The 132,357-nt window shown below is 38.6% G+C and overlaps 3 protein-coding genes across 3 annotated transcripts; 2 read left to right on the top strand and 1 right to left on the bottom strand.

Annotated features, from left to right (window-relative positions):
- Positions 1–16,496: 16,496 nt before the first annotated feature.
- Positions 16,497–24,765, top strand: DNAJC25 (DnaJ heat shock protein family (Hsp40) member C25). The gene is made up of 4 exons (XM_087957585.1): positions 16,497–16,889; positions 21,496–21,648; positions 22,892–23,362; positions 24,452–24,765. Exons 1-4 carry the CDS (start codon positions 16,578–16,580, stop codon positions 24,572–24,574), a joined length of 1,059 nt encoding a protein of 352 aa, XP_087813711.1. The 5' UTR covers positions 16,497–16,577; the 3' UTR covers positions 24,575–24,765.
- A 9,155-nt stretch (positions 24,766–33,920) lies between these two features.
- On the top strand, positions 33,921–46,750 carry GNG10 (G protein subunit gamma 10). Its single transcript, XM_026672307.2, has 3 exons — positions 33,921–34,148; positions 45,823–45,954; positions 46,570–46,750. Exons 1-2 carry the CDS (start codon positions 34,068–34,070, stop codon positions 45,946–45,948), a joined length of 207 nt encoding a protein of 68 aa, XP_026528092.1. The 5' UTR covers positions 33,921–34,067; the 3' UTR covers positions 45,949–45,954; positions 46,570–46,750.
- Positions 46,751–54,161: 7,411 nt separating this feature from the next.
- Positions 54,162–113,245, bottom strand: SHOC1 (shortage in chiasmata 1). The gene is made up of 27 exons (XM_087954217.1): positions 113,189–113,245; positions 111,710–111,839; positions 107,878–107,959; positions 100,953–101,131; positions 99,619–99,781; positions 97,480–97,573; positions 95,737–95,890; positions 95,477–95,584; positions 94,473–94,590; positions 89,764–89,858; positions 88,373–88,615; positions 86,001–86,464; positions 84,454–84,571; positions 82,930–83,110; positions 80,828–80,931; positions 79,773–79,954; positions 76,688–76,760; positions 76,155–76,224; positions 75,853–76,037; positions 74,248–74,365; positions 72,838–72,949; positions 71,480–71,601; positions 70,262–70,352; positions 66,656–66,787; positions 64,531–64,680; positions 56,706–57,660; positions 54,162–54,271 (listed from the first exon to the last, which is right to left on the bottom strand). Exons 1-27 carry the CDS (start codon positions 113,243–113,245, stop codon positions 54,171–54,173), a joined length of 4,581 nt encoding a protein of 1,526 aa, XP_087810343.1. The 3' UTR covers positions 54,162–54,170.
- Between the last annotated feature and the right edge of the window lie 19,112 nt (positions 113,246–132,357).

The following is a 132,357-nucleotide window of genomic DNA, read 5'->3' as shown; positions in this document are numbered from 1 at the left end:
TCTCACCCCTCTTCTCTCTGTTGTTGAACTTTATCTATTCTTTCTCAGGGGAAAACTGCCAGTCTGGGAAGATTCATATGAAATAGGTAACACAACATTAAAGCAGCTGATTTAAATTCTTCAGGTGTAGGTGTAATTATTCACACTTGATTCCTGGGAGATCTAGCACAGGCATAGCTCACTTGCCCCAGGCCTTTCAAGGCCTCTCCCATCCCAAGGCATCCCTTCTCATCCCTTGGGTGCCTGTGGGCCTGCTTTCCCCCCATCAAACCAGATCCCCCACAGACCTTGAGCCTGCTCCCTATCCCACTGCTCCCTATCCCACTCTTTTTCCTGTCCCCCTGCCCCCATCACTGATCATGTACTTATCTTTGGAAGATCTTTGGAGCTGGAAAGAAAAGCAGACTGCTCCATACACCGGCATCCTTGGGCCACTAGTTCTGTCCCAGAAACAGGCGCTATTTTGGATAATTAATTGTGATCAGTACAAATTATAATCAATTGGTGGTGTTTAGCCATTTGGGAATTGCAGGCAAAGGAAGTTACAGTATGCTACCTGGTAACAAGGAGACACAGCTGTCACCAGTTTTAGAAGGTGAGGAGTCTGGACTGCCACTCGCCTCCCAGTTCAAGAACTGACTGTGTGGAGAGGAGAGCAGAGCAAAAGCATTCTACAAGGGTCCTCACCTGAAAGGAACTTTGCCCTCCCAAATGAGCAATATCAAGGTTACTTCTATTTAAGAAGAGTGGTGTGCTTAAGCCCCTCTGTTAGAGATAACCTAGACCAGGGGTGGGCAAACTTTTTGGCTCGGGGGCCGCATTGACTTTTAAAATTTGACAGACGGGCCGGGTCAGCACAAGATTTTTTGGGAATCGCCCCCCCCTTCCCCCCTTCTCCTCCTTCCTCCCTCGGAGGCCCCTGAGTCAAGAGTTGCTACCGCCGGTGCGGCTCCGCGGGCTCCAGTCCCGCGTTGCCTCGGGAAGGGAAAGGCAAAAGGAAGAGCCGTGGCGGTGCTTTGCAACGGGAGCAGCGGCACCGGAGGCTCAGGCTCAGCGGCTCCTGGTTTTGCCTTTTCCTTCCCAAGGCAACGCGGGACTGGAGCTGCACGGAGCTGCGCCGGCGGCGTAGCAACTCCTCACAGCCCCAGCCAGACACCTGAGTGGAGCCCGGGCGAAACTGCCTGTTGCTGCTGCCGGAGCACCGCTGGGTCGCCTCCTCCAAGCAGCTCACCCGCCCGCCAGGCTTCCCTCTGCCGCGGCTCGGGCCAGGCGTGAGCGCCCGCGAGTTAAAAGGAAGCCGAAAGTTGCTGGGAAGTTGCTCGGGTGCTGGGAGCAGGCTTTTAAAGTGCCGCCCGAGCAGGACCGCCGAGCTGGGAAACGGGCACCAAGGCAGGGCAAGGCTCCACCAGCAGCGGCCTAGCTTTAGGTGGCTCCAAGCAGCCTGCCCCGCCCGCCGGGTGGAACCTTTCCCGCTCCTCGGCGGGAAGACGCTCCAGCCTGCAAGCTTTGCCTTTGCAAAGTTTAAGCCTGGAAGCCCCGGAAAAAAAGGGGATCGGGGACTCACCTTCAGAGAGGTCGCACTCGAAGGTGATTTCGAACTCCCAGCCGAGGCCTTTGCAAATTTCTTTTCTTTCCTACCCCTAGATCGCTCCGCACTGTTTTGCAGCTTTGGGGGCCACGCGACACAGGGCAATACGCCACACCCAGCGATTTTTTCAGGGGCGGGCCAGATTGGACAGACCAATGGCAGTTATTTTTTTCAGGGGCGGGCCGCATTGGACAGACCAACGGGCCGGATGTGGCCCCGGGCGTAGTTTGCCCACCCCTGACCTAGACTGTCCATTGACCCAGACTTTGTGTGTCTTGCCTCTCACTTTGAATTCTTGTGGTTTTTTTTTTACTCTGGACCTGGACTGGTTACCAACTCTGCTATGATATTTGGACCTTTGGACTCCCCACCACCACTGCCCTTGTGTTTGAGGTTTTGGATTTGGACTCTCAATCCCAAGGCAAGTTTGCTGGACTTGTGGGGGACTTAATTTCCTTTGCTTGTGTGTGCATATTTGCACATACATTTCCTTTACTATTTCCTGAAGATTTCCTAATAAGTTTTCAAACTTGTATGCGTGTGGCCTGAGACAGGACGTTAAGCGAGGACCTCACATGGCCACTACTTTTGACTTTCTGCTGCCTTTGCTTATGGGAAGTGGGCAGGAAAGCTCACAAATCAAGATCATGTGACCACAAGGTGTGCAATGGTCAGAAATCTAAAACAGTTGGCAAATGCCCGGATCACAATGGCATAGTTGTAAAAGCCAGGAAGTGTTCAAGAGGCTAGTAAACAATGTTTATTTTTAACAAGATGCATATGAAATGTGGTAAAATGGTTGGGATGTTTAACTAGAATTGTAGAGATTCATGTTCAATTCCACAATCTGTTGTGGAATTTATTCAGTGACTTTAGTTTGATGTAATGATATCTCTTGGGTCAGTCAAAATCAGCAAGATGGTACAACAGTATTATAATACAAACCCAATTCTTTGCTATTTTAGTTTGGTAGATTTCACATGTATCCTCAATATTTCACAAATGAATAAAAACAAGATTATAACCATTGACCAACAGCCTCCCCTTTTTTTGTTTCTACTTCCTGTTGATAAATTGCCTACTGTGCCTAAAGTGCTTTTCACCAATCTGGTATCTTCCAAATCTATGTCAACCAAGTCATAGTCATTAGCGATGTTGTCCAGGTAATGGGAATTACTGTCAATGTTAACTGAAGGGTCCAGATTGGAGAAACCTATCCTAAAATAATTCAAAACAGTCTATTTTCCATATATATCCATTGTCATCCAATGTCAGGAATGATGAACTGTGGGAATAAACTCTGACTCCAGTATTTAGTAATGATTAGTCTAAGACCTTACACATACATGTCTGCCTAAAGGTCACCTAGATAAAACAAGGAAATTAAAAGCAAACACCAGAAACAATTAAGCAGCTCAGACAATTATGTGTATTGTGTTTAATTATTGAAATCCACAATGTGAATGCTTACTATGTGTAAAATTCTCAATAAAATGGGACGCCAGAAATTGCTCTGGACTCTCATCCCGAGTTCACTCGCTTGTGTCTCATCCTTTCCATGGGAGTCCACCACAAGTGGTGACCCCGATGTGATAACTGCAGGTGGTACGTGTCCGGACCTCTGTGTTTCCTCGCCTGGAATAGGTAAAGTACGTACTTAACTATTGCTGGACAATAGGATTTTTTCAGGAAGCATGGGGGGAAAACTTTCTCAGCCACAGGAACGGCATGTTAGTGAGCTGCTGAAGTTAGTTAGGACAAGCTCCTTTTTCTTTAAACCCTCTGGGGGGGGAGCAAATAGTTCTTTCAAAAGATAAAGTGAAAGAGCTGCTGCAAGAGATCTGGCAGCAGTGTCCCTACTATCCAGAGAAGGGATCTTTAAAGTTAGACACATGGAGGAGAATTGGAACTATCCTTCATGAAGAGCCACGGGCAACAGCAAAAATTTTGATATATTGGAAGGTTGTTATGACTGCTTTAGAAATCCAGCAACAGCCTCTTTTAAAATCTTTAGTTGAACCTCCTCCTTATGAAGGAGTTGTGTTGCACCCCCCAATTTCTAAATTGGAATATGCCTCCTCAACCCCAACAGCGTTTACGCCTGTAGAGGATAAAATCCAATCACAAACGGGGAAAGTTCAAGCAATGATGCATCAGGCTTTCAATGAAGGGAAATTAGAGCCTGATGAGATTACCCAGATGAATTTGTTTCCAGTAAACAGACAAATAAATGCTCAAGGAAATATGCAAACTGAATGGATTCCGATTCCTTTAGCTGTTCTTAGAGAAATTAAAAAAGCAGTTAAAGATTATGGTATACAAAGTCCTTTTACAAAGGGGCTTCTGACAAGTTTGGCTACATCACGCATGATTCCTAGTGACTGGAAAGATTTAATGAGAATGATATTGAGTTCTACTCAGTATGTGGTCTTTGACTCAGAATACCAAAGGAAGCTATCACTAGGGGAAGGAATTCAGGGGGCTGTATACGCCAGACCAAATCTATGGGGCAGGCTTGTTTGAATCCACTGCTGATCAAGCTGCTAATTTGCCTGATCATGTATTTCCAGTGGTTATGGCAGCTGTCCTTGGGGCATTGTCCCGCATCCAGGATGTGGGAACCCCAGCACAGTCTTTTCTCAAATTAAGCAAACAGCATCTGAGTCTTATAATGATTTTGTGGAAAGGCTGCAATTGGCTATTACCAGACAAATCTCTAATGAAGAAGCAGCAAAGGAACTTTTGCTGAAATTGGCAGTTGAAAATGCAAACGCTGACTGCAAGCGTATTTTACAGCCTTTGGTGGCTAGAGGTGAGATTACTCTGGCTGATCTGTTAAAGGCATGTGCAGTGGTGGGTTCTCAGGCTTACAACATGGAGACTTTGGCTATGGCATTACAAAAAGGGATGAAACCTACAGGGAATTGTTTTAATTGTGGGAAACCTGGCCATTTTAAAGCTCAGTGCCGTGCTCCTGGGGGGGGAATGGCATTTAGCAAAAACAAAATTAAGGACATTCGCCCAAAATCAGTCTGTCCAAAATGCAAAAAAGGGTTTCATTGGGCAAATCAATGTCGCTCTGATCAGAACCAAAATCCGGGAAACTAAATTTGGGGCGTGCAGCTAGCCCCGCTCCCAAGGCTGTCACAAAACTATCCGCTGCCATAGCCAAACCTCTAAGCATAATCTTTGAAAGATCTTTCAGAACCAGCTCCTTGCCCAACCTATGGTTACAAGCCACAGTCATTCCCATCTTCAAAAAGGGAGACCCAAGCCTAGTTGAAAATTACAGACCAATCTCCTTATGCTGCGTCACCTGTAAAGTCATGGAATCAATTATTAACCAATCCATCATCCTCCATTTAGAGACAAACAACCTACTCTCCAATAAACAATTTGGTTTCAGAAAAAAACTATCCTGTAATCTGCAACTCTTACACTGCAAAAACATATGGACTACTCAACTCGACCAGGGCAAAGCAATAGACGCAATCTACATAGACTTCTGCAAAGCCTTTGATTCAGTGGTACACGACAAACTACTCCTAAAAATACAATCTTATGGTATCTCTGGACAACTGAATAACTGGATAGAAGCATTCCTGTCAAACAGACAACAAATGGTCAAAATTGGGAACGCCCTATCAAATCCAGTACCTGTCAATAGTGGTGTTCCCCAAGGCAGTGTTCTAGGACCAACTCTCTTCATAATCTACATAAACGACCTTTGTGATCATATCAAGAGCAATTGCGTTCTCTTCGCTGATGATGTAAAGCTGTTCAATACCACAGACAATACTACTACCCTTCAAAAAGATCTAGACTATGTATCTGAATGGTCTAACACATGGCAACTCCAAATCTCAACAAACAAATGCTCTGTCTTACATATTGGTAAAAAAAATCAGAAAATAAAATACAAACTGAATAGTCAAGATCTTGTTGATGACCCAAGCTCTGTAAAGGACCTGGGAATACTCACCTCTAATGATCTAAGTGCTAGAGCTCACTGCAACTACATAGCCAAAAAGGCATTAAGAGTTGTTAACCTAATCCTACGTTGCTTTTTCTCTGGTAATATCTCACTACTAACCAGAGCATACAAAACATTTGCTAGACCAATACTCGAATACAGTTCATCAGTCTGGAATCCTTATCACGTATGTGATATTAACACAATTGAGAAAGTCCAGAAGTATTTCACAAGAAGAGTTCTCCACTCTTCTACCCGTTATAGAATACCTTACGCCACCAGACTCGAAATTCTAAAACTAGAAAACCTCGAATTACGCCGCCTTCGGTCCGACTTAAGCATGGTATATAAAATCATACATTGCAATGTCCTACCTGTCAATGAATACTTCAGCTTTAACCATAACAACACAAGAGCACACAACAGATACAAACTCAAAGTAAACCGCACCAAACTTGATTGCAGGAAATACGACTTCAGCAATAGAGTGGTCAATGTCTGGAATACTCTACCCGACTCTTTAGTCTCTTCCCCAAACCCCAAAAACTTTAACCTTAGACTGTCTACTATTGACCTCACCCCTTTCCTAAGAGGTCTGTAGGGGCGTGCATAAAGCGCACCAACGTGCCTACCGTCCCTGTCCTATTGTTTCTCTTATTCTTTTATTTTTCTTATATGTACCCATTTCATATATTCACAACTATGTATACACTTGTACTTATTATCTTGTAAACAATTGACAAATCAAATAAATAAATAAAATAATAAACAAAAGCATCGCCTGCAATTACTGGGAATGTAGGTTTGAGTTTAAAAATGCTGAATTCAATTGATGTGACCTTTCCTAATCAAGTGTACATTGAGGACACTCATTTGCATGGGCCACTGCCAGAAAAAACAGTGGGATTAATACTTCCCAGGTCTTCTGCATCAGAAAAAGGGTTTTTTGTTATTCCAGGAGTTATTGATCAGGATTATAAAGGGGTTATTAAGGTACAATTATACACTGATACTCCCACATCATTAATGGCCGGTGACTCTATTGCCCAGTTATTATTGCTTCCATACATTCCTATGAATCCTTTAATTGGGATCCCACGAACTGGCGGTTTTGGGTCCACTGAAATGACCAGTTCTCCAGTTGCTGCAGAATTGCTAGCGCTGACAAAAATTTGACTATAGACCAACCAAAAATGACAATTGAAATTCAAGAAAAATCATTTTCTGGCCTTATAGATTCCGGAGCAGATGTCTCTGTGATACGCCAAAAGGAATGGCCAAATGAATGGGCACTTGAGGACTCTCCGGCTGTTCGTGGAGTGGGTGGTATGCAGTATGCAAGAAGTAGTATACATTGGTTGAAGGCATTGCATAAAGAAACTGGTGAGACTGCAAGGATTCAACCTCTTGTGTTGCCCTTGCATATAAACTTGTGGGTAGAGATTTGCTATCACAATTTCGCACAAAAATTGTTATTGGATAATGGAAAAATTGCAATTGTTAACCTCTCAGCCAGTCTGGATTGATCAATGGCCACTTCCAAAAGAAAAGCTTACAGCTTTACATCAATTGGTAGCTGAGCAGCTACAATTAGGACACATTGAGCCAACTTCTAGTCCGTATAACACTCCCTCATATAAAAACAAAAACGGGGAAATGGATGGATATGGCTTGCCTTACATACAAAACACTCTTAATATTACTTTATATACTTTAAATTTTCTAAACATGACAGCTGCTACGGCAGCCAGTAGGCATTTTGCTTCCTCCCCTTCTGCAGGTACACCAAGACCGAAAGTTCGGTATAGGAGACTGCCAGATCCAACGTGGAGAGGACCTGTCCCGCTGATAACTTGGGGCAGAGGATACGCTGCTGTTGAAGATGAGGGGACAGTTGTTTGGGTTCCTGCTCGCTGTGTTCGTCCTTATCATCAGCCAAAGGGGCAAGGGGATGGATTTGGGGGAATGGAAAAAAAACACGTTGATCCAGGACATGGGGAAGCTAGCAAGCCTTCATAATAAAACTGATTGTTGGATATGTATACACATGCCAACTCACAAAACATCAGGGCTTCCAATGGTTGCAGTACCGAAGTATGTGGCCGAAGGTGACTGGTATAAGGGACAATGTTATGGTTGTTCGGGGATGTGGGCTTACAGTTGGACTAAAAGTAACATAAATACATTGCATCTTGGGAGCCGAATCCAAGAAGTGGCGGGTATCTGTTGGACCCACAATGAGACAGTAGAAAATATGACTTACTTGGGAACATATCCGTTTGCAACAAAACAATTGTTATTAGCAATGGAAGTCGGTTTTATTCTAATGATATGAAAACTAAAAATCTCACTTACTTTGTACATAACATTTCTCGATATGATATCACATCTTTGATCAATGAAAATAGGTGTCCATATATTCCTGCCACATGTTGTCCCACCACGAGAGAAAACCAGTTGTACAAATGTGCGAATGGGAAATACGCACCACCATCCACTTATTTGGCTATGTTAATGCAGTCCTTTGCAAAATTAATCTATGCTGAACCAAATACGGTTGGTCATCTCCTGGGAGCAAATCTATGGTTGCTGTGTGGATGGATGGCCTATGATCGCATGCCAGCACGATGGAAAGGAGTCTGCACCTTTGGGAAAGTAATCCCATCTCATTTCATTCAAAAATCATTGGGGACTGCTCATATCCGCAATGCGCGTTCCGCAACGGAAATAAACTCTGTTTTGACTCATGACTACTGGACAAAAATATCAAGGGGAGTTATTCCTCCTTTAGGAGTCATGATGAACTATAGAGATTTACATCGTTTAAACAATTGGACAATTACTATGTTTAAAGAAACCATTAAAACTCTAAAGCTGCTTGAAGAAGAGCAAGGAAAAATCCTTGACTTTGTCCTGCAAACCAGATATGCGGTGGACACTATTTTGGCAGCGCAAGGGGGAGTTTGCGCTGTGATTCATACGCATTGTTGTATGTATATCTCTGATTTTTCTCCAGACATTACAGCTACTATACAGCATATGGAACAAACCCTGAATGAGAATCCATTACGATCGGAGGACGAGGGACTGGACGTGTGGTCTGCACTTTGGTCCTGGTTGCCAGATGGTTCATGGATTCGTCATTTAATTGTTGGAGTGATATTGTTTTTTATACTTTCTCTTTGTGTATGCTGTTGTATCCAATGTCTCCCTGGACTTTTAGGAATGTGTCGAGTGAAGCCTACGGAAGGAGAGCTATTGTTGCAGATGGCGAAAAGCTACCGAGGCATCCGCGATCATCAAAAAACTAAAACAGGGGAGATGTGGGAATAAACTCTGACTCCAGTATTTAGTAATGATTAGTCTAAGACCTTACACATACATGTCTGCCTAAAGGTCACCTAGATAAAACAAGGAAATTAAAAGCAAACACCAGAAACAATTAAGCAGCTCAGATAATTATGTGTATTGCGTTTAATTATTGAAATCCACAATGTGAATGCTTACTATGTGTAAAATTCTCAATAAAATGGGACGCCAGAAATTGCTCTGGACTCTCATCCCGAGTTCACTCGCTTGTGTCTCATCCTTTCCATGGGAGTCCACCACAATGAACAAAGAACACCAGAAGTACTTGTCAAAGCATATTATTCCAGGAGGATTAAAAACCCAAGGCATGAAACCAAATGTGTCATCCCAGCTGCCCAGCTAAAGTAAGCAAGCACCTATATTGGACAGCAGCGAGATAAGAATCTACTGGAGGCAGACCATTTTTTTAGTAACAACAATAAAGGCATCATTTCATGGAAGTAGACAATGATAACCCACACCAAATGGACAGCCAACATGAAGTTATTGATAATACAGTGCAGGATGAGCCCCTGAGGTTGGATGGCAAATTCAAATTTAATTTGAATTTGACATAACATAAAAGCAAAATGTGTTGCTTGTCATTAGAAACTGGAAAGCCAAAGTTGGAAATATGGAGGAAAATGTGGCTGTATTGAAGAGATGAAATGAAGAAAGAGAATGACTCAGCAATGTCTGCTAATCCAAATATTTCTTCATTGCTATCACTGTCATCAGATGAGTGACAGCACCAAATGTAGTACATGGAAATGAAACAGATGATATGACTGGCCCAAGGAAGTGGAAGAGCTCAGTTATAATAAAAAGATGTGGTCAGGGGCTGCTTGAAGAACAAAGCAGGAACTACCCATGTTCCAAGTTAAGGTTAAGCAGCAAAAAAACAACCTGTTTTTACAATACGAACTTGGGCATAATACCAATCATTTTCAAGGAGGACATCAGTTATCATTTTGAAGTTTTGAACTTCCTTGATGGGCAACCAGAGCTGTGGAATAAATACAAATGTTGCTAAGGATGAATGTGAAAAGAGATTGCCAAAGACTTAAAAGCAGAAAAAAGCAACTGGATATTGGAACAAACCATGGAAATTTCCAAATAAATAAAAAGAAGAGAAACCCAAGTTATGAAAGTCAAAAATCTCAGGAAAGAACAGAGTTTCAGACCTGTTAGAAGACATCCAGAGCAATATTACATTATTTGTAAAGACACTAAAGATGGAAGCAGACATAGAAAACAAGGTCTTTCAAAAGATCTTGACTGCAATCTCGAATTTGTTCCAACCTTGATTTGGTAGGATTCGAATGGACAGATAGCAACTGATTACAAAAATCGCATAAAGGTGGAAGGATTAAAGATGTCAACATCCAAGATGCATTGGAAAATATGTTCTTACATTTAGCACTAGAACATCAGATTCGATTAGCACTGCAGTCATTATCAAATCAGAAGGCTTCTGGGATTGATTATCTTCAGAACTATGGCAAGTAACAAAAGAGGAACCTGTACAGGATCTAGTGAGCAAGAAAGTGGCCAACAGATTGGAAGACATCAATCTATATACCAATACCAAGGAAAGGAAACTCAGCAGAGTGTGCATACTTAATTTCTACCTGCTAGCCAAATAATGCTTAGAATCATCCAATGCAAAAATAGAATCCTACATAGAAAAGGAGAAGCTCATATTTCAAGATGGTATTAGATTAGATTAGAATTTTTTTATTGGCCAAGTGTGATTGGACACACAAGGAATTTGTCTCCGGTGGGCAGAAGGACACAAAACATTATTTCTAATATTGCATGCTGGATAACTGAGAAAGACCAAAGAATACTAAAAGCAAGGTTAGCATGTGCCCATTGATTATAGAAAGGCCTTTTGATCGTGTAGAAGTGTCAAGCCATGCAATGGAAACCCCAGAGCATTTCATTGTTCTTGTGCCAAAAGCTATCACGGGTCAAGAAGCCAGTCTGCACAGAAAATGAGACAAAGCTGTAAAACTTGTCATTTATTCAACCTATATTTATTTATTTATTTATTTATTTATTTATTTATTTATCAATTGTTTACAAGATAATAAGTATATATATAGTTATGAATATATGAAATGGGTACATATAAGAAAAATAAAAGAAACAATAGGACAGGTACGGTAGGCACGTTGGTGCGCTTATGCATGCTCCCTACAGAACTCTTAGGAAAGGGGTGAGGTCAATAGTAGGCAGTCTAAGGTTAAAGTTTTTGGGGTTTGGGGAAGAAACTACAGAGTCAGGTAGAGTATTCCAGACATTGACCACTCTGTTGCTGAAGCTGTATTTCCTGCAATCAAGTTTGGTGCGGTTAACCTTGAGTTTGTATCTATTGTGTGCTCTTGTGTTGTTATGGTTGAAGCTGAAGTATTCACTGACAGGTAGGACATTGCAATGTATGATTTTATATACCATACTTAGATCAGACCGAAGACGGCATAATTCAAGGTTTTCTAGGTCTAGAATTTCAAGTCTGGTGGCATAAGGTATTCTACAATGAGTAGAGGAGTGGAGAACTCTTCTTGTGAAATATTTCTGGACTTTCTCAACTGTGTTAATATCAGATACGTAATGTGGGTTCCAGACTGATGAGCTGTATTCGAGTATTGGTCTAGCAAATGTTTTGTATGCTCTAGTTAGTAGTGTAATATTACCAGAGAAAAAGCTACGTAGGATTAGGTTAACAACTCTTAATGCCTTTTTGGCTATGTAGTTACAGTGGGCTCTAGCACATAGATCATTAGAGGTGAGTATTCCAAGGTCCTTTACAGAGCTTGGATCATCAACAAGATCTTGACTATTCAGCTTGTATTTTATTTTCTCATTTTTTTAGCCAATATGTAAGACAGAGCATTTATTTGTTGAGATTTGAAGTTGCCATTTGTTTGACCATTCTGCTACATAGTCAAGATCTTTTTGAAGGGTAGCAGTATTGTCTGTGGTATTGAACAGCTTTACATCATCAGCGAAAAGAACGCAGTTGCTCTTAATATGATCACAGAGGTCATTTATGTAGAGTATGAAGAGAGTTGGTCCTAGAACACTGCCTTGGGGGACACCACTGTTGACAGGTACAGAATTTGATAGGACGTTCCCAATTTTGACCATTTGTTGTCTGTTTGACAGGAATGCTTCTATCCAGTTATGCAGTTGTCCAGAGATACCATAAGATTTTATTTTTAGGAGTAGTTTGTTGTGTACCACTGAATCAAAGGCTTTACAGAAGTCTATGTAGATTGCATCTATTGCTTTGCCCTGATTGAGTTGTATCATCCATATGTTTTTGTAGTGTAAGAGTTGCAGATTACAGGATAGTTTTTTCCTGAAACCAAATTGTTTATTGGAGAGTAGGTTGTTTGTCTCTAAGTGGAGGATAATGGATTGGTTAATAATTGATTCCATGAGTTTACAGGTGACGCAGCATAAGGAGATTGGTCTGTAATTTTCAACTAGGCTGGGGTATCCCTTTTTGAAGATGGGGATGACTGTGGCTTGTGACCATAGGTTAGGCAAGGAGCTGGTCCTAAAAGATTTTTCAAAGATTATGCTTAGAGGTTTGGCTATGGCAGTGGATAGCTTTTTTAAGAAGTAGGCACATATTCCATCCGGTCCAATAGATAGAGATGGTTTTAGCTTGCGTAGTGCTTTTGCAACATTGTCTTCTGTAAAATCGATATTTATTTATTTATTTATTTATTTATTTATTTGATTTGATTTGCCAATTGTTTACAAGATAATAAGTATAAATGTATACATAGTTGTGAATACATGAAATGGTTACATATAAGAAAAATAAAAGAATAAGAGAAACAATAGGACAGGGACGGTAGGCACGTTGGTGCGCTTATGCACGCCCCTACAGACCTCTTAGGAAAGGGGTGAGGTCAATAGTAGACAGTCTAAGGTTAAAGTTTTTGGGGTTTGGGGAAGAAACTACAGAGTCGGGTAGAGTATTCCAGACATTGACCACTCTATTGCTGAAGTCGTATTTCCTGCAATCAAGTTTGGTGCGGTTTACTTTGAGTTTGTATCTATTGTGTGCTCTTGTGTTGTTATGGTTGAAGCTGAAGTATTCATTGACAGGTAGGACATTGCAATGTATGATTTTGTATACCATGCTTAAGTCAGACCGAAGACGGCGTAATTCAAGGTTTTCTAGTTCTAGAATTTCAAGTCTGGTGGCATAAGGTATTCTACAGCGAGTAGAGGAGTGGAGAACTCTTCTTGTGAAATATTTCTGGACTTTCTCAATTGTGCTAATATCAGATACGTAGTGTGGGTTCCAGACTGATGAGCTGTATTCGAGTATTGGTCTAGCAAATGTTTTGTATGCTCTAGTTAGTAGTGTAATATTACCAGAGAAAAAGCTACGTAGGATTAGGTTAACAACTCTTAATGCCTTTTTGGCTATGTAGTTGCAGTGTGCTCTAGCACTTAGATCATTAGAGGTGAGTATTCCCAGGTCCTTTACAGAGCTTGGGTCATCAACAAGATCTTGACTATTCAGCTTGTATTTTATTTTCTGATTTTTTGTGCCAATATGTAAGACAGAGCATTTATTTGTTGAGATTTGAAGTTGCCATTTGTTTGACCATTCGGATACATAGTCAAGATCTTTTTGTAGGGTAGCAGTATTGTCTGTGGTATTGAACAGCTTTACATCATCAGCGAAGAGAACGCAATTGCTCTTAATATGATCACAGAGGTCGTTTATGTAGAGTATGAAGAGAGTTGGTCCTAGAACACTGCCTTGGGGAACACCACTATTGACAGGTACTGGATTTGATAGGACGCTCCCGATTTTGACCATTTGTTGTCTGTTTGACAGGAATGCTTCTATCCAGTTATTCAGTTGTCCAGAGATACCATAGGATTTTATTTTTAGGAGTAGTTTGTCGTGTACCACTGAATCAAAGGCTTTACAGAAGTCTATGTAGATTGCGTCTATTGTTTTGCCCTGGTCGAGTTGTGTCGTCCATATGTTTTTGCAGTGTAAGAGTTGCAGATTACAGGATAGTTTTTCCTGAAACCAAATTGTTTATTGGAGAGTAGGTTATTTGTCTCTAAGTGAAGGATGATGGATTGGTTAATAATTGATTCCATGACTTTACAGGTGACGCAGCATAAGGAGATTGGCCTGTAGTTTTCAACTAGGCTTGGGTCTCCCTTTTTGAAGATGGGGATGACTGTGGCTTGTGACCATAGGTTAGGCAAGGAGCTGGTTCTGAAAGATTTTTCAAAGATTATGCTTAGAGGTTTGGCTATGGCAGTGGATAGCTTTCTTAAGAAGTAGGCACATATTCCATCCGGTCCAATAGATAGAGATGGTTTGAGGTTGCGTATTGCTTTTTCAACATTGTCTTCTGTGAAATCGATATGTATTAGATCATTGTTGTTATCTGTGGTACGGCTAGGAAATATTGGGCATGATCCATTGCTGTTTACAAATACTGAGCCGAAGAATGTGTTAAAGATGTTGGCTTTAATGGTGTCGTCGTTGCAGTCTTTACCATCAGGTCCTATCAAGGAGGGATGGACCTTGAGTCTTTTAGTTTGTTGTTTACAAAATTGTAAAAGCGCGGTGGAATTGGTGCTTAGAAGGTTTTCCTCTTGTTTAATGTGATAATTGGTGCATTCGGTCTTTATCTGGTGGCATAGATTTTTGTATCGGTTTTTGAAATTGGCAACGTGACCAGATTTGTTTTTCCGCCAGAGTGATCTCTTTTTGGATTGAAGTTTCCTTATTGATATGGGTAATCTGCTTTTTGTTTTGTTTTGGGAGTTGTTGTTGGTACATATAGTTTGATGACTCTTTTGACTTCAAGTAAAAATATGTTATAATAGTCTTCAACGGTATTGCATCCAGTGAATAGAGATTGCCAATCAAGGGATGAGAGATCGTTGTCTATAAGATCATAGTTGCCTTTTTTGAAGTTACAATAGGGATTACATCATTGTGGTGATTTTTGTGTGGATGTATGTTGAGACAAAAGTCGATCATATTGTGGTCACTACTGGAAAAGGGTTCTTTAGATTGTATTCCGTAGATTAGGTTCAAACTGTTGCAGAAGATGAGATCGAGGCAGTTGTTTAGTCTAGTGTTGTTGGTTACTAGTTGTTCCAGTCCCAGATTTGTAATAGCATTGTAGAAGGTTGTGTGTATGATTTCAGTTGTACAATCATTTAGGGTCCAGTTAATATGAGGTAGATTGAAATCACCAAGAAGGATAAAAGGGTATGGGCAGGATGCAGCCCATGTTAGTAATGTATTTAGCTTGTTTACATGTTCGATGTCATAATCAGGTGCTCTGTAACATAGTAAGAATCGAATTGTGATATTTGAGGATAGTTCACAGATGATGGTTTCAGGAAGGGCAAACTCCTGGGTAACTTGGATATTTTTTAGATGTAAGGATTTTTTATAGAATATAGCAACTCCACCTCCTCGACGATTTTCACGATCTGATCTGTAAACATGATAGTCTCTTACTGTGGTAATGGAGTCGGGGAGAGATGCATTGAGCCATGTTTCACAGACAAATATAATGTCGAAGTTAGCCATATTTAGGAGGAAGAGAAATTCAGGTATTTTATTCACGAGGCTTCTTGCATTGAGTAGTTTGCATTTAAGGCCGGCAGTAGTTGGAATTGAGGTAGTTGGGGGCGTACGTGCCTAGTCTTGGGTGATGGTGGATGGGTTGAGGTAGGGTTGTGGTTGAGGGTAAAAGCTGAGTATTGGGTTGAGTGGTTTACTTTTGATACAGTCAGCATGGTAGTCAATGTACAGGTCCTTCTCTCCATTATCTAGACGGTTTTTGAGTTCGATGCGGAGTGCACGGGAGCGGGCACGTTGCTGTATGGTTAGGTCAGGGCGGCAACGGAGGTTCTTATGGATGGTGTTGGTTTTGGCGAGTGAGTTTATAGTATAAATGAATTTACGTTTGCTTGATTCATAATATGTATGAATATGTATTAGATATGTATTAGATCATTGTAGTTATCTGTGGTTTGGCTAGGAAATACTAGACATGATCCATTGCTGGATCCAAGTGACCCTTAAGAGTCGACACTGATTTGATAGCACACGATCAATCGATTATTTTTTGAAAAAATGCCCACATTCTTCGGCGCATCATTTTATATCCAATGGACGATTTGGGTTCTTTCATCTCCGACCTCGAGCGTGCACATTTTCCCTCCCAGCTATTGGCTGACCAGGCTCCACGTGACGCTCGTAAAAGCGCCTCCCTCCACCCATTCGTTTCCATTGGCCCGTTCGGGTCGCTCTATCCCCGCCCCCTCGCCCCTCCCGCGCGTCTCCTTTTGCCGGGCCGGTTTCCACCCTCGGCCAGCCTCGCCTGCCGATTGGCCGATTATGCCTCCTTTTCCGACCACTCCCTCTTGACGCCGGGGCGGCTCGGGGAACGTAAGGTGGCGGCTTTTTTTTTTTTTGCCAAGCTCCCTTCGCTTTGTCCACGTCCAAAGGTTCTAGCCCCGCCCTTAGGCTCGCGCTGCGGCGGCGGCGGGAGGGAGGGAGGGAGAGGGGCAGAAAGGAGACGAACCGCTGTGGAGGTTGAGACCATCTGGTGCGCGAGGCCCGAGGGCGAAGCCTCTTCCGCGGCGATGGCGGCGAAGTCCCGGGGTCTTTTTCGGTGGCGGGCGGGGCGCTGGCCGCTGTTGGTGTGGGCCTTCCAGTGCCTGTGCCCGCGGCCGGCGGAAGCCCTGGTGGAAGGCTTGTATTGCGGCAAGCTGGTGTGCTACGACGTGCTCGGGGTCGGCCGCGACGCCAGCAAGGCTGAAATCGCCCGGGCTTACCGGCAGCTGGCTTTGCGTTACCATCCGGATCGGCAGCGGGACCCCGACCCGGATGGCAAAGGAGCCGAGACCGCTCAGGAGAAATTCCTGATGATCGCTACCGCCTACGAGACCCTCAAGGTGAGAGAGCGGGGCCGGGACCGCCCCTCCCTCCTCCCGGCCTGGGCGGCTGTCTCCGGTAAGACCCCCGGCACCCTCTCCCCTTCTGCGAACGCGCGCCTCCTCCCGCCGGTGGCCCTGAGAGAGGATGGAGCAGCTAGCTGTTGGAGGACAGGAATGGCCGACGCCGACGGGAGGACTCCGAATAGCTTGGGCCTCTGGAGTATTTTCTTAGGATGATCTATATTTATTGTTTTTGTTTTGTTTTAATTGCAGATCCTTTCGTCCCTAATCGCTGTGCTTGCACGGGCTGGCTGGGGATGATGCAAAGTGTGCCGTGTTAATGGAGTGATGCCAGGGCTAGGCATAACTACAGGTGTCAAATTAGGAAAGGTTACTTAAAGTCAAAATTAAAATTAAAAAAAAAAAAGCTCAGCTGCATCACTGTTACAAATCCAGCAGTTTTGCTTTCCCCATATTGGTCAGCTAGGACAATGGTCGCCAACCAGTGGGCGGGGGACCTCTGGTGGTCCGCGAGAAAATTTTGGTGGTTGGTCCACAGAGAAATGTTCCCCCCCAAAGCAATTTTAATCCAGGGTGTGCGGGAACACAAGGCTGTACCGCCCACCTGCTGGCCCCCCACCCTTTGGCCAAGCACAAGCCTTACCTTGAGTAGAGCCACGCGAGCTGGAGCTGGAAGTTAAGACCAACGGCAGGGGAGGGAAATTCTGCCCCCGGGTGGCTTGCTGACATTGGTGAGAAAGTCGGTCCCATATTCCAGAGCTGCAGTAGTCACAGGACTGGCCCTTTGGTTATCCCGGAGCAGCTCCTCCAGTCCATGGCAGGCCAATACATCCGGGTGGAGGAGCAGCTGCTCCGGGATGAGCAAAGGGCCAGTCCTGTGACTACTGCAGCTCTGGAATATGGGACCGACTTTATCACCAACGTCAGCAAGCCACCGTCAGTCAAAATTCATATTAGTGGTTTTTAAAATTATGAGTTTGGTGGTCCCTGAGGTCCAAAAGTTTGGTGACCCCTGAGCTAGGATAATCAAGGATTTTGTCCTGCTTTGGCTAAAAAAAAGGGCTTCTTCAGGAAAGGTCCTATTGAAAGACATCGACTGTTTCAAATGTCTATGGAGATGCTCAGTCATCCAGATCATGGGGCTTGTTTCCCCCTCAAGAGGCAACTGGACTTTCTTGTTTTTCTTTGAAGACGTTTCGGCTTCTCATCCAAGAAGCATCTCTGATTGGATAGTGGGGAATGGAAGGATTTATACTCCTTGACTGGATGACCAATCACACTTGGCCAACAAAGAATTCTAATCTAAAGCCATCTTGAAATTCTCCCATTTCCCACCATCCGATCAGAACTGAAGAAAGTTCTTGGCTGAGAAGTGAAAAGGCTTCAAAGAAAAACAAGAAAGCCCAGTTGTCTCTTGGGGAATAAAGCACCTTTGGGATGATTGGCTTTGGCAGTTAAATGGAACCTTCCTGCATTAGAAGCAGTATACAGGTTGTCCTCCGCTTACAACCGCACTCGAGCCTCAAATTTATGTTGCTAGGTGAGAAGTTTGTTAAGTGAGTTTTGCCCTATTTTATGACTTTGTCACATTTGTTAAGTGAATCACCGCAGTTCTTACGTTAGTAACAGGGTTGTTAGGTGAATCTGCTTTCCCCGTTGACTTTGCTTGCCAGAAGAAAGTCGCAGAAGGGGCTCTGGGATACTGCAATTGTCACAAATGTGAGTCAGCTGTCAGACAGTTGAATGTTAATCACGACCACGGGGATGCGGCAACAGCCATAAGTGTGAAAAAGGGTCATAATTCACTTTTTTTCAGTGCCGTTATAAAGAGCTATAAGTAGCTCTTTTAGATTGAACAGTCACTAAATGAACTACTGTAAGTCGAGAACTACCTGTATTTGGATGCCAGCTTTTAGGGACAACAAGAGGGGAAGATGGGTTCTTTTGTATTATACTTGCAGACTTCAAGGATCATTTGCCTAGCAGCGGTAACAAATAACATTTGGGCTAGACAAATGTTTGGATTGTCTAAACACAGCAGTTTTCATGTTCTTAGAACATGAGGCAGGAAGGGAGCTTGCAGAAAACTTTTAGAATTAAACCCTTTTGAAGCTTGTCTATGTTCTGAATATTTGAAATGTCAGCGTTAGGATTTGAAATGGGAAATAACACATCACATCATGCAGGTGTTCAAAGCATCCCATGTACTATAGTAGTATCTACACTTCTAATATAAGGTTATGTGTTGTTTTAACCCCAAACTTCAAAAGAAGCAGAACTTCAAAGAAGAGGGCTTTGAGACAGATTATTGACTTGAAGTAGATATTTCCTAACAAGAACAACTGTCATAAATTGGAGATGTCCTAGATACATTGTATAACCCCACCACTGCTATATATGCTCTTTCAATAACTGAAAGACATGTAAACATGCAATTTATGTATAAAAATAATCCTGTTCTCTAAACTTTATGCAACAAGAGATTTATGACTTAAAAAAAACAAGTGTAGGGTATCATATGCCAGGATTCATGGGTGAGCCTAACGTAGCTCTTTAGATTGCACCAGACAGTGTACAGAATGATAGAATACAGGTAGTCAATAGCGTCATTAAATTCCAATAAATTGAATTAGCATATTAAAAAAATGATGAGTCAGTTTTGAAATGAACATAATAAAATCCCTTGAACTTGACAGGATTTGAAACAAAATGTGCTACAAGCATTATTTTTTAAAGTCCCCCAAAGCCAAGTTGAGAATCTTCTAGCTTTTATCATATATTAAAACGTGCCTTCTGGATAACCTGAAATCCAAATAAAACTATGAATTTTATTTTTTCTCTCCAACTTCAATTGTATTTTTTAAAGACCATCAGATTTATAATTTTTTTCATTCAAAATGTTTAATGAGGACTGAGTAGGTTTGAAGAAAAACTTTGAGCCCTGTTAGATCATTGCAAACCAGTCCATGAAGGAATTCAAGTAGTAAAGAATCTTTTGAATTATTAAATATAGGTAATGTTTGACTTTGAGGACTATAAAATACAGTAGTTGTCATACATATATTTAAAAAGTTTTATTTAGGAATCAATTCTAGCAGAAATATTCCTTTTTCCTTTTTTAAGATGAATTCAACACTGGGTGGGCCATAGCTTCATGGTGGAATTTCTCCAATCCTTATGTGTAACATGACAAAAAGCAAGTCCCGTATATTCAACATCTTCCACCTCTAATAGAGACTTTAATTTTTTTTGAAATGAGTAAAGAGTAACTGTTAATCGTATTTGGGAAAGTAACCAAGATGAATGGTGGTCTAATCTATATAAATCAAATTTCTATCCATTATCTCTGCATATTATACCTCTTCTAAAGTATCTCTAAAATGAGGTTTTTTACTTTCAGGGCCATAAAAATCTGGATGACGAGTAGATGGCAGTGAAATTTTAGTGTTTTGTGTATTTCTTTGCTTCCCTCTGTATTTCTATAAAGGCTGTGGTGTTGAGATTTGCTGTAAAAGGGAGCAATCTTTACCTTGCTTTCAGTTTTTAGCAAGCAAGATCTTCTCTGTTTCATTCTTGAACATAAGAGGGTACATCTGTCTAGTTGTTAGGTGCAAGAGTGGAGAAGTTTCATTTCTTTCAAAACCAGCCCTCTTTGGTATGTGTAGGTTAGAATAAATCTTTTTTATCTGCATCAGGATGAGAAATAATAAATTGATCAATGAGTAGACAAATAGGTGTATCTCAGATCTTCATCCAAGTAACTGCAATGGAAATCTTCGGAAACTGCTCTATAATTTCTCTATCCTTTCAGTACATTGAATATTTTGAGAGCTAGGGCATTCTCTCATTAAGTTCAGTATGGACAAAAAACAGTAACATGATGTTGTCTAATCAAACTAATTGCTATAAGTAATATGTGAAGAAGTTGAAGAGGATTTCTGAGTTATGTGACTCCATTTGCTAAAATCCTTCAAAGCAAGTGAATTAAAGAGTAGTGCTTTATCTAGAAAAATAAACATTTTATTTTAGAAAATAAAAACGATGAATGGTTAGAGACCAGTAGCTTGGTTAGAAATCTCTTGGAGAAAAAAAGATATATATAAGCAAGAGTGGTAAAGAATACCCTTCAGGGAGGCTACATGGAAAGGAAGGAAGCATTCAGATATAATTTGTGATTGATCATATTGTTTATTGCAGCCATTTTATGAATTACCCAAACTTTCCCTTGTCGGACATTTGTGAAAGCATCAGTGGCAATCTTGTCAAAAATATATGTATGTTCTCTAATCAACAAAATTGGGACGCTTGTCTTACCTAAGGACACATTTCAGTCATAGTTACAGTATGTTATTCTGAAAGTACACAGTATTTTTTCATTTGTGTGTGAAATTAAATTCAGCTTTCTTAGTTGTTTTGTTTTATTGCATAAATACAATTAATTTGTTTTGACAGTTTAATTTCTAAATCAGCACAGCTAGATATATAATTGCCATAAAAATCACATTAAAAAACCACATTTTACTTATACCGACATACAATTTATTTTATTTGATTCTGAAATAAAATATTTCCACATTTTAAAAACTGCCAATTGCTTTTTCAGGATGAAGAAACTCGTAAGGATTATGATTATATGCTGGATCATCCTGAGGAGTATTACAGCCATTACTATCACTATTATTCTAGAAGATTGGCACCCAAGGTGGATGTCAGAATTGTGATTCTTGTCACTGTTTGTGCCATTTCTATATTTCAGGTAAGTACTGCATGCTTATATCCTACCTGTTCCGGTATTCTCCACTAGTTTGGACATTCTGTGGTATTGGATCCAGAATTCCACTTGGTTTGGAGGGCGGAGGTGAGGAAAATTCCTTCTCTCTACAGCCCATTGTATGGGGAGCCTGCATGGGGAAGAGGCAATTGATTACTTCTCCCTTCGTGCTACAGCTCAGTCGGCCAAGGTAAATATGCTAAGTGTTTTTCTTCCTAAATGTAAACAGTAAGCAATAAAACTTGTAAAGTTTTAAATATTGTTCTTGTGCTGAGACACAGTGCATACAGGTAGTCCTCACTTTACAAGAGTTCATTCAGTGACCATTAGAAATTCCAACAGCAATGAAACAAGTGACTTAGGACTTAGCATCCCAGATGTTTGGCAACTTTATTTATGGTTGTCACGTGTTCTGGGGGGTGTCATATGATCACTTTTTGCAACCTTCCAAATAGCAAAGTCAACAGAGAAGCCAAATTAACAACTGTGTCACTAATTTAACAACTGCAGTGATTCACTTAACAATTGTGACAAGAAAGGTTGTTAAAAAAATGGCCCAAAATTCACTTAACTATTTCACTTAGCAACAGAAATTTTGGGCTTAATTCTGGTTGCTAGTTGAGAACTATCTGTAATTTGGTATGTAGACTCGCCACATATTGGGAATTGTGTCATTTATTAATATTGAACTTATGTATCATGATTCATAAAGCCACAGATCACTCTACATATTTCTTTGTTTTTTGTCATGACATGATTATGCATAAAAGTAGGCATACAGGTAATCCTCACATAATGACTACAATTCAGCCTGGGGAGGACTATCTGTCCATTTTGAGCAAAAAGTCTGTGATAAAAACACAAGCAAGTAGCACATGAAAATAATGCATTTGATTTCCTTAATTAATTACCTTTATTGTCAGAGTACAACATGGGTACAATGAGATTGGCTGAGCCTCCCTTTGTGCAACCCCACATACACACACACAAAACTCACAGTGAAGACAGAAGTTAAAAATTGCATGTCGTGACTCATACGTTTGAATACACAGGAGCTGCAGAATTTCAGAAAAGATAAAATAAACAAGGTTGTACTTATGCAGGAAAAAGAACACACTCAACAGAGTGAATTTTATATTTAGACCAAGTAGTATGGGAAAAATAAAGGTTAAAGGGTTCTCAAAAGTTAAAACTGTATATAAATTTCAGCTTGCATTTCATGTTTTAGTTCTTCAGCTGGCGGACTAGCTACAACGAAGCTATCAACTACCTAGCAACTATGCCAAAATATCGAATACAAGCAACTGAGATTGCTAGGCAACAAGGGCTATTGAACAGAGCCAAAGAAAAGGGCAAAAGCAGACGATCGAAGGAAGAAATCCGCAAAGAAGAAGAAGAAATAATCAAAGATGTAATAAAAAACAAAATAGATATCAAGGGTGGCTACCAGAAACCCCGAATCTCTGACATTCTCTTGTTTCAAATAATTTTAGCACCTCTTTATCTGTACAAATACATAAAATGGTATTTTTGTTGGATTTATCGTTTCAATATCAAAAGGCAAGAGTATGGCGAAGAAGAGAAATTGTACATTATACGCAAAAATATGAAAATGTCACAATCCCAATTTGACACTTTGGAAGACCATCAGAGAGAGTCATTTCTTGACCAGCAGCTTTGGATAAAAGAAAAGTACGAGGTGAGTGATGGTGGCACCAGAGAAGTAACTCCCCTCTCCCCCCATAATCTAGGCCTATTGAATAACTAAAAAGATGATTTTCACAATCTTATAGCATTGGCCTCATTCAGCAAATCCTAAGTAATTATTAATAGATTTATACTGAGATCACAGGGTTAATGTTTTATCATCCACAGTGCAACTGTTATCTGGGCTTGACAGTTAAGGTGCAACAGATAGTCTCCTACTTTTCATTGGTGTGGATTTTGTGAAGCATATAACTTTCTCTTTAAATAATACATAATAAATGCCTAGACACTATAGTCTCATAAGATAAGTTTTTGTTCGTTTCTATAATGTCTACTTCAGGGGTATCAAACTGAATTTCTTCGAGGGCTGGATCAGCATTGCAGTTCTCCGTGAGCCAGTGGGGGCAGGGGGAAGAACGAACGTCTCCTGCAGCACCCTGCTGGCCAAAATGGGGCACAGGGTGGCTGCACACGGCCCCCTATGCCCCATTTTCAGCCTGGACAGCCTCCTGCAGCACTTTGCTGGCCAAAATGGGGTGCGGGAGGGGGGTCATGTGCAGCCCCCACATCTCATTTTCGGCCTCCATGGCTTCTGCGCATCCTGTTTTTGGCCGGCAGAGTGCTACTGGAAGCTGGGTAGGCCGAAAATGCGCCTCATGAGGGCTTGCGAGGCCCCCACATGGCCTGTTTTGGCTGGCAGAGGTACTGCGTGCCAGTCCTTTGATATTTCCAGGCCAGCCCAGCAGGCCAGCTTTAAGCACTCCGCAAGCTGGATTTGGCCCGTGGGCCTTGAGTTTGACACCCCTGGTCTAGTTAATAGATTTCTAATGGATATATTTATTCATGTGTTAAAAAGCTGTTTGTTCTGCTTACTGCTATTCACTATTTATAAAAACAAGATGGTAGTTCAGGAAGCAGAGTTCTAGAACCAGTTCTTCAGTTACAATTATGTAATTCACAATAATCTGATTTGAAATATTATAGGGATGAGTCTGCATTTGAAAGTGATGAAATTTGCAATGAGTTTGTGTAGGTATCTAATGAAGACTGATGTAGTTTTCGTTCAATCTTCCCTTTTTAGCTTTACAAACAAGAGCAAGAGGAGGAGCTGAAGAAAAAAATGGCAATGGATCCTCGATGGAAAAGATACCGGCGATGGATGAGGAATGAAGGGCCCGGAAGATTGACATTTATTGATGATTGACATGCGCGAAACATGTACAATCATGTCATAGATGATTGACAGGATTATTCATATCTAAAATGTTCAGAGTTTAACTGCTGTGTTTCAGTGGTGTCCTAAAACTCAGGAATTAATCAGGGAGAAAACTAGTAACATTTTATGATTTTATATATGTGTATACAAATAAAAGTAAATATGTTAATTATACGTAATGTTTTTCACTCTTGGTGTGCTATGGAATTAAAACTCTCTGAGGCAGATGCATTAATTCCTTTATATTGCTATAATATATATTATATAATATATATTATATATTATATATTACAATTTGTTTAGGGACCAAAGTTACAATGGCAGTGAAAAAGTGAAAATTGCAGCCTCCCCATGGTCACATGATTAAAATTCAGATGCTTGGCAACTGGTTCATATTTATGATGGTTGTCCCAGGGTTATGTGATCATCTTTTGGGACCTTCTGAAAGCAAATTCAAAGGGATGCTAGATTCACTTTACAACTGTGTTACCAACTTAACAATTGCAGTGATTCACTTTACAGCTGTGTAAGGTAAAATGGGACAAAACTCATTAGACTGTCTCGCTTAGCAATGGAAATTTTGAGCTCAGTTGTGGTCATAAGTTGAGGACTACCGGTAATCATGTAGGTATAATCTACAAATACTGAATTTTAGGTATTGAACAAATCTTGGAAGGTTTTTTAACATGCCATGAAGCAATTATCTTTGCTTTTCTTCTCTATAAACTTTTTTTTTTGAAAACATTTCTATAGCCAGCCTCCTTAAAGTTGAGCTCTGGTTGGCTTACAATCAAAAAATAAACAATATTTATAGCAATAAAAACACAAGAAACAGTAAAACCTAAAAAAAGAAAAATCTGGTTCCATGGCTACGCTTCTCTGATGTCACTCACTTCAGTCTCATTCCACTTTGACTTCACCCTATGCCAGCACTTGGAGGAGTAATCCTGTTGTGAAAGTCACCTTTACTTATATATCAGGAAAAACAATATTTTTTAAAGGTTGAAAACAATAGCAGGTTGGTTGTATCATTGCCTGAGCTGGTAAAGACAGATTTCCAGTAAGAGTAGGAATAGTACTTTTGGCAAGCATCTGCTAAAATTCCAAAGCATTAGATAGTAAAATGTACAATTGCAACAGTCAGAATTATTTCAACAAATTGTGTAAAGCTACATCAGACAACTTAAAATGTTAATGGAGTATGCCTTATCTCTTCTATAGTCCTGAAGTTTTTCAAAATCTTAATGTACTAGTACTCTGAAACAGGTAGATTTCTATTGCTGAAAAAATATTTAACTTTTAAACTTCTTTTATTAACAACTGGTATGCAATTTGGCTGATGATAAACTACCTTATATTGTTTAAATTACGGTTCCTTTGGATGAAATTACAAATATACCAATAAGTATTAAAATAAGAGCATTCGAAAAAAGCAGATATTAAGCCCTGGAAACCAAAATGCATTAGCTGTCATGTACAGAGCCTTTATATTTATTCATTAGGGAAAGCTCCATTGTGACTAGCGAGATGTGAATTTATGTAGTGTAAAACAATCCATCTGTGCTGCTTTGGGAGCATTTCTCCAGATAAATGCTCATAAAGACTATTTAAGCTGAAAAAAATCTGAAAGAGCATAATTTCTAATGTAAACAGACCAAAATCCTGATGTCTAGCTGTATTTAATGACAACTCTTATACCCAGGTAGGCACACTTTATTTTTATTTTTTTAATGAAGCTGCTGGGAAGGAGTACAAAGGGAATATGGGCAGTGTAACTTTTAATCCCATTACGCAGATAGAACCAAGAAATCCACTCCAAAGGAAGGCTGAGCCTGCTTTTATAGAGAGAAGTTACACTAATAGAATTTTGCAAGTCTTCCTCCTCCCTCTCCTCTCCTCTCCCCCTCCCCTCCTCCAACTTTCACTAAATCAGAGTGATCAACCTGAGCTTTACAGTATGTTACCTCGGTGGCTCCCAAACTTTTGGGCACCAGGGCCTGGTTCTATGGAGAAAAGGTTTTTCCACAGACTGGAGGGGGCGTGGTTTAGCATGCTGCCTGCATCCAGCGGATGGGGCTTCGCTTATTTGCATGGCCTGGTCCAGTCCATGGATCGAGGATTGGGGTAACCTTGTTTCTCCAGACTAAAAAATTGATGTTTTGCTTCTCAGCCAAGTGGCAGACAAAAACATATTAGACTTGGAGGAGCTTGAGAGATCTTTCCTTAGCATTTGAGTGATTCTCAGATCAGATGAGGATTTCCTCAAAAATAAACATGTACCCTTAAGTACTTTACAGTAAAATGTTTTCCTGTTATGCATTGTTTTTGGAGTGTTTCCCTAATTACATACCTTGCTTTGTGAACTCGCAAGGCGTTTTTACCACCTTAAACCTACAGTGTATGGAACAGAAGACTTTTTCCATTCAGTAAGGCTTGACACTAGAGTAATGAGTAATTTTACAACCTCAAAGCCATAATTTATTAATGTTATTTTGCTCAGAAGTGTAAAATGGGTGCTTCGAGAACCTGGGCATCACAAGCCCTGAGCAACTCTATTTAAACCAGGAATTTCAACTGCTGTCGGAATACTAAGATGGAATCTAGAAGTTTGGGAAGGCCGGAAATGGGCCTGTTTCAGGCTTTCCAGAGAGCCTCCGGAGCCTGGGGAAGCAATTTTCACCCTCCTAGCAGCTCAAGGAAAGCCTCAGGAGCCCGGGGAAGGCAAATATGTGCCCCCGCCATCGTACAGGAGGCCGGCTAGGCCACACTCATCATGGCCACGGCCACCCAGCAACCGGGCAGAGAACCCATCGCTCCAATTTTTGAAGCCCACCCCTGAACATATTCCTCTATATACACATGGGCATGTGATGGTGACTCTTCTTGCCTGGTTGTGAAGCTCGGGAAGATGGTCCTGGATTATTCATGGCCTTGCTAGAAGGAAAGGTTTTTTGGAACGAAGTCTTTCCTGTGCTTGGATCTTCCAATAATCTATTCTGCTTCAAACCTCATATTCAGAATAGTTTTGCAATGACGGTTCTGCTGAGGAAGAAAAATTCACAATATACATAAGGTGAATGATAAATGCTGTAGTCTTCTGTAACTTAAGAATTCAAAAAGGCAGGCACAAACACACAACCCAGGTGTCAAAAAGACAAAATCGTTAATAAGAAAAAAAAAAGTCTTGTGTAGTAGATGTCAGGTTTCCAAGTGATGAAATCCATTTTAAAAAGAAAAGAGCAAAGTCCATCTTCCAAAACAATTCCTTTTATTTAGGAAAGCATCAAATTGGCAATCCATGGTAATTCCGGATCTAACGAAACCGGGAATTAACCCACAATATCAGAAGTTAGAAACAACCCCCCAAAATCACACTCTCCAATAGAAGTAATTCAACATTGTTTGATGTCATAAATCTCCACCTCAAGGAGCCTGAACACAGTCAGCTCATTTTCCCATGGAAAGAAGAATCACCTCTTCCTATCTCCACTCCTCCCCGCTTAGGAATGTGGCAAGCCAGAAAATCTTCCCCCATGACTACCAAAGAGAAAGTGAGAAAAAGAATATATACTAAGCCTAAGTAAAATAGCTACACATGTCAATTTCAGGCTTGACAGATGTAGTACTTGGAGACAGTAGAACAGAAGAGAAAGAACTGGAGAAAATAATAAAATACAAAGACCTGCAAATAGAACAATTATGGCAAAAGAAAACAAAAATAGTACCAATAATAGTTGGTGCCTTGGATACAATCTCCAAACATCTGGAGCATCAGATGCTCTGTCTGAACCATCTTGAACACTGTCTGCATTGACAAAATCACTATCAGTCAATTGCAAAAGGCAGTTTTACTTGGAACGCTTACATCCTGCAACAATATTTTTAAACACCATCAGACAATAACATCTGCCTATCTCCATGTCTTTAGGAAGGGCTAGTCAAATCCACTCTAAACATCTGGATAATTGCAATGCATTATAATAATAGCACATTTGGAACCAAAATGGAAATCTCGTTTTTCCTTCTCACTGCTCCAAGTGATTAGCTGAAAGAGGAACTTTGTACAGCTTTCAAGGTGAGAAACAGAAAAGGAGAGGAAACCTCTATTCTGCAATATGGGAAAGATTATTTTATGCCATATAAAAGAATGGGAACTGGACATTTTTCCTCTCGTTGCCCTATTGCATTAATAAGGCTTCTACCTTCATATACATTTGTTTTATTTATATTATTATGTAAAAAGAAAAGGAGAAACCAGGGGAACGACCATGAAATATGGTGGTAATGGGAATCCATCCATCCAGAGAGGAAATTCTCTGTCTCAGTACTAAATAACATAGCTTTACATGTCACAAAATTAAAGAGTTGTCACATAAGTAGCTTCTAATTACAGTTCTAGCTAATTCTTCGTGGCTTGTTTAGGATCTCATTTATGTCCTGCTTTAAAGAAATATTACACACCTATGTAACTCCTGAACTTACAAAGTTGTGTTTCTTAAGAAGCTACTTATGTCCTGCAAGCGTCATTTGTAACTGAGGAACAATAGACCATAGTTGCCTGCATTTCTGCTGTTTGGAAAAAGAAAGTCAAAACATTCCACTGACTATGCCCAAGGTACTGGAGAATGAAAAGCTTTTTGAAAAGATGCTTTGGATAACAGTTACTCTTTCTCAATGTTGCCTGACTCTAGAAATTCCACAAAATAGGCATCAATCTTGAAGGATGTTTTTTTAACCTCCAATTTTCTTTAAGCAGCAAATACAGAACTGTCGAAAATGTTTTTTTATCATGTTGCAGACTCTAGTTATTGTGAAATTGTCAGCTACATACAGTGCTTTGGTGTAAGGAATGCAAATGCAAAAGTAGAAAAAAAACAGTTACTTGGTGCAGACATGTAGTTTATTTAATTACTGTCTTTGTAGACAAAATATTTCTTAAATGAAAAGATGCAACAGATGCTAAGCATTATTGTTGCTTTTTGCTTCCCCCCCCCACATACCCAGTGGGGAAGAAGTAAAGTAAATATTATGGAAATGTTAGTGGCAGCCATACGGATAGAATATTCTCAAGGCTGTTAGTTGCAGTATCTTTGTAAAAATATTCCTTGAAAATGTAGGCAGAAAGGTCATTCTACAAAAACAGTGTTCCTTCCTTCCTATCAAATTTGGAAGGGTGTGAATCTTCTGGAATTGGATGTTTTATTGTATGTTGTGGATCCCACACTGGGGAACAATAAACAAACCAATAAATGTTCACCTATCCCGAGGGAAGTGATTTTGTTGCTAATTGTGAATTCAGCCCCTCCTTGATTAAAGAGCACATTCTTCTATTCATCAGAATATGACAAATGTCACAATAAAAAAGCCATTAAGGGGCAAAAAAAAAAGGCTTCACTTGTTTTTGAAAAGTCCATTTGTTTTTGCAAAGAATAGTAGAACAGGGGCCAACCAGCTGATTTGGGCTTCTCTTAGCATTTGCTTTTGGCCTACATATGACAGGAAATGAAAGGCTCAGATGTGACATGACCAAGGCACGTATATAGGCAGTTCTTGACTTACGACCGATCATTTAGTGACAGTTCAAAGTTATAACAAATCCCTCCTCCCGAAAATACAGCTTGTTTCCGAAGTTCCAATGGCTGCCACCACCACTCCACCAGCCCCCATGATCACATTTCATGGGCTGAACTGGCTCACTTTTATAGTCATTTGCAGCACCCCATAATCACATGATCACTATTTATGATCATGTGATCATCAAAATGAAAATTGGCATTTACTTTTGGGCAAAATTGCCCCATGGTAAACAATGGATTTGCTTAACACAAAAACAGTGTAAAAATGGATCTGGTTGCAAGGTGATCCATTTTACAATCTCACAATTTACCACCACAATGGGCAGACTCTATTATAGTTGTAAATCGACAACTACCTGTATAGCGTGGACAGGCCCATTTCTTGACTGCAAAACATAGGTAGGGCTTCCTTTTAGCTCCATCTATTTTAAAGTGTAATATTATGTTTCGATGTACCGAGTAAAAATAGATATAGTTTCAGGAAGACTCCTCTCTTTGCCAGTTATTATTGGTATATAAAAATGTCAGCAGAGAATGCTGGCTGTCTTCAGATTTCAAGGAACCAATTAAAAATGGAGGAAGTGAAGGATGAGAAGCAATTGCAATAGCAATTGATGCTATCAGCGTTATGGTCTTTGGGCATCACACTTTCCCAGAGGAAAAATATGTTCAGTATGTTTACAGCTTGACTACTTTCTATTTGATTGTATGAATTCTCTCTGATATTATGCTGTGTTCACCGCCATGAACATTGCTGCCCTTTATTTTTTATTTTACCTGTTGTGCTGATCCTGTTGTTAAAGATCTGCTTTAGTTAAATACACCATCAGCCACGATGCTAGACCAGAGGCTATTTACTTTTGTGTATGTGCATTTATTTTCCAAGTAATGAGCTTTGTAGTTCCCTTCTTGGAGACCTGGCTTCACAGATCTGCCTTTGATGAGACGGTTGAATGCAAGATTCCCATGTTTCTGTTTTCAATAAAATTACATTCATAGTCATACATTTTTATAAGCACGTACCTGTTTAGGTAATCTCTTCTTCTATTTTTCAAATTCTGTTTCAATTTTAAGGACCAATTTTAAGGACCAAAGATTAGCTAGCTCAGAGCTTCCCAAACATTTTTCCTTTATCACTCAAAATTGCTTATCAGAAAGTCCACTTTTACCCAGTGTAGGTAAAATGGGTTTGTAATGGGTTTGTGTGTTGTTACCCAAAGGAAAAAAAATTTTCCCCCATTTTGGGTAATTTAATCAGTTTTGGGAGCTGCTTCTCAGGTTGATAAATGAATGTTGAGGTTTGACTGGAGTACGGGGGGCGGGGGGAAGGTTGTGAATCCCCATGAAAATTATTTATGAAGGAAAATCCACTTTTCACAAGACATTATAGAAAGGAGTATGAACAGAGAAGTTGCAGACTCTTTGATATGCCAGCAGGAGTAGTCCTCGATTTACAACAGTTCATTTAGTCACCATTCAAAATTACAACAGCACTGAAAGAAGTGACTTATGACCGTTTTTCATATACTCATTGTATTCTCATGGTCACATGATCAAAATGCAGACACTTGGCAACTGACTCATATTTACGACTTTTGCAATGTCCCGGGTGATTGATCCCCTTTTGCGACCTTCCAACAAGTCAAGGGGGAAACCAGATTCATTTAACCACCTGTGCTACTCATTTAACAATTGAGGTGATTCACTTAACAACTGTGGCAAGAAAGATTATAAACTGGAGTGAAATTCACTTGACAATTGTCTCACTTAGCAAAAGAAATGCTGGGTTCAATTGTAGTTGTAAGTCGAGGACTACCTGTATGGCTGCATAGGTTTTGGGAACTCTATTTCACAGCCAGGGATTGGGGGGAGGACACCAGGTGGGGCACTCCATGGAAGAAAGGAGGTGGCAACAATAACTACTAAGAAGGCTTCTTGGAAAGGAAGTCAGAAACCTTGGATATTCAGTTATGAATATAACTAGAGGTATAAAGAACATTTAGAGGAGGGTATCAGCATCATAAAAAAAATGCAGGAGGAATTTTACAAGGAACACCAGCTACAAGAGCAGATGTCTTCATTTTAGCACAGCACATCGAGGTAGCAACAAAAGACCTTTCAATCACTATTTCCGAAATGTCTTGTTCTGTTGCAGGACTGCTTAAGGGAAAGGAATCCATACAATAAAATTGTGTCTTAAGGTGAACAAAATCATAACCTGGCATATCAGTTAAAATATCAGGTATCCAGAATATTTAAAGAATGTTTTTTTAAATGCTGAACTTTGCTTCCCACCCCCCCACTTTCCCCCCATCCAAAATGGAAACTTTGCATTAAGCCATAGTGTTGTTTGTTGTTTGTAAGTATGTATGGTTTCAAGCTTAGCATGTACAAATCTAGTCAGCTGTGATTTTTGCCAGTGAATCCTATGCAAATATGAAACCATATAATGCATGAACCCAAATATGAGTCTATGGACTTTTAGCATAGTTGCTACTAAATGTCCATTGTATTTAGGTATATATGGGGGCTTAACAGAATAGAATAGCAGAATTGGAATGGACTTTGAAGGTCTTCTAGAATCCAAACTCCTGCTCAGATAAGCAACCATTTCAGACAAATGGCTATCCAGTCTCTTTTTAATACCCTCCAGTGATGGAGCACTCACAACCAGTCGTTCCACTGACTAATTGTTCTGTCAGGAAATTTCTCCTTAGTTCTAGGTTGCTTTTCTCCTTGATTATTCAGCTTAATTGCTGAATTGGAATACAAGACTGGTGGAACATTAAACTAAATCTTAATACATATCTTGGTAGCAGCCAGGTTCTCCCCCTCCCCCACTTAACACATTAATGTGATTTGTGTTCTTTTGGCTTAGGCTGCTGCTGAATCCAATCATTTTGAGCTCATAAGCCGTGGTTTAGGACTTAGCCTGCTATGCAAATCCAGCCAATTTCTAATGAATAACAAATTGGGTGGATTTATCAGTGCTTGAAAACCCAGAGAATTGTTTTCATAAAATAGAATAGAGTAGAATAGAATATAGAATAGAATAGAATAGAATAGAATAGAATAGAATATAGAATAGAATAGAATATAGAATAGAAGACAGAATAGAATAGAAGACAGAATAGAATATATAATAGATTAGAAAATAGAATAGAATAGAAAAATTAGAAAGGACCTTGGAGGTCTTCTACTACTCCCCCCTGCTCAGGCAGGCAGGAAACCTATACCATTTCAGACAAATGGTTGTCCAATCTTTTCTTAAAAGCCTCCAGTGTTGGAGCATCCACAACTTCTGGAGGCAAGTTGTTCCACCGATTAATTGTTCTGTCAGGAAATTCCTCTTTAGTTCTAGGTTGCTTCTCTCCTTCATTAGTTTCCATCCGTTGCTTCTTGTCCCGCCCTCAGGCGCTTTGGAGAACAGCTGGCCTCCCTCTTCTTTGTGGCAACCTCTTAAAATAGATTTTTACGAAAACAACAACAAAACAACAACAACCAAGACCCGGCTCGTACTGTACTGCAGACAGGCTGAGGTAGCGATGAGGGGCAGGGGGGAAGGAGCGGGCAGGATATGAGTTTTTAGAGGATAAATCAAAAGAGGTCGGGAGCGATTTGTCCTTCCTGAGCGGCTGCGCTCGGCCAAATCGACCCAACTCGTCTCGCCATTTCTTTCCCCGGAGGGATTGGGGAGGGGAAGCGGGGTGGGGGAAAAGCTCGAGTGCTGCTGCCTCCACCCCTTTTTACGCTCCGTTCTTGCCACGGGAAGGCTCGCTTAAGTCCAGGCTCGGGACCGGAGAGGGAGTGAGTTGGGGCGAGAGGAGGGGGGAAGGGGCGCGGATTCGCTCGGGAGAGAGCAAGCGGGAGAGAGAGAGGGCGAGAGCGCTTCCTTCGTTGCCAGCATGTCTTCCAGCTCCAGCGTCAACACCCTGCAGCGCCTGGTGGAGCAGCTGAAACTCGAGGCCGGCGTGGAGCGCATCAGGGTGAGAGCCGCCTTCCCCGAAAGGGGGGGAGGGAAAACAAAAAAACAAAAAAAAAAGGGGTGGGGGGGGGGCGCTCTCTGTTTTCGGGCGAGGCGAGGAGGGACCGGGGCCGCTTCTCTCTTCCCACCCCGTCCTCAGCCCCGAGCGGAGCTGGCGGCAATCACAAGCCTGCCTTTGTCTTCTTTGCCGACTCGCAAGGCCGGACGCTGGAGCTTTTGAGCGATCAAGCGCCGGGAAGGGGGAGAGAGAGAGAGAGAAAGAGGGCCTTGGATCGGACGCGGAGTAGCAGTTGGGATCTGGGGCTTTGCTTTGTCTCCGGGTTCATCTTGGTCCGCTGACGTTTTGTTTTTTTTTTTGGTGGGGGGGATTTGAATGGGCGCTGGCAAGAAATCGGCCATTGTCGGTTGACGATGGCTAGATTGGTGCGAAGGGCAGGGCCGGTCCTCCCCCCCTTTTTGGGGGGGGGAGGGTTTGGGGGGGACGACACCATTGCGGCTGGGTTTAGTTGCCTTGCCTTTCTTTTCGCCCCGACTTGGCTGGAATGGTGACGGGTGGCTTAAGGTTTGTTTCTCTTTCCCTCTTTTCCTGCTTATTTTGAGGTCGGCGTCCAGGTGCTTTCCGACCAACCTCTTTCAGGGGAGGATTCGGACTCTTGTGTGTTGTAAAAAAAAAGCCCCGGGTATTTCTTTTTAAGGCGTCTTTTTGTCACGAAGAGGGTGTGACTTCTGATATAAAATGCAACGGATCGGCCATCGTTGGCGTAGCCTGTAGTATCTTGATATTATCCTGTACTATCGAGCGTTTCGAGTACGATGGAGTTGTTAAAAAAAGGGAGGGTTTTTTTTTATAAATGAACCGGGCTTGATTATAATAGAATAGAATAGAATAACAGAGTTGGAAGGGACCTTGGAGGTCATCTAGTCCAACCCCCTGCTCAAGCAGGATAACCCCATTTGTGGCTGTAAGAAACACTTGTGACTCTGTTTATAAGAGAGAAAGTCCCCCATAGCTGCCTGTTCCAGGATGGAGAGGATACAATGAACAAAAAGAGACCTTTTGCCACAAATTCTATATTTTTCAAAGGACTTTCCTCAATTCTCCATCCTCAGTCAACCTCATTCTTTGAGCGGTGTTGAATGGGTCAACATTTATTTACTGTTAAAGCAGAGTTTTATACACTCATATTCCCCTGGTGGATTCTTAGAATCTGCTTTTGAAATATACCTCAGTTCCCAAGAATAACTAGTAGAAAGGAGCTTTCTATTGATGTGTGATCATGGGCATGTTTAGGTAAATTAATATTTCATTTCATAAATGTGGAGATCTCTTGTAATTCTGAAGTACAGAGAAATTGTGAACAACAAAATCAACGTCCACACTTTACTCGATCTTCAGTATGAAAAGCTAATAAAAATAAAAGAAATCACCAATGTCACTTTTGATAAATGGATAGAAGCAGAGAATTTGAAGGAAGTCATGGAGATTATACAGTTCAATACTCTTATTCGATTATGTAATTTCAAGCAACCCCCCAATTATACCCATTTTCTACTTGAACACACACAGGGAAGAGGAGTAATTGTCAAACTGCTCTTGGGAAGCTTGTCACATGGGTGACAGTTCATTTAAAAGAGTAGAATATTAAGTAAAATTGATGGAAGCATCTTCTGCTCTTTTTTGGGTTTGGAATTCTGCCAGTAAGACAAAGCGTTAGCAGAGGATCCTATAAGCTATGCTATTGTATCTGCCCCACCCTTCCCTGTTTTTTTGCTTGGTTGGCTCCTCTGGGCATCCTCTATAAACAAAATACTTTGTAATTGAAACATGGTTTAGGATCCCAGGCCATGGTGATTAGATACAATTAGATAATTAGAGGCTACTGTTAGGTATATATAAAACCAATTTGTGTAGCCAGTTTTTGTACAAAACTTATGTATCCAAGCAGTACATAAATGACTTGTTTGTTTAGCCTTTCAGGTTACATTTTTGGATGCCCTCCAGTGTCCCAGAATTCCCATGCTAATTCAGCATTCTGACACAGTCAATTTAGGGAAAGATGTAAATCTTGCATGACTGTGTAGCTAAGAATGCATTTTACTGTTTTCAGTGGGATTCATGCTCTGCTTGTTAGAATTTTTAGGATTTCTGTGTGGCTTTATTTGGTTTCAGCTCCCATGAATATGTTCAAGGGGTTTTTCTCTTACATTGTGTTTTTGTTGCAAGGCAGCCTGCTTTAAATACTAGAAATTTCCCCACACCTCCTTTTCTCTTCTTTAATGATTCCTTCACTGGACCCCCTACAAGTTTGCTCTCAGATGTTGACAACTGTCCAAATGATAAGGGGATAACTTTGCTGTATTGGGAGGGGGGCAAAGAAGAAACAGATTAAATGTATTAAGCATCCAATAACTTTGATGGACATTTTGTTTTAGAAAATGCCGATGGTTTCTAAAATAAAAATGAGAAGGACATTCTAATAAATGATCTTTCAGTACTGTGATCTATATATGCCTTGTCCACTGTGGGAAAAACTCAACTAAAATGAATGCATCTCCCGGTAGGTCTTGTTTCAGTTAGTGAATGACATAGAGATAGGACAGGTTTAACACATTTCCATCAGGGGTTTTGGAAGGAAAATATAAACAGATTCCATTTGAATCCAAACTCTGCCCATATCAGGGTGAAAAGAAGCCACAGACACCATCAAACATGCCTTACCATACTATCCATTTTATGCCCATGATTATATGTTAATTCCACATCCGATTAAATATCGTGTCATTGCTCTCAAATTCAGATGTCTCTAAGTGTAGTCAAATTCTGGCACATAATATGTAATGTGCACAGCAGTCCAACTGGTTAATCTGCTCACCTAATTACATAGCTGATCCCTATCATTTTAATGTATCTGAAGTGTTTGATGGATGTCACCGACTGCAATAAAGATTCTGTTTCTGAGATTGGGAAAGGACTTGCCTGCACTCATTCTACTTCTCGGGTGGAATGGGCTAACTTGCCACAGCCAATTTGTGTGGCCAACTCACCACAGCCAACTCCGTAGAACAACTCACCAACGCCCACTCATCGCAGGACGGTTGAACAATTGAATTTAATTATTTTTTAAAAAATACTTTACTTTTTGTCACTCACATTTCATTTTGTCCCTCCTTTTGCATCCTTTCTTTAATGATTCTATTCCACCATTTCTTTGATATTAGTATAACTCTTGTTCCACAGCAAATGGTCCCACGGCTAGTTGTCCCATGATGAGTTGGCTGTGGCGAGTTGGCCATGGTGAGTTGGCTGTGGTGAGTTGGCCTAGACCCCTGCAGGGCATTTGCTTATTGAAACTGAGGTAAGGATGACAGTAATACCTGAGGAACTTTTTCATCCCAATGGTATTGGACCATCCCACCTGTTTCTCTGGGATTCAGGAGAAGAGCCTTGTCCTGCTGTCCATCCTCTCCTTCCCTTTGGAACATCTTACTACCCCTCCCCACCAAGTGAGATTGGCTTCCATCGTCCAGACCTTCTGCAGGAGCTTGAAGAACTGGCCCTTCCAGTTAAGTTGGCGCTCTAACGGCGGAGGAGCGTTACACAGGAGATGGTTGATAGTTTAATAACAGATCCCACCTCTTCCCCTGCTCATCCTCCTTCCGTCCTCCCCGTCTTTTATGTATAGCTGATAATTTGCATTTTTATCGTTTTTGTAGTGTTTTATTGTTTTTTTAACATGGTAAGCTGCCCAGAGTTACCTCATGCTGCGATGAGCGGCAAACCAATTTAATAAATAAATAAATAGAAATACAATGGAACATTTCTATTCTTTGAAACATATTTGTTCTTACAACAGCCCTGTGAAGTAGGTTTCACCTAGCACGTATCAAAAGAGTCCATCATTGGTGGATAACAAAGGATCTTTGTAATTGTTTTGCATCTTGAGAATAATTATTGATACATGCCATTTTTAAAGATTTGTGCTGGACTCTCCATACCCTCTCCAGTTCAGATTTATTATTTTATACATGTATTGGAGATTTTTAAAAAAAAACAACTCAAAAACAAATTTGAAAGAAGGCTATCTTCTCTGTGTTTACCTCTTCGGCATCTCACGAAAACCAGAGAAGTAAAACAGAAAATCAAAGAGCTTGGCCCAAGTTTAAGCAGTCTCTCACATTGACCCTGACTTCTTTCCCTGCACAGTGCTTCTACTCCCACTGTGACCCAATTTAAATTTAAACAGTGTTGCAGATTTTCTGTCTAGGAGCATTTGTAATTCTGTAAATATATGTGCTAGAAAAATTCTAACTAGTGGTTATGCGGTTGGGGAGCTGGGATGCAAAGGTTTGCTTCTCTCTCCTCTCCCCCCCTTCTCTAACACACACACACACACACACACACACACCACTTTCTCACCACCTCCTTACTTAGAAATTCTGGTTCTACTATTTTTATCTTTCTGCAAAAAAATCCCATTACATCAAAGATTTTGAACCTGAGCAGCATTACACTGTATGGACTTGAACTCCTTAAATTCTCTAGCCCACATGCTGACTGGGGAATTCTGGTAGTTGAAGTCCACACAGGTTAAAAGTTGCTGTAATGGAGAAACAGTGCTCTATACTGAGAATCTCCCACTCATTCCAAGGTGAAGTCTTCCTTGATACACCTTGATTTCAGATAACCCACTTCAGAGGCCACAGAAACATACAGGGCTGTCAAACTGGCCTTTGGAACGGATGCGTCACACGCACACCACGCCCACGCCCAGTTTAGCGAAGGGGAAGGAAAGTCCCGATACGTCACGTGATGCCGCCAGGACAACGTGAGTTTGACATCTATGGAGACATACCTTTTGATTCAGTTCTGTTGAATAGTAACCCTCCTTCCTTTATTGATAAAATTGATGTAAAGCTGGCCCAGGGGTATTGTGTGATTATAACTATCCCTTCAGGTGTTAGATTGATTTTTAATTGTTTGAATAGGACTCCTGATTTTAGATTGCATGGTGTTGCTATCTGTTTAATTTTTTTTAAAATGGCTGCTGCTTTTGCAGACCCATCTATCCTGTGCTGTAGGAGAGGTGGCGACTGAATCATCCTATGGGTGGTTTTGTGGAAAATGTGCCAGGTCAGTTCAATTCAGTTCATGTCATCATGGTTAATGAGGCTGAGGGAACAAAGGCTATCTCTCTAGGGTGGCAAATTGCAACATAAATAATACAGAAGCTTTTCCCATGATGGTTATGAAAGACCAAAGGTTTTTGCCATCAAAGCATTACAGGCCTGAAGATAGATAGATAGGCTGCAATTAGAGCAACCCGTTCTTCATTTGTGTTTTGACTTTTGCTCATCGTTTTGATTACATTAAAATAAATACCTTCTAAACAGTGTCCATACTTCAGAAACAGGCAGCGGGATTTCTGTAAGGAAATTTCGTAAAAAGTGTTTACAAAATTGCCCTTCCAGAATGTTGGCTCTCTAGTGCCTTGCTTCATTTTTTTTTTCCAGAGGAGGTACCATAAACAAACATAATGGCTACGGGTCGTCCTCAACTTCTGACCCAATTGGGATCGGAATTTTGGTCACTAAGCAGTGCGATCATTAAGTGAATCATCATGTGGCGAGGTCTGATTTTTACCACCGTCTTTCCGTGATAATGAAGTGAATCACACAGTCATTAAGTGAATCTGGCTTGCCTAGTTGAAGTTGTTAGCTTGGAAGGTCACAAAATGTAATCACATGACTGCAGGACACTGCACCGGTCATAAATGCGAATGGGTGCCCAGTATCCAGAATTGCAATCTCTTGATTGTAGGGCTGATGCAACAGGCATAACGTCAGGAATAGGTCACAAATAACATTTTCCCCAGGCCATTATAACTTATAAACGGTTGTTAAATAAATGGTTGTAAGTTGAGGATTACTTGTATGAAATGATGGAGATTCTTCTCTGTAGGTTTACACGTCCCCCCCTACATCATAGCACATCTCCATTTAGCCTTCCTCTCGCTAACATGGAAGACTGATTAAGAAGGAGGAAACCGGTTTCAAGAAGGGATGGTAGATGCATGTTCGGTGGTTTTTATCCCTCGTGATTTCAATTAACCATGGGAGATCCTCTGGGTTCCCTTTATTGATTTAAAAGCAGCTTTGATTTGATCCCTGGAGCTTGGCCTTGGGGGACTGCTGTTTCTATCAATCGATGCCTTTTGCCGCTCAATAGGAAACCCCACAAAACAACGGGATACGTTTTTCACGAAGTTTCATCAGGGTACCTTTTATCTGGTATGCTGTGTCCCAAAATAGGGAAGAAGGTTTATATTTTGGCTTCTTTGATACTTTTTGTATCGAAGTACCAGTCTGATGCAGAGGTGGTATTCAGCAGGTTCTGACCAGTTCTGGAGAACTGGTAGCGGAAGTTTTGAGTAATTCAGAGATACTAAAAGCGGTGAAAGACGAAGCATTAAAATATAAAGGAAAGGAGATAACAGTGTTGAAACAAATACCAAGAAGTGTAAGAAATCTGAAACGAGAAGCATAGAGTCAGGTCTGCTGCTTGGAAACAATATTTAAACTTGGGCATTCTCAAAACTTGAACCATCAGACCAATGGTGGGATTCAATTTTTTTTTTACTGCCGGTTCTGTGAGTGTGGCTTGGTGGGCCTGGCAGGGGAAGGATACTGTAAAATCTCCAGTCAGAGGTGGGATTTGTTGTCTCTCTCCTACCTCTCTGTTGGTTCTTCTCGCAGTTTTATTTCTTCCATCTCTCTTCTCTTTTCACCTTCATATTCTCTAAAAGTATTGATCATAAAATAGTTCTGCTTTCTCAATTGTATCTAGTCTGTGTCTTTGCTCTCACCATGTCACCATTATTCCCTCTGGTATCAGCCATCTTAAACTTAATTTCTCTTTTAATCAAACATTTTGTCAGAAACTGATATTCGACTTTATATGCTGGTGATGCAAAGTTTCCTCTTTGGTTTCAGCAAGGCAAAAAGTCCATGTGCTCTTGCCTCTTATTGCCATGGGGAAGGCCAACGGTTACTTATTTGACAATAAGTCATAGGTCAGCTTTTCCAGAACATCTGTTACTCACAGCCACTCCTGGAAAATTAACACCATATTGTATATTAACCCTCAACAAAACTCAGAACTTGTACAGGTAGTCCTTGACTTACAACCAGAATTGAGTCCAAAATTTATGTTGCTAAGCAAAACATCTGTTACGTGATGTTTGTCTCATTTTATGACCTTCAGCTGTTAAGGGAATCACTGTAGTTGTTAACTTAGTAATATGGTTGTTAAGTGAATCTGGCTTGTCAGAAGGTCTCAGTCACATGACCCTGGGACACTGCAACTGTCATAAATATGAGTCTGTTGCCGAGTGTCTGAATTCTGATCCTGTGACCACAGGGATGCTGCAGTGGTTAATAAGTGTGAAAAATGGTCATAAGTTACCTTTTTTTTTCAGTGCTGTTATTAACCTTTGTAAGTTGAGGATTATCTGTATTAACTGATGAACGTGGTAAATTTGTTGGATAGAAGCTATATGAGGTTAAAACTATGGTCCTGGGAGTTTGTGACTCAAATGAAGCTGAAGTTATTTTTATAAATAACTTAGGGAGAAAGTAATGGAATAATTTTTATGAAAGTTGGTGCTTGGAACTTTGTCATGGAACTTTTTTTTAAAGGTATTACAAGAAAATAAGACTGGGTTTTATTTTCGGGGAAACACAGATATGTATGTATGTATGTATGTATGTATGTATGTATGTATGTATGTATGTATGTATGTATGTACTTAAATTTACTGTATATAAATGCTATATACTGCATATACAAAAAATACTCATTTCCATATTTACTTATGTGTAAGCCCATGCATGAAAGATTAAGGGCAATAGAAAAAGGGGATGACAGAGAATGAGGTGGCTGGATGGAGTCACTGAAGCAGTAGGCGTGAGCTGAAATGGACTCCAGAAGAAGGTGAAGGACAGGAAAGCCTGGAGAAACGTTGTCCATGGGGTCGCGATGGGTCGGGCACGACTTCACAACTAACAACTACAACAAGCCCATCTGGTTGCAATGTCCTATGGTCATGTGATTGCAACCTGCTGACTTCCATATTGATTTGCTTGTCGGAAGCTGGCATTGAAGGTCACAAAAGGCGATCATGAGATTGCTATGATGTAATTGCAAGCTGATTCACAAGTATGTGACTAGGGAAGCTGCAACAGCTGCAACTATGAGAACCTCTTGTAAGTTCCTGTTGTTCAGCACCAATGTAACTTTGAAAAGTTGGCCATTCAATAAGGATTACCTATATATAGTAAGTATAATATTGATCAGTGTTCAGCTTTTAAAAATATATATATATATATTCTTCCCAGCTTTGAAGTCCTGGAATCAGCAGCCAAGGGATTTCCCATTAGGCCTTGTAAACTTTGAAATGCAATTTAGTGTTTCACTACTTGTAATGGCCATAGCTGCACCGCAACTGCAATTATTATTTTCAGAGCTACTGTCATTAGCCACACTTATGTGGTGCTCAGATTTATCATTACTGCAACATATGCTCTGCAGAAGAAGTTCAATTTACATTTTGAGAGCTTTGTTGCAAGTGCTCTGTTGTGTATTAAATTCTTTCCTGACATGGAAAGCTGGTCTAATTGCTGTGGGGACCTAGGGGCAGCTTTGCCTCCTGAAATATTGTTACTGTTTTTTTTTTTTTTACTTTCCGAGTTTTGTACTGCAGTCTGTGAAAAATACATGCTATATAAGCATTATCATCGATCTAAAATATTATGAATACCATCTGTCCTTTGCTTGGCCCTTAGATAGCTTGTTCTGAGTTGAAATAAAGTCCCATAACATGCCTGACCTACGTCCCTGGGTGGAGAAGATTTGTTTGCCCAGGATGTAGCAAGCATTCTCCTGTCTGTCCCATGGAAGAACGTTTATTCTTGCCCATTGCAGTGTTTTACCATCTCTTCAGTCACTTCCCTGCATAAAAACAAGTTTACCCTCCGTCTTTTTGGCCGATTATAGTTATCAATTCAAGTGGAGCAAGGTTGAAATACAGACACAGACACAAGTATATGCATGCCACATAAACATTTATCTGTGAGGTAGGCATCACCTTCATTGTTCCAGGTGGAGTTTGCATTTTAGACTGCTTTTATTTACTTTGTCTAAGTAAATAAATAATTTAGGATTGTTCACTTTTAGATAAATGAAGTAAAAATATTATTTCGACGAACCAACAAACACACCCTCCAGCCATAAACGGATATAATGTGTTGTGTGTTTTAGAGATTTATTTGGTGATCTCACCCGAGTTGCACCTGGTGTGTGATTCAGATACTCTCCCCCCACCCATAATATGGTACAATCCCTTTATAAATCTGCGAGAGTGTTTTCAGGCCAGCATGTCATTTCCCAGTGCTGGCTGTAGATGAAGGGTTGACATTGCCAGGTTAGTTCCTTGTGTTTGGATTCTGGTGACATTTATTCTTATTTGAATAGTCATGAAACCAGTAAGGCCATAACTGACTAACATAGAGCAGACTAAGAGTCGTAATCCTTCTTGCTGGAAAGTTAAAATAATGAATATAATTATATCAGAAGGGCATAGTTGGTAGTAGTATCTTAGATTTGTAAGAGTCTCCTAAAAGTTTGCTTGGTATGTTTCTGATTTTTTTAAAATATCTGAACAGAGTTCATATTTTTTCTTCAAAACATTCTCAAAGATCCATCTCATCTTGAGCACCCTTTTTTTTAACTATTACCATCTGGTAGATGGTACAGGATAATAAAAACAAGGACAAATAGGCTGAAAAATAGCTTCTATCCTAGGGCAGTAACTCTATTGAACTCCACTATATAGTGCAGTATTAATGCAATATCAGGGGTTTTCAATTCAGTGTATAGAGTGTGAAGGATGTGTGTTTGTTTTTATTTTCATAGTCATAATGTACACTGAAGATGGTATTTAATTTAGTTGTATGAGGTGCAATGACAATAAAGTCAACTAAACTAAACTTTCTTATTTTTAAGCATTCAAATGCTGAAGGTTTTTCATTCCAAAAGAAACAAGATGCCTAAGCCTGTGTTTTATTCATTTATTTTCAACTTAGCAACATGTTGGAAACAAATGATATGGAGGGCTTCAAGATTCTTTATGATTGTCTGTCAGCAGGACGATTATCAAAAACCTGAATAGATCAGGAAGGGGACTGATTGACAGAGGGGAGATCAATTTTGAAATGGCTGATTTACACAGGGAACTGTGGAGGAAAACATTTCCCCAAATTTCCCCAATATATCCCTAGGGCAATTAAATACTGTGTTTTTTCTTCTCTGTCTTATTTTTTTAATTTTGCCACCAAAAAAAGGCACCAGGTTTTGTTTTTAAAATAAGGTCTGTATTATCATCCACTGACTAACTTCACTTTACTTGTGCACCCTGGAGGGGGGGGATCTTAATTTGGGCATATTTTGGGGAGGAGGTAATGCTTATATTGGGCACATGTATAAAAATCAAGCTAGGACTTACTTTCCAGGTAGGGCGTATTTTTGAGGAAACGGTAGTGGCATCAGATATTAGTGACTGTTCCATTCTCAGCCGTCTTTGTGCCAGAATGGGACAACTTGCCGTGGCCAACTCGCTGCAACCAACTCACCGTGGCCAACTTAGTACAACCAACTCTCTGCAGCCAACTCACCATGGAACAAATCACCATGGCCCACTCACCACAGCACAACTCACTGTGGGACAATTTAACAATTCAATTTATTTAAAATAAATATGGTAAAAATTATTTTAATTTGTGTCATTCACATTGTATTCTGTTTCATTCTTTCTTTAATGATTCTATTCCACCATTTCTTTGTTATTAGTGTAACTCTTGTCCTGCAGCAAGTTGTCCCGTGGTGAAATGGCCATGGCGAGTTGTCCCGCAACTAATTGGCTGTTGTAATTTGGCTGTGGCATGTTGGCTCTGGTGAGTTGGCTGTGGCGAGTTGGCCACAACAAATTGCCATAGACCCGTTTGTGTTGAGCCCAATCCTGTACTTCCCAGAGTCTGCATTGATTGATTGATTGATTGATTGATTATGTGTCATCAAGTCTGTGTTGACACTCAGCAGCTACATTGATAGATTTTCTTCAGGACTATTTGCCCCCCCACCCAACCTAATCCTTCTGGTCTTGTAATGGATCATTCACTGCCTCTCTAATTGAATCCCTGTGCCTACTTACATACAGACATTCATTTATTAAATACCATTATTTTGTTTATTAAACCTATTCCTATGTTGCCACCATGAAAAATTTCACAGCTAATAGAGAAAGCATTCTGCATGCCTTACAATTGTTGCCTGTCCCTTTTTTAAAGTAATCAATGTAGTTTTACAGCTATATTGTTCAACTAGAACTTCTTAGCCAGTGTTAAGTTACTTCGAGGGTGTCCATCTTCCATTCTGAAGCAGCCCAGTTACTAATACAGAAAAGGAATCATGTCATGGCTGTTGAATCTTCAGATAATACTAGTTACTTCATTTTGGGGGAATATTGGTCCACCAGGACTTTCATGCGAACCTCTAAAAAAACCCAAAAAAAAACCCCAACACCGCAGTTGCCTGTCATTTTCTTGTGCTTCCTCTTATCCAGGTCTCTCAGGCAGCTGCAGAGCTTCAGCAGTATTGTATGCAGAACGCTTGCAAAGATGCTTTGCTTGTCGGACTTCCGGCTGGAAGCAACCCATTTCGAGAGCCCAGATCCTGCGCATTGCTCTGAAGACGGGTAGGTCCATGGCTTTGTCAGATAGTGCTCGCTTTCTCACTCTAATATAGCAATAGCACTGAGCTTATATACCGCTTTACAACCCTCTCTAAGCGGTTTACAGAGTCAGCGTTTTGTCCCCTATAATCTGGGTCCTCATTTTACCCACCTCAGAAGGATGGAAGGCTGAGTCAACCTTGAGCCGGTGAGACGCGAACTGCTGAACCGCTGGCAGTCGGCAAATGTTGCATTCTAACCATTGCACCACCATGGCTCTTGTTATTTATGGAGTTGATTTGCATAAATTTGGGGACTTTCGTGCTACATCCTTTTGATTTTTTTCCTAAAAACGTGAGTAGGAATAAAGAGCTGTCCTTGGGGACCGAAGATAACGATGAAGAAAACCAAATATTCTTTGTCCTGTATGTAAAGGGATAACAAGAGAGTGCAGAGTGTCTTATTTTTCTGCTGAGTTGCTCTCCTTTACATAGGAATTATGTGGAGTAGAGTATGTATAACTAACATTTTGCTACTCTTAATGTAATGTAATTTAATTTATGGAATCTTGAAGGATTCAAGATTTTTAATTTTTAATAAAATATTAATAAAATATGTTTTTCTCTCTCTGTGTTTCAGGGAAAGTTTTCTGAAAGTCCTCAAGTACAAGAAGAATCCCAGCGGTCTTCCTTGTTTTCCAGACCAACAGTTTCTTTATGTAGGGCTTAAACACTTTCTTTAGATATTTATTAGTCTGCCTGACTGTCTTAGTAAAATGGTAAAATCTTTTGCTAATATAAAGCATTTTATAAGGAAAAGCTTTTCCTTTTGTAATTGATTCGATATCCCTTTCTTTAATCCTCGGAGATGTTTACATTTAGAAAAGGACAATGCCAATGATGTGTTTCTGTTGTGCCTGAATGAAAGGCTACGGTTTTACGCACATTTGTTACTTTTTGAATCAACATGATATATTCAACAGGGAAACTATAGCTCCTAGTTAGTATTATAGAACTTCTACCATTGAAACTCTCTTAAACATACCTTGCACTGGTTGGAGTATGCCCAGTTTGCTAAAAGAAAAATGCTTCTCTCTTCTAGTTGGTTGAAATGAAGAAGATGAAATTCATATTTAGAGGCATTTACTATTGAGTGCCCAAATCCCATTTTTACCCAGAAATATAAGCTTACTGTTCAGCTTTCCAGCGGGTTAGGAAGGAAAGAAGTGTATTCGGAGGGTTGAGAGGTACCAGAGGAACCATGTCATAAACCATCTTCCCATTTAAGCTGGGCACAGTGGCCCATTTGCAGTTAAATGGAACTGGGAACTGCCAAGAATTGATAAACAATTCCTCATGCCAGTCTGCAAGGGGGAGGATAGTACAGTGAGATTAAGGTGCAGGGAGGGGAGATTGATGAGCCTGGTCCACCGAGACCACGAAGGAAGAGTGAGAGAAGATGCACCAACTTCTAGCATAGGACTCACCAACTTTGGCCAAGTCTACCAATCACATGGCTCCTGACCCTTTAGTACAGGGCTGTCAAACTCAAGCCCCGGGGGCCAGATCTGGCCTGTGGGGTGCTTAGATCTGGCCCGTAGGTCCGCCCTGGAAATAGTGAAGGATTGGCCGATGGTGCTTCTGCCGCAAAAACAGAGCTGTTTTCGCTGGCAGAGGGTTGCAGGAGACCGTGCCAGCCGAAAACAGACCTTGGGAGCCTGTTTTCACTGGCAGAGCACTTGGGCTACCACAGGCACTCACCCCCGACATGAGTGACATCATGCTGGCCACGCCCACCCTGGCCCCCCAAGGTCAAACACAACCCTGATGTGGCCCTCAATGAAATTGGGTTTGACACCCCTGCTCTAGTACATACAAGCCCTTGGGGCTGCATATTCACTACAGAAGATCTAATCTTTGTCTCTGCTTTCACATAAAATAGTTACCTTGAAGAAAAAGCTTGCTATTCGGGACATTCCAGTGCCACAGACTCCAAAGAATTTAAACCCTGCCAAATGTCTTCAGGCCTTAGGAAAGGAAAAGAAAATTGGCCTTTCCCCCCACCCTTTATTTATTTATTTTAAAACTTCCCCTCTCATTGATGAAAAGAGGTTGCAGTACAGGAGAAAAACACTTTATGTAGAAGTGTTGGCCATGTATTAAAAGAGTGTGAAAATAAGCCTAAGAATCAATCCATATGGATATCTGCATCAAGATGCTTCATTTTTTGCTGGTGTTGTCTCCTGCTGAAATTACAAAATCTATTACTCTGTTTCAGAGAGGGACAAATCCTGTGCTCTCCAAGTACAGGTTTATAACCTTAAAATATGCCTGTTTGGCAAATAATCACCGATAATAACACTACAATACATTAAATTTAGGCAAAATTTCCTAGCATTTGCAATATTACTGGAACAATTCACCTTTTTTTTTTTTGTGGGTCCGGTATCTTTGATTTTGAATTACCAAGCACTTTTATACACGCTGTTTACTTTTAAAAAGAAAGTTCTTTTCTGGTTTGTATTAATATATTAAAAGCTTTAAAAAAAATCTTTTCTTAATTACTGGGATTTTTTTTTTTTTTTGTGGCACGCAAACACATTTAATTATTATTTTTTTGAAGAATCTGACCTATGTTAGAAAAATAGAAAAAAATCACATCCGTCTCTGCTACCTCCAATACATTTATGACATAAGTGAACAGCCCGCCAAGAAATTACTATTCTGCCCATAGATGCTGATGTCAGTCACAGAGCTTCCCTTGTTCCCAGTCCACAAGGAGCTTCCATATAGATCTTGACTTGCGACAGGTTGCTTGCTGACCATTAGAAGTTATAATGGACCTCCCCTGAGCTACTTATAACCTGGTTTCAAAATTCCAATGGCTCCCCTCCCTATGGTCATGTGATCACATTTTGGGTGCAAGGCAACCAGCCCACATTTATGGCTGTTTTACACTGTCCTATGATTTTCAGCACTTTTTTCCCCCTGCAACATTTGTACTAATTTGCATGGATGAAAAAACAAACAAACCCAGAACTGGACAATAGTACTATTACATTTGAGAAAAGAAAAGGCTTTGGTGATGCCTTTTCAAAAGTTGCAATATGTATCTTGAGAGGAAGTCAATATAAAATATTTGATGCAATAAACATAAGGAAAGAGGATAATAGAAGAGAAAAAAATGTGGAAAGAAAAAAAAGTAACTTAACCCAAGAAACTTGCTTGAAATACCATGTTGTTGAGATTAGCGGCTCAAAATACTTAAGAGCGATGCAAAAATTGTACAAATAGGTAATTTTTAGATTTCAGGTCACAAGTGTTACAAATAATAAATGTTTTAAAAACATTTTAGTTTTAAAAACATTTTTTAGCATTTGGGTTTGTCTACCATAGTTAGCATCAATAAGGCTATTCCTACCATTTCCCCTTTATTAGAAATTGGTGATTTGCAGCTTAAAGAATAAGTGTATGTGCACATACACTCCTATGCAGTGAACTCTACAGATAATTGCACTTCTTGATGACAGCAGTGCCATCAAGAATGCTTTCCTGTGGCAGATTTGATTTCCCATAGTTGTTTCCGGTGTGGCCCACAAAACCCATCTACATACATGTGGTATTTCGCTGGTCGTGTTTGCATTTGATTTAGCATATGGTGTAAACAAACATGCAGTACCTTGATCACCATACAGAAGCCTGCACTGTAATCATGTTCTAGTGCATCGTCTGAACTAAGACTGGAAATTGGAGCCCTAAGACAAATGGCAGGAATGCTCACAAAATGGACTTGCTCCTGGAGCAGCGTCTATGCTGGCTATTTTCAACTGCAAGGCATAATCTGGAGACACAAAGGGGATAGGGAAGAGCTTCAATGCAATCAAAAAGCAACAAGAGGAAGGGCAGCCAACAACCACAAGGAGATGACAAAAAAGAGGGAGACTGGCTTTAGTTTGTGACTTCCATTTTACAGTGGTTGTTTTCCTTTCTCCAAGGGCTGGTTCCACCTGGTTGGCAGGGCGTGATCATCCTCCAGGCTCCTCCATTGGGGGGGAATCCTACAGAAAACTCTGCCCTCCTTTGGAACATCTGCATTAAACCATTGGGGAACATCATCTGCCAAGTTGGGATTCAGTATGTGTAGGGATTGGATGGGGAGGAACTGACTCAGTCATACCAGAACCAGATGGTTAGGGGTGTTTGGGCACTTCGGATCTGGGAATATTCTGATCTTGGATGGGGTTGCACTTCCCAATGCAAGCGAAACATACAATTTGGGGGGCTTTCTGAGCTCACAAAACGATGCCCAGGTGGCAGATATGGCTAGGGGAGGCCTTTGCCCAGCTTCATTTGATGTGCCAGTTGCACCCTTTCACAGAATAGGTGTGTGTGGAGGAGGGAAGTTGGGTCATGTCTGCTCTTTTCAAACATGGCTGTACTCATGCAGACAAGCTTCCCCCCTTCCCATAATCGTTCCCCCCCTTTCCTCAGAACTGCACTCACAGGCATTCAAGCTGGTGTTCCAGTTGCCTTGCTAACTGAGCCAACCACTGGTGTTATCAAGGATGTGCCGAGGTCCAGAGGAAGCTTCACCCAGGCTTTTGAGCTTACAAAAGCAAATGCTAAGAAAGAACGGAAGGACGAGAGCCGGAAAGGTGAAAGCAAAAGACCTACAGAGAAGAAAGCGAAGGTGAGATCTGGAGATTGGCAGCTATTATAGCAGAACTTTCATTCAACTGCCAGGAACACAAGCTAGACTGGGCAGCATATCTTGGTGGAGGCTTAGTAGGAACTAGAAGAGGAAGAATCACACTGAAATAGCACCTCATCCCAACTAGTGCAAGGATCAACCAATGGAACAGTTTGCCCTCGGAAGTTGTGGGACCGCCATCACTTGAGACCTTCAAGAAGAGGTTGGACTGCCATTTGTCAGAAATGGTGTAGGTCTCCTGCTTGGGTGGGGGGGGGTTGGACTAGATGACTTATAATGTCCCTTCCAACTCTGATTATCTGTTATCTTAACAAGGTTGACACTATATGGAACAAAGCTGTTATAGAATCTAGTTGTTCTGCTTTTGGATAACATGAAGCCTCCTCCCAGAAGGCAACAAAGAAAAGAAAACCAGCCATGTAGAGGTTGTGTAAAGTCCCTGACAATACTATGGACCCTTACTGTATACCTAATGCTGAAGTACAAATCAAGGAACTATAGCTCAACCCACCAAAAACATAACTGTAAAAGACAGACCAGAAATAAAAGTTAAAATAAGCAAAAAAAATAGTAAGAGAAGACCTGTCTGATCTTGATGAAAACAAATCACCGGGGCCCGATGGATTACATCCCAGAGTTTTAAGGAGCTGGCAGAGGTCATCTCAGAACCACTGCACCATATCTTTCAAAAATCCTGGAGCACCGGGGAACTACCAGAGGACTGGAAAAGAGCTGATGTGGTTCCCTTCTTCAAAAAAGGAAAAAAAACAGACCCAGGAAACTATAGACCAATCAGCCTAACATCAATACCTGGGAAGATACTGGAAAAGATAATAAAAAAACAGATCTGCCAACATCTAGAAACAAGTAAACTAATAACTAGCAGTCAGCATGGGTTTGTTAAAAACAGGTCATGCCAAACCAATTTTATTTCATTCTTCAACACAGTGACTAAATTAATAGACCAGCAAAATACTGTGGACATAATATATTTAGATTTCAGCAGGCATTCGACAAAGTAGACCACAACCTACTTCTTAGTAAGCTAGAAAAAACGTGGAATAGATAGCACCACCACTAGATGGATTTGCAACTGGCTGGCAAACTGTACTCAACGAGTAGTCCTTAATGGGTCTAAGTCTACATGGAGGGAAGTAAGCAGTGGGGTGCCACAAGTTCCGTCTTAGGCCCAGTACTCTTCAATATCTTCATTAACGACTTAGATGAGGGAATAGAAGGGGAACTTACCAAATTTGCAGATGATACTAAGCTGGCAGGAATAGCTAACACCCAAGAAGATAGGCTCAAGATCCATCTGGATCTTGACAGACTCGAACACTGGGCCGTATCTACCAAATTAAATTCAATGTAGGGAAAAGTAAAGTTCTACACTTAGGCAAGAAAAGCCAAAAGTACACATATAGACTGGGTGAAACCAGGCTCAATAGTAGTAACTGTGAGAGGATCTTGGAGGCTTAGTGGACAACCAGCTAAATATGAGCCAGCAGTGTGCAGCCGCCGCCAAAAGAGCTAGTGCAATCCTAAATTGTATTAACAGAGGGATACAATCAAGATCAAGTGAGGTACTAATACCACTCTATAAAGCCTTAGTAAGACCACACCTGGAGTACTGCATCCAGTTTTGGTCACCACATTATAAAAAAGATGTTGAGACTCTAGAAAAAGTACAAAGAAGAGCAACCAGGATGATCAGGGAACTGGAGACTAAAACATATGAAGAACAGTTGCAGGAACTGGGCTTGGCTAGTCTAGTAAAGAGAAGGACCAGGGGAGACATGACAGCAGTCTTCCAATATTTTAGGGGCTGCCACAGGGAGGAAGGGGTCAAGCTATTTTCTAAAGCTCCTGTAGGCCAGACAAGGAATAATGGATAGAAACTGAACAAGGAGAGATTCAACCTAGAAATAAGGATAAACTTTCTGACAGTGAGAACAATCAACCAATGGAACGGCTTGCCCTTGGAAGTTGTGGAAGCGCCATCAGTTGAAACTTTCAAGAAGAGATTGGACTGCCATTTGTCAGAAATGGTGTAGGGCAGGGATCCCCAACCTTTTCGACGCCGCGGCCCGGTTCCGGCATCAGCTGGCGCCGCGCCCGGTATCAGCGTCAACTGGGGCGCCGCCATCTTTTTTTGACGAAAAAGCGCTTCCGGTGAGCTTTCTACCCGGAAAAGCTCACCGGAAGCACTTTTTTACCAAAAAAAGATGGCGGCGCCCAGCAACCAGCGGCCCGGTAAGGCTTGTTCCGCAGCCCGGTACCAGTCCGCGGCCCGGCGGTTGGGGACCCCTGGTGTAGGGTCTCCCACTTGGACTAGATGACCTACAAGGCACCTTCCAATTCTGATTATCTGTTATCTGTTATCTGCTTGGGAAAAGATAAAGATTAAAGCCTTTGAGACTTTAGTACTCAGTATTTAGTAATACTGGGTATTAGAAGAATAAGTAATAAAGGACCGAGTATTTAAAGATATATTTTATGTGACAACATCAACTTGCAAAATGTAGAAGTGTTGGAATTGACCAATGGAATAACTTTGTCCGGGAAGAAGATGTGTATTGCAATAAAGAGTTTTGTGCAGATATGCTATGCTGTGGTGTGCCCAGTTTTTGAAGAGCAAGCAACCCTCATAGGGGTAAGGGTGAGTAAGTGGAAGCTTCAAATATCACTCATTCCCTGGTCATCTCATGGCTTGATTATTGCAATGAGCTCTACATGGACTGTCCTTGATGACCACCTGGAAGCTTCAGCCATTCCAGAAAGTGGTAGCATGAGCAGTGCCTTGATATCTTCATTTAACACCTCTCTGAGAACTGCACTGTTTGCTGGTTTGCTTCTTGGTGCGATTCAAGGTGCTGGTTGCTGTCTATGAAGACCTATAAGGCCTGGTTATTTGGAAGGACTGCATGTCTCCCATTGCATCTGCCTGATCAATCTATTTCTGGCAGGATTTGTGCACCTTGGCTTCCATTGATTTATATATAACTCAAGGCAGAGGTCAGGGAAACCTTTATCTTACCAAGGCAGAAAATATACCTAATAATCCTGCCTCATTTTTGTTTTGAGATTTTATTCAGTTGACTCACCTGCCCAGATACTAACCCATTTAGGGATAACAACTGCTATGTAGAACTGAACAGGCAGACTATGAAGCTCTGATGTGTTAAATTCTTACAACTGTGGTGACTCCCTGACCAAGCTCTTCCGAAGTCTGTATGCAAATTCAAATATATTTCTCTTATGTACAGGATATATAAATGAATTATGTAGATTATGCATAATTAAACTGTAGTACTTTAATGTAATTGTCATAAATAGCACAGATTTTTTCAAAAAAACCTCTTAACTTTTATCTTATTACCTAAAATGGCAAAAAGTCCACATTTAAAAAAATAATAATTACATATAAGATTGAAACAAATTGTAAATAAGTTACTATAAAAGAAGATTAAATCTGCTAAATTTGTTTTTATGTATTGCAAATAACAAGATTTTTGAAGCCTCCATTTCTTCTAAAAAAATTTGAGACGGGTTTGGCCATCATGTCTCCTAGGATCTTTTTCAAAAGTTAGACGCCTTTTTTTAAGCTGTGGTAATTGCATAAATTCTAAACCTGCCAAAAAAGAAAGAAAAGAAAAGAAAAGAAAAGAAAAGAAAAGAAAGAAAGAAAGAAAGAAAGAAAGAAAGAAAGAAAGAAAGAAAGAAAGAAAGAAAGAAAGAAAGAAAGAAGAGAAGAGAAAAGAAAAGAAAAGAAAACAAAAAACAAATCATTATCAAATAAGCAGTTTATGAGCTTTCCTAGCAAGTATATTTATGTGTTTTATATCACTTATACTTCAGAGAAATAATATGAAATTCCAGGCCAGATGCATACAATCTGAGGCTTTAGGATGTCATGTGGTTCCTAAAACCTTCCAGATGTTACCAAACTCTCTTTTAATCAGATATAAATTTTTAAAAAAGTTCAATACTTACTAGCAAATTCATTATAAATAACTCTTTTTTTTAGTGGCTCAAAACAATCCTTTTATTATTTTTTTTAAATAAATTATAGATAACTCTAATGCTAACATTGTTATATCTTTTCTTAAACCAAATCTTTGCTTTCTAATAATCAAGAAGCTTAACCTGAAGAAAAACTGTAAATATCATTTTTATATCTTTTTAAATGTAATTTTAATGTGGTAATCTCTCAATTGTTTAATAAACAAAACTTACTGTATTTCAGTTATTTTCCCATTTTATGCAAATAGCAAATTAAACATTCCATATTTTGAATCTAATGTGAATCTAACAAACGTACAGATTAAAATCAAGAACTCTTGAAATACTTCTGTCAAGATAACTTCATTTGATTCATGAAATTAAATTAAATGTAATCAACTTTAGTCTTTATTCTGATTAGTCATTCACTTTATGGGATGGTTCTAAGCCTGCTATCCAACAGTGAAGTATTGCTCCTTGCCCTGAAAAGTATGCATGTCCCTGTTTTAACCTTGAACAGAAATTGTTGTAGTCTAAACATTTTTCACTTCATTTCCCCTTGTAGTGCTATTTTCTTTTTCTATATGCATTTTTAATCTTTTGTGCCTCTGTTAGTAAAGCCTGGTCTGAAAAGGCGTCTGCCCTAATTAAAATAGTCTTCAAAATGTTTCATGCTTCTTTCTCATTTGAAGAACTACAGAATAGCACACTTCACTACAAAATATATAGAAAAAAGAGTTGTATGTAGAAATACAGATTCTAGAATACTGTATGATCTTTACCTCATGTGGAATAGATTATACCGTAGTATTGCTTCCAATTCTCTTACAATCATCTTAAGCTCCCCAAGGTTTACAATATGAACTGCCCAAAACATTTCAATTAACCTTTTTCTGTTCAATCCAAGTTTCCCTTACTTAGCCTGACAATGTTTGAGGCAGCAAATTGGGAGCCGCAATCAAAGCAAAATAGTATCAGAATCTAATACAAATAGTCCTAGTATCAGCATTCCAAGTAATGCACCCATAGAAAACAACCTCTGAGGCACTGGAGTTCCTCAAAGAACAGTTTATTGGATACATCATTTTGGCACAAACTGATGAAAACCAACTCTGAGGTTTCCCATGGCTTTCACCTAATTAAAAGTAAAAGTTTTCCTCTTTCCCCCCCCAAGTCACTGGTCACATTGTCCAATCCAGGTGCTGGCTGGTTGCTTCTCCTCTGGCCAGCCACCTGTGAAAATGTCCTTGGTTCTCATAGGAAAACTTCATTATTTTGGCTACAAAACCCCATATAATTATTTTCCCACTCCCATTGCTGTGTGGCAACCCTGAAGCCTCCAAGATGGCTCATTTCAGGGCTGACACCTAGCTGCATTCTACAGAGATGGCACTTGGTCAAATATATCATTTAACAAATAATTCTTAACACAAATTTGCTTGCAACAAAACATTTCAGTAATCATTTTCATAGAACAAAATGGCACCTGGCCTGCTTGCACGTATGTGAAACAAAGATCAACATGATGTATTGATGTATTTGCATCAATCAGAAATGACAGCTCCTGATTCTGATCTGGCTAGTTGATTGGTTGTGAATGCAAAGTATCAAGGAATGAGCTGGCAAGCAGATTCTGGCTAGTGAATGCAGAGGGTTGTGGAGAAGACACTGGTTGACCTCTACAGGCTACTGATGATATTTTAATTACAGATTGAATATAACTGATCTAGAATAAAATAGTGCTACAATTCCTATTCTCAGGAAGCAGGGTAGTTTAGCTTTTGAATGCAAAAATAAGATGCATTTCTTCCCCCCAAGTGGGAGGCTCTGCCATTTGCCCCTAGGGAAAGAAGAAAAATGGTTGGATTCAGTGGTTGGCTGATCTTTTGCTGACTCTTAGGATGTTTTTGATGAGCCCTCAATGGAGAAATGCCGAAATAACAATTTATAAACATTAATAAATGGTGTTTCTTAATTAGCACAAAGGCAACCCTAAATATTCCCTTGTAATTTTTAGTATTTTATAATTTAGAAAGTAACAGCACTTTGTTTTACGCTCTTACCTGAAACATCTTGTTGTCTCTGTTCACCTGATAATGAATTACGTCCTTTCCCCCTGGTATATTCTCCAGTAAACTGAACACCAAAGTTCATGAACCTATCTGGACTGGATATGGCTTTGCCTACACGTGAATCATAGGGAGAAGAATCCATTGCTTGTATGAATGGGGGGTTACCCCAAAATCTTTCCTCAGATTGTAATGCAGGACTGCTGCTTGCTTTTCTTCCTATTTCCAAAACATTCCCTGAGCTTTCCTGGAACAGAACATCTTTTCGTTTAGAAACAATATGAGAAGAATGCTTGAAATCATGGAAAGAATTCAGTCGTTGCGCAAGAGGTTGAATTTTTCCCAGATGTTCATTTTTAGCATCATGATAGTTAGTCTTCTTCAAGAACTCAGAGATATCTAGCTGTCTGCCTGTGTCCACTTTTGAAACAGTCATTCTATTCAGTGGACAATTCTCAATATAAGAGCTAGTGTCCTGGTTACAGTGCAAATATGACATTGTGGTTTCATTATTGACATGGGAAGATCCCCCAATACTATTCAGTGTTAAATGCGATGCATTTATTATTTTTTCTGTTTCCACTTTTTTCAGAAATGGGAGATAAAGTTGCCTCTCTATCTTTACATTATCCTGAAAGGGACAGGTGTCTCCTTCATACAATATTGAAGGTATAACTAAGCTATGTTCTCCAGTTGATTTCAGACAACCACAAGATCCATTTTGGCAGAAATCTGGGGAACAGTATTTGTTCTGTTCTTCGGGAAAGCATTCTGAATACTCAGTAAAGGAATTATGTCCTTGCAATCTGGAGAACAAAGCCTCAGGAAATGGAAGCTGAGAATAAGAGCAGATGGCAGAATTAATATTTCCTTGAAGAGACATTTCTTTTTGTGTTCCTGGTCTTGTTAGTGGTTTGAGGATATATAATGAAGTGATATCACTAAAATTCTGGGAAAAAAAAGAAAAACGTAGATCTGAGTCCATAAAAATAAAACACATGCATTTTTTTTAGTGTGAATATTCAACTAATATGTAACAATTACTACAGAGACTTCAGCCTGCACATAAATATTATCTACACCCAAAGAAGAGTACAGCTTGGGAATAAGGGAGAAAATTTACGGACAGGAAGAAATGCTAGTAATGTTATGTTGATCACTGTATTTCCCTACAAACTGCAACAATTTAAGAAATTCTTCAGAATTTTGAGGGGAAAATAGCATTACAATAACTCCTACCAATAAGTCCTTCAGTGGGTTGCACATTAGAGCTGTGGAAATTCTTTGAAAGATGTGCTTCTCATCACATGGAAAATGCAAAGCAAAGTAGTGGTGCATGCATAGCCATAGCAAGCCCATAAGCTTGGATAAAGATATAACTGCTTTAACAATTATAAAAGATCACAAGTGCTTCTTTTGAATGCTGTATGCCATAATTTATCTATTTAAAACATACATATAGCTATCCATCCTAAGCAGCTCTGGGCAGCTTACAATAATAACAAAACCAACAACTATGAAACAATAATAAAACAGTAAGACAATAGAATAATAAAACAAAAAATTGTGCCATAACTGTCTCCTTAGGATGTCCTACTACAGCAAGCTGCAGTTGTCCCCAATCTTTTCTACCCATACAGTAATGAAGTAAAGTATTCACAAAGTTGAATTCAAACTATAATATTACTATTATCAAGTTGCTACTGAAAAACACTGGCATACAGTATAACCCTACTGTTATGTCTCCCCTTTAATTGCAGGCGAGCAAAACAAAAAGCAGCCGTTTCAGAATTAATTCAAATCAAAAACAAACCCCACACAAGAGAACGGCTGGAGTAAATTCCAATACACAGCAATAAATCCTCACTCTGTCTGGCAACCCTGGCGTGGCAGTAAATCACAAGCCTCAGAGAGTCTGCTGCATGTCTTCACTCCCAATTAGTCACTTTGCTTCTGGCGAATTCCACCAGCCCAGCCGTGTCCTTTTATTCACTTATGAAGCGTGCTAATTTCCTAATTATTGACTAGCTCTACGCTTCCTTTCTAACTGGGTTTGTCTTCTCAACCTCCTTCTGTTTCTGACGTCCTAACCATAAGTTCTCCAAATTCTCCTCTCAGCTGGAAAACTCTCTCATGCCTTCCCTGTCAGCCATTCCCGGCTGCTGATCAGATAAAGAACCAGAGGAGGTCGAAGGTCCTGACAACTCTATTACTTCAGGTCTGTCTTCCCTTGTGACATCCATCTCCTCATCCTGGTTACTATCCCAATCACTAAGCAATGCCGGCTCATATTTTGCTGCCATGTCCTCATCACTTGAACTCATATCTGCCACAGGAGCAGAATCCAAACCCGAGCCACAACACTATCCTCACCGCAGGGCCCTTCCCCGGGTCTGATGATCCGGATGCGGTTCGAAGGAAACGTTCATGAAAGTCCCGAATAATGTCTGGAGCATGAACTGCGGACGATCTATCCATGAAAAAACCTCCGAGTCATCCGCTCTCCTCCCGACTAAGTACTGAAAACGACCCTTTAGCCAACGCGAATCAGTAACGCTGACCACCGTGTCATCAACATCAGCCTCCTCACGGGCGTTGATGGGAAGTCGTACCAGTGGGAGCACGCAGAGGACACACCGGAGAGTCTGGAACCAAGAGGGAACGATGGAAGACAGGGTGAATGCGCATGGAGCGCGGTAAGGTGAGTCGGTATGCCATAGGGTTGATGACCGCCTCAATCGGAAATGGACCAATGAAACGATGGTCCAGTTTCTTAATTGGGCGATCGACCTGAAGGTGTCTTGTGGATAACCACACCTTGTCACCCACAGCTAACGGAGGCGTTGCTCGCGTGACTCTGTCCGCAAACCGCTTATAATCTTCTTTTTCGCCTTCGAGTTGTTGCACTACTAAACGGTGAACCGCTTGTAATTCCTCCAGAAAATCTTGTGTCTCAGGAACCGGGAATCCATCAAAGTTAACGGAAGAAGCGCGGATGATAACCCACATTCGCGAAAACGAGCGTTACGAGTGGAGGTGTGCTGAGAGTTATTAAAGGCGAATTCTGCCAATGGGAGGTATTTCGCTTCAATCGCTTTGTCGATGATTGACAAAACATCTCAAATATTGAGTGAGAATGCCAATAACCTTCTCAGTCCTGCCATCAGTTTCCGGATGGTGCGCTGACGCTAAGCACACCTGAACTTGTAACACCGCCATTAACTGTTTCCAAAACTACGCAGTAAACTGGACCCCACGATCCGAAACCACTCTATCCGGCAGTCCATGTAGACGAAAGATGTGCTGTAAAAATAACTGGGCTGTAAAGTGCGGGACGATGGTAATTTCCGACAGGAATGAAATGAGCCATTTTAGTCAGCATATCAATTACCACGAGCACCGCCGTGAAGCCCGGCGAGGATGGTAAATGCGTGAGAAAGTCCATGGAGATCGCTCCCATGGTCTGCCCGGAGTCGGCAATGGTTGGAGGAGTCCAGGGGCGCACCACGCCGCTTTCGCTTGTCTACACTGTACGCAAGCGAAGCGACATAAGAAAACACATCGTGTCAAACCCGAGGCCACCAAAAAGTCTGGGTGACCAAATGCAAAGTTTTATAAAATCCAAAATGACCAGCAGCGGGGTTGTCATGACATTGCCATGATGAGAGCTCTGAGCGACCTGGTGGGTACATACAATAAACCCTGATGTCGTAGCAAGCCCTCTTCAAAGGACCATGGGGAATCAGGTCCAACGTCCCCCCGTCTGCTGCGTCCACGCCCAATCGTTGTGCCTCCCGTATACGAGCCCGCAAATCTACTGGATCTTGAAGTACAGCCAAGGATTCCGTGGCAACACCGTTCATGGAGGAAGAGGATCCTCGGGACTGATATATTCGGGTTTCGAGACAACGCTCTACCCTCCGATTCTGTCCACTTGGAACATAAGTGACGGAGAAATTGAACCTTGCGAAAAACAACGACCACGGATCTGGCATTGGTTCAACTTCTTAGCGGTAGACAAATGTTCCAAGTTTCGGTGATCCGTCCAAACCTCCACCTTGTGCCGAGCCCCCTCTAGATGATGTCTCCAGGTCTCAAATGCAGCCTTAATAGCCAACAACTCCTTTTCCCAGATGGTGTAATTGCGCTCAGAAGCTGTGAGCTTCCTAGAATAGTATGCGCAGGGAAAAAGGCGCGCCATCCTTCGGAGCTTGCAACAATACCGCCCGATAGCTACATTAAGAGGCATCTGTCTCGACCACAAATGGACGATTCGGATCAGGATGCCTCAATATCGGCTCGCCACAAACGCTTTCTTTAAAGTTTCAAAAGCTTGTTGTTGCGGAGGCCCCCACCGGAACGGGACCTTCTTACGGAGGAGCTGAGTGGTGGGATCCATTAACTTAGCAAAGTCCGAATGAAGGTCCTATAGTAATTGGCGAACCCCAGAAGACGTTGCACGTCCTTTACTCGACGAGGGCTTCCCAACTACACAAGGCTTCGACTTTTTAGGGTCCATAGCAATGCCCTCGGGAGATGATATGCCCTAAAACTCTATCGATGACTGAAAAAGAAACACTTCTCCAGTTTCGCGTAGAGTTTATGCTCCCAAGACGCTGAAGCACTTGACGAACCTGCTGAAGGTGGTGATCTCTGGACCGAGAGTAGATTAAAATGTCGTCTAGATACACCACGACAAACCTATCCAGCATGTCCCGGAAAATGTCGTTCATCAAATGCTGGAATACGCAGGAGCGTTGGTCAGACCAAATGGCATGACGGTGTACCGAAATGACCATAACGCAGTACCAAACGCCGCCTTCCACTCGTCCCCTTGCGCATCCGAACCAGGTTGATAGGCCCCACGCAGATAGAGTTTAGTGAAGATAGTAGCCTCCCGCAACCGCTCCATCAATTCCGGAATGAGCGGCAAAGGATAGCTATTCTCACTGTGATGGCGTTAACCGTCGGTAGTCACAGCATAACGGAGCTCTCCGACTTCTTTAACAAAAAGAACGGGAGCCGAAAGGGGACGACGAGGGTCAAATAAATCCCGAGCTAAGTTTTTATCTAAAAACTCTCGAGCGCGACCAACTCGGGCTCCGACATGGAGTATAACCGCCCCTTTGGCAATGGAGCATCCGGTATCAGGTCGACGGGACAATCATAAGCACGATGTGGTGGTAATTGATCTGCCTCCTGTTCGCTGAAAACATCGGAGAAGTCCGATAGCTCAAGGTATTGAGACAGCAGGAGCGGCAATATCTTGGCCAGCACAGATATGTCTCAGGTGGTCCACACATTGGAGACTTGGAAAAGAAATGGTGTTCTGCGCCCAAGCCACCAACGGATCGTGCAAACGCAGCCAGGACACTCCGAGAACCAAAGGGAGATGAAGGTTCGAGGTGACATAAAACTTATCGCCTCCTCATGATCCCCAATAAGCATACGCACTGGCTGGGTGGCGGAAACGAATGGGCCCAGACTTGAGTTCACGCCATCTACTGTTTCCACCTTAATGGGTGGATCCACAGGAATCAAGGGAATTTCAAAATGTTTGACAAAAGCCCAGTCCATAAAGCTGGTTGTAGCCCTGAATCCACCAGCGCAACGGCGGAATTCCCTCCTTCTGGGACTGCAAAAGATACGAGTGTCCAAAAGTAAATGCCGAGGAGGGCCAGGATTTACTTCAGCAATTTGGGGTGGGGCTGTAGAACGTGCCCGACCTAGGGTTTCCCGAGTCGGGCCTACCCTGTTTCCCGACGGGCCAGGAGTGGTTTCGGGCATAGGCCTGCATGAGTCCTCTCCGAGTGCAGGAATTTGCAAAATGTCCGGACCCCGCAATAAAGGCACAAGCCTTCCTGGAACCTTCTCGAACGTTCTCACGCCGTTAAGCGAGGGCGGAGTGCGCCTAACTCCATCGGCTCCTCAGTCTTAACCGTGGTTTGAAAACTTTCGGTGGCATGGTTAGTGCACGAGAAAAAGAAGGTGGTTCCACAACGGGCCGTTTACTTCGCGTTGTTGTAAACGGGCTTCAATACGTAAGCACTGGATTACCAATGCATCCAGAGTTGAAGCCCGCTCTGCATGGACTAACTCATCCTTGATGGCATCAGACAAGCCTTCCTGGAACGCATCCATATGAGCCGGTTCATTCCAGTTAGAGTCCATACACAGCAAACGAAATTCTGCAATGTATTCCTGCAGGGGCGTTTCCCGATAAATGTCCCGTAACCATCTAGCCACAGTTTGTATTTTAATTGGATTTTCAAACATAACTCTCATTTGTTGTAGAAAACCCTGAAAATTGTCCAACAACGGCTATCTTGAATTAACAAGGGAGTAGCCCATTTGGCAGCCTGCCCAGATAATAGACTAATCATAAATCCTACCTTAGCCCGGTCATTTGGGAAGTCTTCAGGCCTCAAAGATAGAAATAATTGGCACTGACCCATGAATGCCGGGAACATGTCCGCTTGCCCTGAAAATTTCTCCGGCATGGATACCGGGCTTTTCCTCAAGGGAGGGGCTGAGGGAGCAGCAGCAGGGCTTTGCAAGCTGGAAATATGATTCACCAGTTGTGTCACCTGATTTTGAAGAGTCTGGTTGCTTTGAATCAGTTGATTTATCTGTTGCTGTTGCTGCTCCACCAAATGCTGCAGTTGGTTTTGATCCATCTTGGGTTAAAGATGGTTTGTGTGGCCAGAAGCAAAATGTTATGTCTCCCCTTTAATTGCAGGCGAGCAAAACAAAAAGCAGCCATTTCAGAATTAATTCAAATCAAAAACAAACCCCACAAGAGAACGGCTGGAGTAAATTCCAATACACAGCAATAAATCCTCACTCTGTCCGGCAACCCTGGCGTGGCAGTAAATCACAAGCCTCAGAGAGTTTGCTGCATGTCTTCACTCCCAATTAGTCACTTTGCTTCTGGCGAATTCCACCAGCCCAGCTGTGTCCTTTTTATTCACTTATGAAGCGTGCTAATTTCCTAATTATTGACTAGCTCTACGCTTCCTTTCTAACTGGGTTTGTCTTCTCAGCCTCCTTCTGTTTCTGACGTCTAACCATAAGTTCTCCAAATTCTCCTCTCCGCTGGAAAACTCTCTCATGCCTTCCTGTCAGCCATTCCCGGCTGCTGATCAGATAAAGAACCAGAGGAGGTCAAGATCCTGACAACTCTATTACTTCAGGTCTGTCTTCCCTTGTTACATCCATTTCCTCATCCTGGTTACTGTCCCAATCACTAAGCAATGCCGGCTCATATTTTGCTGCTTGAACTCATATCTGCCACAGGAACATATCTGCCATATCACTTGAACTCATATCTGCCACAGGAGCAGAATCCAAACCCGGAGCCACAACACCTACCTTGAAGAGGAAACATATGTAGCTCAATAATGATATCTCAAACAAGGATTACATAGGCATCAGACTGTTAACACTGGTACTGTGATAGCCTAGGATATTTTAAAGTATGCTACAGGAACACTACAGGTTGTTGTGGTATCTCATTAATTTGAATTAATATCAGAATACTTGTGAATTGATGATTTATAATGTTCTTGATAAGCAGCATTTTCTGTATGTGGTTTTGCGAAGGATGAGGAATGACCGCAATACTGTATGTTTGTTTTTAATTTAATGCAAAAAGTTTTTTGCAATTGTATTGACATAAGCAAATATGCTTATCGAATTAAAAACATCCAAACAAATTCAGTCTCAAGGAACTATTTTGGTTTCTTTCCTGTTTCAACAACAATTGAAGCAACAATATAACTGAATTATACACATCATGCTTATATCCTGGACGACTGACCTTCAAAACCTTTTCTGGCACCTCAGGCAGAAGTTCCTGAAGCTCAACAAAAGATGCTGCCAGGAGCCATTCCAATGAAGAACTTTTCTTTAGCATGACTTGAGCAACTAGTGGATTCATGCATGGAAATGTAAGCAAGCATTTCTCTGCCTAGAGAAAAAATAGAATTAGACTTACTGTATAATTTGTTTAGGTATTCTATGATAAATGAATCCAGGCAACTGAAGATAACCTGTGGTTATTGCGTTGACCATAGCTAACTATAGTTTGGATAGTTAGCCATTTTTTTTTCTGAAATAATTTAGAATTTTATGTGTTTCTCTTTTTTATCTTAACTGTGATTTTTTTTTTTTGTTTAATTGCTGGTCTATGACCAAATAAAAGTGGTTTGATTGGCTATGAGATTATACCGCTATAATTATCTAATTCAGTAGGAAAAAAGGGTTGGATGAATAAATAAACAGGACAAACTGATATTTCCTGATGGTCAGCAGTTAAGTTTCCAGAAATATATGTTGAGAGGTAACTAATTCACTATAAGAGTCTCCAACGTGGGATAATGCTTGGACTCATTTCCAAAGTATAACATCCACAATTTTCTGCTCTATTCAACTCACAAAACAGAAAAGCCAAATCATCTTTAAATAAACCCTTCTAAATAAACCCTTCTAAAATTAATATATACTCCAGGTCTAATGGAAGATTATTTCCAAAATAAATTTCCCTCTCTCCAATTCAATTTCTGCTCAAATAACTTTCAATGTACTTACTTCCATTGCCATTCCAACTAAGCTCTTACTCTTTGTCATGTTACCATAGAGGATTCCTCTTAAGAACAGTTTAACTTCCCTAAGAAGTTGTTCTGAGGAATCATGAAGTTGAACAAATCTGCTTTCTGCTTCTGAAAAAAAAAAAGCTGAGCTTCTATTTAATTCTATAAAACACCAGCATCAAAGGAGCCAGGCTGGTAAGTGTAAAAATGCACATATAAGCAGCGGTTCACATAAGTAGATATTTATTTCTTCTGCAAGATCTGTAAGTATCTGCAAGAATCTTTCTCACAGCCTTGAATGCAATATTGAAACTTCAAATGTAAAAAAAACTCCAGTTGCAAACTTCTGGTTGCTTGAAAAAATATTTCTCCTTCAGACTTTCTTCATGTGGTGACCATGCCTAATGGATTGACCAGTGAAATTCCTTTGATTAGTTGATCAGTTGCTTTGTACAGTTGCTTTTGAACTGACTCTCCCATGAAGATATTTTATTCCTACTCCCCAGCTTATCTTTGTGTATCTGCTCCCTGGGAACCTGAAGCAAGGAGCTGCTGTTCCACATAAAGCAGGACACTTTTATTCTTTGTCAACCAACTCCCCTATTCCAGTGGTGGTATTCAGCCAGTCCGCACCGGTTCAAGCAAGGATTAGGTGTGGGTCACCAAACCGGTAGTAACTTCTGGCTGGCCATGCCCTCAACCCGGTCGGCCGGTCGCTGCTCACTCGCTCGCCCCACCCGCCTGCCCAGTCACTCCTTAAGGCATTTCTTCCCCCCCCCCCTCCTGACAATCAGCTGTTCCTAGATCAGCTGTGCTGGGATTCCCCTTGCTTACTGCTTCGCCCAGGAGGCTTCCCTGAGGCCCAGGAAGGCAAAAAAAAAAAACCCACATAATTTTTTGCCTTCCTGGGCCCCAGGGAGGTCCCAAAACAAAGCGTCCCCCATGCTCCATTTTTTTCCTTCCTGAGCCCCGGGGAAGCCTTCTGGGAGCAAAACGCCCCCGAAGGCTTGCCTGAGGTCCAGAAGACCCAAAAACTGGGGGGGGTGTTTGCTGCTGCAAAAAAAAAAAAAAAAAAAGCCTCGGCCACCTGGTCACATGGCCATGCCCCCTAGATATGCCCCCTAGCCACGCCCACAGAACCAGTAGTAAAAAAAAAAATTAACCCTACCACTGCCCTATTCCTAGTCTTTCTAAGAAAATCAGCCAATTTCCCTGGGATTGCCACCCAAAACAAATGCTGAGCTAAGCTAACATATCTTGGGATCCACATTTCCTAAATGGTCTCTTTGCATCCAGGACATTAATACTAGGAATAATGGTGTCCTGTCAACAAAATGAAGCCAAATCACTTACTTCTGATGGCAGGACAGAAAGCCATGATTTGTTCAGCCACTCCTGAGGATGTTGTTTAGATGCCAATAATATATGGTCAGCTATCTGGCGAACCAAAAGTGCTGTTTCTTCAACTCCTGGTGTAAGGGTCATCTAAAATATATTTGACTTTTAAATTTAGAATGAAAATTATGTGAAATAAAAAAGTACAAAAATAATCTTTTGATAGTTTAATGCCCAAGGGATGCTGCATGTTCACCCACTTAGCCTAGTTGGAAAAATGTAGGAAGTGTTATCTCTATTATTTATGCTTTGATAACCTAACTGGGACTGAGAATTATAAATATATTATTCTTGTACAGTTCTGCATAATTAATTAAGGGTAGGGGAACTTCTATTGTGTATTAACTTTAAAAGACAAAGCTTTTTAAAACACTATTCTTGTCCACAGGAAAGAAGGGAGAATGTGGCTAAACGAATGAAGGATTTTAGTCACTGCTAAACTTTTTTGTATGAATCAAACTTTAGGATGTATCTATACAAGCACTTTTGCCTGAGTTTTGTGACATATATTTGAAAGTCCCAAAACAAGGTCAGATAGAGGGAAATATGTGTTTAAATCAGCCTATAGGAGAAGAGCAGGCAGAGCTGGGGGGGTGAAGTTAAGAGAGTCATCAGCTGTTGGCTTAGACAAATGGCCTAAGGCCAACCTCCTCTTGAATTTCATTGACCCTTACCTGATGCCAATTAGCATTGAATGTGGAGTTGACTATAATCTTATGTATGAGCTTGAGCAATAAATTTTCTGAACTAGAATTTATGGGAGATCTTGATCCTTAATGCCTGATATTAATCTAGTCAACTCACATTCAATGCTAAATTGGCACCAGGTAAGAAGTCAATGGAATTCAAGAGGGGTTGGCCTTAGATCGTTTGTGGGAATGTAATCTATTGGCCAGGGGTGTCAAATTCAATTTCTTTTTTTTAAATAAACTTTATTCAATTTTCAAACAATTTAAAAACATAAAATAAAAATATATATACACAGTTATATCAACATCAAAGACATCATTTACATTTCATAATCTTATTTCTATACATACATTATTACATTACAATTTCATATTCTTTTCCTTATTCTTATTCTATATTTATACCGCTTATTTCATCATATATTTTCCATTCATTCTACATTCAGTATATATGGTTTCCTATCTTTGACTTAATTATATTATTTTTTTGGTCCTATTCTCAAACCATGCATCCCAGGCGTCCCAGACTGTATAGTATATCGATTCCTCTTTATCTTTTAATTTTAAAGTCAGCCTGTCCGTTTATGTGCAGACTATATTTTCTTTATGACTGCTCCCTCTTGTGGTATATCTCCCTGTTTCCAGTGATGTGCATATGAGATCCTAGCAGCAATTATTATGTGCAGCATAATATATCTATCAATTTTACTGTATTTCCCTTTTATTATACCCAATACAAATAATTCTGGTTGAAGTTCAATTTTTTGTTTTATTATTTCTTCTAGCCATATTCGAATCTTACTCTAGTATTTTTTAACTTCTGGGCAGGTCCACCACATATAAAAGTTTGCGCCTCTTTCTTTCTTGCATTTCCAGCATTCTGGTGTTTTTTTTTTTTTTGCAAACATTTTTGCCAGCCTGGTGGGGGGTAAGTGTCACCTATAAAACATTTTATACATGTTTTCTCTATATGCTGTAGACAATGTTAGTTTATAATTTGTCCCCCACATTCTTTCCCAGTGTTCCAAGTCTATGTTATGTCCAACATTTTTTGCCCAGGCTACCATTATTTCCTTAACTACCTCTTCTTCCATTTTAAAATTTAAAAGAAAATTGTATAATTTAGATATCATCTTTTTTTCTGTTCCTTGTAAAATTTTATCTCATTGTTGCTTATCCAAATAAAATCCGTATTCTTCTTTATCTTTTTTATACCTTGCCTGTACTTGCATATATGGTCACCAGTCAATATCTATATTTTGTTGTTGCAATTCCTGTATAGTTTTTAATCTTTCTTGTTCATCTAGCAGATCCTTATAGTTCCTTATTTTCACCAATTCCATTGCATTCGGATATATTAATGCCTCCATCGTTGACAGCCAGCATGGTATTTTGACATAGTGGTTCTTCTTAATTTTACTTGGATAAGTGCGTCTCTAATTTGGTGCCTCTGGAAGTAGGCATGTTTTTTATTTTTTCTGTCCCATAGAAAACTATGCCACCCTCTTTGCAAATCATGTCCTTCTATTAATAATATTCTTTTATTCTAATATTCTAAATTGATCCAATGTTTTATCCATACCAAGGCTGCCACCTGGTAGTACATTCCCCAGTCTGGGAGTCCAAAGTTACCCCTTTCTCTCCTATTCTGCAGCAATTTTAGTCAAATTCGATTTCATTGAAGGCCGCATCAGGGTTGTGTTTGACCTTGGGGAGCCAGGTGGGTGTGGACAGAGTGGACATGACCAGCTCGATGTCACTCGTATCAGGGGCACCTGTGGTGGCCCGGGCAGGCCTGAGGGATTCATTGTCTCCAGTGGAGGAAGGCGAGACCAGGGAGAGCACCAAATCCTCGCCGTCCCTCTCAGGCCATGTGGAGGACCTCGTTGTCGAGGCTGCTGCTACTGTTCTCACTTTCCTTGGCCAGGTTGTCCATGGTGTGTGCGGGAGGGTAAAGTGTGTGGGTCAGAGAGTGGCCCACTCCCTCTCCACACAAAGAGACCCAGCTTTGTAGCCAAAGCATTCTCAGTGATAGGATGGGAGACCACCAGGAGAGGTGAGGAGGAGGAGACAAGGGGATGGGGAAAGGACAGCAGGGCTGCTAGTGGCCAAGTGCTAAACATGCTAAACCAACCTTCCTTCCTTCCTTCCTTTTCTTTTTTCCTTCCCTCTCCATTCTCCTTTTTTCTTCATTACTCCTTTCCTCCTTTTTCCTTCCTTGCTCTCTTCCCATCTTCCCTTCTTTTTCTTTTTCTTTCCTCTTTCCATTTCTCCTTTCCTGTCCCTTCTTGGATGCTCAAATGCAAAAGGGGAAACATTTCTCCTTTTCTTTTGTTTTGCTTTTAGTTTGTTTTGCTAGCCCTCTGCCAGTGGAGTTTGGGGGGGCTCCATGCAGGACTGCAAGAGGCCATTGTGGCTGAAAATGGGGCTGCGTGTGGCCATCTTGAGCTCTGTTTTAGCTGACAGAGCCAGGGCCAGTTCTTTGCTGTTTCCAGGGTGGCCCTGCAGCCCAGATCTAAGCAGTCTGTGGGTTGGATCCGGCCCGTGGGCCTTGACACCTCTGCTCCAGTTAGGCTGATGACTCACTTAACTCCAGTCCCCGGCTCTGCCTGCTCTTCTATACAGTCTGAATTAGTTTAGTAAAAGAATAAAAATGCAAAATCCCAGGGGTCAACTGTACTCAATCAAAGTATCCTGACTCCCAAATTAGGAACCACATGATTGGAATGGTAATGAGAAGGCCAGTAAAATGTATACAGAACAAATCTGGGTGCTGAATGCTGCATATATGATAACTCTTTATTGTCTAATATGTCATGATTAAATTATTTCTAATGTGGGAACATAGTGACACATATATTTATACATAAATTACCTTCACTTCAAAGTCTGAATTCTGAGCAAAAGAAATCAATGCTGCATAAATCAAAGCAAGATGATGCAGGGTTTTTCCAGTTAGGCTATATCTAAATAAAACAGCATATTTTATTATTGTTCTCCTACACACATACACACCAACCGGCAGAGAGAGAGAGAGAGGGAGGGAAGAAGGGAGGGAGGGAGGGAGAGGAGAGAGAGAGAAAGAGGCAGAAACAGAATGTTCCTTTTTTAAAGCCTTTTTGAACATTAAATATTCCTTAATATTTTACCTTTTAAGAAAACCAAAGTTGCTGTATGGTAATTTTACTTTAACATATAAATTGAGGGAAAATTTGCTATATTATATTTTTGTATAATATTAATTATGCTAACTAAATAACATTATGTTTATTTGATATATTTCAAATGCAAGGCTAAATGCTGCAATGAAGTAAGCAAAACCTAACAAGATGTTCTATTTCTCACACAAATCTTTCCTGAACTCTACAAAGAGAAAACTATTTGACTCAATTGCAATTAAGCAGAAACCTAAGGATAACTGAATAAATTCATGCAGCTCTGACTTATCCCATGAAGTTGCTGGGGAAAAAATTATTTACAAGAGGTCAAAGTAATTTGGTATATCTACTTCCCAAAGTTTGGAAATAGATTCAGTGTCTCATCATCTGATAAATAAAAATAAAAGCAGAATGAACCTTAATGGCCCACACTCTACATGTAGAGTGACTTAACAGATATATCTACAAAATAATTCAGTGTGTTGTAGTAGAAAATCTATGGCTTCAGTGTACCAAACAACAGTAACAATAGAGCATTCCTGTTAAAGCTAAAGGTACGTAACACAAACCAAGAGATTTTTTGATGAGAAAAGTTAATGATACGTGGGGATGTGAGAGGTAGATAAAGACAGAATAGCTGAAACTTCAGTTACTTTAAACATTTTAATGCATGAAATAGTAACAAAAATTTGTGTTTCTTCAATTATAATAAAGTAATCACAAGATAGAGATTTATTTTGAACAGGCTAGTATTGCTTTCATGATTTGTTTTGCATTTTAACAACTACAAAATTTATTTTGCAATTAATTAAATTATTCCAGAATATCTCATTTGTTTCATCAACAATTGTACAAGAATATCACAATTCTAATTTTTAAAAAAAATGTATACTCCCAAATTTAAGCTTAAGAAATACTTTAAACTTTTTACCTACTTAGAATTTAATCTTTCTCTGGAGTATAAAATAATCCAACAGGAGGCATACTGGAGTGATAGTGCCATCAATCTTAAGACAATGTTATCAGAGGATTTTTCATAATTGAGTTCTTCCATGTTCTGCAACAAAATGAAAAAAATAAAAAGCATAGTCACACTCTCTCAGCACAGCCCACCTCACAGGGTGGTTGTTGTGGGGAAAATAGAGAGAAGAACATGTGTTGGATATATTCACTGTCTTGGGTTATTTCTAAAAATAATAAAGGTGGGATACAAATGAATAAATACTGGTACTAATAATAAAATAACCATAAAGCAAATAAATAAATGGATGTGTAGCATTATAAAATAATTGACCAGAGATACATCTGATACTATTAAGAAATTGGCTAAGGCTACTATGTTTGAGCTGCAAAAATGTGGAAAAACCCTAGAAGGCAGAAGCTTTTGTGAGTGTTGTCACATGCATGAAGTGGCTAAACTGTAGAAAGCCATGGCAATGACATTAAACATTACAAAAACAAGAACAAAATTGTTCCTTAAGTCCCGGGAAATGAAATATTAGGAGGAAGGTCAGGCTGCTCCTTCCTTATTCAATAAGGTATAAGAGGGAGGGACACAATCAGACTTGTAAGATTCTGTTGATACAGCCCAGTGTTTCTCAATCTTATCAACTTTAACAGGTCTGGACTTAACTCCCAGAATTCCCTAGCCTGCTAAGGCTGAGAAACACTGATATATCTCAATAAGGTTTAGTTCAAGATAAAGGTTGCATGCAAGACAGTTTATTCAGTTTCTTTCTGTAAAAAAGGGAGAGTAATTCTAGTATATATATTAAAACACATACTGTGGAAATTTATCAAATAATAAAAAATGTATACAGGTACTCATCTATTTACGATCACAATTTAGTCCAAAATTTCTGTTGTTAAGTGAGACATTTGTTAAGTGAGTTTTGCCCCCTTTTGCAACCTTTCTTGCCACAGTTGTTAAGTGAATCACTGCAATTGACAAGTTAGTAACCTAGTTGTTAACTGAATCTGACTTCCCCATTGACTTTGCTGGTCAGAAGGTCGCAAAAGGGAATCACATGACCCTGGGACATAGCAATGGTCATAAGTATGAACCAGTTGCCAAGCATGTGAATTTTGATCATGTGATCATGGGGAGGCTGCAAAGGTCATAACTGTGATAAATGGTCCCAAGTCACATTTTTTTCAGGACTGCTGTAACTTTGAACAGTCGCTAAATGAACTGTTATAAGTCAAGGACTCCCTGCATGTGCCTGTGATATGAATGTGAGGCAACTATACTATAGGGATACATGATAACAGTATCGTGGTGATATTTTTTTACCTGCATAACAATAGCTGTGCATTCATCTATGGTCATCACCGCATAATGTTCTGTACCTTCAAAATAGTTTAAGGTCTCACAACAGTTTCTTTCAATTAGTGTAATATTATACCTGCATGTGAAAGTTCCTGTTAGTAATCCACTGAATATAATACAATTCTGCTGTACCCACAGTCCAAGTTCCAGCAATCATGTCCTGCCTATGTCACTAGCGACTTACTATATGCTAAGTACAGTTCTCTCATGCCTTCTGTAACTCCTCTGAGATAACCTTTATTGTAATATATTGGCTTCCCAACAGCACACATTAAAATGAAAATCTGATGTCTTGCTGTCAAAAGAAGGAATGCTACCCATCAAACAATGTCACTACCTCAAGGATAACTGTAATAATATAATAACAGCAGCAGCACCAAAAATGCCAAGTTATACAAAAATGACACCAAAACTTATATTAATCACAGTCCATTTTGAATACTTAGTGCAGGGGTCCCCAAACTTGGCAACTTTAAGACATGTGGACTTCAATTGAAATCCACAAGTCTTAAAGTTGCCAAGTTTGGAGACCTCTGGCTTAGTGGGAAAAAAGAGTCTTGAGAGTTAACAAGAAGAACGGCTACAGGAACTGGGCTTGGCTAGTCTAGTAAAGAGAAGGACCAGGGGAGACATGCTAGCAGTGTTCCAATATTTGAGGGGCTGCCACAGGGAGGAAGGGGTCAAGCTATTTTCCAAAGTGCCTGTAGGCCAGACAAGGAATAATGGATGGAAACTGAACAAGGAGAGATTTAACCTGGAAATAAGGAGAAACTTTCTGATGGTGAGAACAATCAACCAATGGAACAGCTTGCCCTCGGAAGTTGTGGAAGCGCCATCAGTTGAGACTTTCAAGAAGAAGTTGGACTGCCATTTGTCAGAAATGGTGTAGGTCTCCCGCTTGGGTGGGGGGTTGGACTAGATGACTTATAAAGTCCCTTCCAACTCTGATTATCTGTTATCTTATCTTAACAAGGTTGACACTATATGGAAAAAAGCTGTTACAGAATCTAGTTGTTCTGCTTTTGGATAACATGAAGCCTCCTCCCAGAAGGCAACAAAGAAAAGAAAACCAGCCATGTAGAGGTTGTGTAAAGTCCCTGACAATACTATGGACTCTTACTGTATACGCCTAATGCTGAAGTACAAATCAAGGTCCAGTCCATACACCTCACTCTGTATTTTTGGCTACTTCTCAGTAAAAAGTAAGATGAATCTTAGCGGGCCTTAATGCATGATTAAAACTATTTTAAAAAGTAAATTGACATAAATATAAGGCAAGACAAATGTAAGATTACACGGGGCTAGGAAAGACACGTGACAATGAAAGGGACCTGAAAAAATGCACTTCTCCAGCCTTGGAGTTTCACTACTTACTTGGATTCTAGTAACTGAAGAATTTCTGGGGTATTGAGAAGTCCTTCAGATGTCAAAAAAACATAAGGAATTGACAACCTCAGAAGATCATATCCAAGATTATCTGGCAAAAACTCTTCTAAAACATATAACATCAACATTTCATTAAAAGCAATATTTCAAATTCTACTACAGTAATATTCATTTATTGATAATACTGAAAGGCCACAACACGCTAAAAGGACTTAGATTAGATATATGGAGTTAAATAACTAAGCAAATAGGTCTAGGTGTGTTTGGGTCTTTTCCCATGTAAGATTAAGAGTATCTTGGTGACGTTTTGGTGAGGTCCCACTCGCCATCCTCAGGCTGGTGCTTTCGGCTTCGTGCCAGTGCAAGCAGTGCAATCGAACACAATACAGAAGCCTGATGATGGCAGATGAGATTCTGCCGAAACGTTGCTACAACTTTAAAAGCACAACTATAATGACGTGGGAAAATACCCGAACAAAGCTGAATACCATACATGTAAGTACCCACGAAAACTTAAGAAAACATATATATATATAATTTTTTAAAACACAGTTCTAAATAAGTGCAACATACAATCTGTTGAGTCAATTATCTGTTTTTATGAATAAATAGTATTTTAGAAATTGTTGTTTTCAGAATATCCATAAGAGTTCATTGATAAAACTACAGAATGTATACTTCCAAATAAAAGCTTCATGGTGTTTTTGGATGTGCAGAGATTCCCTCTGGAAAATACAATTCCTAATTGCTATAATGTTTTGTGGCTTTGGTACATTCCTGGCAGCACAAAATCTATACAAGTTATTACATTCCTACTATCTTAAACTACACTTTCCAGTGTTCAAATTCAGTGCTATCCTGCAATGCTTTAAACGCCTTGAATTTGCTCTGCCTAAAGCAAATTTCCTATCATTTAGCTCTTTAGCAACTTCTCAATGAAGAAAGACATTTTAATTTGATGTTAATATAGAGCACTTATATGTACCGTCACACCCTATTCATTTTAACTGAGGAGATAGAAAGAAGATATGTTCAGATTTGATTCTCTCTCTAGTAAAGATTGAGATACAGTACACATTAGAATTTCCATACCCTGAAGTGCCTTATAAGACGTGAAGTACAATTAATATAGTATAACATATTGGCTAAAACTCAAAATCTTACCTATTTACATAAGGAAAAAAACCTTTTACTGTTAATTCAAACAGGTTGCTTGGGGAAAACTACAACCTGTCAATTTCAGCACCCATCAGTATTAAAAATGAACCTAATATTTTAGTATATGATTTTTTCCTGGATTTTTTTTTTATGTATAAAATTTATATCTCAAGGGAACACCAAGGACTGCAGGGACATAATACACATAAACAACTTTCAAGTTGAATAATGTAACATGAAATACTATAAACTAGCACACAAATAGTTTGTCATATAGACTAATTATATTCAGCTATATAATTAAAAACAATTTTAAAAATTAAGTTTTTTCTCCCTAGAAAATAATTATGTACAAACATTAGAGTATTTTACAAAACAAGATCTAATTTTCTATCTTATTTCCTTTTCAATTTTATATTTGAAATATTCACATACCAGTTTCAATTGGTTCTGGGGGTGTTGTTTGGAAAATTAAGTAAGATATATTCATTTTTTTACATAGATCAATCCAAGAGGAATTCTCATTGTAGTTGTACTCTATCACCAATGAAAAATTGATCCAGGGGAAATCAGACCCAATATGTTGATTATGCACAATGATACAAGAACATATGTCCAAACTAAAAATGGAAAGTCAAGAAAAAGTCTAAATATATGTATTTTTAATTACTTCTGAATATTTTTCTGAAATAATTTCAAGAAATTAATATTTTTCAATAATAATTAACTGTACCTACCTATTTATTATATGTTTACTATCGAACAACATTCCTCTTTTCTTAGAATTCAAATATATGGCCTTCAAGCCTATATAAAGAAAGAGATATATTAAATATTCATTTGCAGTCTTGGAAATTGATATGTGGCAATGATTAGTTATTTATTCATCTGAATGGATAAATTAGTAAAAGCATAAAATTATTAAACTATTGTTGTCTTTATATAGCTATGCTGAATTAAAAAAAATTATAAGCAAAGTTATTTATTAAGCCCATAGCATTATCTGTTGATTGTTAAACCAGTACACTTCAATAATATTTTTATACTGTGCTTTTTAGCAGTTGGCTAATATTTTTACTTCAAGCAGCTATATATACATATTTGATGCAAGTTATTCTGCTAGCTCCTTTATAATAAGTGGAGAAAATGTAATAATTTTGAAGATTTGGTGCCCTGATCAATTGTATTTGAAATGAAATATGGAATAAACTTATTATTATATGGGTAACATCAACTTTCAAAGCAATATGAAAATTAAAGTAACTTTTACCTTGCACTGTATTAATGGTATTGATTAGGACTTCTGTTTCTTCATCAACATCCATTCTAATCACAATTACTACCTGATACAGCATTAAAAGATAATTAAACAATTCAATAATCTTCATATTTAAGAGCTCTAAACAGTAACCTGAATCATTGGTAGAGTATTTCCATGACTATAGGATCGAAGCAATAATAAACAGGAAAAAATAAGAATATATTTATACTTTTATAGACTTCTGAATGCAACATGCCACGCAATTAGGTTTAATTTGATAGACTTGCAGGACCAGCGCACCGTGCAACATGTTCATACCAGTGTTATATAATGTTACATACATATAGGTATATGGGAATGTGTGTTAGTTATTTCTTATTTGGGTTTAGTGATTCTATTTCTTTCATTTATTGAGTTATTGAGATATATTTTGTGTTTTTGGGGGGGCTGCACCAAGGGAGGCTCATTTCAATTTCATTGTACACATGTTGTACATTGATAAATAAACGTTTGATTTGATTTGATATTAATGTGGAAAAATTCAATGCAATGTCATTAATCTTTTTTACTGAACTAAAGATTATTCTGCTCATATGTGGGCTTCTCCCATTCTCTGGTTCTAATGAGATTTTTTTTCTGTGAAAAACTGGTGTTCCCGCTTCAGGTTATTGGCAATATAATGAGTAAGCATTTTTTCTCTCTCATCTGAAAGCATTGTCATAATAATTTGCATTTTCCAGGGAATTTCTAGCCAAGATCAGCTAAGTTGATCCATTTCATTTAATTTGGGAAGCTGAAGCATTCATGACTATAGATCTGTCCTTTTCTTCCTTGCTCACATTGGGTCCCTAATTCAGTTCACCAATAAACATGGATTTATTGACATGGATTTGACTAGAATTTATTTATCCTTATAGACTGCTCAGGTTATAGCAGCATATAGCAATACAGTATGTAATTTGGATTAAAACAGATTCAAACCAAATTAATAAAAACACCAGAATAAAATAATGTAAAATCTGGGATTATATTCAAAACAATAAAAACTAATTTAATATCTGAATGGATAGACACAATGACAATTACCCTTGTTTGGTGAAATACTTAGACTTACATCAATTTTTTAACACTAGAAAGGGAAGCAGAGCAAATGTCAAGATGTCTAGCATTCAGAAGAATTGTATTAAAATGTATGTTTCTGTGATTGAAGTAGACAACCTGAAATAAAGGCATGTGAATGAAATCACCACCTGGAATGAGTGAAAGGTTCTTCTCCCTCTACAGCAATGCTTCTAAACCTCAGCAACTTTACATTGGCTGGGGATTGTGGGACTTGAAATCCACATATATCATACAGTAGTTGCTGAAGTTGAGAAACAGATGATGGATGAGAAGAGATGAAGACTTGGAAAATTAAAATCTGTAGAACATGAAACTGTTTAGCTAAGAAAATATCAAGCTAGGAAATGGTAGATGTAGGAAAATCTAGAACCAGGATACAGAGCTACACATAATACACATTTATTGATTGAATAAGATGGTAGTAATTCTAAGAAGTAGAGACAAAACTTACAATGATAAGAAGCTCCTAGGCAGTAAAAATAGACATAAACCTAGTGTTAAAATTAAGATTAAAATTAAAAAGTAGGATAATTACAACACTGTATTTTTTTATAATAAAACAGCCCTAATGTGTGTGTGTGTGTGTGTGTGTGTGTAAATCTAAATCTTATGTCTCTGATCAGCACTAGCTCAAGAAAACACATTAAGAGAACCAACCAGATTCCATAGATCAGTGGTTCTTAACCTGGGCAATATCGTCCCCCCAGGAGGCGATTTCATTTTTCGGGGGCGATGGAATGAAAAGGGGCGACACGGGGATGAAGGAACGGAAGGGGGGTGATATGGGGGCGATGGAGCGAGAAGTTTTTGGGACACTTTTGTGACTTTTTTCATACAGTGAACCACTGTATATCTGTTGTACAAAAACATCAGATCGCTCGCTATTAGTGGATTGAACTGTGTTTTAAAATGTTCCTCCAGCTAGCTTCAGTACAGAACGCCGTACATATGTGAATACGCATCAATCATCTTCATGCGCGGTATGGGAAAAAGACTGGAAATAAATTATTTGCATCGATAGGTCCTGATGACAATTTTAAAGAAAACAAAAAACATGTTTGCATAAATTGAAGGTTTCCCTGTGTTGTGATTGAGAGGTTATGTTGGGGGGGAGAGGGGCGATGATAACTTCCTCAATGGCTCAAGGGGGCGATTCTTTCAAAAAGGTTAAGAACCACTGCCATAGATAACCAGGTCCTGAACCATGAAGGATTTAAAGTAAAACTAGTACCTTGAATTTCATTTTTAAACCAACTGGCAACTATGCATAATTGTCAGGGACTACGCTTCCTATTCCAGGAAAAGTTGCAATTGGTGCAAAAGCTCTCTTCACCATAGCTGTCACCTTCTCCAGCAGGTGCTGTGAGGGCAAAACCCTCAAATTGCAAACCACTTATCAGGAGTACAATCCCATTCAGAATTAAAGTGGAATCTAACTTGAGATTGGTGGTCCTTCAGACCTAAAGCCATTCTGAGTTTCAGCCTGTTACTCTCCATCCAGGCTATCTTCTAATAGCTGGATAGCATTTTGGCAGCATCATATATTCAGTCAGGAATCAATATGTGGAATCGAATCTCAACAACATACTGAATAAACAGTTTCATGTAGGTGTCAAATAGGAGGAAGCAGACTATTATGCCCAGAACGGAGGGGCTCAAGTGGTTGGTCTTTCCCCCATATGTCACCACGAACAGGATCTGTTCCTTCAGAGGGAAGGGGAACTAAAGCAAAACAGTGCCCTCTACTCCTAACCCAGGAAATCCATAATTGCATTGAAAGCTACTCAGAGGTTGAGCAGGTTTTCACAACCCTTACCCTGGTCCTTTCAGATATAATCTAGAAGTATGACTAACACTATCTTTGTGTTGAACCTAAGCCTGAAACCTAACTGAAATGTTTCCCAACTGCAGCTGTAGTTCGACTACTTTCTCCAAAATACCCCACAAATACTAAGTTTTCTATGTTATTTACCTTGTTCTGATCATTTGCATTATTCTGTACCCACTTAGAAATTTGATGCTGTAATTCTGTCACTTTGGGACTGACTTTGTGCTCCTGCACAACAAATTCCACAATTTTCAGCTGTTTCCAAATAATATTCAGATCATAGTCTTGGAAGTCTTTATAATTGTCTTTTGCCTTGGACAAATATTCTGTTCAAATAAACATTTATCACATGTTCTGCATATTTCACATGTCAGTTTCAAATCCTATTTTTCTTCCTCGTGTCTTCCTTTTTTAAAGGATTATTAATGCATTTTACAGCTGAATACTAAAGCAAGATTTATGACCAAGGTCTGCTCACTCAAGGTAGAACATTACTTTTTAAAATGTTATTTTATGGTAATTTTTTCCATTGCTATTTTTATTTTAAAAATTAAAGGTATTTCACTACACAACAGTAAAATTTGTACAAAATATAAATGGATTTTCCATCTTCCAATCTATGTTAGATATAGAATGCAGGGGTGGGATTCTACCAGTTCTCACCTATTCGCTAGAACCAGTTGTTAACATACTAAGCAGTTTGGAGAACCGGTTGTTAGAAGAAATTACTAGCCTAATCCTGTAAGGAAGGCAGGAAGGAAACATTCTGGTGTTGCTTACAGAAACTGCCTCTCCATTAACCCTTATTACATTCTTGGCAGGACTAGACTTCCTGTCTCAGGAACATCTCTGGAGTTTCCCCCCCCCCCTCCTTTCCTGGTACTTTGCTTGTGTGGAGTGACCATTTCAAGTTACAATGGCCCTGAAAAAAGTGACTTATGACCATTTTTCACACTTACGACTGTTGCAGCATCCCCACAGTCATGAGAGGCCAGGCGAGGAGATGCGTGCCTCGATGTGAGTGATATTGAGTTGGCCACACCCAGCCAATAACATGACCACCAAGCCATGTCCACCCAGTCATATGACCACCAAGCCACACTCACAGAACTGGTTGTTAAAATTTTTGAATCCCACCCCTGATAGAATGCTATATTTCAATAAACCAATGGTGGACTACAACACTTTATAAAAATTACCTAATGCAGTGTTCAGGTTACAGGTTAATAAAAGATCACGAACTGTAACCAGCAAATGAAGAATAGTAGCATGTCTGAATACCAAAATATATTTTGCACCTTTGCTACCTATAAAAAAGGGAAAAATAATATTAGAGATAATTCTTCCAGAACTACAAAAACTATTTTGTAAACACAGTAACTATTTCTTATATTTAGTTTGGTGGATATTAAGGCCCAGGCACAAAAATCCTGTTATTAAATTGGACCGCTTTGACATCTAGCACTTAATGGAGCAATTTTGAGCATTAAATTGGACAATTTGACATATGGAGCAATTTGACATCTTAGCACAAGTCAGATGTTCTCTTGCATACTTCAGATATGCAGTAATATTTGCTGTAGAATTGAAGTGCTATCACTCCTTGTGTAAATAGAAAAAAACTACACTTTTAATGTCCTCTCTCCATTGCTGATCTTTATGCCACTTTTACTGTTCCTGTTTTGAATCACTGTGGTCCGGTAATTTCTTTTCAAGGTAAAGGATGGCAAAGCCAAATTTATTTTACTCATACTGGAGGGAATTGCTATATGGTGTTGGAATAAGTGTGGAATGTGCCCTTAATACTGATATAGCTATAGATGACTTAAGGTTGGCGTCACGATAAAAGCATATAGTGGGAACATCAGAAAAAAACATTGTTGTTGATACTTGTACCATGGCTACTTACCGTACAAGTGGGAAAAGAGTTAAGACTGCTTTTATATTAGTACCTTTTAATATTTCAAAAGCGTTGATTTTCATAATTACTTGGAAGTAGAATTAAAATGATGGTTCACCCAATATTTTTCTATAATATGGTATTTTCCATTCTAGATCTGCAAATGACCTTAGTTAGTATTTTTTCCATGTTCCTTTTCGCTTCTTTTACAGCAGTTTTTGACCAAGATGTATGATTGAAAAACAGGTGGCAGCTGTGGCTCAGAGGATCCTGGTGCAGTTCTATCCCGTCTTTGTTCAGATCCATTTTGTAACGTAAATGCTGACACACCTCAGCATGCCAATGTAATACAATTGTTTCATGAGCTGTACTGGGTGCCAGTGGCTTACTGGTATAATTCAGGGTGATGATTATATCTAAAATCATTTTTGGCAAAGGGCCCAATCCTTTGTGGGGCTATCTGCAATTTATGCAGAGGTTTTAATCCCACTTCTGCCTCTTAAGCAGTGTCTTTCATGGGTTGCAGAAGAAATGCCTTCCTTGTTGCTGCAGCTGTCCTATAGAATATCATGGTCTCTCCCTCCCTCTATTCTTGAAGATGACCCTGACGCTGCTTGCTTTTTATGTTCTGTATTTTTTAGGATAACTTGTGTTCCCATCCAATGTGATTATTTTGATTGCTGATTAGATTTAGCAGAATATATTGCATGCTTTATATTCAGGGGTGGGATACGAAAGGGTTAACTACTGTTCGCCATAAATTGTCATTAGCATGTCATCAGCATGCTGCCTGCTGAGAAGCAGCCTTTGAAACAGCCCTCTTTTCCTGCTTTTTTAACTGCAGCTGTGCCTCCTTCGGTAGCTGAAGTTGAAAAATCAGGAAATAAAGATCAGATAAGAGCCCGGGTGGGCGGGTGAGCAAAAACATCAGCAGACATAGAACCGGTTCTATGTCTGCTGCTCTTCAAGGCTACTGGTTCTACAGAGGTGGACAGAACCGGTAGAAACCCACTCCTGTTTATATTGTGTATTTGTGTATGCATTTAATTCAGTGTTTCTCAACCTTAAATTTCTCAAAGACATGTGGATTTGAACTCCCAGAATTCCACAGCTAATCATGCTGTCTGAGGAATTCTAGGAGTTGAAGTCCACCTATCTTACAGTTGTCATGGTTGAGAAACACCAGTTTAATTGTATGCCACTCTGGTTATATAAAACAAACAAACAAACAAATAAATAAAAGCATGACTTATTATGAAGAAGATCCCCGATTCAATTCCCAATATCTTAAGTTAAAAGATCTTTATGCAAGACAGCAGTAGGGAAAAAGAAATGAATAAAAATGGAATTGTACCTTTTTTTACTATATAAAATATAAACTATATATAGTTTTAGAAAAACGCAGCAGTCCCACCTTGTTTCAATGTGTCACTGACCACTTTCTCTTGTTGTTTCAAAAAAAATCTGGTGTTATCAGAATTAAGGGTGGCAAACCTTGAATTCTGCATGTCAAACTTTATAAGTTCTTTCAAAACTGGAGCCGCTGCAGCTTCCAGGATATGATATGCCTGAGACTGACACTCTGGTTAAAACAAAAGCAAAGATTTAACAAAAAGCTTTCGAAGTCCTGCAAAACAAAATTGAAACAAATCACTATGTTTTATGACTGATGATTTAGAAACTGAAGTTTGCTGATAACCAAATGGTTTTTATTAACACTAAAGGGCATTGTGATATTTTGAAAAACTCATGTTTTCTTTAGAACAAATGTACAACAAGATATTTACTTCTGCTTTATCTTCCTTTCTGACTTTTTTATTTCCCAACCACAGACATATTAGTCCCATGTATTAGGCTAGCAGAAATCCAGATTTGAATGGGAAAAGATGACTTATACTTTTGGACAGTCACATACCACCTGTTAGCAACTTTTTGCAGAAGCTTGTACTGCTGCTCTCCATAACTGCCGTGCAATTCCAGGAAAACATATGCTTAAAGAGGAGCCAACAGACAATACATAACTATTTTTTCAAATTCAGATCAATGCATCGAAAGATAGAGACCTTCTATCTTTTTCTGTATAGGAGATCTAATATGCCATAATGTATTCTATTTTACAGGTCATTTCCCTCTATTTTAATTGCACAGAGGGCAATTCCATAGGAATTAGTGGCTCATCAAGAGTGAATTCTTAGATAGCAGACAGAGGTGAAATCATCATTTTATAAGTATACCGTGTTTCTCACAACATAAGGCCGGGCCTTATTTTTTTCTGACCCCCGAAAAAATGGCTAGGCCATCTTTTCGGGGGTGACTTAATTCCCCCCCCTTGCATCCTCGGCCGGCGGGAGGCGATGGCTTGGATGTTGACCTTGGCGTTGGTGGGGCACTTCGTATCGGGAGACCTTCCGCCACCATTGCTTTCCCTTCTCCCCGTGCTGCCGCAGCATTTAGAGCAACGCTGCAGCGTTTGGCGCAGCCACGCGTGGCCAGCCAGGGCTCCTCCCTGCAACCGGATTTTATGCCTATAAAACATGCTGGGACTTCCTATTGGGGGAGGTCGTATTGTTGGAGAAACACGATAGTACTTTTAAAATGTGCTTCTCTACATAAAAAGCAGCATTTGTCATTGTAATACAATGTGTACCAATCTAATTGGCTATTTTGGTAAGGCACTCCATTTTCAGTAAGATACGTCAGTGACCTCCTGTGTAGGTTATGATGTTTTCTATTTCTTCTTCCTTGGTATAATCGGTTCCCTCATAAATGTACACTCTTTTGACCATCTTTTCTGAACAGAATTCTACGTATATATAATTGTTCATTCTTTATTGGGGAAGTTTTGAGATCATTACTGAGGAATTTGAAATCCAGAGCTCCTGTTATAAAAGAAACATTAAAATGGTGCTTTAAAATATTTAGTACCTGATGTTTTAATTTTGACGAAGGCTAATGTATGATTGTCTTTTGATTGGTTTTCCATAGGAACTGTCATGCCAGGAACCCCAGGACTTTTGTGGCTTTCCATTGAAGGTTGTTCATCCTCAGCATCAAATACTTAGGAAATACAAAAACAGGTTCATAAAATGAGTTAAAGCAATCTCATTTCTTACTGAATGGATCAAGAAGACCCACCCTTGAGTGGCATGTTTATTCAAAAAATAAATGGAGTCATGAATGAGATCTGGACCAGTACTAAAGTTTTCAGCTGTCGTTAATTAAATATTGTTAATATTTCTCATGTTTATTTCCTTATGATACCATTTGTATTTAGCAATATTCCCATTTTCTAATTGTAAAAATCACAGACCAATAGCCGTTTTGGGGAGGAAGAGATAGAAGTGTACTCAAGACTTGGGAACTGAATGCAGCCTGCACCCAAAATGATAGCTGCTTATCTAATGGGAGACCTGAAAAGCTCTTATATCTACATGACACATACAAGTGGCTGTAGGTTACTATTGTGCTTCTTGCTTTCCATAAAAGAAATCATAGGAAGTTTCCTACAGAGAAATTCTAAAATATCCACAGAATACAACATACAATTGCAGTTTTAGTGTGAGATCACTAGATGGTAATATAAGACTAAGAAAAGATGTAGTGCTCTACTACAGGACTTATTAGCTCCTACAATTTTGTACTAAGTACAGCTGAAAAAATATATTAGTAAACAATGAAAATCGAACATAGTAACTGATGCTCCTCATTAGTAAATAAGTATTTAAATTACTCATGAAACTTAATTAAAGTCTAAGCTTTGAGGGTCTGATGTATGTGAACTTAAATAGTTTAATATTTCAATGGCAATTGTTGTATCTATGACATTCATCATTTTTATCATCTGTGCTAGTTCTATACAACATTCATTATTCATCCAGTTCTTTTTAATGAAATCAAGATGCTTTTTAGTTAACTTGCACCCCAATTGAATCATATATTAACTAGCACAATTATTTAACAAAATGGGAGTGGATGCTTCTAAGAGCAGAATTTGCTAACCATTAAGGGCAATAAGGTATGTATGATTTAATTAAATATAATGAGCCTGATTTATTCAATATGCTATTCATTCTGAAAATAGGAAAAGAGAATCAACAGTGGAGAAATCCAAAGGAAGTGGAATAGAGATAATGGGAGGGACTATATTATCCAAATTTTTGTGGTAGTATTACTAAATTCTCTTAAGAATTACTGTTTGTTCAAATGCTAGAGAATGCACTATTGGAAATGTTTAATTTTCTTTTCCCCACATAGATCAAATGTTCCCCATAAGGGAATATCTTATTAAGTAGATTTATTCTAGAGTATTTATGTATTCTAAATATTCCCACATTCCTATCTGATCCTTTCTGGTCTCAATGGTTTACATGGGTGGTTCTTAATATAGTTGTAGTTTATCAAAAAGATCATTTGATCCTAAACTATGCTGTGCTTGCAAACAGCCCACAAAGATTTAAAATCTAAAGAAAAGCAATTAAACTACCTTCTTCTTGAATATCCAGATTATTTCCTTCCTCTCTTTGGCTGACAACCTGTTTAGATCTCAGTTTGATAAAATTACTCAAAAGATCAAAGTCATCTTTATATTTTCTAGGCTGTTCAGATAGAATTGACTTTTTATTTCTTAATGTACTATCTGCTGAGGTAGAGACTTTCTTGCAACTGACTAGTTGATTGTTTTTTTCTACTTCATGGTTTTCAATCTGCACTGGCTTTTCAATTTCATTTTGTAATTTGGTTTGCTTGATATGATTTTCAATAGATACATTGTTGTCTGCTATAGAGATACTATCCTGTAGTGAAGTAGGTATCAGAGGTAGTGAAGAAAAAATCTCATTTTTTTTAGGAGAACAAGAATCCTTGGTCCCAGTACAATGAGGGATACTAAAAATCTTCACGTTGCTATCACAGAAGGAACTCTTGTCATCAAGCCATTCTGAAAAGAAAACAAATATTCGTCCATTATCTCTCTATGTATTTATTTTTCAGTTGAACACAGCTCAGTCAAAAACATATTCTGAATTATCATGGGATATCACAATCAACCCAAACAATCACTCATATCCGTTGAAATTAGGAGAGGGATAATCCGGAGCAGCAATTTGATGGTTTGTGAATCACAGCACTTTGTGAATAAAATCGCGACAATATTTGTGGTCTTACTTCAGTTTTCCTTCACCTTACAAACCTGTGAAGGTTGTAAATGCAAGCATTGGTTGTAAAGTTACTTTTTTCATAATTGTCATAACTGCAAATTGTTGCTAAACAAGGTAGTTACTACATGAGTACTATTTGCAAAGCAATGTGTAATTACTATGTGTAACATAATTTTATTATGAAATCACATTTATATAGCTGCCCATCTCACATGGTGATTCTGGATGGTTTTGATAATAATAATCAAAATACATACAAAATACATACAAAACCATTAGAACAACACAATTTAAAGTTAAAAAAAAAAGCAGAATAATAGTAAAACATACAAAGAGAGAATTACATTAACTGTAAGACAGCCATCTAGCAGGCTCCATTGTATCATGGGTTCCTCAAGTTAATTGACAGAACCATGTTTTAAGGGCTTTCTAGAAGGTCAACAATTAAAAATATTTTAGTAAAAACACAAGCTTTCTGTAATATAGCTTTTCAAAGGAATTATTCATGTTATCACAGCAGTTTTCACCAAACTGATTCCTACCAGATGCATTGGGCTATGTTTATTTCCAATCAGCACACTATTTGAAGCCCAACAAAGGCTTGAGTACAATATCCTCTTTTATGTCTATGAATATTGTAACTATGGGGGATTAGAAATAGGAAATTCTATGTTTCTGTACCATCAAAAACTGTGTTATTGGATTACATCTCATTAATGTCATCTTATTAATCTGATAACAGATACTCTTTTTATGTGGTAAAAGTCTCTGTCAGCAAAATAAGAATGAAGAGAATTCAACTCCCTTCCCAACTCACTTTGATACAATCATTTGAAGTTATGATGACCTCAGAAATTTTGCTTAAGGCCTGTAAGTGCTTCTGACCATCACAAAATGTTGCACAACTACCATCTTGCAATCATATGATCACGACCTGGATGCTTTTGCACTTATATTGGTTGCCAAGTGCTCCACAATCATGTGATTGCCATTTGCAATCTTGGATGGATCTGTATTTATCAATGCCTTTACAGAAGAATAATAACTGAGTTTTGTTTTCTTTCTTTTTCTCACTTCTTTTTAATCTTATTTCTTTAATTTTTATACTTTAATTGTATTTGAAAAATTCTAATAAAAACTAGTAATAAAAACACAAAATGGTACTATTTGCACATGCAAAAACACACCATACTGGAAATGAGAATAGAAAAACATGTTCCAAGCACGTGTGGTAAATACATTTAGCAGTCTGTAGACCTGAACTTCTCAAATTGAGTTTAGGTATCTATCCAGTTTAATTTCAAGTTATCATAAGAAACCAAAGAATGAAAATGAAAAGGATAACACTTATTCAAATAAAAAAAGGGAGTAGTAGTTAAAAAATAGGCATGATCCTGAGAGACTAATTTCTGTCATAAGTATAGTTAGCTATAGTTCCCAGGGAAGTAGAGCAGACACAATATTGCCTCAAGCAGCATATTTCCAGTGCCAACATTTGCTATAATGATGTCATTATAATGATGTATTTGCATGCCACACTATCTTTCCCATAGTGCCACAGCATTAATATAATGCTGGGAGCTAGCATGCTAATCCTACATCTTCTAATATCTTTTAGAAAATTCAGGTGGAAATGAAATATCTTGTTTTCATTTAAAAAACACTGAAATAAATTTTAAAATACTTACCATCTAACTGGAAATTAGTAATTTTTGAAAAATCTTCAATATCTGTATTAGCAAGTCTTCCTTCATCATTTACATTTATACTCAGTGCTTCTAAGACACATGGTACAGTCAAGTTTTCTCTTAAATTAATCCATTCATCTTCTTCCAAGGTTCCGGTAGTCATGGAATTTTCATGTATAGACAACTTTGTCTTCAGTTCTGTGACTGAAAACTGTTGACATACAGCAACAGAATTCTGAGGTACTGTAAAAAAAATGATACAGACCAGTTTATTTTCATCCCTACATTTCACTTAAGTCATCATACATTTCTATCTGTGCATATTTAGTTGGCAAATACTGTATATCCTGCTGGTTAGCCTTGTGGGACTGAAAAGTTCCTGAATACAAACCTTTCCTTTTGAGAAATCACAACCATATTACTCAAAAGTAAATTTGAATGAGATCAATGGGTACATTGCAAGGTGCAAATATAAGTCCACAGCCTTAAGAAGCAAGTCTTACTTAAATATCAGTTAGGCAATTGAATGTACTATGAAAATTATTTGAAAGAGACATTTTGGAATGTGCAGGAGCACAAATGCAACAATGCTTTAAAGCAGCCATGTCTGTTTTGGGGCCTCCTTGTAATCTTGAAAATAGATACGGCTGCTTTAAGGAATTGACCCATTAAAGGAGTAATCTTAAATGAGCTTTGTCTGTCTCAAAATCAGGAAAAAGTGTGAACAAATATGTGGATGCTTGAAAGATCTGCTGAAGCATATCTTCTAAATAATTTTCTAAGTAGGCACACCTCTATTGACTACATTGAACACATAAACAACGTTCTCATTAAAATACTGTACATTTTAATAGAAAGAAAGACATATTTAACAGACAAGAGGCAGGTTTCCAGTTTGTTATATTTATCTAAAATATTATCTAATAAGCTTACTTAAGAAAAAAGAAATTGGTTGCATACTCATATTAGTCAATCTAGCTCAGTATTGTCAACACTGAAAATATTAATTCTCTCTCCAAAGTTTCAAGGACATTTTTAGATTCCTTTACTACTAGATGTCAAGGGCTGAACCATTCTCTGAACATTTTCTATGCAAGCAAATGCTTATGGTTATTCATGGATTTATTCTATCAATTCAAGATACAATAGGACTTAAAAATTTATGAACCCTTTTGAACTTTTAATACTTCTGCATAAATATGATCTAAAATATTATCAGTTCTCCACACATGGTAAGACTAGATGAAAAGACCTAATTAAACAAATGAGTCAAAAACATTATACTTGTTCATTTATTTATTGAGGAAAGTAATCCAAAGATACATTCTTTGTGGGTGGGAAAAGTATGTGAACCTTTACTAAATCTAAATTCAAAATTTGTACTTAATTACCTATTAGGAAGAGTGAAGTCATAGCAGTCTGGTATTTCTCTGACTGCCACATAAGCCCTTCCAAATAGTTTGAAGTAGATTCTGTAATGAAATCACTAAGGGAAAAGAGAACAGGAAAACATTAGATTCTGTATCCTGTTTTCAGACAGACCAACACAGAGATAGATGTAATTAATAAATACTGCTGTCTCTTTTCTACACCAATTTTTCATTTTTAGCAAACAAACTAGGAAGAACTATCATTTTACACCACACAGAAACTTTCATTTCCCTTGTGCAATGTCTCTAATAATTAGTTAACATAGCTGAAAGCAAAGAATCTATTTGCATACTAGAAATATTTGTTTACTTTGCTGGATTACATAGGGTGGAAAATTACATGTGTGAGGAAAATTAAGCTGCTATCTTTTTGACCCACTAAACCAAAATGCAGTTCACTAGTCAATTACATAATCAACAGTTGATCCCTTAGGCAGAATAAGCTGTATATTCCTGTCGAAAATATTTTGTTCCTCCAGACCACTTGTGGTCATTTCTTAAAGAAATTATCAGCAAATATTTGTGTTTAAAAAACAAAAACAGGACTTCCGGTTTGAAGGGCTTCGGCGACAGACAGGAATCCGCGATCGTGCACGGTTTCTGCCTGGGCTTGCCGCTGGAGAGCCCCGAGCCAGCTGGTTTCGGAGCTAAGCCACCCTGTAGAGGTGGTGAAGAGGGGGGAGACCACCAGCAGGGTCAAGGAGAGCCGCATCTCTCCTCCTCAGCTGGCCATTACTCCCTTTCCCGAAGGCGGTAGGAGCGGTGGTCAAAAATGGCCACCTCAAAGAAGAACTCAACCGGAAAAGAATGTGCAGGAGGAAGATAAGAAGTGAAAGTTTTGGCTGACTGGGCTAAGTTGAAAAAGCAACAACTAAGGTACCCTGGAATTTAAATTTTACAAGAAATAACATTGCTCCCAAAGAAGAATCGGAAGCAGCGAAAGAAAGTGAAAAGGAAAAGGTTTGGCTTTTTTTTTCTTCTCTCTCCTTCCTTATATTGACAACTAAGAGACCTAAATAAGAAATCGGAAAAATCTGCTTTGGCATCAATAGGCAATTAAGCTGAAAATATAACTAAATGCCAAAGGGACAATAAAGATTTCTGGACATTAAAAACTTTTTCTTCTATAAGGAGGAAGGGAGAGAAAAAGAATAAGGGCAGGATCTGGAAGAGGGAGGAGACTGCCTGGACTTTAAAGAATCTAAAGTAAAATTTCAATAAGACTTTTAAAAGATACATTTTAACTGAAACTTTGCAACTAAATAGTAACCCCAGGAAGAGAAAGTGAAAAAAAAAAAAAAAGAGCAAAAAGAAACAGCTTGCGTGTATTTGGATTACTTGGTGACTTTTGGATTTTTGGTTATTATATTTGAATGACTAAAATCAATCGGGTGGTTGTTTAAAAATTTATACAATGGCATCACTTTTGGATGAATTGAAAATGGAACTTAAAAAGTACAAAGAAGATGCACAAGAAGGGAAGGGTTCTTTTGGCTTCGTTTTTCAATTCTTAGAAATGGAGATCTGGAATTATGAGAAACAACAAGAAAAGACTGCAAAATAAGAAGACTGGGACAAAGAAGAAGCCATCTTTAATAAACAAGTAACTCTATGTGGGGAAGAAAAAGGAAAGGGGGGAAAGAGAATGGAGAATTTAAGACTTAAAAAAACAATCAAAGAAAAGAAAAATAATTCGAAAAATAAGTATAATACTGGAAAGCAACAGAAAAGGGGAATACAGAAGAGGGAAATAGAGGTAGAGAGACAAAGGGGTAAAAATCAGTAACTACAGGAGAAATTTTGTTTAATGAGAAAAGATAATAGACAAATGAAACAGGACAGACAAAAATATAAATATAATGATTTGAATTGAGATGAAATAAATAAAATAAAATTGAGAAAATTAAAAGAGGGGAGAAGCCATGTAGAAAATGTAAAATAGTAATAAGATATGGAATAGAATATAAAAAAGAGCATGAACCTGAATTTGCGTCTGTACGAAGAAATGTAACCCAGGATTATGCTGCTTTCAAAAAAGATGTTTTATTTGTATTTCTTTTCTTTTTGTAAAAACTCAAATTTTTTTTACAAAAAACAAAACAAAAACAGAGACCATTTCTTCAGAGGTTGCTGAACTCCAGTAACATTTAATAAGTCAATCAGAACTGTTTCAGATGAATTTTTAATAGGAGCTTTATGCAGGGATGAGATTCAAATTTCTTAACAACAGGTTCTGTGGGCGTGGCCTAATTTGTGAGTATGGCTTGATGGTCACGCGACCAGGTGGGCATGGTTTGGTGGTCATGTGACTGGCAAACCAAATACAAGTGGTTCTCGCTTAATGGCCGGTTGCTTAGCAAGTGTTCTAATTTATGACTGACCTCCCCAGAGCTACTTGACCTGTTTGGGAGTTTTGTCATCCATGCACACACACACACACACACCCTTCTAACCCTGCTGGAGCAGGGGGTTGGACTAGAAGATGACCTCCAAGATCCCTTCCAGGCCAGCCCTCGATTGATGTGCTGTTTCAAAGAGTCTTCTGAAGCCAGGGTTTGTGTCCTTCCTTCCTCTCCTTTTTTTTCTCTCTCCCTCCCTCCCTCATTCCATATATCTATCTATCCATTCATACATCTCATTCACTTTCTCCCCCCTCCCTCCCCCTCCCCCTCTTTCTTTCTTTCTTTCTTTCTTTCTTTCTTTCTTTCTTTCTTTCTTTCTTTCTTTCTTTCTTTCTTTCTTTCTTTCTCTTTCTTTCTTTCTTTCTTTCTTTCTTTCTTTCTTTCTTTCTTTCTTTCTTTCTTTCTTTCTGTCCCTTCCTTCCACTCTCCCTCTTTTTGTCTATCCCTTTTCTTCCTCTCTCTTTTTCTTTCTCTTCCTTTTCTCTTCCTTTTCTTTCTTATCTCTTCCTTCTCTCTCTCTTTCCCTCTCTTTCTCCCTCCCTCCCTCCATATATTCCATTCATTTCCTCCCTCCCCCTCCCTCCCTCCCTCCCTCCTTTCTTTCTTTCTTTCTTTCTTTCTTTCTTTCTTTCTTTCTTTCTTTCTTTCTTTCTTTCTTTCTTTCTTTCTTTCTTTCTTTCTTTCTTTCTTTCTTTCTTTCTTTCTTTCTTTCTTTCTTTCTTTCTTTCTTCCTTCCTTCCTTCCTTCCTTCCTTCCTTCCTTCCTTCCTTCCTTCCTTCCTTCCTCCCTCCCTCCCTCCCTCCCTCCCTCCCTCCCCCCTCCCTCCCTCCCTCCTTCTTTCTTTCTTTCTTTCTTTCTTTCTTTCTTTCTTTCTTTCTTTCTTTCTTTCTTTCTTTCTTTCTTTCTGTCCCTTCCTTCTATCCCCCTTTCTTTGTCTGTCCCTTTTCCTCCTTTCTCTTCCCTTCTCTCTCCCTTTTTCTTTCTTTCCCTTTTCTTTCTTTACTTTCTTGTCTCTTCCTTCTCTCTCTCTTTCCCTCTCTCTTTCTCTCCCTCTCTCTTCCCTTCCTCCTTCCCTCTCTCCTCCGAAAGCTGGGAGAGCCACATGAAACAAATGCACACACACACACTTCCAACAAGGTACTCACCTGGCAGTGTTGCTCGTGAAGAGTCTCCCAGAGTCCCAGGGACCAGGCACGATTGTCTGTTCATGCTCAGTCCCGTGTTGCCCAGAAAAGCCGGCAGGCAAGGCTTCTGGATCCAACAAAGGGCCATGGGTGGGACTTCCACCCCTCCCTCTTTTGGGGAAAGGGCTGGGAACTTCAAACGAGGAGCTGCGAGAGAGATGAACTGCAGGACAGATGAGCCAGCCCACCCTGGCTGGCTCACCTTTCCCTCTGCCAACAGCTGCGGGAGGAAGGTAAGTTTGCAGGCAGTTGGGAAAGCCCAAACCGCAGGGCGGAAAATGTGGGAAGCGAGCTCTCATGCGTTATAAGGAGTTACTGGGCTGGGCGGGCGGGGGGAGAATGCCATCAGCGATTGTCATGCATATGCGTGATGTCGCACATGCACAATAAGGATTGACTAGGCAGGAGGAACAGGTGGAGGGGGCGAGGCCAGCCAGGGCCCCGTTTTACCAGTTCTCCGAACTACCAGGAAACATAACAACCAGTACTACTGAACCGGTCTGAACCGGTCGAATCTCACCCCTGACCCTATGTATTTCTCAAACTAATATATTTACTTTCCTAAAAAAAATTTCTATTTTTAAAAAAACTTATAATCTTTATAAAGAGCTCGTATGGTATAGTCAGTTGTTAAAGTGTTAGACTGATGCTTAGGCAATGCAATTCTGCTCTAGCTTCAGGTACAGAAACTAACTGAGTGATTTGGGGTCAACTACACACTTTCAGCCCAACTTATGTCGCAGTGCTGTGAGCATAGGGAAAAACTGGAGGACTGAGCATGATATATATTGCCTTGGGGCTTCTGAACAAAAGGTGGCATATAATCTTAATAAATAAATTCAGTATAATTGAAAAATAATCCAGCATCTAACTAAACCTAACATTTGAAAATATTACCACGGAAATATAAATACAAAAGCACATTTAACACACGCACTCGTGTCAAATTACAATTAAATCATCCTCCCTTAAGGAGGACTAAAACAAAAACCCAACGGGGGAAGCAACATTTAAAGGTCTTGTTGTTCTTCTCTTCAATGAGCACATAAAACACAGTAAAGTCTAAAGACAAAAATGACCTCACCTTTTATTAATGGGAGAAACAGGTTCTGGTTTTAAGTAGACACACAATGAATTCATGCGCATATTTTCTTTCCTACATGGAGGAGTTAATGGCACCTCAAGTTCTCCAATGTAACTTACTGGCAATTTCAGAAAAAGAAAAAGATTTTAAGATAAAATGGTTTCAGTATTTCTCAATATTAAGAATACAATAATCTGAAAAACATGTGGAAGTAATTTGCAGATTAACCAGGTTTAATGATAGTAATAAAATCACAGCATTTCCCCATCTCTTTTCCAATCTAATAAACTATTTCCTCCAAAGTAAAGCTTGATATTGTACTTAATCAAATAATATTGTAAGACACTCAATTTTTGACCAAAATCCTACAGACAATTAGCGCTTATTAATGAAATAAAATCAAGAGATCTTTCTGAAATTTAACATTATCCAAAGGATCTGAATTCTATTTGAGAGAGAGAGAGAGAGAGAGAGAGAGAGAGAGAGAGAGAGAGAGAGAGAGAGAACTTAATACATGTATATAAAATTCTTTTTTCCAGCATTAGAAAGACCAGTTTTCAATTGCAGGAATGTGCTAGAGCAGTTTAAGAGACAAAAGCCTTCAGCATGTAACTAATTAAGGCAGGGGTGTCAAACTCACATCGTCACGGCAGCATCACTTGATGTATCATGACTCCCCCCCCTTTGCTAAACCAGGCATGGGGGTGGCCAGTGCATGACACCTCTAGCCCGCGGGCCGCAAGTTTGACAGACTTGGATTAAGGTGTTGTCAATTTCAGGCAGCAGTGTAAGCAGACAGAGGGCACTAAGTAACTAAGATCACAGAGTGGAGCTTGTTAATTTGTGATTACAGGAGCAATTATTAGAAATGTGATGTGCTGCAGAGAATAGCTCAGGAAGAGATAATCAAGAAGCCACCTTCTGGATGAAGAACACAAGGACAAAAAAAGGAATATGTCCTCCTTTTGCCAGGTGTCCAGTAACCCTAGTGCAAATGTACCTACTTGGATTGTTGAATTCTGGTAGATCTTTGTTCTGACGAGAATAAATTTCTTGAGTAGAGTAATGCTTTGAATTCTTTATCATCTCCGGTATAATTGTCGCGTTAAGTTCTGGAAAAGATGTTACTATAATACTATAATGTCCTTTCCTAAACAATACGCTTAATGTTTAACTGCATTAATAAAAGGAACGGAAATAAAATGATAATGGGCAATGCGAAATATGAGAATTAGTGCCAAAATATAATGCTTTGTATTCTTACTTTCATTAGTTATTCTGAGACATTCATTTTCATCTTCTAAAATTTCTGGAGTTACTTGTAATAAAGATTTAAGGGCTAAACATGTGAGAATCTCCATATCCACCTTTGAGTTTGTTGCTTCACAGAATTGAAACTTAACAAGAAATAAAGGAACCTAGAAAGAAAGATAACAGTATCGGTCACAATAGCTTGTAGATACAAAGTTTTTGTATTCTATCTACTTTCTTGGCTCATGGTAGTTCATAGAAATACTCCATTGTGGAAGACAAAGACAACTCTTTGCTAAAAGGCCAGATTGTTCTCATCTTATCCAAAGCCCCACAATTTACTCAAATGACTAAAGTTTACCTCCAGGCACAACGGAGATGTATATTGATATGACATCAGTATGCTCATCTATTGTCAATTAAGAATTTTTCACCCAGGCCTCACATGCACTTATACTGTAATGACCTGCTAACTGGATAGCTAACAATTTCTTCTATATAGAAGAAATGCCCCATATCAGCCTAGAACGTTGCTTTTCTGCCTTCATTGTATAAACATAATTTAATTTATAAACATAATAAAACATAATTCCTTAATTTCTCACCAATATTCCATACCACTTGGGCAAGGACACAGATTTTACTTTTATCATTGAATACATGATGCCAAGCATTACGTGGAGATCTGACACTGGCTATTTTAATGTCTTAAGTTTGTTTCTTATTGTGGAGTACATTAAAAAGCATTGATCAATCATTTTAAATGATTCTGAAAAGGCTGCTAGGTTTTCTTCTATAATTTATTCTGAAACAAGCAGGACCTCTCAGTGGCAATCTGAATTTCTGGGGAAAAATTACCTACTGATATCAAGTTGGCCATCACTTTATTAAAATTTTGGAAAGTGCTAAAAACTGTATTTTCCCAATTTGCTTTTAGAACTTGAAATTGTCCTGTGGTGCAGGGACATTTTTTAAAACTTTTTTTAAACAATGGGATTGATTTATTAATTTTAATATTATTAATTACATAATACCGCTGTGACAACGCGAGTTTGACACCTATTTGGAACACCCAGGTAGAGAGCAAGAGGGGCAGAGAGATCTCATATGTGTGAAGGAGTGCCTATAAGTTGTATTAAGTTATTAATATATCATGTAAATCACCTAGGATTTAAGTAGATTAAATGTTCTGAACTAAATAAAAATATTTTCTTATTTAATAAAATAATAAATTATTTAAATAGTATTTTCACCAGATGTATTCTTCCCTTCCAAAAAAACATTATGTTACCATAAAAGCATACTGACTTTTAGAAAACTCTTTATGAACTATACTGAGAGCTTTACTGAAGTAGGAATATTCCACTGAAGACAGAAGAACAATAGCTTTGGAAACTATTTATAATAGTTCATTAAACACTAATAGTTTAGGACATTTGCACATGACTCCATATCAGGAAAATAGTTAGCTATTTCCCAGGTTGACCAAATATTGTAAGTATAAGAATTTAAAAGTCCCACCTTAACAAGCTTTGAAATAACCTGGTTCTAAATAAAAATAAGCATTTTTTTGAGATGTCTATAATCCAATACCTTTTAAAATAAGCTTGATTAAAGAATACTTTGTGAGAATTTTGTTTTCTGTTGTCATACTTTGTCAGTATTTTCTTTTACATTTCTGTGGAAAAATTAATTTATAATAGAACTGCAAAGTGATTGGATATGTTCTGCACAATTTATTGAATCAATCTTATACCTCTTCATCCTTTAAAGAAACTTTGCAGAAATCTTCACTTAATTCCATCCCTTTTTCTTGAGGTGTCACACTCAGTTTGAAAGTAAAGAACTCCCTTTTAAAATGAAAGCACAAACATAACACTTTATACTAAGCATTATTTGGTTCGGCAATAATATAGTAGTACAGAGACATGTTTTCCACTATAAAACAAGTTAAGCATGTTACACTAAAATCTGTTCTAATCTGGAGAATGAGTTTTTAACTACTGCCAGATTGGAAAATCATGATTAATAATATATACCCCAACTATGCATCTATGCTTAAGGCTGCTGGTTTGGGGGAAGGAGGAATTTTCCAAAATTCATAATTCATTAAATATTTCTTTTCAGGGGAAATACAATAAGTGTTTTTCATAAGAAGTAAGCAAAACACTAGGAATGAGGAAAGAACAAAAGTTTCCAGAAGTATTTACTTCCAAAAATGTAAGATACACTATGTTAACATTCTAACATTCATTATTAGGCATCATAAATATTTGACTAACACAAACCAGCAATATATAGCAGAGGTATTTTGAAGCTACTTTTAGATTCAGCAGTAACAGCATAAGAAAACAATCTGAGTTAATCAGAAGAATACTCTTTGTATTAAATACATGCAGTCTCAAATATATACAAGTGAAGACATGTTGAAAAATAAATGTGTAGCATGTCAGCATGATATTATTGAATATTTTTTATCAAATTTATATAGCCACCTATCTTCCTCAAAGGGGGTTAGAATATGATTTCATTTTAATAATTTAGAAAACATTTTCCATATATTAACACCAAAAGGTGAAAGGTGAAGGTGATAACACTTTAACTGAATAGTATAATGTCCAAAGCATTTTAGTGGAAACTTTTCTCTAAGGCATAGGAATTTTGAAATATGTCTTAATTGTTAAGGCAACATGAATTTCATTAAATAAATGTACCATATATTTAAAGAACAATAGACAAATGAACTTTTAAATTATATCCCAGGAACAACTGTGTTAGATCTGAGGTGGATCGGGTCGAGTGAGACGCGAGACCATTCTGTGATTTCAGCTCTTTATTTGCAATAAGAACAGTCTGAAGAATACAAGCCGCGGCAGCCCTTCATATAGGGCTGGCTCGCGGCTCGACGGCCAATGGCAGCGCTTTGAATCTCCCGCGATCGGCACAGCCAATCGCGGTAGCTTCTTAGCGCTCCAATCACGGCCGGGGTGTCGACCAATCAGGTCGTTGTCCGTCGGGACCAATCGGTTTCGAGGGTTTGGAGTATGCTAATACAGCACAAACTGAGTTGTTTGTGAACAACTCAGAAACTAGTTCATCTCATTAAGTTTTAAAAATCCAGTATTTCCCCTTTCCTACAGGCACACTGTAATTTTGCTTCATATAGTAAACTAGAAATTCACTGATAATTAGTTACAGTATTGAATCTGAATCTACCTATTCATCCATTGCAGTTAGCACATTCCACTCAAATCACAACTTGAAAATAAGCCTCTTAGGGATGAATGGGTCATTTGTATATAGCAGTTTTTCATTGCTTGGTACTTTTAGATATATCAACCAGCATTTCCCATCATCCCCAGTCAGCATTGCTACTAATGGTGTTGGGTAAGCATCAAGTTAGGGCCTGAAATGCAAGCAACAACTATCTAATGAGTGTGTTCGGTTGTTCTTTTCTCTTTGGCTCCTCATGTTAGTAACTGTGGATAAGACATAAATATTTTGTTAATAATTTCCCCCCAATCTTGTGATTCTGGGCTTTTGCTTCCAAAAAAGACAAATATTGAAGCTTTGCCTGAAAATGGCTTCTTCAAGAATCACACATAAGTACTGCTGCATTCCTGAGCCATTGAATGGAATGAATATTAAAAAATGGTAAAAATCTAGTGGTACCATGCAGCATATTTACAATAATTCCCCATCATTTTAGTTTATTGTTCCATGTTAGCATAGCCAGTATGTAAAACTACAGTTAATAATTAAAGCTATTATAATTAATAAAAGTCACAAACATTTATCAAAGTGATGTCCTATTCACTCTAAGTAACCATCAAAAAAATGTGTAGAAATAAAATCAAAAACAGAAATTAATGCATCTCATTTAATAGAGCAATACCTCAATATGTCCTCTTCCATGAAACTGTCACCTTTAAAATTTAAAAGGGGATCTTGCACTTGGAAAACACTTAGTCGACTCAAGAGTGCTTGCAGAGAAGGTAGATATTTAGCAGACTGTGTCAAATTATTAGTGAAAACAAGTTCTTCTTCAATATATAAACCTTAATAATATAATGAAAAATATCAATGTGACATCTTTATCAATCATTTTGCATATTGAAAAATACCATATAAATCTAAGTTAAAGATTTCGGGGTCCCTTTTCTTCTCATTTTTACTATAGATATGTATGCTTGTATGTGTGAACTAGAATAGAATTTATTTGATTTGATTTGCCAATTGTTTACAAGATAATAAGTATAAATGTATACATAGTTGTGAATACATGAAATGGTTACATATAAGAAAAATAAAAGAATAAGAGAAACAATAGGACAGGGACGGTAGGCACGTTGGTGCGCTTTATGCACGCCCCTACAGACCTCTTAGGAAAGGGGTGAGGTCAATAGTAGACAGTCTAAGGTTAAAGTTTTTGGGGTTTGGGGAAGAAACTACAGAGTCGGGTAGAGTATTCCAGACATTGACCACTCTATTGCTGAAGTCGTATTTCCTGCAATCAGGAAATTTCCTGCAAGAATAGAATAGAATACTTTATTGGCCAAGTGTGATTGGACACACAAGGAATTTGTCTTGGTGTAAATACTCTCAGTGTACATAAAGAAAAGATACATTTGTTAAGAATCAAGAATCATAACGTACAACACTTAACGATAGTGATAGGGTACAATCAACAATCAAATCATACAAGGAAACAGTCAATATAAATCATAAGGATACAAGCGACAAAGTTACAGTCCTACAATCACAAGTGGGAGGGGATAGGTGATAAGGAGTGATGAGAAGATTAACAGTAATAGTAATGCACACTATGTAAATAGTTGAACATATAATGAATAATGAAGGCAACTATTTGTATTGGCTGCATTTTTATGTATTTTGGACACATTATGTAACTTAATAATTCCTGTAGCTAAAACTTACTGCCTTTTCAGAGATACAAAATTATAATAAAATGTATTTACTTTCAAGAACAGTTAATTAATATTTATGAACACATTGCATGGCAGATATTAAATATCTCTTTTCTTCAGGATTATTTTGTTTGAAAGAATTATGATAGTAATTCTGTGAGTCCAAGGAGGTTTTACATTTGTTTTTCTCAGACAGGAGTGCTCAGTACAACATGGTAAACAGATTTTGGAGAGAATCTTCATAGAGGTTTACAATGTAATTTAGAAGTTTTGGCCATATGAAATATTGAATGAAATTTACCTTCTTGTTGTTTAAGTGCAACTGGAACATAATCCAGCTGCAAGCGATCTCTATCAGCCCCCTTGTCAAGTTTCATAAGCATATAATCTTGTGTACTGAATTGAGAAGAAGGATTTGAACTTGGAATAATTTCAACATCTTCACTAGGAGTATGGAACACAGTATTTGAAACAGGTTTCCTGAATAGTAAAAAAGTTCAAATATTTTAGTCCTTGAAATACCTTAATGTCTTTACCCTAGTAAAGACAGAATCTGAACTCATATAGACTTTGTACCAGTTCAAAAGTAGCTCCAGTCTCTCTGGTCCCACAACATTGATTGTGTTTGGCATTTTCACCAATTTATTTTTGGCAGATCAAATGTTTAATTCAAATTGTCCAGGTATCTGTCTATTTTTTCTTCTTTTGGTAGGTACAAAATAGCAATGGTGCAAAATATTAGGCTGCTTTTTAATATTTTCTCCTTTTATGAGAAGTTACTGGGCTTAAAGGAATTTTGATTATTCCAGATGAAGAACAGTAAAATTGTTATGGAAGAGCCAAGCAAGAGTTCTAGTTTTGTAACCTAAAAAGAATGAGCTTTATTTAAATCCTTTCTCCCCCACCCCAGCCAATGCTGTAATCTATAACCATGGTGAAAGAAATTAGTAAAAGAATATAAGTACAGAGCTGACGTAATATCATTCCACTTTTACAATTCTCAGCAGGCTTTTAATAATTGGTAAACAAACATTTTCATTCTACTACTGAGAGCCAGTTTGGTATAGTGGTCAAGGCATCAGGCTAGAAATTAAGAGAAAGAAATTAAGAAATTAAGGGCGGGCATAAGCGCACAATCGTGCCTACCGTCCCTGTCCTCTTGTCCCCAATTATTAGTTCCTATTTAAACTTATGTTTATTCTTGTTTCTGTTGTATTGTAAGCTTTTGACAAATAAATAAAACAAATAAATAAAAATAAAGGATAGTTTTAGTTTTACTTTAGAGAGAAAGCCAGCTGGATGACCTTATGCCAACCAGTTTCTTTCATATCTAGGAAGGAGGTAATGGCAAACCACTTCTGGAAAACCTTGCTAAGAAATTTGCTATGCAGATTTTCATAGATACTCTTTGCATCATTGGATATTAAACTGAAGGTACCTCGATTCTAACCCATAGAATAATTCAACTGTGCTGTTTTGCTTTGTTTAGTCACAGTAGTTTCTGTCAGAGCATAGCAGCTGCTGATAACAGGATAGATTTATTAATCAAGGTAGATTAGATCCACTCTGACATTTCATTAAAGTGAAGTGATGCAACTATATCTCTAAATAAGGCAGAAATATATCTTCATGAAGTGAGGTATCCTATCAAGGACACAGTTTTCAGAACTCTACACAAGTTGTATTAAAATGTACTGTAGTTATGAAAGTAATAGTAATTAATTGTTTCTCCAGACTGGCAGTTCAGACACCATAATATAAAAATGGAGCAGGCATGAATGGAAAAAAGACAAAAGCCAGGAGTCTTATAAAAAAGATCTCTTTGGGAAGTAGATGAGAAGCAATCAGGTTGTTAAGGATTAAAGGAGAAATGTCACCAAAAAATGGAAAAGGACGCTGTATGCTGAACGTACTGAAAGCACCTCTTAATCCCACTGAAAGCTACTAGATTTGTAAAGCAACAAGCCAAATGCAACTACCAAACCTTTGTGAAAGAATAAAACAAGGGTTGGTGTAATAAAAAGATTCTGAAGCCCACCAACTCTTGGAGTCATCCTGGATCAAGACTTGGTGGCTGTCTTTCTAGACTCTAGCTAATGCCTAGCAGTCTACGAACAAAATGTTAAAAAGATATGATATTTCTGTAGTTACTTACCAAGCACACCCAAATTATATTAAAGTAACTAAAATACCTTTACAATCCCCAAGACATGTCACAACTTTTGAGCACCCCTAATGTTTGGAAATTGAAAACTGAAAAATTTGACATGCCCTACTAGTTTAGAAACAGGTGGGTTAAGTAGGTATGAACATGTGAATGTCTTAGAGAGCAACTATAAATTATAATAAATATAGTTTTGCTATCATTGTGAATTAATTGGATTTTGTGTATTCCATCAGAATCTGACATGCCTTAGTGTTTGGATGAAAGTTATTTCCTAATTATTTGCCTAATTTTCTAATTAGTGTGTTCCAAATAATTTTCTGGCTGTTGATCTACACTGTCTATCTTTTATGCTCTAGGCCAGGGCTGTCAAACTCACAGCCCATGGGTCAGATGTGCTGGCCACGCCCAAGCCCGATTTAGTGAAAGGGGAAAGGTTGTGATACGTCACATAATACCGCTGTCACAACGCGAGTTTGACACCTATTTGGAACACCCAGGTAGAGAGCAAGAGGGGCAGAGATCTCTCATATGTGTGAAGGAGTGCCTATAAGTTGAACCTGGGAGCATGTGTAATGGCCCTATTTGGGTCTTTGTGTTCTTTGTATGTTCTGAAGGTAACAAGACAAGAAGAAGTGAAAACAAGAGCAGGCCTGCTTCAAACTGCTTTGGGAAATGTCCTCAATCTCATAAATTTGGAAAAGGTCATTTAAATCATACCGTACTGTCCAATCTCTCCCTCAGGATATGAGTCTAAATTAAAGCACCCTTGAAGAGGGATATCAACCTCTGCCTGAATGAGCATATCCAGTATATGGAAGTCAACCATTGCCAATTTAAACTACTTTTACCATTAGAATATCTTCTGAACATTGAAGACAAACTGTCTTTCTATAACTTAAAAGCATTATTATATGTCCTGCATTCTGAGATATTAGAAAGTTATGTGTGACTCTGTAATAAATATATTTACCGTATTTGCCGGCATATAAGATGACTTTTTTGCCCTGAAAAAGATGCCTCCAATTGGGGGGGTCGTCTTATATGCCGGGTCGTCTTATACGCCGGCAAATAGTAATTGGGAAGCACTGCGGCTGCCCGCGGCTGAGGCACTTTTAGCACCGTGAAACAAATCCCGTGAAGCCGAAAGAAGCTGCCAGCCTTCTCCCAGCTCCCAAGGAAACGAGGCTTGCACCGCCCGAGCTCCGCTGAGGTATCCGGCTGGGGCTGTCAGGAGTTGTTAGCGCTGGCGCGGCTCCGTGCGGCTCCAGTCCCATGTTGCCTCGGGAAGGGAAAGGCAAAACCAGGAGCCGCTGCTGCCATTGCAAAGCGCCGCCGCGCTCTTCCTTTTGCCTTTCCTTCCCGAGGCAACGCTGGACTGGAGCCGCGCGAGCCGCGCCAGCGGTAACAACTCCTGACAGCCCCAGCCGGATACCTCAGCGGAGCTCGGGCGGTGCGAGCCTCGCTTCCTTGGGAGCTGGAGAAGGCTGGCTGCTCCTTTCAGCTTCATGGGATTCGCTTTCCACGGTAGACAAAAGTGCCTCAAAAAAAAAAAAAGTGCAAAAGTGGAAGGCGTGCGGAAGAGGGGGCGAGTTTATAACAAACTATATTTTGAGTGGAAATGTTGGGGGGTCGTCTTATACGCCGGGTCGTCTTATACGCCGGCATATACGGTATATACAAAAATTATTAATTTATTCATACCATTTATATATTGCCTGACTCCTAATGGCTCTAGGCCATGCATCAACCAATTCTGTCTTCAGCTACCTTCTCTGAAGCATGCCATCATGTTGCTATAAAAGGAGCTAAACAGCTAGGAGGTAAGACGAGGTGGGGTGGGAGAAGGCAGGAATCTTTTCAAATGGGAATATAGACTGCCCCTTGAAGCGCAAGGTAGTGATGAATTGGGATTTCTGTAGAAGCATTTGTTTCCACATCCAAGTATAAATGGCCCTGGCACAAAGATAGGTCACAATTGCAAAACATGACTTGATGAGTTTGGGTGTGAGGAGTTGGTGGGATAAGAAAAAGGTAACATTTCCTCCAATAGTCAGAAGCACCATTTCCTGGAAGCTTTCAGCAATTTTCATCTGAAGGGGTGATATTAAAGCCTCTCCTTTCCCTAGCAATTGTGTCTGTAAAATGCAATGAATGAGCATGTGTTTAAATGCAGCATAAAGGAGACCTGTTATTTCTTCTTTTGTATAGTATACATGCTATCACAAGTACAATTCTCTAAGTTTTAAATGTATATTATACTATTTTGTGCCACTTTCTCTGGGAAGTAAAACTCTATTTAAACTCTTCTGACAATTAAGTGTTTAAAAAGTCCATTTGGGAAAATAGAGGTTCCACTTAAACTGGAAATCTACTATACAAAGAATTCATCCAATGCTATTAAGTCTAGCACGTTGGAGATTAAGATAAAAAACGTAGGAATTCCATCAAGGGGTGTTTGAGAAAATCACTTTTTCTTAGAACAGAGTTTGAAAATCATTGTCTTTCTGAAATAACTGGATTAGAGGCTGTATGTTATCTCTTATACAAATATGTTTATAAATTTTTGTAAACATATTTGTATAAGAGATAACATACACAACGTTGCCCATCAAAATGCAAGACAAGAAGTGATGAGTGGAAGATAATTAAAGAGAGATCCAGCCTAGAATCAAGAAGAAATTTCCTGACAGTGAAAATAATTAATCAGTGGAATGGAAGTTGTGTGTGCTCCATCATTGGAGATTTTCCAAGAAGAGACTGGACAGCAATTTGTTCACAATAGCATAGGTCCCTTCCAACCCTATTATTCTATGTTATAAAATAGTAAGCAACAATTATTGCCACCTACAAACAATTTTAAATTATCAATAACTCAAACAAAATATTGCCAAATTTCTGACAATGTTTGAATCTTGCTTAATTTTTGCTTGTACTACTTTGTTATAACCTACGGATTTACAGCATGAAACATATATTACTGCTCTTTTTATATTTATCTGAAGCTTGTGCTGCTTGTTATAAAATGATGGAATATTGTAAATTAATATGTCACAGATCAATCCTAACTTCTGCCTATTCAATGCAACTAGAGTAAATTGTTCACATGATATTCACTTTTTTAAAGCAATAGGTAATGTATGTTCTAGTGGCTTAAAACACCAGGCTAGAAACTAGGACACTATGACTTCTAGATTTATCTTAAACATAAAAGCTGGCTGGATGACTGGGCCAGTTACTCTGTTTTAGCCCCACAATGTTAGGCCCAGGCAACAAGTTGGCTAGACAATTCCAAATCCCAAAAAACTGGATTACCCTGACAGAAAAATGCTAGGGAAAAAAATCTGTTAAATTACCTCTTCCACTGAAACCAGTTGGAAGAAAACTAATCTGGTCTGAAGTAAAGAACTGAAGAATCTGTCTGTGGTGGTTGAGCAGCAGAGGTGGTATTCAGCAGGTTCTGACCAGTTCTGGAGAACTGGTAGCGGAAATTTTGAGTAGTTCAGAGAACCAGCAAATACCACTTCTGACTGGAGATTTTACAGTATCCTTCCCCTGCCACGCCCACCAAGCCACTCCCACAAACCCGATAGTAAAATTTTTTGAATCCCACCACTGTTGAGCAGAATAGCGATCTGAATCCAGCAGCTTCAAGACATATTTTGATGAATGAAATAGATCCTACTGAATTTCTGCCCTTTCCAAATTTTGGAATATAGACTATTTGATATATTATAATTACTATATTATAATATATGGTTATTTGATGAGCAATGATAGCCCAGTAGGAAAATGCCTCTCTAATGATTGCTGAATGGGTCAACAGTTACTAATGGCTTTATATTTCTTTTCATGGGTACATTTTCTTCAACAAAGATCAGATTTAAAAACCATTCCTTTTTCTTTTAAATGTTACTGTATGTCTGAAACTAATTTTTTTCACTTTCCAATCAATATTTTGGCTAAATAACAATAATGTCAGAAGAAAATCAATGCAATTTCTAGAAAACAAGAGAATCTAAAATATAAAAAAGTATTAATGTATTATTTTAGCTTATTTGTTGTCCACTTGTAAAGACTGATTTAACTGTTTAAAAATAACGTTTTGCTATTATGTATTAGCTCTGAAGAGCAGAGGTTTTTTTTCATTAATGACAAATCAGTGTTAGACAATTAATAATTTAAATAGTCTAAAATATTATTTTAACAAATTGATTCAGATTTCTTCTATGAACACTGTTCTTTCCTCTATTAACAATTTGTGATTATCTTTAAATGAATGTCATCTTGTTTTGCCTCTCATTTGTCTACACATAAATATCTAAATGCCATGACAATCTTCTCATCCATTTTTTATTTTATTATGAGATATAAATCTTGATTTTGGCTTGCTTCCTTTGAACCTGCTACTGTCAGGCACAACGAACTAGGATGACACAGGGAACTGATCAGAATATGTTTATTACTATTTGCCTACTGACAGGAATTTCACCAGACTAATAATGCACTTACTACAGAAAGTGCTAAATAAGCATTGCAAGATTTAGGTAGGATTTGCTTTCTGTGGCGTTTTCCCCATCAGCAATTCAAGGCTAGCCAGTCTTTTCACTTCTCCTTTCCCTTCAGCTCCAGATTCCATCACAGCTATAGAACTAATGTATCAGGTAGTTTAATAAGTTATAGAAGAAAAGGTTAATATACTAAAAATCTTCCCATTTACCAAGGCAACAAGTCACATTCCCAATCCTTAATTTTGACATGGCAATAATTCTGCAATTAGACTTTCTAAAACTACACCAGCTGACCCTACCACCAGATATCAAAAATAAGGACAAGTCAAGGATCCTCTCCAATAAGACCATGAATTTCCACCTCAAACACAAGGCAGCAATACCATGCTGTTTCTGAATTAGTAATTGCTGCCTTGAAACAACATTTCTCTAACCTGAAGTAACCTTTGTCCCATTATCAGGTTGCTGGCAGCTTCATTTGGAAAATCCCTATGTAAATTCATTTTGGAATGCAAAGTTGAGTGTCACTTCAAACTTAAAAGAAGACTCACTTCTCTAAGAAATCTTCAGTGAAGACACATTTTTTCCAAATATCAGCTACTGAAATATTCATCACAGTGGAATCAGCTAAAGCTAGAGCCAAAAAACAAAATAGTCAGAAAAAAATCTACAGTAACTATTTATTTATCTTTCAAGGAGAAATCTTAAAAAATTAAATAAACATCATAATGAAGATAAGTCTACAGAATTCTCGAGGTAGACAAATAGCTGGTATAGCTAATTTTAATAATGTTCACAGTATTTACAGAGATTTTACACATCGTACAAATAACATTCTGGTCATATGGTGTAGAGCAAATCTCAAAATCAAAACATTATAATATTCTGGAAGTGTAACCTATTTTTTAAAAAATCTGCACATTTTTAGCAGTTGCAAATGAACAGGTAGGAAGGACAATGAATATTAGTACAGTAGTCAGTGCAATACAACTCTTAAATTAATGAAAGCAGAGTATATAAAATTGCTTGTCCCACTAAATAGATTGTTAAAAAATAAACGATTGATAGTTATAGAATGGTGTTGTTTGCTTTTCCCACAAAATTACTATAATGAGCCATTCTGAATGCATATCAAAATGTATGTCTGAAAACAGTATTTCATTATAATTGCTGAATGGATCAGATTCTACAGAAGTTCAGGGAAAGCAAGTAAGGACAACCCAAAAAATTAGAGAGAAAAAACAAAACAAAACATCAGCTTATTCATTGGCAATCTGAATCTCTTGATCCACCTATCTGTAAAATTAGGACAGCTAAGCTAATCACTACAAGAAGTAGTAAGTCATAGTGTATTGTATAAATTTGCACCCATCTTCCTATGTATCTTGTTTTTCTTGTTCCCAGCATATATGCTATCTCTGATGCTTTAATCTCCACAGTGTTTTGTTCTATTGTAACAGCATAGTTTAGAATCTTAGCCACTGTCTCTTAAGAATTTCATATGCAAAAATCAATTTGTAGTACATAATTTGTGCATAAAACTAGTACAACTCTGGACTTTGTCTTTGCTCATGGAATACAGACTGCAAACATTTAAAAAAAACTTTTTTAAGGTAGAAACCCCACTAGTGATTTGCAACATCTTTGAGACTAGAGCCATCCAACTATTGTAGGGCCAAAATAACAATAATGAGGACATTGCCTCAGTAATGGATGGATGATGCTAGAAGACATAATAGACAAATAATGGATATCCTGTGAAATAAGCAGAATGGTTTGAGATAGAATCTTACATCCTAAAGTTAGCTCACTCAGTTATCATAGCATCACAGCAATGAAAATAAATTACAATACCTATAAAGCCAATAAAAGGGGAAAATCAAGATAAAAGAGGATAAGATAGCAAGGACAGATCAGATGGAAACAAAGCAAGGGGGCTCATTGTCCTTCATCAAAAGCCGTAAGTCGATGGCTCTTTTTAAAAATAGCAGAGTAGATACCACGTTCTAGATCTTTATATAAATAACAATAGCTATATTGTGGAACTTCCGGTTTGAGCTTCTTCGACGACAGACCGAAACTGCGTCTCTGCGCGGTTTCGATCCGTCCTCACCACTGAAGCGCCCTGAGCCGGCTGGTTTTGGGGCTAAGCCACCCCGTAGAGGTGGTGAAGAAGGGGGAGACTGCCTGCAGGGTTGAGGAGAGCCACATCTCTCCTCCCCAGCTGGCCATTACTCCCTTTCCTGAAGGCGGTTGTAGCGGTGGTCAGAAATGGCCACCACAAAGAAGAACTCAATCGGAAAAGAATGTGCAGGAGGAAGATAAGAAGAAAAAGTTTTGGTTGACCGGGTCAAACAGCAAAACCAACAAATAAGATACCCTGGAATTGAAACTATTAAAAAAAACAATAACATTGTTCCCTAAGAAGATTTCTAAGCTGCGAAGGAGAGAGAAAAGGGAAAGGATTTGGGTTTTTTTCTCCTCTTCCTATACTGACAGTTAAGAGACTTAAGCAAGAAATTGGAAAAAAATCCACTTTGACATTAATAGGCATTTAATGCTGAAAATAAAAAGTCAAAGGGATAATAAAGATTTCTGGATAATTAAAAGCTTTTGAAAACAAGAAAGGAGAGAAAAAGAATAAAAGGGCAGGATCTGGGAGGAGACTGCCTGGAATTAAAAAGAACTTACAGCAAAATCTCAACAAGACTTCCAAAAGATACATCTTAACTGAAACATTGCAACAAAATAGTAAAACTCCAGGAAGAGAAAGTGAAAAAAGAAATAAGAAGAAACAGCTTGGGACTATTTGGATTACTTGGTGATCTCTGGATTCTTGGTTATTGCATTTGAATGACTAAAATCAATCGGGTGGTTGTTTAAAACTGTTTAAAATGGCTCCACTTTTAGAAGAACTGAAAATGGAACTTAAAAAGTACAAAGAAGATGTACAAGAAGGAAGAGGTTCTTTTGGCTTCGTATTTCAGTTTTTAGAAATGGAGATTTGGAACTATGAGAAAAAAACAAGAAATGCCTGCAGAACAAGAAGATTGGGACAAAGAAGAAGCCATCTTTAATGAAAAAGTAATCTTAGGTGGGGGGAAAAAAGGAAAGGGGGGAAAGAGAATGGAAAGTTTAAGATTGGGAAAAACAACCCCAAAAAAAAATAGAGTGAAAAATAAGTATAAAATCAGAAAGCAACAGAAGAGGGAAATGCAGAAGAGAGTATTAGAAGTAGAGAGACAGGGGGGTAAAAAGGGGAGGGAGAAGAAGAGAGGGAAGAAAGAAAGGAAAAGAAGTTATAAAGGACAAAAATAAAATATAGAGAAACAGTTCCTATTTAGAGATAATGGGTGAAAATCTAATGGAAAAAGGGATTCTGCAAAGGTACATAAGATAGTATTGTTATATTAGAAATAGAAATAATTTCAGAAAATATGAAACAATGTATGATTAAAAGGTTTGATAAAATAGATATTGTAACTTAGTGGAATGCTTGTCAATAAATAAATGTAACAAAATGAATATTTCATGATTTACAAAACATATGTGAAGAGAAATAAGGGAAAAATTAATTATGGAGATTATATGTGTCTTTAAGGAAGTATGATATTTAATTGAAAAGAAATGTTAAAGATGTTAAGACTTTAATGATTATTAATGATAGAACTGAATTGGAATGGAATGAGGGTTTATAATTACATATATTTATAATCCTTTTTTTAAAAGAATATAGTGTGTATCATAAGAATGTACCAAGCAGAATTCGATTGGAAGTTATGTATTATGTATTATATTGAAGGTCATAACCTTAAGATATATATTGAGTTTAAATAAGAGTAGAATATATGGATATAATTAAAAGATATAAAGGTGTCATACTCCAATTAGTAACTACAGGAGAAAATTTGTTTAATGAGAAAAGATAATATGAAATTGAAACAGAACAGACAACAGTATAAATATAATGATTTGAATTGAGATGAATTTGAATTTATCAAAATAAAATTGAGAAAATTAAAAGAGGGGAAAAACTATATAGAAAATGTAGAATACTATAAGATATGGAATAGAACACAAAAATGAGCATGAAATTGAGTTTGTGTCTGTATAAAGAAGTTCCACTCGAGACCATGCTATTTTCAAAAAAGATGTTTTACTTGTATTTTGTGTGTGTGAAAACCCAAATAAAACTTTATTTTAAAAAAAAAGAATAGATATATTGTATCCTGAACAATTATTTTAATTATGTGAGAGCTATGGGCTGTTATAGCCTATTGAGAAAATGTATTTCTTCCACAAGTTAATAACATACTGACTTTCACTTGCAGCAAAGCTATTACATTTAAAGAACATAACATGAGAAAGTTAAATATTACATACCTCTTGTCCAGGGTCTTCTATATTTATTATCAGCCAATTTTCCATCATGATAATAATGTATATCCTGGTATAAACTAAAAGGAAAGTGAATTGATAACAACTGAAAAGTAATTTTCTCTTTTGCCAGTTTCTGTAGAAGGAAAATAGACCACATGATCCTAAGTAAAGTTTTTCCAAATTGCATTTAAATCAACTTGATTAAATGCAGAAATTCACAGTTAGCTCCTACTTTTCATAGATCAGTAAAGCTAAAATTTAAGTCACCCTGGTGTATTTTGTAACTTTTATATGTTAATTTTAAAGTAAGGCTTTAAATGTAAAATAAAATGTTTAGTGGGCTTGTTTTTTAGTTGGGTGTCATACCCCTGTCGGAGTCTGAATCCAAGGAGGAAGACGAACAGCTGACAGGGAGTGGGAGTGTGGCTCCGTTGGCTGTGGAGGAAACTGGGGAAGTGCAAAGTCTGGCTGGGCAGAGCAGAGAAGAGGTAGAACAAGGGAAAGGGAGCTCAGAGGAAGACCCAGGCCTACCCCCTCTCCATCCTAGAGCATGCAGGGAGGAATGGAGAAGAGAGCAAGGTGGGTTGTATGGCTTACGGGGGAGGAAAGGGCCCTGATTCTCTTCATTAGCCACAGCTGGGAAGAGAGTTTAAAAGAGATGCATGCTGAGTGCAGCAGCTGCTGGGAGCAAACATGAGTTTATCTTGTGTTGACTTTGGTTATCTGTGTTCCTGGCGACTTCCCAACCGTGTTGAGTTATTGCCCTGTCTTCACCGGACTAATTACCTCATTTTGCCTTGATTGGACTTATAGTTACAGTTTTTGGTGACCACATTTTGGGCTTGGTTCTCGGCAGCCAAAGGCTTTCCTTGGAGAGTTTTTCTCCAGCCAGAAGGTAACCAAGATATTGGGGGCAAAGTTGGAGCTAATAAAGGGACTCCTACTAATTATCTGATTGTGTTACTTTTGTGCCACGCCCCGGGTCATCACATTGGATATATTTAAGACTATAGCTCTGATTATACAGTACTATTAAACAGGATGATTTAGCATATGTACATTTTTTATTTGGATAGGGTTATGCTGACTAGTTTCTCTATATATTAGAGCAAAATAAAATAAATTTAATACCTACCCACCCTCAATATGTTACCCCCAGAAAAAGGAAATATTTAAAAAAATGTCTCTGTCAAAGTGTATTCTTAAGTAAGATACACAGATGTTAGAAAAAAATAATCAGTTTCAATATTCTGGCAGATTTTCTTAAAATGATATAATTTTATAGGATCAATAAATAGTTCTTTGCATACAATATATTATCAAAAACAAAAAAATCAGACTAATAAAATTATTTTTATGAATGAAATTATTTTTATTAAAATTACTAATAACATAATGAGAAATAACTTTTAATTACTTGCTTTCTCTTCTATTTCTATTCTAACTATATTTTTGAAATTCCCAGACATTTAGATAGCATACCTCATAAGAATAGTCAATTGCATGAAACTTTACAGGTGAAAACAAAGTATTTCTCATTTTGTGATACATTTTCAAATTTAACTGTCTGAAATAAGAAAATAGAAAAGATGGTCATCCTGTACATAAATTACGTACCATTACCTTTTACACTTTGTAATAGATCTTTTACATACAAAACCAAGAGGACAATTACATTATTTTTATTAGGAAAATTACTATTGCATAATTTGCTATGCTGTTTCTGCAGTTGCAGAAAGGCTTAGTGAGATTTTGGAGACAGACAACATGATTGTACACAGCAAGAACTTTTAAGATAGAATTGGGGTGATTTAATATAAAGTTAATTTGCAGCATACTTGATGCATGGACATATACAGTCATTATGATTTTAATTTTCAATTATTTCATCAAGAATATTCTACCATTTACATTAAATAAAATTATTTGACAATTTGATAAGCATAATAGGACATATAGAAACTGAACCAATGTTAAAAGTCTGTGGAAAAGTGTTAGTGGAAGCACAATACTTAATTAACCCCTGCTTTAGACCAGAAAACAGCTTGTAATCATTTGAGTCCAGTTGCAAAGCTAATGTTTCTTCCACTCCTGATCGTATTGATAATGCTTTTTTGGTGAAGTCAACCATTTTTGGCAGAAGAAAAGCAGGATAAAACACCTTATCACAGTGTATACCAAAATCCTGTAATGTTTGCATTACATGATACAAAATCAACATACACCCCTCCATAGAGCAGTAGTTCTGAAATTATATCATTCAATTGTCCCAGTCTCAAGTAATGTCATACCTGGACAAAAATATTGCAGGCACTGTTGTTTTTACTTAAAGGTCTGGGCAGGGGTAATCCCAAACTGAATCCTCAACTCATAAACGAGTATTTATAAACTGTTTCATTACACTCAGGAGAAGAAGTTCATATTGCCCTCTTTAAGAACACTGTCCTAGAATAGATGAAAGATCATTATTTTCTCAACTTCATTAGCACCAGTTGGTCTAAGGCAGAAATATCTGAGGCCTCTTTCGTATTATCAGCTTCATTTTGTAAGGGCTCTTTTATGTATTTATTTTGGTTTGGTTGGTTTCTATAACTACGTCTCTCACAAGAGTGGTTCTGGGCAGATGACAACATTTAAAAGAAATACAGTAACACAATATAAAAAATAAACCACAACCCAGGAGTTAAACTATAGGCTGGTAACAACCATGTCACTTATATAATTCTAGGCATGACGTGAGGAAGCCTTTTGAAATATGTTTCATTTAATGAAAAAGGTTCCAGCATGAAAGAGGGAGGTTGAATTTTTTGTTTTGTTTTCCCCATTCCAATCCTTGAAAAAGCTGCTCTCTGAATCTCACAATTCAGGATTGCATGCTCTTCAAAAAAAAAGCAAAAAATCCCAAAAGTCCTTGGAAAGATTTTTGCCAGGATAGAGTTGTGTTGCTAGAAATATTAGATGAGTGTTACTCCTAATTTTAAAAGCCTCTTTCCATATTGGCTGGTAGTAGTAGTAGTAGTAGTAGTAGTAGTAGTACAGGTAGTCATCTTTTAGCAACTGCCTTGTTTACCCATTGTTATGATGGTGATAAAAAAGCTACTTTACAACCAATCGTATTTATAACTTTTGCAGGTCAAAAAAGCAAAACTGAAGTAAAATCATAAGCACAGTTGCAGTTTCATGTAATGGCTGCTTTTTGCTTGATGACTGAGTTACCAGTCCCCATTGTGGTTACTAAACAAGGACCATTGGTACTTTAAACACTCATCCAATGCTAAAACAGAATAGAATAGAATAGAATTCTTTATTGGCCAAGTGTGATTGGATACACAAGGAATTTGTCTTTGATGCATATGCTCTCAAGTGTGTACATAAAGAAAAAATAAAATACATTCATCAAGAATCATATAAGTAACCCATTGAACATTTCATGTGGTAAAATCATGAATGCTATAGCTAATGCATTCACAATTAGCTTTATAATTTCAAAATAGATAAAACAGGATTACACACTGCAGTAATTTTAAAATGCTGCAAGCAATGCAGCTTAAGTCCTAATTAAGCGTAGTACTCATTTAACTCGCACAATGCTGCTGACCACGCAGGCTTCATTTCACATACTGTTGCTAGGCCCATAGACATATAATCTTACCATTCTAATTACATTTGATCTCATGCGACTGAACTGTTTCCACGGTTGCTTTTAAGTCAATAAGGCTGTGACAAACCAGCTGAGACCTAAGTAGGCTTCTACCTCTTCAGCTCAGCTGAATCCTTAAGTATTTGGGGGGAGCTTTGAAAGAAAGAACTATAAGATAACATTACCTCTCTTCAAATCACTTCCTAGTGAGGCCTTAACAGTGTTTGCTTCTGTTTTCTGTAGCTCGGCCTGATCTTTAAATTCTGTGGTCTGAGGGAGAATCAGGATCTTGCTCCTGCAATGCTCAACTATGTGTGCTGTGTGTGTGTTTATATGTAAAAAAATTAACCAGACATAAGTAGGAATTGCTCCCCTATGTTAACACCTTAAATTTGGACATTTTGGAATCTGGAAGAAAAGATTCCCAAGACTTCGGAAAGCAGCAGCTGAAATGGAGATAAGCTAACAGTATGAAAGACTAAAGGCATCGCATAAATATGTAAGTAGCTGCTAACGGCTGGAGGGAAAAGGGAAGGGATAATGTGTCACCAAATTCTCTTGCACGGTCTTTCTTCTTGATTCTGTTTTTTTTATTTATTTTTTTATTTGGCCTTTGGGATTTTAATTCTTCCTTCTTTTGTGCTTATAAACTTCTATGATGTCATCATGAAAAAAAGATTTTAAAAAAGGCCCATCTAAATGGAAGTGGAGACATGAGCAGATGCCTATGCTTTATGTCTCAGGAATATCCTTAGGCAATTATTTCCCTCAAGCTCTGGGGGTACTGGAGGGCAACAGAATTAGGATTTGGGCCATTTTTACCCCCTTGGCCATCATTTCCCTTGTAGACCAGCCCACCCCCTCCGTCTTTCGTACTCAAGGAAAATGCTCTTACTTTGAAATTTGAAAATGCTTCTCATATGACACAGGAGAGATGGAAGGTGTGCTTGTAATAAAACCATACTGAAGCTCTTTTTAAAAAAGAGTTAAGTAAAATTTACTTTTTAAAGTAAAATTTCTTTACTTTTTTAAATGTAAAAATTCCTCCCCCCACATTTAACAACACATGCTGCAATTAGTAGGGATTCTCAATTTGGTGGATGGGATCTTTAGGCTGGCTTGATGCTGTAGCAGTAGTGATCAAGATTCAACCCAGAACTAAGAATTTTCCTGACAGAACAATCAGTGGAATGATACAGGATCACCATCAATATTGCCATTGTCTATGTTCCTAAAAAAATCATTTATTCTTTTAGTTCAATATGCAAAGGGTTGATCGCTAAATGTTTACTTAACATTTACTTAAAGTAGGAATCCCCAAACACTTCCGCTTATGGACTCCTTGATGAAGTTTCAGATTGTTCATTGACACCCCCCCCCCCCCCAAAAAAAGTTTGTTATATATGGATATGAATAAATATTACTTTAATATACTGTAAATACTAAAACAACAATGGTCTTTGGGACATGATATTGACAATCTTGGAGAACCCTAGCTTTAAGTAACCTAGGCAAAATGTAAATTATATTGGCAAGACTCCTTTATTTTTTTAAATATTCTTTTCCTTAGTACTTAATTTTTTCTTTATTTTGTGACAAAAATACACCTGAACATTTAATTTTTGTTATTAGGTTTATATCCTGTCTTACATTCAGTAATTCAAAGTAGAAATCCATACTGCTCCCTCCAATGTTTAGCCCAACAAGCCTGTGAGGTAGGTGTGGCTGAAAGACAATGATTGACAGTCATCTAATTAGCTTCAATAATAACAGAATCTTAAGAGCCTGTTGCCTCTTACACAAAATAGCATCAATGTGAGAGTAAATCTTTTTCACATTTCTTCCTGTCTCTAGACTGAATTGTCATTGATTTTCTCTTGCTTGTTCTCCTGAATAGGCTTGCATTTCTTTGCGATGGTTTTATTTGCACTCCTCTCTGTTCTGATACCTTTTCCATAAAGATATACAGCAGTGTCCTCTGGGTTACTGCCTGATGTATATGCTTTATAGCCAATGCAAATAGAGAATTCATTGAGAGTCATGGTTATGTAGGCAATAGTATAAAATACAATTGTTTGAAGATAATTTATTTTTTATCGATAAAACGGAATCTTCAGTAACAAAATTGCAGGAATGTGTAGGTATTAAATGCAAATTAGAAAAAGTGCTTCCTATCTAACATAAAGAACTCACTTAAAATTGTGCCAAGAAGTCACTGATAGTTACAGTGAGTTGAAATGTAATTTAATATTAATTTTCATAATCTAATATTTCATGATCTAATATTAATTGGTTAATTAAGGCTGCTGTCAAAATTAGTGATCGCAGGGTTGTTTTGATGGTGTTCAGGCAATGACTTGCCATGCATTGAGTATTAATTTAATAGCACTATTAGAAATTGCTGCACGTTTGGATATATGAGCTTCACTTAAACTGAGTGTTTGGGATAAAATTAATATTTTAGAAGGTACTTACCTTTTTCTCCACCTTAGAAGATGGGGTTTTTTTGGGGGGGGGAGGTGTTAAGATTTCATACTCATTTGCAGCCATATTCTTGATTAACATGTTTGTTTTTTTTTAAATCACCAAAACTCCAAAGTCATTCAACTTCTTCATCAGATGTTCCAAACTGTTTTTTTCTATCTTGCAAAAATATAACTGATTCATCCACAAAGACTCTTAACTTATAAGTCTCTTTTTTGATTTTTGCATCCATAATTTTGTCATCTTGTCTAATATCTCTGTTCAAAACCTCTAGGATGAAACTAAAAAGCAATGGTAACAAAGAACATTCTTGTCCTGTGCCTTTTTGAATCTCATGTGCTTTACACATATTAACAATAATACATGTATTTTGAGGTGTACGGATTAATCTAATACCTTGAATAAATTACTCTCCAAAGTTCATTACCTCAAAAGTCTGAACAGGAAAGCTCAATTTAAGTCATTGAAAGCTTTTTCTAAATCTAAGATTATTATTAGGGTTCCTTGACTCTCATGATATTTCAAATTCAATAATATTCAGGAGTGTTCTGACATTATCTCCAATTACCTTTTTCATTAGAAAACTGATTTTATGTATCAAATCTCATCAACATTGCCATAAAGGATTTATAATCACTGTTCAAAAAATAAGCCAGTTTATAGGTTTTTTTTTGTCAATGTAGCATCTCGACTTTTTTTTGAAGGCAAGGCAATATTAGTTTCTCTTCACAATTGAGACATTTTGGATCCTGTAATATAGAGTCCATTACATCTTTCAGTGGGGTCCAACTTTATTTACAACCACAACAATTTATGATGAAAATTCCTGCACCAGTTGTAGTTGTAAGACAATTATTACTTTACATTTTCATAATACTACTACACTGTAAATATATTCTTTCTGCATTTAGGACCAGAAATAATGTTAGTTTCAAAGGATATCTAAGCACTTCCATCCTTATTGTTAAGTCAATTCTCCAGTAGCAGAACTCATACTTGTCCATTCCATAATCTGGAGAGAACTGTTATTTCCACAATTCCTATACTTGCTGGTTAGTAGAAAATTCAGGGAATTATAGTCCCAGCACATGTGGAGGGCAGGTTGATGAAATCTGGCATAGCCCAACTCTTAACATCTAATAAATTCAGAGCAATAGTTCATAAAGTTTGACCATGAGGTATGACTTTAGGAGGTGCTGTACATCTTGCCAGAATAAAAAACCAAATATTCTTAAATGATTTGCATTACAATTATGATAATACATTAGCTTCATTTACTGGGATTTATGTGATTACAAGCCAAAGAATCTGGAAATTGTCTACCCTTATTTATTAGTTTTTTTTATTCCACCTTTATTACTTCATAAGTAACACAAGATGGCAAACATACCCCATTTGACTGCTCCAAAGTCATTCAAAGGATTTCATAATTTCATCTTTTCAGAATTTTATTGCAACAAATAACATTAACTCAGTAGACAGTTTGCTAAGCAAATTGCACCTAACCACAAACAAAGACAAATACTGGAAGCTTCTTTCAACTGCAAATATCCAGTTTTGGCAACTATAATGAATTCCATTGGCAATCAATTTTTCAGCACATAAACTTGATAGAGGTTCTCTTCCTGACACCAACTGAATCTGCAGTAGTTATTTAGCATTTATAGATGTGAATTTGATGCGTCAGCCTAATCTGCTTCAGGATTTTTGGCAGAGGTGTACAGTCATAATTTGGAAATAAAGATGATTGGCGGAAAGAAACAAGAGCTGGGAGCAAGCATTTCATATACATTTTCTTCTAACTTATTTTCTTTGCTATTTACAATTCTAAATATATTTCCTTAAGTAAATTTTAGTTCTATCTTATGTCAAGGTTAGATATTGCAGTAAATCTTTGATTGGGATCATCTGAAATATATATAGGAATTTTGGAAGTATATTCATTTTAATAGCAGCAATCCTGCCTAATAATGAAAGTTGCAGCTTGCCCCATGTTTCTAAATCCTTCTTTACCTGTTGCATTGATTTATCATAATTATTTTCCTTAAGTGTCTCACAATGTGCTGTCAACCATTTTCCTAAGTATTTAACTTTCTTTATCACTTGTATTCCCATAACTTCTTCTAGTTCTATTTTCTGTTTTTCTGTTAAATTTTGTCATTAATTTTGTTTTCTTCCTATTAGTTTTAAGTCCTGCTACTGTTCCAAATTGTTCTAATTCATTCATCAATTTTTGTCCTCTTTCTATTGGTTCCTCAATGAAAAAATCATATCATCCGCAAACGCTTTTGAAGAACTTAATAAAATAACTGTAAAATTTATCTGGCAAGGGAAAAAAAACCTAGAATAAATTTAAAGGCAATGCAGGATATGAAGAGCAGGGGAGGGCTGGCACTTCCAAATTGGGAGTTGTATTATAGTGCAGCCTCTTTAGTATGGTTGAAAGAATGGGTGAATTTAACCAATAAGAGAATATTATTCTTAGAAGGCCATGACTTGCAAAGGGGGTGGCATGCTTTTTTATGGGATGTCGGGAAAACTAGCCAGAAATATTTTCACAGACAACTAATCATAACTAATTGGAAGAAAATATGGAAAAAACACTATTTAAAAATACCAATTTGGATTTCAACAATGGAAGCGATGATTCACCCAAATAATCTGGATATCACTAAAATGATTAAATATAAGGATCTATTGGATACATAAGGAAATTTGAAATCACGGCAAGGACTTCAAGAGCGGGGACTAAAAATGAATCAGTGGGCATATCTAAAAATTCAAAGTAGATATAAACAGGACAAGAAAGAATTTGGAATTAACAATAAACTCCAGCAATTAATTAAAATTTTATTAGGATCAGGCAAAAAAAATATAACAAAATTTTATAATTATTTATTAGAAGTAGAATTAGAAGAAGAAATTGTAAAAGGGAACATGATAGCCTGGAGTAGGAATATTTATTTATTTTATTTATTTATTTGATTTGTCAATTGCTTACAAGATAATACGTATAAGTATATACATAGTTATGAATACATGAAATGGGTACATATAAGAAAAATAAAAGAAACAATAGGACAGGGACGGTAGGCACGTTGGTGCACTTATTCACGCCCCCTACAGACCTCTTAGGAAAGGGGTGTGGTCAATAGTAGACAGTCTAAGGTTAAAGTTTTTGGGGTTTGGGGAAGAAACTACAGAGTCAGGTAGAGTATTCCAGACATTGACCACTCTATTGCTGAAGTCGTATTTCCTGCAATCAAGTTTGGTGTGGTTAACCTTGAGTTTGTATCTATTGTGTGCTCTTGTGTTGTTATGGTTGAAGCTGAAGTATTCATTGACAGGCAGGACATTGCAATGTATGATTTTATATACCATACTTAGATCAGACCGAAGACGGCGTAATTCAAGGTTTTCTAGGTCTATAATTTCAAGTCTGGTGGCATAAGGTATTCTACAACGAGTAGAGGAGTGGAGAACTCTTCTTGTGAAATATTTCTGGACTTTCTCAACTGTGCTAATATCAGATACATAATGTGGGTTCCAGGACATTATGTAGCATCACCATAACAGAATGGGAAAAGGTCTGGGGTAGAAATAATAAAATTACAAAATTGGTAGCATACAAAGAAAACGCATATAAAATGTTTTATAGATGGCACCTTCCTCCTTCGAGATTAGCGAAGATGCACCCCAATATGAGTCTGAATTGCTGGAAATGCAAAAAAAAAAAAAAAAGGGAACTTTTTTCCATATGTGGTGGTCTTGTACAGAAGCTCAAAAATATTGGCAGAAAATTAGAAATTGGCTGGAAGAAATGACAAGAGAACAGATCAAATTCAAACCAGAGTCCTTTCTGTTAGGGATCTTTGATAAACGAATATCAAAAAAAGTGAAATATATAATAATACACATTTTGACAGCGGCCAGATTGGCTTTTGCACAATGTTGGAAGCAGCCTCATGTTCCATCAGAGGAGATGATCATTCAAAAAATTTCAAGTTGTGCAGAAATGGACAAATTAACTTTGGCATTAAAAAATAAAGACACTTCAATATACTACAACAGCTGGAACTGCTGGTACAAATGGATAGACCAAAGATAGACTTTACACTAAAAGGCAAAAGAGGATAGGATAAATCCATAGTAGTGATATACAGATATATGTAAGGATTAGGTGTGTCTATATGGCATAAAATAAGGATAAAAAAGAGGTCTTACAAACTGTTGAAGATGAGAATGTTTTTAATTGTTTTCTATTTTTGTATTCTATTTTGTATATTATTGTAAATAATAGTTATGGTTTAGTGTGGATCAAAACTGGCTAAATATGATTTTTTTAAAATATATAGTTTAAACATGGTTAAAATGCTTGTAGACAAGGCAAGTGCTCTAAGTGTATTACTATACTTTGTTTTCTGTGTTTCCTAGTTCTCTCCCTGTTTTTCTCATGCATTTTAAAACTGCGATGAATTATTAAAAAACTAAGATTGAGAAACAGGATATTTTGAATCCGCAAATATGATGCAAAGCAACACTAGGCAAGCTTGCATTGAAATACTGATTCCGTTGTGAAATCCTTTGAAATGATTTAATGAGTTATTATTTTTCAACCTAAGCTATCTCATATAACTGTAGTGCGACATCTCACAAAGAAGAAAAAGGTCCACTTAGTGGAATGCAGGAAAAATATAATATGGAAAAACGCAATGACGTTTTGGGCAATCTACAACTGACAACATAGATATTATTGGATAAAAAAGGTTCAGCATTCAGCATTGTTTTCTTATGTTTGTTATTGTGAATTTTTCTCCTGAGCCAGAAATAAGACAAATATCTGATTAAAACTAAAACAATTGAAGGAGAAACATTATGGGAATCTTTGGGCGCAACCACAAGGTAACAATTTTGATTTAGGTAAATGTACCTCTGTCTCTAGTTGGAATTCCAAACCCAAATTACTTGGGAATGGAATGGAAGGGGAAGCAAAACAACACCTAAGAAGAGATAGCTGGTCCATGGGGGTAATCTGATAATTCTGTAATAGTTTACAGATAGACTTTGACTTACAACCATTCATTCAGTGACCACTCAAAGTAGCAACAGCACTGAAAAAAGTGACTTACGACTGTTTTCACATGACTGTTGCAGGATCCTGGGGAGGTGTCACATGATCAAAATTCAAACACTTGGCAACTGGCTCATGTTTATGACAGTTGCAGTGCCCTGGGGTCATGTGATCACCTTTTGTGACCTTCTGACAAGTAAAATCAAGGGGAAGCCAGATTCACTTAACAACCGTGTTACTAACTTAATAACAGCGGTAATTCACTTAACAATTAAAAGTTGCAATTTGGAATCATTTTTTGACTTTTGGCAATTGCCCCCTGCAGTTTTCAGTAGGGACTTGCCAGTTTTTTTCTCCCAAAGGCAGAGGGGGAACAACTGCCCCAAACTTACCAACCAGTTTTATATTTAAGGCAGATCTAGAACTCAAAGTCTCTTACTTTCTAGAAAGCCTGATGCCTTAGCCACTATACCAAACTGGCTCTATGCGTTTGTGCTTTCAGACTATAATATAAATTCATTAGTCACTGAAGCCTGTAAGCAACATATAGGATAGGATAGGATAGGATAGGATAGAATAGAATAGAATAGAATAGAATAGAATAGAATAGAATACTTTATTGGCCAAGTGTGATTGGACACACAAGGAATTTGTCTTGGTGTAAATACTCTCAGTATACATAAAGAAAAGGTACATTCCTTAAGAATCAAGAATCATCACGTACAACACTTAATGATAGTCATAGGGTACAATCAACAATCAAATCATACTAAGGAAACAGTCAATATAAATTGTAAGCATACAAGCAACAAAGTTCCAGTCCTACAATCACAAGTGGGAGGGGATGGGTGATAAGGAGTGATGAGAAGATTAACAGTAATAGTAGTGTACACTTTGTAAATAGTTGAACAGTGTTGAGGGAATTATTTGTTTAGCAGAGTGATGGCTTTCGGGGGGGAAACTGTTCTTGTGTCTAATTGTTCTATGTGCAGTGCTCTATAGCATCAAAGCCCGCTCCTATTGTAGATGAAAAGAAGAGTGCTGTCTTGGTTGCAGAGATAATACATAGTCATTAGGGTCAGTGGCTATTGATGATCTGGATTCTCCATTTATTTGTCTAATGTTGCCTTAAAATGACCTAAATTAAAATCAGAAGTTATCATTTCATGTTAACTTCAAGGGGAAGCAAAACAACACCTGGAAAGATAGCTGGTCCATGGGGATAATCTGATAATTCTGTAATAGAATTATCTGCTGAAAGTGGAAGCATATTTTAACTGCACTGGATCTCTTTTGGCCTGTCTTGCCCATCCTCCAACTGATTATTTGAAATTCTACATTATGAGTCCCTATCTCTATTTGCTTGCTCCATATCATCTATGATTTATAAAACCCCAGATATAGCTTCAAGCAACATGGCTAAATTGGTTGTTGTCTTTTGCAGTTTAACTGTGAAGCCAGGTTAGTGAGGTTATTTTTGTTTGTTGCATTATACAAATCAAACAACTGAATTATTTGCATATAGTCACAGTCAAATTTAACACGTGTTGGCATATTTACATGAACACCCTTAACATTGATTTTCAGTTTAAGGGCCTTTGATGGAATATCAGGGCTATACTCCAAAAAGTGGGAGAATCAGGATAAAAATAAAGTGTGGTTGAACCAAATTAAAACTTAAATAATCTATAATTATAATTTTATAATTATCTATAATTACTATGATAGTTAGGTTAATATCAATATTAGATCAATATGATTATTAGAGACAGTTTGGTCGGGTGATTAAGGCACCAAACTAGAAACTGTGAAGATTATGAGTTCAAGTCCTACCTTAGGCATGAAAGCCAGCTGGGTGATCTTGTCACTCTCTCAGTTCAATCCACCTCACAGGGTTATTGTTGTAAGGACAATAGGACAACAAGCGGAGGAAGAAGTATTGTACACTGCTTTGAGTTGTTTATAAAAATAATAAAAGCAGATTAAAATAAATAAAAAAATAATTTCCATGGATTTAATAATGTTACATTCTGTCATATCTCTCCCATCAAAAATTAAATTTTTGAACAGTCTTTGGGAGTGTACCTATGCTCTATTATATTGTCCCTTAGATGTATATGTTTGCAACTTAAAAATACAACTTGTCCAAAATGTGTAATTCTTTTGACATACAATTTGGGTTCATATGCCAATATGAACCTCATACATTTCTATTTTATATTCCACTTTTATAACAAATATATTAATGTGTTGTTTTTGTTTTCAACTGAAATGAACTATGAGTTGAGATTAGTTTTTTAATTACAAAAGAAATCTTAATATGGGCATTGATTTACATTCAAGCCATTTGGCTCAGTATCATTTCCTTTACAAGACCTCTCTCATACCTTCTAATACTATGTAGGTGAACCAGACTTAGTTTGTAGCCTGAAGTTAAAACAGTTGTACCCATACAATGTAATACCTGATTTTTGCTGACTTGTGTATTCTTTTAATAGGAGTCTTCCTTCAATCTTCTGCATTTCTTATATTCCTCTTCCAAATGTAAGTATTACCGGTAATTAATGGGACCTATTTATGTATATGTATGTACATTTATGTTTATTCATATGCCCACAAACGTATCTTGAAGAGAAATACAATCATTTTGAATATGCATATTAAGTATTCTCAAAACTACATTTGTATGGATTAGGTTAATTTATTAGAAAAGCATCAGTGTACTTCCTTAAAGAACAAATAAATTCTTATCTGCATAGGTATGTTTACTACGGTGCTTTTCTATTTTTTTCTATAGAAAATATATACCTCTTTCATGTAGAAGTGTTAGACATAAGCTATTTTTAAAACAGATTAAGTAATTTGCGGTGGCCTTAACAGCTATGTAAAGATAATTTATATTAATAATTCATAATTAATGTACCGGACTTAAAACGGCACCCTGTAAATTCTAATACCCTCTTATGCATAAAGGCCAGCTGGTGAAGTTGGGCCAGTCACTTTCTCTCAGCCCAATCTATCTCATATGGTTATTGTTGTGGGGGGGAAATGGAGGTGGGAGTATTATATGCACTGGGTTGAATTGTACAAAAGAAAGGTGGGATGTAAATATAATATTAAATGTATAGCAAAGGTATAGAAAAGGAAGAAAGCAGGACTGAGAAAAACTCTCAAAAGCCAGTGGAATGGACAAAATAGAGAACTTATGAAAATGCTATCTAAAATGTTAGTCAGAAGCTGAAGTTGGGAAATGTCTCCTTTATTGGTGTAACTTAGAATAAGCAACTTGGTACTTCCTCTGAGTAATGGCACACCTTTTGATCAATTGTTAAGGGGAAGATGGCTATCAGAGGTTCAATGAGCAATGAATTACATTATAGTTTCAGCCTCGTGTGTAAGTTGATTTGGTTCACGTCAGTTTGTGTGAGTCATATCCAATTAGCTTTGACATGCAATTGATACAATGAAGGAAATCCATATTTTATTGTATGTTCATAATCATCTAATGTAGCTCCAGCCTGAAAAGAATAAAATATAATTATTGTTATTCATATCAAACCTATTTATGCACTGAAGACAAATTCCTTGTGTGTCCAATCACACTTGGCCAATAAAAATAATATCAAACCTACACCAGGGAATGACTCAGAGGGGGTATTCAGCAGGTTCTGACCAGTTCTGGAGAACTGGTAGCAGAAATTTTGAGTAGTTTGGAGAGCCAGCAAATACCACCTCTGACTGGAGATTTTACAGTATCCTTCCCCTGCCACACCCACCAAGCCACACCCACAGAACCGGTAGTAAAAAAAAGTTTAACCCCACCAATGACTAAATAGCTGTAATGGGCTATGAAAATAACCTTGAGAGACAGGAGGAAGAGCTATAGCTAGACAGTGGTTTGATAAGAGAAATCTAAATCCAAATGAGGGATGGGGTGGAGAAAGTGCCTCAGAAGGGATCCTCCCTAGTTGTCTGGAAGGTAACGGTAAAGGCAAGGAAGGAGGGAACTATTTTTAGACTTGCAAAATTCTGCTACTGTAACCTTACAATAAAGGTAGTATTAATGCCCATAGTTTTAATTTCCTGTGTGATTACCTTGAAAGGCTAACAATAATGTAGAAAGATTCCTAGTTTCATTTACAGTAAATCTGTTAATCCCAGGTGTGAAAGAACAGGGCCACATGTTAAGTTCCAATTGAACTGGTCTATTGTTCATGGCTCTGCACAGGAATTTAGGCAGTTAGTACTGTTTTGGCACTAGATAAGAGTTAACAGAATTCAAGAGGTGTTGGACTTCTTGTGTGAACGCAGAGACTCTAGGCTGATTCCTCTTTTCACTCCACTCCCAGGCTCAGCCACTATTTCTCCTATATTTAATAAGTTGGTCTAATTCTAGAAAGAGGAGTGTAAATATGTAGTGCATATTTGATTGATAAATAGATAGATTTAAAAATAGATACCGTGTTTCTCCAACAATACGGCCTCCACCAATAGGAAGCCCCAGCATGATTTATTGGCATAAAATCAAATTAAGCCCCTCCCCCCAAATTAAGGCCCATATTAAACATGCGAAATGGGGGGGAATGGCAGGGGGGGCTTGCCATTAGGAAGTACTTTGTTGTATGCCCGGATATGGTGCTGCCTGCGTTGGTGGAGCATTTCATATTGGGAGACCTTCCGCCACCGTTGCTTTCCCTTCTCCCTTGCTGCCGTGGCGTTACAGCAACGCCGCGGCGTTTGGCGCAGCCACGTGCAGCCAGTCAGGGCTCCTCCCTGCAACCGGAGCCCTGAGGAGACACTTGGCTTCAGGCGCTCCTGTCGCCGCCTTCCCTTTGCCTTCGAAGGTAAAGTGAATTATTTTAAAAACCTCCGCTCATCCCATCAGGGCCGCGCCAGAGCCGTGCGAGCTGGGCAGAGCCGGGAAAGCGAGCCGCGGGCGTTTCCTGGTTCTGCCCAGCCCACACGGCTCTGCCGCGGCCCTGGCGGGATGAGCGGAGGTTTTTAAAATAATTCACTTTACCTTCGAAGGCAAAGGGAAGGCGGCGACAGGAGCGCCTGAAGCCAAGTATACCAACAACAAAAGGCAAATCCTCAAGGTGGGCTGGAGGGAGGTGGCTACGTGCCCCCCGGGCTGCTTCAATGCAAGGTCCTGACTTGCAGCATCCTGCCGTTGCCACCGCGTCCTTTTCGCCGCCGCCTCCCTCTCCGACTGCGAAACTCGTGTGCTTCGCCAAACGCTCTGAGTGAGGCGAGCTCTTTCATACATAGAGAGAGAGAGGGAAAGACGCCGGCGTGCTCCGAGAAGCTGGCTCTTTTCTCTAGCCGAGGCTGACATCTGACTGAATCTCTATCCCGCTCCTTTATCCTCACGACGGGGTCGGCAGCGACGCTCTCTGGTGCGGCCACCTCAGCTTGCCAGCCTTGCCCCGCTATGAGATGATACTGTGACAGCCGCTGCTGCCGCACTCCCTTCTCTTTCCTCTCCTCTCCTTCCTTCGCCGGCAGGAGTGTGCGCGCCTGCTGCCACTGCCGCCGGTCCTGAGGCCGTCTGGGGCGGGCAGGTGGGAAAGCAAGCAAGGTGGCTGCACTGTCTTCTTTTTCCCTCAGCGAAGCGCCGCCGCTTGCCGCCGCCACCGCCACCTGCGATGGGCGAGGAGGCGACGGAGGCACCCGAAATGTCACCAAGGCAGCTAGTGCCTCCCCACCGGGCCCTCCGCTCATCCCGCCAGGGCCGTGGCAGAGCCGTGTGGGCTGGGCAGAACCAGGAAACACCTGCGGCTTGCTTTCCCGGCTCTGCCCAGCCTGCACGGCTCTGCCACGGCCCTGGAGGCACTACCTGTCAGCCTCGGCTAGAGAAAAGAGCCAGCCTCTCGGAGCACGCCGGCGTCTTTCCTCTCTCTCTCTCTCTCTGTATGAAAGAGCTCGCCTCGCTCGGAGCGTTGGCGAAGCACACGAGTTTCGCAGTCGGAGAGGGAGGCGGCGGCGAAAGGACGCGGTGGCAACGGCAGGATGCTGCAAGTCAGGACCTTGCATTGAAGCAGCCCGGGGGCACGTAGCCACCTCCCTCCAGCCCACCTTGAGGATTTGCCTTTGTTGTTGGTATACTTGCTTCAGGCGCTCCTGTCACCGCCTTCCCTTTGCCTTCGAAGGTAAAGTGAATTATTTTAAAAACCTCCACTCATCCCGCCAGGGCCGCGGCAGAGCCGTGCGGGCTGGGCAGAACCAGGAAACACCCGCGGCTCGCTTTCCCGGCTCTGCCCAGCTCGCACGGCTCCGGCGCGGCTTTGATGGGATGAGCGGAGGTTTTTAAAATAATTCACTTTACCATCGAAGGCAAAGGGAAGGCGGCGACAGGAGCGCCTGAAGCCAAGTGTCTCCTCAGGGCTCCGGTTGCAGGGAGGAGCCCTGACTGGCCGCATGTGGCTGCGCCAAACGCCACGGTGTTGCTGTAACGCCGCAGCAGCAAGGGAGAAGGAAAAGCAACGGTGATGGAAGGTCTCCCGAACATCCAAGCTGTCGCCGCCCGCCCACCCGAGGATGCAACGGGGGGGGGAATTAAGTCACCCCAAAAAAGACGGCCTAGCCGGTTTTTCGGGGGTCAGAAAAAAATAAGGCCCGGCCTTATTATGTGAGAAACACAGTATGATTGCCTGTTTTATTAAACTTTGGGTGGCTCACAACAACAGTAAACAAATCACTGTAAAACAATAAAATGATAAAAACCCTGTGCCTTAACCATTGCCCTGTGATGTCCTGCAGCAAGTTCCAGTTTCTCCCATTCTACACTTTCAATCTAGACAACCCTATCCCAGAACACTGGTAAACAGCTATATCTTAATGGCCTTCCAAAAGCCTAAAAGGGTGGGGGGCTGCCAATCATCCAGCAAACAGTATTCCATAAGGTAGAGGGCTAATTATTGGCCAATTATATAATAATTGGCTAATTATTCCATGTTATTTCTATAGTGGCCAGCACATTACTAATTATGTTTCACGCTGTAATGCATTATACCTTCCTTATCAAGGATGCCAGAATTTATCTACTAGAACTCAGCAATCTATTTGCACTCTCAACCTTATCTATAATCTTGAACATGATGATACACTAAGTCCAGATATATTGGATTATGTAGTGTACTTAATGTGTGGTGATCAGAAGAAATGCTAGGGAACATGAACTTTGATAACGCTTAAATTTGAATAGAATATTAGCAATAAAAATGGTGTGGAACTAATCTCTCTAGTTGCAATGATTAGATATATAGCTAGTTCCATATGTGTAGATAATCAAGCATATCCAGTGCATGAATATACAGGAAGAGAGATAAATATATATATTGATATGTGTTAAAAATGTAAAATGTACCGAGCACCTATGAGCCAGCTTACAGAGCTTGTTGTTGTTGTACAACTTTTGTCAAGCTATCAGCTCCCCTCCCATTAAGTAAATTGTAAACATGGAGGGAGCAGGGGTGTGTGCGTGGAAAGGAAGCATTACATAGGCTTGCTAAAATAGTTTGGTCTTGCCTTTCTAATTGGCACAAATACTTTTACCCAAACAATATATTAACAGTTTTAACAATGAGCAAAATATGAATATGATTTAACTGCATGCTTGAGTTACACACCTTCCGCAAAAGTTACAAGCCTATAGTTCCTCTCCTTTTCCTTCTAGCAAAATGTGGTAAGACCAAACCACTGACACGAAGGCATTGACTAAGTTTCTTCTCTCTCTTTTCACTGTCTTAAGTGGATGAAAAAAGATTCGCATAAATGCTGCCTTCACACATTCATATTAAGTTGTACTTGACAAGTAGTAGCACAACAGATGGTGCTAAATTACAACTCCTAACATTCCGTACTATAGGCCATACTTCCTCAAGATGCAGAGAGTTGTAATTTATTTATTTATTCGTATGCCTAGAAAAAAATCAATAAAACCTAACTGAAATATACAAAACCAAAATTTTAGGAATTTATGGAACTAATATGTTGCATACCTCTAGTTTGTTGACTTATATATGGCTTTGTTCAATGGTAGGATTCAAAATTTTTAGTACCAGTTCTATGAGAGCGCGCTACACCTGATTTGTGGATTATTTAATGTTATATTATTGTTACTCTGATTAAATAAGCAGACACTTGACATTAGCATAATTGATAGATGATCCTATAGTTGTTTTATACATAAAGCTATGTAAAACTTGTTAAATCCATGATTTACTAAACAAGCTATAATGCCATAATTTGACCTAGTCTAGTATTTAAGGTGCTGGATTATAAACCAGGAGACTGTGAGTTCTAGTTCTGCCTTAAACATGGGGGGAAAAAAACAACAACAGCTGGATGAGTAATTTTCTCTCTCAGTTCAACTCACCTTACAGAGTTGTTGTGGGGAAAATAGGACAAGGAAGGAGTTATGTTTGCTGCCTTCAGTAATTTATAAAAATAATAAGGGAGGGGTATAAATCAGGGGTGGGATGCTGCTGGTTCTGCCCAGCTCTATAGAACTGGTAGCTCTGAAGAGCAGCAGATACCGAACCAGTTCTGTGTTTGCTGCTGTTTGGCCCACCCGCCCGCCTGGGCTCTTACCTGTCCTTTATTTCCTGCTTTTTCAACCTCAGCTGCTTTGTGCGGCACAGCTGAGGTTAAAAAAGCAGGAAAAAAGAGGCTTTTCAAACGCTGCTCACCCGCGTGCAGCGCTTTCCAGCTTAAGGGTTTTTACATGCACGCATGCGCCCGAAGCAAAATGTAGTCCCCGAACTGGTAGTAACACCAGTTGAATCCCACCCCTGGTATAAATACACACATAGTTTGTATAGAATGCTAAACTGTTACTATTGATCTCATACAATATGGTAAATGAACATAAATAAATAAATTAGCTCTATATGTTATAAAAACTAACTTTGTTTTATTAACAAATAAGTTCCTAGTCAGTGCCATTGAATGTATTTTGTTTATAGGTAATTAGTGTTTCTTAGTGTTAGCAGCAAGAGACTTTTTCAATTGTATGTCAGATAAAGGCAACCCATAATGCAAGCAGTCCCAACCAGAGTGTGTAGGCTGTGCTGAGCCTAACTGAAAGACAAATTGCCAAAGCATTATTTCCAAAACCTTCACATAGTTCTCACGCCCCAACAAACGTGGAACTTTCCCAACATTTTAAGAAGCAGTGCAAATGGGAACCTCACCCATGGGAATGTAAATGCAAGCTGGTTGAAGCCTCTTTGAGAAGTCTCTATGCCAATTTGTTCCAGGGCTAATGAAGAAAGATGTAATGACTTCAGCTACCTACTGTACATATTTGGCCTGCATTGCATCTGTACAATATTTCCCTTTGTTAAATGAAGCTATACAACATAGCAACAATATTTAATAGTTCCCCTAGTTGCTTGCCTGAATATGTTCAGGATAAACTTCAAGTCTGAGTATCACCACAGAAATTGTTCTCCT

Source organism: Notechis scutatus, chromosome 2 (genome assembly GCF_049901735.1).
Source record: "Notechis scutatus isolate UNSWTSFEM ecotype Mainland chromosome 2, rNotScu1.2, whole genome shotgun sequence".
NCBI classification, from domain to species: Eukaryota; Metazoa; Chordata; class Lepidosauria; order Squamata; family Elapidae; genus Notechis; species Notechis scutatus.
The sequence above is the reverse complement of the archived record's forward strand: the minus strand, read 5'-3'. Positions and strand labels throughout refer to the sequence as shown.

What these genes read in the sequence shown, in the direction of transcription:
- SHOC1 (XM_087954217.1), bottom strand. Translation starts at nt 113,245, where the DNA reads ATGAGAAATACTTTGTTTTCACCTGTAAAGTTTCATGCAATTGACTAT. An exon ending in TACCATTAATACAGTGCAAG is followed by an intron (nt 76,225 to 76,687) that starts GTAAAAGTTACT and finishes TTCTTTATATAG; the next exon opens with GCTTGAAGGCCATATATTTG. An exon ending in TTTCTGTCCTGCCATCAGAA is followed by an intron (nt 64,681 to 66,655) that starts GTAAGTGATTTG and finishes TTTTTTCTCTAG; the next exon opens with GCAGAGAAATGCTTGCTTAC.
- GNG10 (XM_026672307.2), top strand. Translation starts at nt 34,068, where the DNA reads ATGTCTTCCAGCTCCAGCGTCAACACCCTGCAGCGCCTGGTGGAGCAG. An exon ending in CCGGCGTGGAGCGCATCAGG is followed by an intron (nt 34,149 to 45,822) that starts GTGAGAGCCGCC and finishes CCTCTTATCCAG; the next exon opens with GTCTCTCAGGCAGCTGCAGA.
- DNAJC25 (XM_087957585.1), top strand. Translation starts at nt 16,578, where the DNA reads ATGGCGGCGAAGTCCCGGGGTCTTTTTCGGTGGCGGGCGGGGCGCTGG. An exon ending in GTGCCATTTCTATATTTCAG is followed by an intron (nt 21,649 to 22,891) that starts GTAAGTACTGCA and finishes TTCATGTTTTAG; the next exon opens with TTCTTCAGCTGGCGGACTAG. An exon ending in GGATAAAAGAAAAGTACGAG is followed by an intron (nt 23,363 to 24,451) that starts GTGAGTGATGGT and finishes TTCCCTTTTTAG; the next exon opens with CTTTACAAACAAGAGCAAGA.